The sequence below is a fragment of the Euleptes europaea genome, chromosome 8 (assembly GCF_029931775.1).
Source record: "Euleptes europaea isolate rEulEur1 chromosome 8, rEulEur1.hap1, whole genome shotgun sequence".
Classification (NCBI taxonomy): domain Eukaryota; kingdom Metazoa; phylum Chordata; class Lepidosauria; order Squamata; family Sphaerodactylidae; genus Euleptes; species Euleptes europaea.
The window spans coordinates 47,914,457-48,058,635 of record NC_079319.1 but is presented as its reverse complement, the minus strand read 5'-3'; the positions used below and the strand labels follow the sequence as shown (position 1 = coordinate 48,058,635).

The window sequence follows — 144,179 nt, the reverse complement described above, 5'->3', positions numbered from 1 at the left end:
AACACAAGCTTGTAAAAGTGAAACTGCACTGGCCAAAAGTTGAATTGTAAAAATTCAAAGCTTCCTTCTATTATATGGTATCTTTTTGTGATGCTGGGAAAAATAAGGAAGGGAGTAGTTGACTCTCTTTCAGAAGAGACTTTGATTTACTAGGCCCAGTGAGGTTAGAGCCCTGTATGGAATGATGGATTGATGGATTATACAGTTACAGACTAGACATCCACAATCTTATTTTTGAATGATTCCTTACATTTAAAAAATGCCCTGCAGGTACAAACCTAGCATAGCAGCAGTAAGATTGGGTTAGAAACTCTCTCCGTATTGTGCTAGCATCCTGCTTGCACTAATTTTATGCAACAAAATAAGGAAGGAAAGAATCATGTTCCCTACCTGCAGGTTGCAGTAGAACAGTTCGTTGTACCAGTACCAGCCTAAGAAGAAAATTTCTTGATCTCTGTTTTTAAAAATAAGTGAAAATCCTAATGACTAAGAACTTCAGGTCAGGAAAATGATTTGCAGCACTTTTTAATATCTGTATCAGAAGGGAGAGAGTGTGTTGCTACGTAGGTTTAAGATACCTAGGAAAGTATCAACAAACACAGTTTACATGATGTAATATCTTCATATTTTCAGTGTTAACATCATGTTTATTTTTAAAAGTAACATAAATGTACCATAAATTCTTAATAATGTAGTTGTATCTAGATCGGGGGCGTCAAACTCATTTGTTATGAGGGCCAAATATGACATAAATGGCTGGGTGATATGTACCATAAAATGTAATGCTAGGTACTGGAGATACAAACTTTATAGAAGACACAGGCAAAGCCATTTTTTTTTACTTAAAATACAAACCTTCTTTAAATTAATAACACTATTATTGTCTTTGATTGTTGACAAGCAGCACCGTATAACAGGTATAGTCTTTTTAACTCTTAGGGACTATTGTGATGAAGATAGACGCAACCGATGCAGATGAACCAAATACCCTCAACTCCAAAATCGCCTTCAGGATTGTTTCTCAAGAGCCAAGTGAACCTCCTGCATTTGTAATTAACAAAGCAACTGGCGTGGTTCAGACTGCCACATACCAGCTTGACAGAGAGGTCAACTCTTTTTCTTCTTTTAATGTCCATTTGTGGAGAGAACTGTGAATCTTGCAGATTTTTTTAATTACCTGTACAAAATTGAGAGTCTTATATGCTGCACCCTTGATGCCCTGTCCCTATATCCCCATTGACCTACAATGTCAGTGCTCCAGCACCTATTCTGACTCCATTGATTTCTGAGCACTGTTTAAGGTGCTCTTTGTTCCTGTCAAATGTCTGAATGGTTTGGAGCCTGCATGCTTCAGAGACTGCGGCTCAGTGGTAGAGAATCTGCTTGGCATGCAGAAGGTCCCAGGTTCAATCCCTGGCATCTCCAATTAAAGAGACTGGGCAAGTAGGTGATGTGAAAGACCTCTGCCTGAGACCCTGGAGAGCTGCTGCTGGTCTAAGTAAGAAATACTGACTTTGATGGACCGAGGGTCTGATTCAATATAAGGCAGCTTCATGTGTTCATGCGTTCAAGGTGCTGCTGGAACCTCTTGCAGCCTCTAAAATCTAAGGCAACTCTTATTCTATCTCTGGGTTAAGACTGTCCATACAGTATGCACAAAGAATCTTCCCAGTGGGTGCCCTGGCCCCGACTTTGGAAGTCAATTCTAGTAAGACATCCACAGAAGTCAGCACAGTGTGAGCATCGTCCAGAAACACTACTGAACCTTAGTTTCCATAGGGCAACCATGATGGTCTGCAGTAGAAGAGCTAGATTTGAATCCAGTAGTGCCTTAGAAACCAATGAGATTTTGGGGGTGTTAGCTTTTGAGAGTCAAAGCTCCCTTCACCGACAGATGTCTGACAAAAGAAGCTTTGACTCTCGAAAGCTTATACTCCAAAAATCTTGTTGGTGTCCACGGTACTACTAGACTTGAATCAAGCTCTGCTACTAAACCTTGTCTGGACTGAGGGGCTGTCATTCAGCTTGCGTGCTGTTCTGTGTTATTTTGTAGATTTTTTTAAAGTATTACATTGAAGAACAAAAACAATCTGTATTATCTTACCTGAAGCCAAAATGCTACCATGAAGACCTTTCACCTTACATGGTGAAGGTGAGGAAAGCTCCTTGCATACATTCCTCCTTTCCCAGTCTTTCCACCTACTTCATCTTCTGCTGCCTCCGACCTCAAAGAGCTCCCAGGATCTGGTCAGCTAGTGACCCAGGATCTGGTCAGCTCATCCCCTCCACATGCCTCTTCCTCAAAGGGAAGACAGACGCAAGGAGCATCCTTCCAGCAATTGCTTTGCCTGGGGCCAAAGCAGTGTCCCCTTTCTTGTGCAAATAGCAGCATTAAGCTTCTGATTTAGATTTATCTGTCTGTTTTTACACTTCACTTATATCTACCTATTTGGCTATCATTCAGGTACACAGTAGCTACTCCTTAGTTGTGGAGGCGAAAGACCGAGATGGAGCTTCAATTGGGTTAGGGAAACAAACCTCTGTACAGATCAAACTTTTAGACGTCAATGACAATATTCCGGTTCTTGAGAAGGCCACGGTAAGTAATTTGGCTGGGAAGCTCTGAGTTCTAGTACGCGTGTTAAAACGACTCACTGCCATGAGTTGCTAGTGACTGCCTTGAGAAGGTGGAAGAGAGCTTAAAAGGCTTGTTTGTTTGCAGTATGAAGGAAGTGTTAAGGAAAACATGGCAAATGTGGAAATCATGCGCCTGAAGGTCTTTGACAGAGACGAGGAGTTCACCGACAACTGGCTGGCGCAGTTCGCAATTCTGTCTGGCAATGAAGGAGGCTATTTCCATATAGAAACAGATTCTCAAACCAATGAAGGAATTTTAACTCTTCTTAAGGTTAGTGTCTTTTTTGGGGAAACCTGAAGTTTGCTGCACTGGTCCTGATCGAGAGAGACTTCAGTGCACATCATTGTTTTGTGAGGGAGTGACACGTTCTGAGGGAGATTGTCCTTTAGATATGGTTTCAGATATGTTTTATATGCTTATTGCATATAAAACAGCCTGTCTGGAAAAAGGTGCTGGCTTAGCACAGTCATGTTGCTGTTTTAGCCATGTCTGTGCACAGACAGCAGCACGGTAGATCTCCCCCCCCCCCTTTTTTTTTTCTTTCCTGTCAGCAGAGCAGAATGGCACGGTACTTTGTTTGTGGACTGGTTCTCACACACACACAGTTTCACATCAGCTTGTGAAAGAAGATAGTTTGAATCAGACCAGTTCATGTTAATAGCTTCTATAAAACATCTGGCATTATACCTGCCACTATAGCAACTGTTTAATATGGAGACAATTTCTCTGTATTTAGTTGTGTTCTGTTCTAATTTTTAGGAACCTAGCTCTTCTTCCATGTTTTCAGAAATTCTGAAATTTACTTCCACTTAATCTGCTTAGGTTCTGATAAGAGTGGTTCTGTGCCACACAGATGTTCACATCAGATTTTTAATATGGCATACGCCAATAAAACAACAGTACGTAGATTTAAAATAAAAGCATTAGACACTTAACTATATCAGAATTAAAACAGTTCATATCTTAAAATAAAACATTAATTGTGACACTTTAAAATTTGGAATTCTTAATTGTATTCAACCTTGCAGAGCAGACTTTGATCGCTATTGAACAAAATTTGGCTACCTGCTTTAACCTCTGAGAATTCACTTCCCATAAAAGGTTCTTAATTCTTCTTCAGATCTGCCTGAAGTTTTACTAAGGAGGGGGGAAATCAATTTAAGGCGATCCTCCTCATAAAAGGTACACCTAAACAGGACATGTCCTACAGTCTCAATTTCTCCTGATTTGCATGGGCACCCCCATTCGGTTCTTGGTAGCTTCTTATACCTTCCTTCCAAAATTGCTGAAGGCAAGGCGGAGCATCTCGCAAGTGTAAAAGCTTTCCTTTGCTTATTTATCTCTAAATAAATAGGACAGATATTCTGCCGGTGCTAAAATATATCTATTTCTGACTGGGGCCAGGTAGACCAGGGAACTCATAAGCTCTAATTGTCGTTCCGTATCGTAGATGTTGTGATTTTGTGTATGTAGCTGTTTCCCAGTTTGTACCTCATGGTAAGATTTCTGAAATCGGTGGCTTGAATTGAAGCTGGAGCCAAAGTTCAAGCAAATGGACTGCTCGGCTGACCAAAGAAGGCCAAACTTGGCAACTTGTACTGATCTGGTATTTAAAAGGTTTTGTAGTCATGGGACTTGAAGCCCACCCTGAACACTTCTTCATTCACAATATCTTTCTGGAGTAGCTCCCATTCTTAGATTCTAAAGTTCCCAGCTCAAGTTTCAGGGACTCTGACACACATCACTTAATATTGGCAGGGTTCCCTACCACAGATGGATGGTTTCACATGGGCACTGTGAACTAGCTGGAGATGATATGCTTAGGGTTCCCCTACCAAGCACACACCCAGATTACAAAGGAGTTAATTATAGTCAGCAAAGCTACAGGTACCCTGTCAGTGAAAACCTGGTGTTACATCCATAAAAGCATTATCTTTGTATCCACTTCATGAACAAGGGAGGCTTGGCATTTTTTAGAAATCAAAATGCCATCTTCTTGGATCTCTTAATGAACCTTATGGTGTCATGTGTCTTGCTGAAACAACATGGGCAAGTGTTGTGTGAGTCCAACTGCGCCATCTTGGTTCCTCAGGAGGAACACTTCTTAAACAGGGCCTCTGAAGCCATGAGGCTGAGGAAGACAGACCGGAGAGTGAGAAGCAGACCATGAAATATAATCAGGAAGTGACAAATGGAGAGAGAGAGACCTCCGTCAGTGGCAATGAATGAAGAACTGAAGGAAAGAGACTCTCCTGTCCCTTTTATGGGCACATTGGGTAGGAAACCATGCTAAAGGGCAGGCACACACTATCAGGAGCTTTAGAATGTTTGTGGTTGGCCTGTACATGCACAGTTCCCATGTGGAGTTGCACCAAAGAAACAATGATAAAACAATGAAAACCCAACTTTTTAAATAATGTTCTAGCTAGAGCCTTTGGTGGCTGTTTCATGATCTTTCAAGTGTCCAAGATGATATTTTGAGGGGGCAGCCAGAAGTATGCAAAAAATTAAAAGGTGCTTTTCAACGGTTACAGAAACAAAACCAAGAAGATCGGTGTTAGTGCTTTTAATCTTTTAAAAGTTAGTGCTTTTAATCTTTTCAGACCAAATTGACGGTACTTATCAGGGAAATTTGTCTGTTAGCATTCTCCAGTGTGGAAATTAAAGTGTATGTGTGCTAAAGATTTTCTTGCTCTCTCTGCAGGAAGTTGATTATGAACAACTACAGACAATGAACTTAAATATTGTTGTATCTAACAAAGCAGCATATCACAAATCAATTATTAGTAGTGGTTACCAAGCACAACCAATTCCAGTTAAAATTAATGTGATAAATGTGAAGGAAGGTCCTATGTTTAAGCCCCAAACAATGGTAATTAAAGCAAACAAGACATGGACAATGAACCAGATTATTGGAAGCTTTCAGGCTTTTGATGAAGACACTGGAAAAATAGCAGAACTCATCAGGTAGGATTCCTTTTACCAGAGATACTACTTAGAGTGTATTACAGCTGCAGTAAAATGTCATAAAGAAAACTCAGTTTGGTTCTTGTAGGTCAGTCATGTCCAAAGTCCGGCCCGGGGGCCAATTGCGGCCCCTGGGCCGGTTTAATACGGCCCCCCAGCCGAGAAAAGGGGGTGCGTGGGGGCTGCGCCTGTGCTTTGCATCTCCGACCGAGGGGGTGACGCTTGGGCGGAGGGTCGCCTCGATTGGCTGTCTCAGCCCCACCCCCCGGAATGAAGGCCAGCGAGTCTGAAACCCTAGAGAGGCCACTTCCTTCTTACCCAGAGCCCGCGCCTTTGTTGTTCTGACGCATGGAAAAGCAGCAGCAGCTGCTCCCGAGTGGGTCAAGGGGGATCCTGAGGATGGGTTGGGGAGGACTCGAGGGTGGGAAAGGTGGCGGGGGTGGGGAAGGGAAATGCAAGGGAGGTCAGAGGCTGGCCCCAATCCGGGAGAGGAAAGACACCCCCCCACACACATACACACACACACACACACACAAACACCGAAAAGCCTGGGAGTGGGGGGGCTGCTCCGTCTAGCTCTCCTTTTTCCTCCTTCCTCTCTGCAGAAGGCTGGGGTGGGGGGGAGATGCATCCCCTTCCCTGCACTGCGGAGGCCTCGCGAGGGATCCAGATTTGCAGGGTGGGTGGGAGGGAGGAGGGGAGAGACTGGATGGGTCTTGAATGGGGGGATTGTGAGTCAAGGAAAGGCAGGGGGAGAGGGGGCTGGATTTGGGGGCGGGAAGTGTTTGAAGTCAGACCCCCCCCCAGCAGGTTCTCTCCAAGGCAAGTGGCTGCTTCGAAAGAAGGGATGGGGTGGGGGAAATAAATGACTCCTGGCATGTATCATGCTTGGAAACGAGGCGTGTTCAGATGGGTCCGAGTCTGCAGAGGACACCCGTGTTCATTCCGGAGGTCAAAGCCCCGAGCAGAGAGCAAAGAGGTCAGAAGGAAAGAAGAAGAGAAGGGTTGGTTTTTATATGCCCACTTTCTCTACCACTTAAGGGTGGCTTACAATTGCCCTACCCTTCCCCTCCCCACAACAGATACCCTGTGAGATAGGTAAGGCTAAGAGAGCTGTGACTAGCCCAAGGTCACCCAGCTGGCTTCGTGTGTAGGAGCGGGAGAAACAAATCCAGCTCACCAGATTAGCCTCCACCGCTCATGTGGAGGAGTGGGAGAATCAGACCCGGTTCTCCAGATCTGACTCCACCTCTCCAAACCACCGCTCTTAACCACTACACCACGCTGGCTCTCATGGGGAGAAAAACTGCACATTCCTCCCTACACGGGAGATGTCACAGTGTTTGAATCTTGGACTCCATGAGAATGAAAACCAGTTTATTTCCTGGCTCAGATAAGGGGAGGACAGAATACCCCCGGCATGGTTGAAGGGAGAGAGTCAACAGTCCCAGAGAGGCACGTGAGTGGGGGGTGGGGAGGAAGAGTTCCTGCTCCCTCCCTACAGAAGGAAGGTTGGAGATTTAGAAGCTGGGGGGCATCCGGTGAGCTTAAAGGGGTTTTGGGGAAAGGAAGGAATGTAGCCATGGTTTTTGTGGTGCAGTCTGTGGTTATGGGCATAATAAGTATGCCGTTTGCAATAAACTTTGCATAAAATAGTTAATTTGCATTTAATTAATTTAATTAAGAATGTCAGGCAAAATGGTCGGCCCTCACGCATGTTCACTTCATCAAATCTGGCTCTCTTTGAAAAAAGTTTGGACACCCCTGTTGTAGGTTATCCGGGCTATGTAACCGTGGTCTTGGTATTTCCTGACGTTTCGCCAGCAGCTGTGGCAGGCATCTTCAGAGGAGTAACACTGAAGGACAGTGTCTCTGAAGGACAGTGGAGAGACACTGTGTTACTTCAGTGTTACTCCTCTGAAGATGCCTGCCACAGCTGCTGGCGAAACGTCAGGAAAGAAAATACCAAGACCACGGTTACATAGCCCGGATAACCTACAAGAACCAATGAACTCTGACCGTGAAAGCCTTCGACAAAACCCAATTTGTTTCTGATTAGAGCAAGTCAAAAACTCAGATCTGCACTGTTGCTCCTTCCTCTTTCCTGCCCTTAGGTGCAGTGTTTATTTAGTGCATTTTGTACCTCCCTTCCTCCAAAAAGCTCAGGGTAATGTACTTCGTTTTCCCATCCTCTATTTTATCTTCACAACAACCCTACTAGGTAGAACTACAAACCAGGAAATCGTAAATAAAACACAAGATGTTAGGACATCCAAATTAAGCACTTTAACAAATTGCAATTTAATGAGGTGTCCAATTGAAGATTTTCTGTCTCACAGTTTCAGCACAGGAAGGAGGGGGAAATGTGCAAGGCAAAGCATTTTGGCTTGTCATCAGAAACAAACTGAGGTTTGCTTGTAATGCACAGATGCAGCCAAAGTCAAGTCTCTGTGTAGCAATTAATATCAGATGCAAATTCCATATGAAGATGTGCTGAAATTGTTAAGTCATGTATGCCAGTGCTTTGTGATTTCATTACCTCTAAATTGCAACCTTGTTGTTAGGTAAACAAATGTCAGTAACTGTCATTGCAATTCTAAGAATACTTTATTGGGAATCAGCTCTGTTAAGTAGACTACTCTGTTAAGTAGTATGAAAGGCCAAACTTGGCAACTTGTACTGATCTGGTATTTAAAAGGTTTTGTAGTCATGAGACTTGAAGCCCACCCTGAACACTTATTATATATGAATTATATGAATTCATTTTAGTGTACAGACTGTGAATAACACAAGTCTAGAATTTTGCAGATGCAAAATTTCCCTAATAATCAACTTCCTTCCTTGTCAGCTTTCTTCATTGTCCAACTTTCACACTCCTACATAGTAAGTTCACCTTCATACATTTCTTCAAAAGGGAATATAGAAAGAACCCTTAGAAAAAAATTAGGACTTAAGAAGAAACATGAAAAAATCAAATGAAGACATTTCGTTATTTTGCAAAACAGATGAGCCCTATATGTTTATGCATCAAACTTTGTATGCTGATTGCCTTGAACAGTTATCATCTTTTAAAAATCCGTACAGGTATGCCAAAGATCGTGATGCTGAAAACTGGTTTACCATAGACTCTAAAACTGCTGAAATCAAGGTTATTAAAATACCTAGATTTGACTCATCTTCTCTTGTCAACGGTAGTTACATTGCAACAATTTTGGCTATAACTGAAGGTAAGTGACGGCTCTCTTTTTCTTATTCCCAAAGAATAATCAGCATTTAATTCATGCAAGTGCTAATTTGTCCACTGTTTAAAGCCTAAAACTAGCTTTAGAAACTGCAGCAGCAATGTCCAGCCAGTAATTGAACAATGACAAGGAGGCAGTCCACACATTTTTGGTGTGGTTAGCGGTGACCAATTACAAATAGTTGGTGGGACTCAACTTAGTCTTCTGGCAGGTATAGGCGGCTTGGGGAAGGGGTGGGGGGGGGTTCTCATTTGAACTAGTGTATAGAAAAGGTAAGAAGCAGCAGGATTCTTTCCCACTGCTCTGAAATGACCTCTGTTGTTGCTTAGCTTCTCTAGATCTTAGCACCACAGAGTTTCAGGGAGGGGTCTGTGTGCTTCTCAGTGTCTTGTTACCTGATGGTTGCATTTGTGGATGCCTAGCAAAGGACCATGTTCCTTTGCTGTTTTGTGGAGCACCTGATGGATGGATGGCACCAAACAGATCTAATCATGGCAGAGGTTGAGTATCCCTTATCCGAAATGCTTGAGACCAGAGGTATTTCAGTTTTCAGATTTTTTCAGATATTGGAATATTTGCCTATATATATACATAATGAGATATCAAGTCATAAACACTTATGCACATAGCCTGAAGGTAATTTTATATAATATATAATTTTTTGTATATGTGAGACAATGTGAGGAACCTGCCGTTGGTATGACAGGCCTGCACTTGTTCCATTTTATTACCCTTTGTAGGCACTCAAAAAGTTTTGGATTTTGGATCATTGTGGATATCAGATTTTTGGATAAGGGATACTCAATCTGTAATAAAGATAAAGGCATCACACTTCCAGTATGACAACAAAATGTGATTTGCTCACAAATGTAAATGCTGTATCAGTGTTGTGAGAACGACTACTCCAAGATCACTAAACAAGCATATCTGCTGTTCACAATACCCAAGGCATTGTGATTTTGGCTGATTGTCTTGAGGTCCAAGGAACTGGAGTAACACATTGGCCATAATCCAGACAGCTGCCCAATAGACATTGTAAGGAGTCTTTATCCTTGAGTAACCGGTCCTAGTCTGCAGTTGAAATGAATCGTAGATCTTCCAGAATGAAGCATTGAATTCACATTAAAGGCTTTTACATGTTCAAGAAAGCTAATTCACTTCTAAACAGTAAAGAAATGTTGCATTCTTATACTGTGAAATACAATGTTTTTTGCCTTATATATTTTGCAGATGTCCCTTCAAAAACTGCAACAGGTACCATTGCTATTAAAGTAGAGAATGTTAATTTCCATTGTCCAACTATCACAACGCGAGCAACAACCACCTGTGCTGATGCAAAGTTCACTAACATCACTGTTGAAGATCATGATACTTATCCAAATGGTGGTCCTTTCACTTTTACGATCATCGATGTGCCTGAAAGAATGTCGGACAAATGGGTAATTGGCCAGGTAGATGGTAAGTAAGAGTCAGTATGATATATTTTTGCTGTTGTTTTTCCTGACATTTATTTCTGGTCTCCCCTTAGAGAACAGGCCACAACACAGTGGTAGAGCATCAGTTTTTCATGCAAAAGGTCCCAAGTTCAGTTTTCAGGTTCAGTTTCCAGAATCTCCAGTTAAAAGAATTAGGTAGTAGGTGATATGAAAGGATTAGGTAGTAGGGGATATAAAAGATCTGAATCCCTGGAGAGCTGCTTCCAGTCCGAGCAGACAGTACTGATCTTGACAGAGCAATTGTCTAACCCAGTGTAAGGCAGCTGCATGTGTATATGCATTTCCAAAGGGAGCTTCAATCCTTGCCAGAGGGGTGCTGGGTGAGAAACACTATACAATGAGAAACACTACACAGACACTGTCCTTCAGTGTTACTCCTCTGAAAATGCCTGCCACAGCTGCTGGGGAACGTCAGGAAAGAAAATACCAAGACCACGGTCACACAGCCCGGATAGCCTACAAGAACCGATGTACTCTTACTGTGAAAGCCTTTGACAATACTACACAGTAAGGTTGTCCCTTTTCTTGATAGGCTAGCTTGCTGTCTACCTGATTTGATGGTTTTGTAGTTTGTGAAGCTGAAATACGACCTAAGAAAGCATTCATAATGAAAAATATGTGGAGAAGACAGTGATACTGCCTACTTACATGCCACTTCCTAGAATATTAGAGTAGTTCCATGTGTATGAATAACTGTTAAGTAAGTCTTTCATAGAAAAGGGTGCAGCTAGTGCATCGGTCTAAGGTAGTAAAAGACATTTCTAGCCGCCTGTAAAATCTGAATAACCAGATGTAGAGATGGATCTGTGAGCACCCCCTGATTGCTCAGGGGAGTGAAACCCATCCTAAGAAAGTTTTTCCACTCTCCAGCTCAGCTGAAACACCACCAACATAACCTCCCATCTTGCGTGGATTAATTTCACCTTCTTCCCCCACATCCAATTCATTACTTCCCTCAAACACTGCTTGACAGCTGTTTGCATGAGTTATGACTTTAGTTCGTTTTGAGTCGGTGAACGTGTACTGACCTAAAGCTTTCGGTATGTTTGGCTCTCTGTAGTTGGACAAGTAGGAGCAGGAAGGGCCTCTCTGGAGCCAGGCATAGAATGTCTGAAGCTGGATTGATCTACTTTATGTAATACCAGTCCCCACAGTTTTGTTTGGATTGTCATGGCGAGTACTGCCATGAGAGGAGCCACATGTTAATAGCCCTCCCATAAGTCCCATTGGAATAGCAGCGATTTTAATAGTGCTCCAGATAATTTGGGTTATGCATAAAGTGGCATTTCCTGTGGCTTTATAGTGTCCTCTTTCAAATGGGGGTGGTGGGAATCAGTTTCTTCCAAAAAAAGATAAAGGTCCCCTGTGCAAGCACCGGGTCATTCCTTCCCATGGGGTGACCTCACATCCCAAAGTTTACTAGGCAGACTTTGTTTTACGGGGTGGTTTGCTAGTGCCTTCCCCAGTCATCTTCTCTTACCCCCAGCAAGCTGGGTACTCATTTTACCGACCTCGGAAGGATGGAAGGCTGAGTCAACCTTGAGCCAGCTACCTCCCAACTTCCGTCAGGATTGAACTCAGTTCGTGAGCAGAGCTTAGACTGCAGTACTGCAGCTTACCACTCTGCGCCACCCTAAACAACACCCTAAATAATATATGACCAAGATGCAACTGCTGACCAGATTCTGTGGAATGTCATAGATTTCCCTTCTGGATCTCCTTGCCTTTTTAACACTATTTGCTGCTTCTGTTTTTGCCAGGATACATATATGCCATGTACATGTATGTACCAAAAACATTTTGGTCTTTGTTCAGATTCTTAATTAGTTGGGATTTCCTGGTTAGCTCTAGAATTTCCTTAAAACCAGAGATGTGCCTTATATACTATTTAGAAACACTTAGTGCAGATTATCAGTTACAGCTCGTTAAACTGGTGTATTTGGGTCTCTGAATTTTTTTTTTTACCAACAGCAGTATAACCTAGGAACTGGGTTATCTCGGTTATGTCATAATCTTTATAACATCAAATTTGTAATACTGTTTGATTACAGCTCTGCTGATAATTTGGGTGAACTGAAAAGAGGTTTTAAACTTTGTATTCCATTGTTTTCTTTTGGGTATTATGTCTTCTTTTTCCTTTTCTTTTCCGGGAAGGATCTAGTGCACAGCTTGTACCGGTGGATGTGCAGCCTGGCACATACACTATTCCCATTTTAGTAAAAGATAACCAGGGTTTCAGCTGTCCTGACCAACAAATCGTTTACGTCTCCGTTTGTACTTGTGGGCAAGATGGTGTTTGCGTAGGAAAGAAAATTGTTGGCTCGTCGGTTGCACTGGGACCTGTTGCAGTTGCATTGATAATCCTGGCACTCTTGTTGTTGCTGTGTAAGTATAACTAGTGTTGCTACTAAAGACACGCTTTGCTGTCCACAAGTCACTGAAACAGTTTCTCCATTGAGGAGCTTGTGACTTCATACATGATAAGCAAAATGAACCAATCAGGTGACATTCCTTCTTAACCTTCTGTCCCATTTAAATCAGTGTGTCCTGAGGAGGGCAACAAAAATAGTGAGGGGTCTGGAGACCAAGTCCTATGAGGAAAGGTTGAAGGAGCTGGGGATGTTTAGCCTGAAGAGGAGAAGACTGAGAGGTGATATGATAACCATCTTCAAGTACTTGAAGAGCTGTCATATAGAGCATGGTGCTAAGTTGTTTTCTGTTGCTCCAGAAGGTCGGACCAGAACCAGTGGGTTGAAATTAAATCAAAAGAGTTTCCAACAGATAGAGCGGTTCCTCAGTGGAACAAGCTTCCTTGGGAGGTGGTAAGCTCTCCTTCCCTCAACGTTTTTAAGAAGAGGCTAGATGGCCATCTGTCAGCACTGCTGATTCTATGACCTTAGGCAAATTATGAGAGGGAGGGCACCTTGGCTATCTTCTGGGCATGGAGTATGGGTCACTGGGTGTGTGGGGGGGAGGTAGTTTGGGATTTCCTGCATTGTGCAGGAGGTTGGACTAGATGACCTTGGTGGTCCCTTCCAACTCTTATGATTCTATGAAATTAAATCAAAAGAGTTTCCATCTAGACATTAGGAAGAATTTTCTCTAACAGAGCGGCTTCTCAGTGGAACAGAGTTCTTCAGGAGGTGGTAAGGTCTCCTTACCTGGAGGTTTTTAAGAAGAGGCTAGATGGCCATCTATCAGCCGTGCTGAGTCTATGACCTTAGGCGGATCATGAGAGGGAGGTCATCTTGGCCAGAGTATAGGTCACTGGGAGTGTGGGGTGGGGAAGTAGTTGTGAATTTCCTGTATTGTGCAGGGGGTTGGACTAGATGACCCTGGTGGTCCTTTCCAACTCTGCGATTCTGTAACAGTTATTTAAAATATTTTTGACTGGTTTTTTTCCAACACAGTAGGCCCAGAATGGTTCATAAGAATGGTTCACAACAGAAATGCTCTCCTGTTCATGAAGGTGCTATCTCACAGAAACCGCCCTTTATATTGAGCAGCTAGATCAAGTTCAGTGCTGTGCTAAGCAAAGCTGAATTCTGCAGCCTTTATTATTTCTGCAAATGAATATTTTTTTATTTATTTTTTGCACAATTCTGCTACTATTAGACATAAGAAGGAAAAGGAACTGTATAAGATGGGAGACATTTAGACCTCTGAAAACCATGCTGAGCTTCTCTGACTAGAGCCTGTGGTTTTACACATATTCATATGCACATTATCTAAATGGTTCAGGGCAACATACATACACCCCTCTTATTTTTAACCTGACAACAATTCTGTGAGGTAGGTTTGGCTGAGAAAGAGTGACTAGCCCTAGTTAGCTTCATTGATGACTAGGCATTTGAACCCTAATCCAGTCCTAGTCCAACACACTGACTAGTACACTGACATTGTAAATGAAGCAACACAGAGTTAACAGAAAGGGTCAGAAGTACAGCAGCCCTCACCCACACGCTCCATTTTGTTTACTATTACTCATCCCGGCAGATATAAAGAAGTGGTCACTTGAAAATGTCCAGATCCATTGTCATGTCTGCTTTATCTCTTGGTTTCACTAAAGGATTATGCCTGTCTTCTTTCCCTACTGAGGTTAATAGGTGCTGGGGGGGATATCTATAAGGGAAATGATTGGTTGAATCAACCAAGCCCTCTCCTGCCTGAGCACTATGGACCACAATTGAAATTATCCCCACACACAATTGAAGGAAAAGTTAAAGATGTTGAGATCTCATCTCATCACAGATCTCATCTGGCACCTCATCTGGTTTGGCCCTAAATTTCCCTGCCATGCTACTGATTGTGGTACACACCACTGAGAGAGGACAGTGCATGCTGCCTAATGGCAAAGCATATGTCCTCTCCCCCAGTCTACAGCACTGCTTTTGGTCACAAAGGGACATTCTCTTTGTATATGATGAGACACTGCCCACTCCATTCCCCGGGTGCTCTAAGCCAGATTTTTGGATCCTAGGCCAGATCCTAGGCCAGATCTCCAAATATGACCAGCTACTGTTGATTGGTAGGTTGGTTATTTCGCTTTGGGTTGGCTTTTAACAATTGGGATGTTTTCAGTTCAGGCGTTGAACTGTGGAGTATTTGATTATCTAAAATGGATGAATATAGATGTTGCCTTTACAAATTAAAAAATTTTATGCCTTCATTCATGTTTGATGGGGGTGGTTCATAGAGACACCTGTTTTCTTTTACAGTGCTGCCTCTCTTGTTGCTGCTGTGTCACTCTGGGTCAGGCGCTAAGAAAGGCTTTGCAGCAATACCCGATAACAGCGAAGAAATGTTGCGTAACTGGAACAGCGAAGGGGCCGCTCCTGACAACAGGGTTTGTTTTACTCTTGTTTTGTATTTGGTGCCTTGGGATTTCAATTTTTAGATAAAGGCCGAAGCTACTTATAATACTATACAGATCTTATGTCTGTTAATTTTGGTACTAAAGGTGTAATTCATTTGGATAAAATAGTTGGGCTAATAGAGACAGGGAAGTGTTATGAGTAGACCTGTCATCTTAATGGTTACTTGGTAGTAAACCCATTTAAATCAATGGGACTATGGCCTTCCAACTACTACATGCAGTGGTAAATCTGCATCTGGGCTGTACCACTGCACACTGCAGATTGGACACACATGACTGAGTGTTGCTCTACATGCAGCATTTTTCCATACAGTAAAATGTTCATATCACATGGAACAGTTCTACCTTTCTCCTTCCTACCTTAATGTGGTAGATTTTTATGTGTAGAAATATTTTACATGCTGGAGCATTACATCACATAAACAATCCACCTCCAGTCCAGATGTAATTCACACCACCACTGCATCTGTTGTTCATTGAGAACTGCATTTTATTTCCTAGCCAACAGAAACAGGATCAAGCAGTAAGGTAGCTATTAAAAAAAAAAAATCCCCAGGAAGCTAAACTGAAGGGTGTGGGAAGTTTGCATAAAAGCTGTGCTCATCTAGCAAATGTTCTTGGATCCTGGGAAGCAACTAGACTCTGAACCCTTCTGAACAGACCTTGGGAGCAGTACCTCTAACTGAGCCTTTTGGTGTTTGTTCTAGCATTACATATCTTCTCATGGATAGCAAAGCTGTTCTGACTTTTCTCCCAGTGCACAGCACATAAAATATCTCCTATCGAGTCGGGTTAGCCTCCAGTCACCTCCACCCAGTCTGCTGTGATATTTAGTGAACTGAACTGAATTCTAATGATGTCTTAATTGCTGTCTGTTATGTTAGGCGATCCTAAACTTCATCGCTCCCCCTGCATCGGACAACTTGGCCTCAAATATGGGAGTCGGAGCAGCAGCCATGGGTGCAGGAGCTGCAGCCGCTCTGGGTGGCAGCTCTTCTTCCATGATGAAAGGCATCAAAGTGACCGAGGGACGATGGGAAGAGCAGAGAGCTCTTCTATCTGGTGCAGGTTACAGAGGCATGGAATCAGGTGCATCAGCCATGGCAGCTGGAGGAGGCCTGGCGGCCAGAGGCACCATGGTAATGGGCTCTGGAGGAACTATGGGTGCTGGAGGGCATATGGCCATGGAAACTGGAGGAGCTGTGAATGAAGAGTTCTTAAGGAGTTACTTCAGTGAGGTAAGATTTCTGCTGCTGGATAAATCTCACTGTCTTAGTTGTCTTCCCCCCCCCCTTTGTTTTTTGTTGTGTGTTCTAAGACTGAGTGACAAAAGAGTTACCTCAGACTGAAGTGGGTTGTAGGGACCATATCAGTCCAGTCTTGTTCCATCTACACTGGCTCCCAGTTTGCTTCTGGGCCCAATTAATGATGCTGACATTGACCTTTAAGCCCTATACGGCTGGTGGCCTTAAGGACCACCTTCTCTGATACGAACCTACCTGTCCACTCTGGTCGTCTTCAGAGGCCCTTCTTTGGGTGCCCCACCATCTGAGGATAGACAGATGGAAACCCAAGAAAGGGCTTTCTCAGTTTTGGCACCAAAATTTTGGAATCTCCATAGGGAGATTCATCAGTCTCCCTCTATCATTGTCTACTGCCAGCAGGTGAAGACTTTTTTGTTTTGTTTGGCATACCTGCAGTAACTGTTGTTAGCATTTGATTATGTGCATTTATATGTTTTTATTGAATTGTTTATTTTAGATATACTTTTCTGTTTTAATGTTTTGATGTGTGCCGCCTTGAGGACCTGTTTGGGTGGAAAGGTGGCATAGAAATGTTTTAAGTAAATAAATAATAAAAATGAATATCTTGGTGGGTAAGACTACAGTCTCCTAGTTTAGCATTCTGTTTGCTGCCATAGATAGTCCAGTTGTTCTGGGAATTTACAAAAGGACAGGAAGATGCTGGCCATTCCTTAATCAGATGTTCACTGCCCCTGAACATGGGTGTTCTATCCAGCGCTGATGATGTCTAGTAGCTCTTGGTAGACCCATCTGCCACGAATTTACCCAGTCCCCTTTTAAAAGTGGTTCATGTCAATTCTACTTGTAGGTGTAACTTCCATAAGGAAACTAACACACGTGGCTTTCTCAGTTTCATGGTTTTTCTTTGTTGGCCAGAATGACATTTTAGGAGTTATGAATAATAAACACTTTATGCTGATTATAACCTGTGTAGTTTTAACAGATTGTTTAAATAGTAACAAAACGAAAAGTATGAAAAAATTAATAAGAAGGACTAAGTGAAAAATGAACAGGGATTGCTAATGAATAGGAAGCTGGAGTTTGGCAGAATAAAAAATCAAATATTTTAATAGGTTTTAATGAACTCTACCAGAATCCTGCCCCCAAGCTGTGCTCCTTGGACTGAAATCTAAGACAAAGCAATACTTCAGGATGATTCCAGTGTTAAATAGATAAGAGGATTGAATCCTAAGGCGTCAATTTTAACCATAAAATACTTTTAAAAGATGTATGCTTGCTTTAATGAAATACAATTATAATCTCTATAATGTGGATATTCACCGTTGCTGATTGTTCTCCCTCATTTTAGAAATACGTTGCTTTTGCTGATGAAGAGGAAGGTCACCTTACAAAAGACTGCCTGTTACTTTACTGTCAGGAAGGAGGATCCACCCATGGCTCTGTTGGTTGCTGCAGCTTTATTGAGGATGACTTCGATGACCATTTCCTGGATGACTTGGGAGATAAATTTAAGACTCTGGCCGAGATCTGTGTGGGCAGACGCGTGGGCACAGTGGCCAGACAGCACAGTTCCCAAGTCCTGAAAGACACGGTAGATGAATTGGATGTACATGGTTTGAGTTCAAAGCACAGCTATTCATCAGGCTCTGGCTACCAACTACCTGAAACCACAAAAGGCTTTGGTGCAGACACTGTAACGGAAGAGATAGTAACTGAGACAGCTTTTGCATCTAGATCTGGCCTCCAGCCAGCTAAGCCTATACCTGACCCCATGGTAAGCAGCAGTGTCTTTGTGACAGAAACATCTTATGGGGCAGCACCCTCCACAATGATCCTAGACCCTCAATTGAAGGAGAATGTTGTTGTGACAGAGAGGGTGCTTGCTCCTGCTTCTAGCTTGCAGGAAATGTTAGAAATGCCTCATGGGGTCTTTCAGGATCTCCCAGATTCAAAGTATGTTGTAGTGAGAGAAAGGGAGAGGGTCCTTGTACCTAGTTCTAACCTACAGGCCTCCTTAAGTATCCCCAATTTATCAGAAGGACAGAACATGATAGTAACTGAAAGTACAGTTTCGTCCTCTGGTTTGCAGGCTGCAGGCGTACAAAGCATGACAGAACCAGCCATGTATTCTGGCAGTGATAGGCATGAACATGTCTTGATCTCAGACCCCCTTTTTCACCAAGTCAGCACAGAGGAAGTACTTCCTCCTGGTTCTTCTTTGAGCAAGTCCTCAAGGCTCACAAAATACAGCTCTGTACAATATACACGTTCCTAAATGCTGTATTTTCATCCATCACTTCATAGTTACAGATGGCATTGATAAAAGTAGTGGTTTGTTTTTCTCAAGGCCTGAATAGGTTGCTTTAGTGTTTCCAAAGTACTTTCTCAAAAAGAACACATCAAGATTAAAAGAACTACTGCAAGAGGCTACTCATGGGCATTGAGCATTGATCACTGGGGGAGTTGGGGGGGTCATAGTTCTGAATTTCCTGCGTTGTGCAGGGGTTGGACTAGATGACCCTTGAGGTCCCTTCCAGTGCTATGTTTCTATAATGCATATATGAAAATTATTGTATTAATAAAAGTGAGACGTGCCTCTTAATGTAGGTGCATAGCCATATACATTTTAGGAACCAAGGGCTAGCCCAGTCAGATTAAGCTAGCTATGCAGCAGACTTTATATAGCTGTTTCTCGCTAACGTAGTGTGAGCCTACACATGTTGACTCAAAATTAAGTTGCAGTGAGTTTATATGACTTATTCCATAGTCAGCACATTTAAGATTACATTTGCTGTTGCCAATGTACTTGAATTTTGATTTAGTAGGGGTATTGCCTTCTAAGTTGAATTGTCTTAACTGTCAAAACCATCTGGTTTTACTGACTTGTTGATCAGGCTGTTTGATAGCAATAGGAAGCCTAATTGTCTGCTGGAATAACAAGTGTTCTCACCATTTCTAGGCTACAAATTTTCACACATTTAGAAGCAAACATACATGTAAAAATAGGTAGATTAAAGAAAGCAGTTTAGTTTAGTCTTGTTTCTGTATACATTTACCAATCACTTAAGACAATCCCTAATATTTTGCAGACATTCCCAGAGCCATCAATTAATGTGTATCTTCTAGTTCTGCAAATGGATTACTTTGAGGATGAAGCATGATAGACCAGGGTAGAGATTATTTTCTATTAGGAAGTGAAGTACCTGCAGATGTACATCACACCTTCCATACATCTATCTACTTTGCCTCTGAGCTGGAAAATGGAGGGTCAGCTTATGTTCTGTGCAGATAGATTTGGCCAGTGGAGGCAGAGATAGGCAGCTGATGATCCTTAGTACACATCACAGAAACCACTGCAAAGAATGAGGGTGGTTATTCATTTATCTTGCCTAGGGCCTTTTTCTGCATTTTCTTTTTCTTCGTCACCAAGTTCCTGTCCTGTCAGGTTTTTAACAAGTTTTGCACATGTTTTTCTCCCTGTACTGGTCGATTCGCTATCACACCCAATTTCATCAAGAGTAAAAAGCTGCTGCTTACATCAGCAGGGAAATAAACAGGATTTTCTCTTGTGCTATATTGAATCGACCACTAGAGGGAGCAAAGTTCATGCGGAACTTTAAAAAAACGAAGAAACAAGAACTTTGAGATGAGGAAAACGAGAATTTGGAAAAGGCCTAATACTTGCTGCTGTCCAAGAAACACTCAGAAAGTGTGAGATTACTTTAATATTATGTTCAACTAGTTCTTCCAAGCATTATTTGTATAGGGAAGAATGAGGAAGAACAATCAAGCTTTGTATAGATAACAGATACTGTGCTCCTTTTGTAAGATGTAGGTCTGGCATGTGGGGAATATCACTGTTTACAAAGAATGCCCCAACCATTTCAGCTGATCTATGTATGCATATTTGTGCATCTATATCAGCTTCTTTCATTCTGTACATGCAAAACAAAAAACCAAAACACCCTTTTTGTGTAAGTGTACACACAGCTCTGAAGAGGATTTTCTTTTTGAAAAGGATACAGTCATGCAGTAGATCACAAATTTTTGCAAGATGGTACAAATGGATACATCATTGGATCTAGAACCAGACTGGTGCCAGGGATGCAGTATTTAATATGGACCAGGGAGACCTGAGTTTAGATCCTCACTCAGCCATCAAAATGTGTTGGGTATCCTTAGTCAGTTGCTCTCTTGACATATATATATAATTATATACAGATATAATTGAAAAAAGCAAAGAATAAGTGAGATGAAAGTTGATCATAGTAAACATTTGGATAAAATACATGCATCTAAATAACTTTTTTAAAAAAAATAGGACACGTCCTTTTTCAAGTTTACTGTTTTTAATACATGTTTTCATCAATAAATGCTGCACTGGTTTTAGTAATAAATAGGGGAATAATAGATATTTTCCTTGTTTTCCTACCAATCAAGAATAAGCAAGTTCCTTTTATTGCCTCCTTTTCTCATGAGGCATGGATCTCTGTACATCCAGCTTTGTAATATTTTTTATATAACTGAACTTGGTTTTGCACTGTTGTCATACATGGGGCAGGGCTGTGCTGTACTTTTTGTAACATTTGAAATAAAAGGGAAATATAAAAGTGTGGTGTGAGTTGGTTGGTTTGTTTTTCAGAAAAAGCATCCATCTAACTGGTGGAAAACCAGGCAATGGAACTGGCAGTTTTATTCAGTGCATCATTACTTAGGGAGTTCAATGTGATAGTGATGATGATTGCCGAGTAAATGCAGAGCACTGCAACATTAGCAAAGCATCACCCATGATTTGTTGGCAATCTTTTACATTTAAAGCAGCAGAAGTGACATCTTTTTCTGGGGAGCAAGCTGAATTAATAATTTACTTAATGGTTGATGACTGTGCTAAAATAGGGGCCTCAGTTCTCGCTGAGGTAGGAAACCTGTGTCTATGATGTAAACCTCAGACTAAAAGAGAGGGCTTATCTGAATGTTCTCATACATGAAACAGTTCTACCACAGAGAAGAAAATGTCAGGGGAAAGGGTTCTAGCCTGTCCTAACCAGCATGCCAGGTTTTCATTTTAATGCAAAGGAGAAGCATTCAATCATGTGTGCCTCCACCTGCCATTTAGAGCTGGGAGATACCCAGGTGGCCAAGTAGGAGGCAAAGTTGAACAGATTCCACCATCCATAAGGATTGACCAACAGAAATCAGAATTATTGAAGAAAATGTTCAGAACCTCTAGAATGCCAGCCCCCACCCCCCAACCATGTACTTAGCACCAAAGTTGCTGCCTTTTTAGTGCCTGGTTAAAACTTTATACTCCCATATATTTACCAGCTTTTATAGGGCCTTCTGTGAATGTTAAAGCATGGCTATGTGCCATTTTTATGATTTCATTTTATATTGCTTTATGTTGTTCTGTGCTTTTTATAAATTACAAGTGTCCAAAGAATTCCTGAGACTCCAATCAGCTAGCTTGGTTCCAAATGCTTCATGAATGAGGAGTAATAGAGCAGCAGCTTCTAGCTCTCAAGATGTATATTGACTAGGAGGGAAGCAAATGAGCCCAAGGCCCAGCAACCCTATTCAGGGGCCCCCAATCAATGCCCACAAACTTCATTCCCATTTAAAATGTGTTACTACAAAAACCCATCTTCTGCTTTGTGCCACTAGATGGCATAATTATTACACTTGCAAAAGTAGGGATTGAACGTATCCTCGAACAGACTTGTGTTTGTGTTTGCAATACATAATCATTTTTGTTTCTGAAAGGAAAAAAATACATATCTTAAACTGACAAAATTAGTAGGTCCATGCTAGGTTGGAAACGAGCTGCCCCTCAAAGTGGATAACTTATCTGAAGCAATCAACGTACTTATTTTTATTTATTTATATCCTGCCTTTCCTTGTGGTTGAAGGTGGTTTACAATAATAGTTAAAACATCTACAACTAAAACTAAAGTGTAATAGCAAATACCAAATCTTCCCCCCTCCTTAAAAGATGCCTACCATTCAAACCCCCTCAAAAGCCCTGGCAAACAGACAAGCCAAACCGACAGGCCTTGCAGCACTTCCTGAATATCTCCAAGGAGGGGCACCCCTCACCTCTTCAGGGAGCTTGTTCTACAGAGCTGGAGCCACCATGGAAAAGGCCTTGGCTCTGGTCGATGTCAGACAAGCCACCATAAGTGGTGGGATGGCCAACAGATGGCTGCCTGTCACCTGTTTGATACTATTTGTAGGGGGATCATCGATCACTGTCATAACCTTCCTCCGCTACTCTCAGGCTATTTCATGAATTTGAGTAATTTTTTTTAAATCAAGGCTTTATTCGATTAATACTGTACTAGTATAAAAAAGCAAAAGTAGTTCCCTGTAACAATGCTCAGTTTTTGTAAACTTTTCATTTATCTGCTCAGGGCGGGAGAGAGAGATACTAGGGGCAGGCAGTTCCACAATTTAACTATGCGTTGTATGAAAAAATACTTACTTTTATCTGTTTTGAATCTCTCACCCTCCAGCTTTAGCAGATGACCCCGTGTTCTAGCATTATAGGAGAGGGAGAAAAACTTCTCCCTGTCCACTCTCTCCAAACAATGCATAATTTTATAGACCTCAAAATGGCACGAAACGCGGGGAGTGGTGCGAAACGGCGGCCGCTGCAACCCCGGCCATGAGAACTCCTTTGCAGGAAGACACTCTTTCCACTCCTGAGACTCATCAAGGGGGTAATGTAACGCACACCAAGTTGGAGGCTCCCCTCACTCGGCGGGAAATGTTCGATTTGTTTAACGGGGTTTTAGATAAGCAGGCCCAAATGCTGATGGCCTTTAGGGACTCCATTGTGCCTCTTGTTCAGGGCACAAGTTCTAATTCTGCCCCTGTTCCTCCTCCACGGTCCCAACAGGGACAGGAGGACCAATCTAATCCCCAGTGGCGCACGAAGGCGGCCTTAAAGGCCCCCCCTCCTCACAAACCCTCCAGACTATGGAGGAGGGCTCCGTGGTTTCTGACACAGAGAGCAGAGAAGAAGGGGAGTTCGAATCCGACGAAGAGAGCCCAATTTTACTTGAAGAACAGCATCCCCGCCTGTTCTCTGATGAGGACTTCCAGGGACTGTTAAGCAAGCCTCTGGTGGCTTTAGACCTTAATGAGGGTTCAGATCCTGTGGCTGAGCCAACACCAAAATCTAGAAAGAAAGGGGCCAAAGAATTTTTCCCCAGTACCAAACCCAGGGTGTGGGAAATCCCTTTTCCTGAATTTTTTGAGAATCAGGTCCAGGCAGAGTTTGACAAGCCTTTAGCCAATAGACAGTTTACCTCCAACACAAAGAAACTTTATACCATGGTGCCCCAAGCTATGACGCTTTTTCAGCTTCCCCTTATTGATGCACCAGTTGCAGCAGTCCACTCCCCAGACCTACCCTCTGAGGATGGGATGGGGGCCATTAGAGACCCACGATAGGAAAGCGGAGATTCTATCCAAAAAGGTCCACGAAGCATCCACCTTGGCTATACAAGCCTCTGCGGCAACTTCTATTATGGCCAGAGCCTCCATTGTGTGGCTCAGGAAAATTATACAACTTTATGCGGGGGGAAACCGCAAGGTTGCAGAGGGACTCAACAGGCTGCTCAAGGCATCTGCGTTTATGGCAGACGCCTCACTTGATGCCATGCCTTTCGCTGCTCGTGCCACTTCCTCCAGCATTGCCATCAGAAAGGCAATATGGATTCGCCCCTGGCAGAATGAGTTTAAAAACAAGACACTTACCATGTGATATCCATTCACAGGAGGGAAGCTTTTTGGGGACAGGTTAGAAAAGATCCTTGTAGAAAACAAGGATAAGAAGAAGGTTCTCCCAAAATCCTATAAAAAGGAAGGGAGATCTTCATCTACCTTCCCCAACTTTAGATCTGCACACACCCTAACTCCTTTCCCACCAGACCAGAGAAGGGGTTCCTGGAACAACAATAGGGGCTCCTTTCGTAGAGGAGGTAATCGGTTTTTTCGTCCCCCCCCCCAGGGACAACAGCAGTTCTCAGGCAACAGGGGAGATAAATTCTCCAAAACCCCAAAGCAGTGACTCCAAGTCACAGGAAGTGGGGGGCAGGCTTCTGCAGTTCCACCCAAGGTGGGACAGATCATACACAGATGCCTGAGTGTCTCGAGTGATATCTTCAGGCTACCTCATAGAATTCACCTGCCTCCCCAGAGACAAATTTGTAAATTCCCCGAGATCCTTGCGCAGGGGGAAACATCAGAGAACCCTAGATGCCATACTACACCTGCATCAGATACAGGCCATAGAGCCTGTCCCCCAACTTGAGATGGGTAGCGGGGTATATTCCATCTTCTTTACAGTCCCCCCAAAAAATGGGGACTGGAGGGCTATCTTAGATCTGAAGCACCTCAACAAGATGGTCAAATACAGGAAGATCCGAATGGAACCTTCGGTCAATTATAGAAGCCCTACAATTAGACCCGTTCATGACTTCCTTGGACCTGAAGGAGGCCTACCTCCACGTCCCGATCCATCAGACACACCGGAAATTTCTCAGATTCTGCTATGCAGGAAAACACAATCAGTTCAGGGCTCTTCCCTTCGGTCTGGCGTCTGCCCCCCGTGTCTTCACCAAGATACTGGTGACGCCGGTGGCGCTGCTCCGACAGGAGGGAATTACCATATTTCCCTACCTGGATGACATCTTAATCTGCTCCAAGTCCAGGGAGGAGGCCCTGTCACACACAGAGTAGTGCAGACTCTCACCAACCATGGTTTTCTAGTGAATCTAGAAAAGAGTCACCTGGTCCCGACCTAGAGGTTAGAGCATCTGGGAGTGATTCTGGACACTCACAAGAACCTTGTCATTCTACCCCAAGACAAGATTACCAAACTTCAATCCATGGTACAGATCACAATCAAATCCAGCCACGGCAGGATCATGTCCTTGGCCAAATTGTTGGGAAAGATGGTTGCTTGCTTCAGCTCAGTGCCATGGGCCAGGCTACACTCAAGGACACTTCAGAGACTCATACAACCTTATCAGACTCTCATCACGCAGAGCAGGGACAAATCCATCCCTCTATCCTTGGAAATCCACCAATCACTCCTTTGGTGGTGCAAGATCAGCAACCTCAATAGAGGATTGCACTTTGTCATAGAGGACCAGATTCAGGTTTACACAGACGCAAGTCTGGAGGGGTGGGGGGCTACATGCCAAAATCACATAGCTCAGGGCCAGTGGTCAATAAGGGAAAGAAAATCGCACATAAACGTCCTAGAGTTAAGAGCAATCTGGTTGTCTCTACAACATTTTCAGGCTCTCCTGCAACACAGGCACATCCTGGTTCGCACGGACAACATCTCCGCCAAAGCTTAAATCAACAAGCAGGGGGGATCGAGGTCCTCCAGACTCCATCAGGAGGCGGAAACTATTCTCTCCTGGGCGGAAGAAAACCTACTGTCGCTTGCAGCAGAGTATGTCAGGAGGGTTCTCAACCTCCAGGCCGATTGGTTGAGTCAGCAGATCATAGACGAGGGAGAATGGTCCCTCAACAGGTCAGTTTTCAACCAGATAGTAGAGACGTTCGGTCAGCCCGAGGTGGACCTGTTCGCCTCTGCGGACAATCACCTTCTCCCACGGTTCATAACACGGTACCTTCACCCGGAGGCAGAGGGCATGGATGCTCTCCTGTCTCCATGGCCGAAGGGATTGCTATTTGCATTCCCTCCCATTTCAATTTTGCCAAGGGTGGTAAGAAAGATCAGAAAGGAAGGAGCGAACATCATCCTCATTGCTCCTTTGTGGCCGAGGAGACCTTGGTTCCCCAGCCTAAAGAGACTGTCAGTTCAACCTCCTTGGGAACTTCCAGCCATCCCAGACCTACTCCATCAGGGTCCCCTATTTCATCCAGACCCTCAATGGCTTCACTTAACCGCCTGGAAATCAAGGCCTCCGCTCTGCGTAGGCAGGTAGCGGCCTTATCCACGGTTCTATCATCTGCTGATGGCCTACCACTTTCAAGACACCCCCATATTATAACATTCCTGAAAGGGGTGGTTCAGACTAAACCTCCAGTAGTGCACCATTTTCCCACGTGGCGGCTCAATATAGTTCTCACCGCCCTGACACATCCCCCTTTTGAGCCCATCAGGGACATCCCTTTGCAGACACTGAGGATGAAAGCCATTTTCCTCACGGCGGTGACTTTGGCCCGTAGAGTATCGGAGTTGAGGGCACTCTCGGTGCGTGACGGTTTCTGCACTTTTCACAGAGACAAGGTGGTCCTCAGACCGGACCCCCACCTTCATTCCGAAGGTGAACTCCGTGTTTCATAGGTCACAGGAGATTCATTTACCCTCCTTTTGCCCCAATCCAGTTCACCCGAAGGAGAAGTGGCATCATTTAGATCTCCGGCAACTTCTAAAAGTCTACCTTAGTCGCACGGAGTTGATTAGGCGCTCAGATGCACTGTTCATTTCCTTAACTATATTCAAAGGGCAGAAAATGTCTAGTTCTGCCATTAGCTACGCAGTTAGACAATGCATTACTGAAGCATATAGGGCCAGCAAAATTCCACCCCTGTTGGGTATTACTGCACATTCGGTGCGCAGTGCAGCCACATCAGAGGCCTTTAATAGGCATGCTTCACTGGATGAAATCTGTAGAGTAGCCACCTGTCTACAGCTAATACCTTCATTAGACATTATAAGATCGATTCCATGGCCTCTGCTGACGCAGCCTTCGGTAGAAGGGTCCTGCAGCATGTCTTGGATAAGTCCTAGGTCCCACCCAGATGAACAGCTCTTGGATATCCCGCGATTGACAAGATGCCCTTCTCCCAGAACGAGAACGGAGCCTTGTTTACTCACCGTGACGGCTCCTTCTGTTCTGGGATGAAGGGCATCTTGCCCGCCCAGTAATACAGATAAATGATTATCCAAGTCTTAGACTATTGTGTGTGACGAACATCCAGAAGGTGGGATCAAAATTAGAAGCGTAGCACAGGATACTCCTTATGTCCGCCATCTTGCCTATCCAAATTAAATCTATTGTTTACCTGTCGTTTGTTGTGTTCATATAACAAGGAGTTTATGCTTATTCTGTAGGCACTTTGTTTGTTGCATGGTTGTCTTTTGCACTTACCTGTCTCCTTAGCTCGGAGAGTACGAAACTGGGGTTTCCTGCCCAGGGTGACAGGAAGTTGAAAATTTTTTAGTCCTGCCTCCCTGGGCACGTGATGACAATACCCGCAATTGACAAGATGCCCTTCATCCCAGAACAGAAGGAGCCGTCACAGTGAGTAAACAAGGCTCCGATTTCACTTATTCTGTGCAATGACCTGATAGTATCTAAGAATGTTGTCTTAAAGAACAGTAGAGATAATGGATATGTAACCATGGGTTCAAATGGTTTATACATTAATTTACAGAGGACAAAGGAAAGGCTTCACTGTGGAACAGGAGGAGAGACAGAGGGAAAAGGCTGAACAGGTGGGAAGCAAATATAAAATTACCTTTAATAAGGGTACAGGAGGCTGATATAGCTGCCAAATTAACCTTGATGGAAGTGATAAGCAAGCCCAAGGCCCTGAGCTTCAGTAAATAGTCCCCCCCCCAAAAAAAAAAAGCTTGGGGGTCCTGTTGCCTGGCCAAAGCGGAGAACAATATACTAAAAAATGTATCCTTACACTGAAATCTCACAAATTTTCTTCAGGGTGAATGAACTGACAAGTGAAATTAAGCATCCCATAAGTCTGTGTCAGCAAACAATTTATTTCTAAGAATATGAGAACACTGAAAAAGGAAACCTTTCTAAATGTGGATATTTTCAAACATTCAAATTCCTGGGTTTTCCAGATCCTAATAGGACACTCCAGCCACTATATCACTAAAATATGTCTTTTACTCCCACCTTTTTATTTATCAGATTAGTGTACAAAATTCCTGAACCCCTCAGAAAAGAGAAGCTGCTCCATCACAACTTTAGGAAGGAGCTCTAACAGATTGTCTCTGATTTCTATTGGAATTGGAGGGAAGCAAGAGAGTAGAGTCCTAGTGTTTGGAAAGCAATGGCAAACCACTTCTGTTCATCTCTTGCCTTATAAACCCTATGGGTAACCATAAGTCTGCTGTAACTTGATGGCACTTTCTTCCATAAAGCAGAAACAAGACACCTCCCCCCACTTATTATGAGCAAAAAGAATTTCACGTGAGTGTAGCTGGAAAGGGACTTGCAGGAGTGTTCTGCAAAAACTGAAATGTATTTGGGACATGCTTGGGTGGATCCTTCAGAAAGAGACTGAGTGTCCTTGAAAATGGAGCCAAGACTGCTAAAGCTGTGCATCAGTTTGCTGTAATAATACCAACAGTACGGTACTATGCAGAGTTACTCCAGACTGTTGAAATCCGTGGGCTTAGACTGGAGTAACTCTACATAAGATTGCACTGCACGTTGAAGGAGGAGGAGGAGGAGTCTAAGGTCAACCAGCAGGCTTCATGTGGAGGAGTGGGGAAACAAACCCAAATCATCAGATTAGAGTCCGCTGCTCATGTGGAGGAGTGGGGAATCACCCAGTTCTCCAGATTAGAGTCCACAGCTCTTAACCACTACACCATGCTGGCTCTCATGATTTGTAAAAACATAAACAGTGTTGTTCAAGAAGCCTGTTCAACAGTCCACCCATGCTCTCCCACCAAGCTCTAGCCAGCCAGAAGTGCTCTAAAGACTGTCTGACCTTCTTGTTCAAAAAGAAAAGTCATTTTATATAATAGTCTTGGAACAATGAATAGGGGTGGGGGGAACTGCCAGAAAGCATAATCTATCCCAGTGGGAAAGTATGAGATTTATATCAGAGCAGGGGAACTGCACATAGTAGACGAAATTTATAATTACACAGGGGTACTAACTGCCAATCTAATTTAGTTTATGATCTGTTAAGCTTATTTGGTTAGCACTTAGCAACAGAATTACTAATTGAAGCCAGCTTTATTTATTTAGGTCTATACCTTGTCCAGTTCACGTAATGAAGGTGCAGCTGCATACATTTTACAAAAAGGGGCCACGAGACGAAAATTGACACAACCCGTCCTGCCCTCCCTCTCATGAGCTGTGTAAGTTCACAAGATGTTATTTACCTCTATGATGCCCATTTCCACACATTAGGCCTCGGTTAAAGGGACAGGACATTTTTCTCCAGGGCAGCTGGCAACCCTAAAGGGCCACTCAAAAAGTTTCTTTCTTTGATGACCAGCTAATTAACAAGAGCCTCAGTATCGCTCTCATTAACTTTGGATTCTAATATGAGTGCCCTGAAGGAGAGCGGACGCTCCCACACTGCTCATCGTAAACCAATATATTGTTAAAAGAAATGACTGTGGGGTAGGGTTGCCAGATCCCTCCTCGCCACTGGGGCGGAGCCTGAGGAGGGTGGGGTTCGGAGAGGGGAGGGACTTTAATGCCATAAAGTCCAATTGCCAAAGTGGCCATTTTCTCCAGGTGAACTGATCTCTATTGGCTGGAGGTTGGCAACTCTAGGGGGGGATCTGTCAATAATAACAGAGTAACACAGCAATAGCAGGTGAAGGGGCTGCTAGCTGGAAACGGATTTCATTTTTCCATATCACCCTTTCCTTTCCTAAATCGTCATACCTTAAGGCTTCCAGCAGTAGCTCTGCAGACTTCATTTATTAAAACATAAAAACAAAGAAATCTTACCTCCTATAATCCTTTTTTAATATGCACAAGTTGTTTTGCCTTCTGCAGCTGAGCTTGATTCATCATTTCTCAGAGATTTAATGTTTTCAAGCCAAATAAAAGGATTTTAGGGAAAACAAGAAGTACTTGGAGAACCTGGCACAGAAAAACCAATAAGAAATTACTTTCAATCAAGTCGAGAGAGAGGAAGCCAGGAGTATAATGGCATGCAAGCAAGGTTTGAAAACCTGCTGGTTCAATGAAGCATTGTTTTGCCATTTCGAAACATGGATATTGAAGAAAATATAAGGACAATGCAAGTCCAGAAACTAAATGGGTAGCATGCTGGAGACAGTGGGGTAGATCCAACCATCTTCCAAGTAGCCTTCCTCCAGCGTGACTTTCCTCCAATGGAAGACCTACTTAAGTTGGAAAAAGGTTTTAGCTCTGAGCCAAAAAGAAAAATGAAGTATAAATATATTAATAATGAAGAAAATAAACTTTGTTCATTGAAGCGGTATGGGTAAGATCCATCCCAATAGACTGGTACATAAAGAGTACGGAGACTCTGCCAAAACACTTTCTTCTTGTAGAAGGAGTTGACAGGCCCATTGCTGTGCTGTAACTCAATCAGCAGGTTAGTTTGAACCTTCAAGTTGGTAAACTGATTCCTTCCTTTGGGGTTAGATTGCCAATAGAAATCCAGCAAGGGACACTTTCCCCAGAAGCCCAGCTCCACCCTCCTTCCTGGGTCCAGCTCAAGTCTCACAACATATGCTGTTACAGCTTATGCTAGCATCAGACTGCTCATTGTCAGGGAAGGTCATACTTACAATACTGGAAACTTTAAAGATATTTAGGGAGGGCAGAACATGGTTGCACTTACCTGTGACTGAGTTCACTGAGCGTTCTTCTGTGCAGACACACATGGGAACTGCGAGTGCACAGGCTAGGGATACAAAGAGTTGCTTTGGGAACGGCTTTAAGCATCTTGCAACTATGCATCGGAAATGGAGTATCCCTTAGGGGAACATTACAAGATATATTTGGCATAGCTGCTTTTTTCATCCCTATGGGAGAAAGGAAATAATATGAGAATTTTGAATGCATACAAATTGGCTTTGACTAAACGGGGCTGAGGAAGAACAGAAACGATCATCCCCCTTGCTATGCTTCTATGAAGATTTGTTGCAGTTCATTGTTGGATACTTGTACCTGTATGGGACTGTTTATACCAAATTCCCTCGCCATTCTTCTATGAAGATTACTCATAGTGGAACTTTTGAGACTTGTACCCTTTAGGACTGTTAACATAGGATTGCATATAGATTTGTGTGTTGTATGTCATTCACTGCACTTAATACACCTTGTTTTTGTAAACTTGTGATTGATTGATTGATTGAATATCATCAGCCTTTCCTGTACTTAGTTCAGTACATGGAGGTTGGCAGCCCTAGAATCAGTGGAGGTGGGAACCAAATGGGTGATTTCTACCTCTAAAGACCTGGCTCTAAAGATTTGCACGAGCTGCTCTGTGTACAGGTGAAGGTCTTCATTCTGGTTAGCAACAGTGTCCTCAGCAACTAGGCCAGAAAAAGAAGGTTCAGAGGCTGGGTCTGAATTGGATTCAGAACCGTGGTTGCTCTGTGCACGTGGTTCCAGAGACAGGCCTTTTTTGCCTGCAAAGTCATCCAGCCAAGGGAGGGAGGTGCTTTCCCCCCTTTTATAGGTGTTTTGGGCAGGAAACCACACCAAAGGGTGGGAAGAGTTCTTCACGCTGTAAGAAACGTTTAGAATGTCCATGGCTGGCCTGCGCATAGTCCTCATGTGGAACTGCACAGAAGGCACGAGGCCAAACAGAGTCATTACTTGGTGATCAGCATTCCTAAAATTTTGGATGACAATTTGTCTCACCAAAAGACCACATTTAAAAGAATACTGGGAAGATAAATTGATAATTTGATGGTGCCATGATGTTCAAACATAACAGAGTAAGATTATGTTTATGTATTTGTTTTTAAAAAAGATTATGGTACACATTTCTCTTTTTTCTTACCTCACTTTTGTTTGCTCCATTTGTAATTAAAAACAAGATGTATTTTGAGTTTATGCACTGCTTTTGTACTACTGTGAACAGCATTCATCATATAGGTAATTGAAACTAGCAGCCACTGGTATGCATGCTCAGAAGTTGATTGTTAGCAAAGACTTGAAACAACTATTGGTGAAAGATAAAACAGAAAGTGTCAAAGCAGAACTACAGATGAACATCAAGAAGACAAAAGTAATGACTACTAGAGAATTACTCAACTTCAAGGTTGTCAATGAGGAAACTGAAGTTGTTGGAGACTTTCTGTTCCTTGGCTCTATCATCAACCAAAAGGGAGACTGCAACCAAGAAATCAGAAGGAGGTTGAGACTGGGAAAGGCAGCCATGGAGCTAGAAAAGTTTCTTATGTGTAAGGATGTGTCACTGACAATCAAGATCAAGTTAATTCATGCCATAGTATTCCCTATTACTATGTACAGGTGTGAAAGTTGGACAATGAAGAAAGCTGACAGGAAAAAAGTAGATTCCTTTGAAATGTGGTGTTGGAGGAGAGTTTTACAGATATTGTGGAGTGCCAAACAGAAAAATAAGTGGGTTCTAGATCAAATCAAGCCTGAACTGTCCCTAGAAGCTAAAATGACTAAACTGAGGCTATTGTACTTAGGTCACATTATGTGAAAACAAAAGCCATAGGAAAAGACAATAACGCTAGGAAAAGTTGAAGAGTGTAGGAAAAGAGGAAGACCCAACATGAGATGGATTGATTCTATACAGGAAGCCACAGCCCTCAGTTTGCAAGACCTGAACAAGGCTGTTAACAGTAGGACATTTTGGAGGACACTGATTCATAGGGTCACCATGAGTCAAGAGTGACTTGACGGCACTTAATACACACACACACACACACACACATCTTGATGAAGCTGCTCTGACTGTTGAAACTGATTTGAGCTCTTTGCAAATGTAACTGGAAATTCTGTTAAAGCCACCACATCCTCCACTGGGTGGTTGGGGAGGATCCATGCTGGTAAATGTTGAATATGTGCAAGCAGCAAGCATATGATAAGGACTCACACTGATGTATAACAGACATGGCAGGAAAAAGAGTACTGCAAAGTTGCCTAGGCACAATGCTGCCTTCCTCCACATCCACATTACAATTCCAAATGTGAGAAAGCATAACAAAAAAAATATGCAAAGCAATTTAGTATGTTGCACTAAAAAGCTATTTTTAAACCATTCCCTGATGCCACATGACTGGCAAACCAATCTTCTGCTCTTGGTGGACGAGCTCTATATACACTCATTAGGAAACTATACTGAGACTAAGATGTGAGTGACTATTCATGGGTGTATTAAAGGGTCACACAACCATGGGATGTATTCACTAAGAACTTCTCTTGCTCAGTCAATAGTGCCATGATACAGTTCAGCACATGTTAACCTTACCGTTCTGTTTTTACAAGGTCTGACAAAACATCCAGATAACCTACAAAACTGGACTCTAGCACAAACAAACAAAGCAGCCATTTCCACGTGGCTATTTGTAGTTGTATTAAGCACCAGAATGAAACACCCACAACAGATGCATTAACTAGATAGTTTACAGTCTTAGTAAGCACAACAAGCAAAGTGCAAGCCCACAGCACCCGGGCCCAGATTAGCAGCAGTTCATCAGGTAGCACATGAAGATGAGAGGAATTCAGCACAGCACAACTGTATTAAATTAGAACAACAGCTAGAGAAGGCAACCCATGGAAGTAACTAGTTAATCTGAAAGTAATCGTTAAGGTTGAGATCCTATGCCCACTTAGGTTAAGGAAGTAAGTTCTAGTAAACTCAGTGAAACTAATTCCTGAGTAAATATGATTTAATGGGCTGAAAATCTCAAAACATGACTCATGTGGATTGTCTGACAGTAACTTCCCATACCAAGTTACATTTCGTGTGGTCTCTTTCAAACTGATGAATGTTCAGTAAAGGATAGAAGATTTTGTTTGTCCTAATAAGGATATCTCAGCCCCAAAGTTGTAGGATTTTACAGGTCCCCCCTGGCTACTGGTGGGGGGTGCGGGGTAGGGTTGCCAGATCCAGGTTAGGAAACTCCTGGATCTTTTTTTTTTTTTTTTTTGCAAGTGCTTTTTGCAAGAGTGAAAAAAGTTCTCTTATCACAAGCTTGGTGAAGATAATGACATGTATTCTACCATGCCATTCAGCAAAGTCTTCCTCCAGCCTAAGGAGACTTCTACTGAAAGACCTACGTAAGTTGGAGGAAGGCTCCTTATACTGGAAGAAGGCTTCAAGCTTTCCGGGACAGCATGATAGGATATGTGCTTATGCACTTGTTTGCTATTTTTGGTTCTAATCCTGAACACCCACACAGCATATTTTAGCTGGAAATAAGCCCTCCTATAATAAATGGTGCCTACTTCCAAGTATGTAGGTGTATGTGATTGGCAGCATTAATAACATTTTTGGGCCTACTTTAGAATACTAGTGGTCAAAGTTCTTTTGGTAAAATTTTATTTCTTTTTCCCTCATGCCTTGAATTCAATTTACATGTTTTTATATGGAATACCATACAAATATCTGTGTCGTATACTGTCAGTCTTAAACTGCATGAACCCTCTGGAAGCTCTTTGATTCCATCAGCTTCTGAGGGCAAGCCACCGCCACCACCACACACACACTTTTGCAGAGGGTCAGAGCTGCTGATAGTCTAAACATTACCAGACAGCAACAAGGACACTGCTGCTAATTCCTCACTTCCAGGTTACCAATTGTCTGGCACAGAACAACAAAACCAGAGTGTGTTCCGCTCTATGAAGAGGAACCAAGAGTTTCTGGCATAGCCTTCTGGATGTCGTGGCAGCCATGAAATCTCAAGCAATACAGTCCATAAAGCCTCAGCTTGGATGTTGGAATTTCCAGAGCTAAAAGCCTTATGGTGCTTAACACCAGACCAAAAACCACCTGATACGATGGGGAGGACGTAAAGCAGATAGTGCAAGTAATCTAGCCCGGCCTCCAATCAAATCTAGGCCTCTGCCAAACAGAGAGGAACTTTTCCAGAAGACCACAGCAACTCTTTCCCCTCAGCCATGATGTTTATGCACTAAGAATATGGCTGATCATTGTGGTGATAAGCTCATTCCACCTAGCTCATCAAACAGGGCCTTGGTGATTCAGGCGGGGATCAACCTGCTCAGTCAGGATCACACCCTAGGTGGTAAATGTTTTGGCACAGACTGGCCATGCCTGCGTGTGTGTGTATATTCCCAAAATCAGATAATTAGATAGTATTAAAATTTTATTCCAGGAATATTCGGTTATGTGTCTATTATATTTATACCCCATCTTTCCTCCAAGGAACTCAGGGACGCATACATATGCCTCTCCACTTCCATTTTATCCTCACAACAAACAGAACCTGGAGCTCTCTAGTCTGACTCTCTAACTACTACACTATGCGGGATCTCAAACCCAACGTATGTAAATAGGTGATAGGCACCATACTATTGTATCTCTAAACACTTATTGTGCGAAAGTATTAACTTATGAACTTATAAGACAGCAGTAGATAGTATTACTGTGTTTTGGAAGATGTGTGAGGAAAGTACATAGCAACTGGAAAATAGCTTTGATGTAAACAAGAGACTTAGCAGAAAAGGGTTCATTTCAAGAACAATGCTGACTTCCAAAGAGGTCCTGTTATTCAAAATTTGCATTCTAACTAGCAGCAGGTAGACTTCAAATACTTTTGAATCCAGATAATCCACTAGATGTTTAAATATTTGTGACTTAATCCATGTTTCCATAAACACACACCCCAGGACCCCTTAGTTTTATACTAATCCTTATCCCTCATCTGAGCTCATTTCATCCCAGACCCAAGTGCACTAATTTATACTAGCTTTCAAACAGTGCCTTAGATTAGAGATAGGGAATAGCATTGGACTGTGAACTGAGACCCTTCTGTTGATCTACATAACAGTCCTGGAATCAAAGTTAGCCCTGGTCACTTTTGGGGGCCCTTTGTGTGTGTACAAAGAGCTTCAGTGGTGGCATTAGAGCCAGACTTGGGGGGGGGGGAGTCCAGGACTGAGGCTCATAGGCTCAGCAGAAGTGGGGCAAAAGCAAGATGCAGCTTCACATTTGGACTATATATTACAATCTAAACTAGGGGGCCCATAACATCATTAAGTCCAGTGTCTAAAATTACCTAACTGCACCATTGAGGAGTTTCAGGGCATTCATGGAGCACGAGAACTTTCTTAGTCACCTCACATGCTTTCCATTGCATACAGAATTATCACTACTGATACAAGTAGGAGCTCTATGTGTATAGTGGAGCCTCCCCAGAGTATTGCTAGGAATACACTATTTGCCTCACGCTTTACTAGTTTGCAACATACATAATGGGACTTGTACAGCTAACATTTTTCTAGAATTTGCCCCCATGAGCATTCTGCCATATAGGTACTGCTGAAAATAACTAACTTGACCCATTGATTTCAACAAGATCTAAACATATTTTCAATAGAATCTGCATTATAAAACAAAAATAGTTCTTAGACCTGATTTTTAGAAAGGCAACATTTTAAATAAAATGGTCTGAAGAGTCAGGGGATTAAAGGTTTTTTCTTAGCAGTGAATACACAATGACAGCATATCTTAAGAGTTGTCCATACATTCATATAGGTTGGTTCAATATGTCCACTCAGGGGAGTTCAATATGTCCACTCAGGGGAGACTACAGAAGGAAGGGGTATGAATTGCTTCTTCAGTCAGGATCTGCAAGGTGAGCCCTGCACCAGTGTTGACACTGAGCATTTTAAAATGCTAATATAAGCCACATGAGGGTCCAAATGAAATCACAGCCACATCTGCGGGGAAGGGAATTCCCTTTTCTCCCTCTTGCTGACTGAGACTGATCTTCCCACACTGTTGTTGAAAACATGAAGCTGCATTATCCTGAATCAGTCCATCCAAGTCAGTATTTTCTACTCAGACTGGCAGCAACTCTCCATGGTCCTATAACTATCATCTGGACCTATAACCATCATCTTCTGCAATACAGACAATTTCCCAGATTTATTAGGGGTGTTCGAACACATAGTAACTAAACCCAAACTGAATATATCCCGCTACTTGAATAGAGCTTTTATAACAACTTCCAACATTAACAATGTTTAGAAATAACCAGGACTAAGTGACAGGGATCCCAAGGCTACATTGTCAGTGGCAAGATTTGTTTCAGTCCTTATATCCCTCAAACATTAGATATATGCTGCTCAAGATCAATGGATCAAGGAGCTTCTAAGGGATAAAGGAAAGGAAAGGAAAGGAATAACCAGGGGAGGCCCTGTTATTCTTTTGCCTCACTTTTGCCTCAAACTGTTTCAGTTTGATTAGGACATAAATAATAGAAACAGGAAGGAGAAGAGAGCAAGTCAACAGCTAGCATGTGACTGGTATGTTGATTAACCAGTAGAGTTGATTAACCAATCAATCAATTTTTATTTCGATACAATATCAGCTCTGAATAAAAATCAAAGAGGTTAAAATAATAAAATAAAATAATAAAAGTTGATGATTCTGGGAGGGGTGATTTGAAGAAGAGGAGGAAAGATCTTCTATGGGAAAGGTTTTCAATCAGCCATTTAGACCGGAGGCAAAATTGGGCTACTTGAGTGGTTATCTCCCGAGATGAGTCTGCTAAGAGAAGGGAAACTTTAGCGTCTTCCGATCTCCCAGGAAAGGATGACAATATGGGGAGAATGTACTGCGATCTTATGTCGTTGTAGAAGAGACATTGCAGAGGAACATGTTATATTGTTTCCACTTTCTCTGTTTTGCATGGGCATAATCGTTGATGAAAGGGAGTACTGAGATACCAGCCTTCCAGGAGAGCTGAAGGTAAGACATTGAAATGCGCAAGAGTAAAGGCCCTTCGATATTTGGATACTTCCAGGAATCCAAGGTAGTCTGCAGGGTGGAAAGGTTTGATGTATTGCAAGATGGGTGAATATTTATGAATTTGATCCCTATCTGATTGAAGGGCATGGTCCAAGAGTCTCTGGCTTTTTGGTATCCCATGGGCAATATGGCATGAGGCCATGTTTCTGGAGCATCTTCTCTATTGCACTTTGCCAGATTAACCAATGTCACTATTGTACTGATGTATTCCCACGCACTACACTTCCAACTATCACACTGTCAGGGAAGGCTTTTCAGAAATAGAAGCAGCACAGTCATTGCCCTATTGACCATTAGACTGTGTGTTTACTTCCTTATCTACCCTGCTGGTCACTTTCTGGGGTTGCTAAGTGCATGCCTGTGCCTAGTCTACAAATGAAATGTTTAATTATTACAACTGCCTAGAAGGAAAATGAAAATGGAAGTGAATTGTGCCTTTGTCTATAAAACAGATGCTTCCCTTATCTGGCTGAGCAGTACAATCCCTGAGCAGTACATCCCTATTGGGTAGCAAACAAAAATTTACAGTAAGAAATGATTCCCACTGAAACCAATGCAAATAGAGTATACAAAAAGCTACACAGGTGCAAAACCAAGAAGAAAACAAAATTATTAAAGAAAAGCGCGTACCGAACTAAGCAAGAATAAATTCTAGGTGCAAACTACTTTGCAGGGGGGGAAATTAACAGGAAGGTACTTAACACCCAGTAAGTATGCTGCCATAAATAGCAATGGGCAAAGCCTGAAGAAAATCATAAAATTTTATAGTTGAAAAGAATGCGAGAATTGTGAATGTACTTCATCACTGCAATACAGCAACAGCTCCCACAGCCACTGTATCAGTTAAAGTCAATTAACCATAGAAGAATATAGGTAAGGTTTAAACAAAACTATAGGTTACCAAAAAAAAAAAAAAAAACCAGCAGGAACCCAGGGTATGCTAGCTGCCAATGCATTATGAGGATTCTATGATAAGTAATACCCAAGCAAACAACTGGTGTCTGGTTTTTTTTCCACACTTGATGTCTTAACAACCTAATCCCAGCAGGCAAGGTTCATGGTTGTGTGGGTTACTGATTCTCTTACTCTCAATGCCTGTGCAGCCTTTCGTTCCACACACAATAATCCCATGGATTTCTGTGAGGGGCCAAGCAATGGAAGAAATGCACAGCTGGACTGCTTACTAAGTAAATAATCAGAATCAGCAGGTTTAGAGTCATATGGGCCCCTGATAAGTAGCCTGTTTTGTAGTAGGATAGAGTATAAAATCTCAGACCCCACCAGCTTCCAGTTGCTTAGAGAGGCTCACTGTCTGCATATACAATGGCCTCTTCCTCTCTGCTTCTCATTTGTTTGGCTGGAGTGGTGTATTTTGCTGGAGCTGCACCACTGGTAAGTACTGCATTGGTTGTTTGGTGACTAATTAAAATTTAAAAGTACAATCTTTTCAACTATGTAACATCAAATCCTTACGGTAGACAGCCTGTATCTTTGATGTCTACATCATTAAGATATTTTAGGCATGTCTTACCCTCATCACTTTGGTATGAAGCTGATTTGGAGACATCATTTGTGAAATTCTATAAATGAAAATACTGATTACTGGTAATTTTAAAAAACTAAGTTTTGTTAGGGATAACGGCAGATGTATGTCATATGTAGTGTGTGCTATCTACTGTGCATTTTTCCCCTTCAATCAGATTATCAATAATTAGGAGACATTTACCCATCAATCTCAAGGCTTTTTATTGTACTATACACAAATAATTTTACCATCAGTGAGATCTCCAAGTTCTCAGATATAGCTATTGTATTTAGGGCGCTGATTTTAAAACAGCTTCAAAGGTGTGTGCATACTGCATACAATAATTAAAAACCTTAAACTGCAACTGCTTTCTCTGTACTTGCTTTCTGAGCAAGTATCTGAATCTCGAGAACATGAATGCAGTATCTGTGGTAAATGAACCATTAGCACCGTGTCTTGTAATTCCATAAAGTGGGAATACATTTTACTTCTACTACAAAGAGTGATGAACTCTGATTCTCTGCAATTTCAGTGCCCTGACAAAAGACTAGAAATATTCCTATCACAATACTAAAAACACTTATGATGCATATTAATTAGTAGTGCAAACCTCATCAAAACAGTTGGAAGCCTTCAATTCAGTGCAGAGTGGATCAAGAAGCTGGCATTTCCCTTCAGCTCAACTGATGAGTCAACAAAAATATATTTGTTAAAAGCAACACCTCATTTTGTTTGCTTTTAAATACCTTAAATATGTTGCTCCTTAGAATTACATATAATATCACATGGAGCTGCCTAATACTGAGCCACAGCCCCTGCTCTTGTTGTCTATACAACAACATAAATGTAAGAACCTCTTAAGGTTTTTCAAGTTCAGAAAAGGCAGCTGAATGATTTATAATAAGCTCTTCTGCGTTCACAAAAACCAGCTCTGGAACACAGATTGATAAGGGGCTTTTTTTGTTGCTGTTGTTGTTATCAAGGTTTCTATATACTGCAAATTGTACTATGCCAATAAAGATATTTGAAATTTGATTTTATCAAGGTTTCCCATGGCTCCATCGACTCTAAGTGCCCTCTTATGGTGAAAGTCCTGGATGCAGTTAGAGGAAGCCCAGCCACCAGCATAGCAGTAAGAGTGTTCAAGAAAGCAGAAGATGGCAGCTGGAGAGAGTTTGCTAATGGGTAAGTTGTACCCATCGTATTCCCTATTACTATGTATGGATGTGAAAGCTGGACAGTGAAGAAAGCTGATAGGAAGAAAATAGATTACTTTGAAATGTGGTGTTGGAGGAGAGTGTTACGGATTCCGTGGACCGCCAAAAAAACAAATCAGTGGGTTATAGATCAAATCAAGCCTGAACTGACCCTAGAAGCTAAAATGACTAAACTGAGGCTATCGTATTTTGGTCATGTCATGAGACGACAAGAGTCACTGGAAAAGACAGTCATGCTAGGAAAAGTTGAGGGCAGCAGGAAAAGAGGAAGGCCCAACAAGAGATGGATTGACTCAATAAAGGAAGCCACAGCCTTCAATTTGCAAGATCTGAGCAAGGCTGTCAAAGATAGGACATTTTGGAGAACTTTCATTCATCGTGTCGCCATGAGTCGGAAGCGACTTGACGGCACTTAACAAACACACACAAGTTGTACTGCATACAAAAGAAGTTCAAGAAGAAAGGCAGTATAGCTTAGGCCTGGCTCCAAATTTGTATAAATCTACAGTACTAACGCACAATTCTTAAACCTCCATTTCCAAGTTTCACATTTATCTTTATAGGCTTGTACAGGTTATCAGTGTTTTTCTGAATGGATGGAAACAATGAGTTAGATCCTGAGTAAAGCTTCCAGGCTCAGAAAGCATGACTTTCTCCCTTCCCTCCACTGCAGCCCAAAATGCATCTCTGAAATGCTGTTCTTCAGGGACCAGGGACCTCCAGAAGCAGCATGACTGGGTAGTTGAAGGACTAGTGGGAGGGAGATTGACAAAAATGGTCCCTGCTTGTACACATGGATCTTTTTATGGGACCCAAACCATTTTCTCCCTTTAGTATTATTAGGGCACTATCAAATCCAGCAACAAGAGATATGTGTGTGCTAGAGTGTGCACATATCCTTATCTACCAGAAAAGTACTGCTATGTGCCCTACCACAGATGGTCATTTCAGCAACAGGATTAGAAAGCAAGGACCCCTTTGGAAACCTCTTCATTCATAAGGACTCTCTCTCTCTCTGCATTCATAAATATTTTTTCCGATTCATGACCCTGGTAGTCGTTGGAGGTCTCCCATCCAAATACCAGCCAGGGTTAGGGCTCAGTGTGTGTGACTGACCCAAGGTCACCCAGAAAGCTTCCATGGCATGAGTGTGGATTTGAACCTGGGTTTCCCAGGCCCTAGTGCAACACCTTAACCACTACATCACACTGGCTCTCTTCATAAGGACTAGATAAATTTAAAAAAAAAAACAGAATGAGGATTCTCAGCATTTCTGAATTTCTCTTGGCAGCTACATACAGCCTGCAAATTGCCACCACCCACTTCAAGATACATCAGGCAATAGTGGACAGACAGATAATTTGGTATTAAAGTTTTCCATAGCTACAGCTACTGGCATGAGAGGTTTTCTAAAAAAAGCTTTATAGCATTAATCTGAAATTGTATGCGAGACTGTGACAAGATTGATCTTTACAATGTAATCCATAAATAAGATGTAAACAGGCGATAAGCAGGCTCAGTCAAACATTTTTGGACAAAAAGGAAAAAGGCCCAGTTCCTGTTTAGATACATCATCAATACTAAGGATAACACTGCACGTATTTCATATTCAAAAGCTGCCCATCATTTCTCTCATCATATACTTGTCAGCTAATCAAACAAAACTCAGCTTTCCTTTGGAACTCCTACAATTGACCAAACATTAATTTGAAAATGAAACATAGAACTGCTTAACCCTGAAATATTTTAACAAACATTTAAATGTGCCATACACAACATATTTCTACAAGTAAACATGAAAAGACTTCCATTAAAAGGGTGAAAGCTGAAATTCAATAAATGCACTGTACAAATTACTAACCTTCAATTAGAGACCTTCAAACTTCATTGATAACTATAAGGAAAACCATGTACTGCTGAGCTATACATTTTTGGCTGTCTGTTTTCCGAACAGGTTCTTTTTGTAACTTACACAAGCCAACGATTGTCACATTTCCTTCAACAGAACAATGACCCAATCTTACATAGCCTACACAATATAGAATAAGCACAGTATTGGCTAGACTTGGGTGTTAAAAATCCAATGCTGATGCATTGCTGTACTTAAGTCCAATAACAGCTGCTAAAACCAAGTTATTCTTTGCATGCCATGTTACTGGCAACTCAAATAGACCTATAGAAGCAGGCTTCCTGAGCATAAGAAAGCAAGTAGAACAAAGTTCTTTAAACAAAATTTGCATTACAGCCTACACCATCAATTATTGTATGGAACAGAGTTTTTCTGTGACCATGTCCAGCATTTCTCTATCCTACATAATATGTAGGAAGGCAACTACTACATCTGAAAACGAGGATCCATATCCCAAATCTTGTGCCCTGTAGGAATTACAATGTGCATAACAAATTAGTTTCATATGGATTGCTTTGTCTCTTTATTTGGACAGAGCAAACTGTACTACATAAAGAGATATTGCAAGAAATGTGTGTGTGTGTACATCTACAAAGTAGGGAAACTCTGGAACTCGTACATGGGTCAAAAGCTTCTGCGTGTATGAAATTGTTGTAATGGGACTAACCAATATGCTGTTTGTGTTCAGATACCATTCTTACTATTTTTATATTGTTGTATTTTAGAAAAACCAATGAATTTGGGGAAATTCATGAGCTTACAACAGATGAACAATTTGTAGAAGGTTTGTACAAGGTGCAGTTTGATACAAGCTCTTACTGGAAGGCACTTGGAATTTCTCCATTCCATGAATTTGCTGATGTGAGTATTTGGAGGGATGGGTCACAAAGATTAAAGAGATGCTTTTTATGCTTTAATGGTTCGTTTCCAGGATGTCAAATATAATCATGGAGCAGTTTGGTCCAGTAATTAATGCTGTAAATTGAGCATACAGATGAATCCAGCATGTGGGGATTTCAGGGATTTGCTACATTTTCAAAAGAATGTATCTTCACGCAGATCTATTCTTAACCACAGTTCACATGGTTTAGATCAATGAATTATTGCATTTGTATATCCAGCCTGCTATGCTACAATTCCTATCAACACTATATTCAGCAAAAGAAAAAGTGGACACGAATTTTAAAGCTGAGAGAAGTGTGTTACACTGAACAAAGAAACAAACAAAACAATACAAACATTCCCCAGACTTTTCCATCTACACAAACCCAAGCAAAGGGCAGGGTCTAGTGCAAAAGAAGGCAACTTTCAGCACATGGAGCAGCAATGGCATATTGGACCATTTTGCTTGGCACCCAAGGCCAGTTCTCTGCCTGTCATTGCCTCCCAGACCTGCGTAGCTACCACACAGGTCCAAGGCAGATCACAGCACTGCTGGGCCTTGGCTTGCTCCAAGCATTTCTAACCCACTACAACCCTTGTCTCCCCTCTCCCCATTTTGTCTTCTGGAACACCAACATCTTCACAGGGGGTCACTGCACTTTTCTCAAGACTTGGGCTAATAAGGTTGCCTGTCCCTGTTCATGAGGCTGGAATATTTGGAGAAAATAGGCTAATGACCATAGGAAGTAGATTTTGCTAAAAGAAAAGTTATTCTATTTCCCATATTATGGGTTGGATCCAGGCTAAATTTTTCATCACCAAAACAGAAATTTTCCTGCCTCCCTCCTCCTGCCGCAGCCCACAGATCTCCACAAAATGTTTCTCCTGCAGGACACGGGCTCTGAGGAAGACATGTGCAGGGTCTACAGTGGGAAAGGGCAATCAGTACAAATTGCTGGTTTTGACTAGATTCAACCCAATGCAAAAATATTGGGAAAGCCCACATAGATGGGTTGGATCCAGCAGAAAATCCCTGCAAACATGTGCCCAATTATTTTCACTGACTTATGCCTCATGCTGTTCCTGAGGGCCCTGTCTCAAAGGAGCATAATTTAAATGGCATTTTGTGCTGAAGGAGGAAGAGAAGGAGGAAGCAAGGAAGTCATGCTGTGCTAATGAAAATCCCTTCTATCAGTGGAGATTTTTCACTGGATATAACCGATTGTCTGCCTAATGAGAACCCCACTACACAATTCTGATGAAGCAGACTCTAGTCCTCAGACATTTATGCTAGAATAAAAGCTTGTTAGTCATTAAGGTATACCTAGAGGCTTGTTTAGTGTTATGATTCCCCACTTCCTTTTTCATTTAACCAATCTGTTCCTTTTTCTTCTTTATTTATAACTCTGTCTGTCCCTCCAGACGTTAAAATGTGTACAGATTTATTCTGACCCAGCCTAGGAAGCTGAGGAACTGAAAAACCCTTTGGTGGTGGTATATGTCCGAAGATGGCACACAAGAGGCTGACATGAATTCACAACACAAAAACTTTTATTTCATTCTTACAGGGAAATGGTCCAATCAGACTGTCAGGGAGGATTCAGTTTTAAACTTGGCAGGTGAAAAAGCAACAGGAATGAGGAAAACGTCTTATAATACAATAGATAGTTTGTCACAAAAATGTAGCTATTTTGTTCTACTGGCTGCTGTTTGATCTACCGACTGCTGTTGGGAGAGATCACTTGGCGGTCACTCCTTAGTTAAACAGATATAAGCTAATTTGGCACGAAACTTCTAAAGTCTGTGGAGACAGGAACATACACACAGGTGCCAATTTTCCTTCTTTAACACTTGATAGGTATCACACACACACCCCTTCCCTGGGAGCTATCTCCCTCAGGGAAGGACTACCGGTTTGAGTTCCCTTTTTCAGGATCCCACACTCATCCCCTTCTCCACTCTCCTCACCTTCCTTCCTAATTGCCACTGTCAACTGCCGCTCTCCCAGGTCAACAGTACAATCCTTTTTGAACCCCCTATCAATCAGGGTTCTCAGACCAGTATAAGACATCTGCAGTATAAGATGGACTGCATAAGTCCATCACATTTACTTTTACCACAACCGTGTAATATTGCTACTTGTCTGAAACATTCATTTCTTTGATAGTGAAGCGAACCCTGGTGTGGTCTAATACTACTCTGTCATACATAGCTTTAGAATTTTTACAAAGCTGCTGTAAGCTTCTGGCAAACTTCAAGACGTTCTCCAGTCTTTTTGTGCACTGATCAAGAAGCTTGTTCTGAACAGTTTGAAAATAAGGCTCATCTCTAACTGATTGACATCAGCAACAGCTACACAGGACAATTCTACAAAACGAGCTCTGGCACAGAAGTGGCAAAAAAGCCTTTTCTTTTAAATTAAGTAGGCCTAAAATCACTCTAAGCTCGGTGTTAAATAAGGCGGTGCACCAACTTGGCCATGTTTCTGTCTTCCAGTATTTTTATTAGATTTATATTAGCTGGTTTTATACAGTTATGCCCATCCACCATTTATTTCACAGATGAGTCTGATGGGCACACCAAGTTCCTCACTCCCTAGACTGTTTCTGTTCATTTTAACAGAGAAAGTCAATGCATGTATAATCCTGTGTAAACTGTAGAAAGCTACTAAAATGAATGGGAAGTATGTCCATGATAGACTTCTATGTGTACATCAAAAAGGTTTATAGTTTAAAGCAACTGATTTTGAGTAGTCAGAGCAAAAAAAAAAAAGCAAAAAAAAACCTCTTCAGCACTGTACTTCAAACATACATGTTTTTTTTTTCTTTTGTAGGTGGTTTTTATTGCTAATGATTCTGGTCACCGACATTACACTATTGCTGCTCTTCTCAGTCCCTTTTCCTATTCAACCACAGCTGTTGTCAGTGATCCAAAGGAATGAGACCCCAAAGTATTCTTACAAAGTTTCTCTATTGTTCTTTATTTGTAGGATTATTTTAAAAGGATACCGTTAACTTGTATAATCAATGTCTTGTTTACTACAGTAGCATCTCTCTGCCATCTTGGTTAAAACGTTTTTGAAATGTATCAATAAATATTACTTCTCTAAGCTGTTTCAAAGAGCGTCTGCGCACACGAGTGATATTCAACGTCAAGCAATTAACACAGCGAATGTTTACCAGTTCTGAAATTACCATTTACATTTGTAGATCTTCTCCCATCACATGTTGCCAGCAGCTACATGTACATATGACCCACCCCCCCCACACGCATATATCCAGGGGTGGATATATGATACTCTAGCTGTCCCCAGAACAATCAAGCCCCTGGTCATTTGCCCCCAGTCTCTTTCTTGTCAGCCATGCTAGTCTGCGGCAAATCCTAGGTCAGTAGGAAACACATGCACAGTAAACGGCCCTCACAGAGACAGCTAGAGTATCATATATCCGCCCCTTTCACACTCTTCCCCCATCTTGCTATAACGCGGCCAACTGCCTCGGAATCTGCTGCCAGAGCAACCGTTGAGAGGAGAATTTTGAGAGATGCCACAGCTTCAAGTACTTTAACCCATCTCCTTATTATTACTTGCCAAAGGGAATGATTCAGACCACAACCCTGTGGAAGTCTGGCACCTGCCTGTCCCTGTCAGTGAGGCTCTTGCTGTGTTTGGCTCAGGTGAATAATGGTTCATGGCCATGCAGCCGTGAGCGACTGGTATTTTCAAGCCAAAGCTTCCATTCGGGGATAGCAGCAGAAGGAACGCAGCTCCTTTACAGGGGTACTGACCCTGTCATGCTACAACACCCATGTGGAAATAATTTTGCTGGTGGCGTTTCGCCAGCCATTTACCTCGGGGAAAAGGTTTTTCTCAGTTTTGATGGATTTGAGAGCAGCCTTCTGCCCTTGACCATTCCAGCGACTCTAGCTACAGCACCTGCCACGGTCAGTACTGCAGTGTTTGTGCAGGAAAATAAGGTTGTATTGGCAATAAACGGAAAAGTCTTCATTTATTTTTATGAGCCATTTCACTCATGGAGACAATCGGAAGGAATCAGTAGTCCAGTTACGGAGGTCACAAACACGATATGCTGCTACTCTGAAAAAGATCCTAAATGCGATGACATCAGTAGTTTTGTTTTGGCATATGATACAGGCGATTTGATCCCTAACAGCCATATTTTCTACTCACAAGATGGAGGCTACAAATTTCAGACTTTACCCACGAGCCCATTCCTGGAAGGAACGCTGGTTAGTGTCTACAATTTCATTTCCTTATCACGACTTGGAATACTTGTCAGTAAGACTGAAGCTAACATGACAACTGCTCATTTCATATACAATCTCAATTATAATATATACAGTCACCAAGGAACACCCTTTGACACAAATGAGAATGGAGAACATATAATTACAGTTCCCCCTGGTCTGAGAGGATTTATCATTCTTTGGAGCAAGGATATCTTTTTATTGTCCTCCAACAATGGACTGACGACAGAAAACATTACCATTTTCACTACAGATGGCTATGCAAACATATCACTACCTTTGTATGACCAAGGTGTTTGTAATGTGGCTGCTACCAGCAGTGAGATTGCAGCCCTCACCAAGAATAAGAAGCTTTTCTACGGAAGCCTGGATATAGTCTTTTCAAAAATGGTGCTCATTGGTGACAGAAACAGTAGTAAGATTTCCACACATTGTGAGGTGTTGATGTTTGATAAAACTGGAATGCTTACCATCTTAAACCCTGTCCCCAGCAATGCATCTAGATTTTACAATTTTCACAAATGCATCATCAACTTGCAGAACAGACTCATGGATGTGCACCCACACCTGCCACCCTGTCCTGTAGAGATTTTAAGTGGTGATTTCCATAATAAGATGTACTATATAGACATGAAACAGCAGCTTCATTTTAATGTCAGTTTTGTGCCCAAGCCAGGCACTGGGGCTTTTCCATATGTGACTGTAAGCAATCCTCATGCATTGGGATTTAGGGCACGGGTTACACCGGATGGCTTTACCTATGACGGGAACATTAAATTTAACTTACAGATTATATTGCTACAACAACATAATTCAGGCATGGCGAAGACTGAGTTTCATGATCAAGTCACCACAGCTGGAATGTCTACCCTCACTGTGGATATCTATAACAAGGGCATATTTTGCATTGACATGCATCCATTGACAGCCCTTATTGCAATGGACTGTCCACCTACTAAACATATAAGACCTTTTAAAAACGTAACAGTGTGCAACAAAGGACTCTTTAATCAAACAAACCTGCAGAATAGTTTCAGTTACATAATTAAGCAAGATGCATATGATCCAAGATTCCTTGGGAGACAACATCTAGATCAGGAGGACCTTAATGTTACTTATTCTTATGAACTTCTTGGATGTCCAATCCTCTTGTATTATGACAGCCCATGGCTTCCAACTCTTGAACTATGGGAAAATGATAAATTTGTGGAATATGTTTCTGCAGACTTTGTATTGTTTGAAACAAATGGAATGCATAATTATGATTATCTCCTGACTGCATCAGAAGCTAAATGTATCTCACAGCCCCAAAACTGGAGCACTATGTTTCAATGGCAGCTTCATCCAAACCCACATACTGCATGGTCCAGAACAAATTATGAGAGCTGCAAGGTGCCCAATCAAGTGCGACCATTAGACTCACCATCTATTAAGTATCAAATTCTAAACCTCAATGAAGATAATAGGGTAGTATTTTCACAGTACAATGGCATATATATCTTCAAAGTTATTGTTGTAGATACAATATATAGCTACTGTGAACTATCAACTCTTCTCAGCGTCTATGTGCATGGTGCCTTCCCAAAATCTCAGATAAATGTTGCAGGTATGCTGATTGGTGTTTTGATTCTCATATTAGGTTCAATTTTGATGGGATATTACTTTCCTAAATTACTACATTTGGATGAAAATGGAAAAATTAAATCCCTTTAGAGATAATATTTGAGACTGGGAATACCATGTTCAATGAAACTGAGCACCGAAGGGGCGGGGGAAATCTATTAGGAATTAATCTTCAGGGCTAGTGTTGTTTTTAAACAAATGCGAAATATTAGACACAAGATGCCAAAAAGAACTGTCTTGACATTTTTTCCCCTCTGCCTTTAATTATTACTTATTTTATAAAATCTTTGGTATATATTTTACCATAATGGTTTTGTCTCTTCCTTTCAATTTCATTTTGGAACTATACTAGTAGACCAAAAGTTCTACTTTATTATTTGTCATAAGATTTTATTCAAGACATTGTTACCTAAAACTAAAAATATTACTGTTGTTCTGAAATCTCATATTCTGAGAAACTCATGAGAATTACAACTAAATTTTCAACTGACATGACTCTCTAGAAATAAAATTCTGAAACTCTAGAAATAAAATTCCTTCCTATTTCCAAGACTAGATTAATTGTTGAATTAAATATATTTTTTTTAAAAATGCAGACATATCTCTATATTTGATCCTAAGCTTTCAGCTAATCACAGTTCCAAATCTTATTTTCCAGATATATAAAATGTCTCAAAGGCACAGTGAGCATGGGATACTTCCTAGTTTAAGTAAATGCTGTGGGATACCTCTATACATTTTTCCATTTTGTTGTTCAATAGTAAAAAAATAAAAGAACATATGATCTCTTCCTATTACGTTCTCATATGAAAACCTACAAGATCAGGCACATGGAATGTTGAATGTCATGTGCTGGATTAGCACAACTGAAGCTATCACTGCCATTTGAATAGCCCAGGAGACATGTCACAAGAGCAAACAGGTGCCCAATTTCTTTTATGGCAAGAAAACTTCCAGGAAAATGGGACGGAGCACTAAAGCGAGCCCACTTGCTTTTCTTAGGCTTGTCTACACCACGTTAGCTAAAGTAACATGGCAGGATTAGACAAGTTAACTACAGCCATTGTTTTTATCTAATAGTTGGGGAAAGATTACATTAAAGCAAAATTGTAAGCATGTGATTGCAACAGATTGAAGAAAACTACCATTTCGTGACGGTGTTGTGTGTTGTGTATGTTTGAAGGTGTTGTGCCTTCAGTTTAAAGATGTGTGGACCTCTTCAGCTTCTGTAGTTGGGGAATGACTAAAGGGCAGAGTTCAGGGTTGCATTGGCTGTGTTCTAAGCTCGATGAACATGTTGATCCAGTGTGCAGCAGTGGTAAAAAGGCAAACTGGATGCTAGGAATTATTAGGAAAGAGATTCAACGAAAACAGACAATATTGTAATGACCTTGTATAGAGTTATAATGCAGCTCCATTTGGAGTACAATGCAGTTCTGATCACTGTATGTCAAAAAGGATATTACAAACCTGGGAAAAGTACAAAAGAGGACAACCAAGACGATTAGGAGGTTGGAGTACTTTTCTCATGAGGAAAGGCTGGAGAGTCCTAGAAAAGAGACAGCTAAGGGGAGATATGATACAGGTCCATAAAATCATGCATAAGGTGGAGAAAGTGGATATATGGAGCTTTTTCTCCCTCTCCCATAATATTAGATCACAGGGGCACCCAGTGAAGTTCTTAGGAAATAGGTTCAGGACAGACAAAAGGAAATACTTCTTTACTCAACCATGATCAAACTGTGAAATTCACTGCCAGTGTAAGTAGTGATAGACATTAGCATAGATGGCTTTAAAGGGGGTTAGACAAATTCATGGGCAACAGATCCATCAAGTGGCTACTAGCCATGGTGACTAAAAGGAACCTCCACATTCAGAGGCAGTAAACCTTTGATACCAGTGCCAGGAGGCAATTAAGGTAAGGGTCTCAGCCTCTATGTCCTGTAGTTGGCTCTCCAGAGGAACTGGTTGGCCACTGTGTGAAAGAAAAAAGAGAGGAATAAAACCCAACCTGAAAACAGAAGCTGGGTACCCAAGGTTGGGTAGAAAGAAAATATATATGCATGTATATAAATACTGAAAATATAATTTATTAGAAGCGCTATGTAAAGGTTAAAAATATTTAAAAATATTAAAATAGCACAATGGCATTTCCTAGGGTTGATAACTGTAACCACATACCAAACACGTTTCGGCCTATTGGGCCTTCATAAGTGGTTAATTAAAACACATGTTAAGCCTGCACACATTTACAGAAATAAATAAATAGATTTACAAACAGTTCAAACCCAACCAGGCATGTGTATAGGTTGTAAAATCTATTACCAATTACTCAAATATCTGGTCAGATTGGTTCTAGTTGTAATACTAATTTGTATATGTCTCTCATTTACTATGTGTGCAGGTATTGTTGTGCCTGAGTAATCATACCTGCATCACATTCAGATATACACACAAGCTACACGTATAAACTGCTTACAAGCAAAACCACAGAAGCTGCTTCCAAGTGGCCCCCCTTTCCTTTCTCTTGCATACACTTCAAGTCAGCACCAAGCACACACGCACACACATTCCAATGTCTGATCAGGAATGCTCCGGCGTTTCCCCCCTCCCCTTCAGTAACTTTTGCTTTGCTCTGCAAAAGGTGTGAGCTTTCTCAAGGAAACAGGCTCCATTCATTAATGTAGAAGAAACTAATGACTTTGCATTGACAAGCTAACATCAGATGTTAAGAAAATATATCATTGTTGTATTGGAATGTCAAACGTCTATAAAACCTCTTGCATTTGCCCTGCCTCAAGGTGATAGGATCACAGAGCTTTTTGTCTGGATCCTGACTCACCCAGTTATGACTTCTTGGCCAATAAAGCAAGCTGTAATCAACCAAACTCCTTGCCCTCATTGCTCTCATTAGACTCTACGAGAATGGGGGGAGCACATCGGTATCAACCTAGTAGAGCCATAGAGTCCAATTGCCAAAGCAGCCATTTCCTCTAGGTGAACTGACCTCTATCAGCTACAGATCAGTTGTAATAGCAAGAGATCTCCAGCTAGTACCTGGAGGTTGGCAACCTACAAATAAAGCCCACTCTCTCCTCATTTTTATTTAGAGACACAAATCAGGTCTACCACTAGGGTTGCCAGGTCCCTCTTCACCACTGGCAGAAGGTTTTTGGGAAGGAGCCTGAGGAGGGCAAGGTTTGGGGAGGGGAGGGACTTCAATGCCATAAAGTCCAATTCCCAGAGCAACCATTTCCCCCAGGTGACCTGATCTCTATTGGCTGGTGATCACCTGTAATAGCAGGAGATCTCCAGCTAGTACCTGGAGGTTGGCAACCCTATCTAAAGGTAAAGGTACCTTTAGATAGGGTTGCCAATCCTATCTACCACTCAGATAATCCAACAATTGGGCCTAGATCATCCAACCTCCCCTCTGCCCCTTCTTTCTTAATTCAGTCTTTCCACCTAAATAATCCTCTGCCTCTTCTGTATGACCAGATCTGGACATTCTATTTGTTACCCAAATCAGTCCCTGAGCCCAGACTATCACAGTAAGGACACACATGTACAGGCTAAGCAAAAAGGAATTGGCCCACCAAGGAATATTTTATCCTATGTTTTACACAGCTGCCAGTTTAGCACAATAAATCTCTCACAGAGGGAAAAGATGAGAGAGACAGCGTCTTAATTAAAAAGTTGCCTGTTGACCTAATTATAATATGGGAAAGGCAGTATGAAAGAAGCAGCAAGTATAATAAAAAGCAGTAAAAGCCACTTTGTCACATTATGCCAGTCTATTATTTCTTTGGTCCATATTGTGTTTCTCCAGGAGACAACCTTAAGCCTGGAATAGAGAACAGAGAAGTAAGCCAGCTGCCAGCAAAAGCCAGGGCATCTAGAACTGGGAGGAGGAGAGGGGAGAAAAGTAAACCATACTTTACTTAATCTTGAAGAAGATCCTAGTGCATCCACGCTGATGTGTAAAATGGCTGTATGAGGCCATCTGCAAAGTTTGAGTGGCATGGTAAGCCATTCTTGTGGATCTGAGTTTACCTGGGCTTCAAAAGTGAATCCTAGCCATTGGTCAAACTGGGCACACCACTAGATGTTGTAGCTCTATTGGACAAAGGGTATACATTTGGGTGCCCACTGGAGGATTTATGGCTGTACTCTGATTGGAGCAAGTAAGGACCTGATGTGCTATTGGCTGTAAATAATGCTGTGCAGATATAGAGAAACAGCCCATCACACACACACACAGAAGGGACTGACAGGGGAAACTGGGGGTGGGGGGTACCAGAACTGTCCCATGACAGCATCTTCAGAACTGTGGCCTGCATCCCTGCAATCCTTCCAATATCTCTGCTGCTTCAAAAATCACAACTAGGTTAAGAGAAAAACAAACAATTTAATAGTGGGTAAATGACAATTATATATGAACTTATTTTTAAATACCCAGAAATTATTTTTAGATATCTTTGTTTAGATTTATTGTAATAATTGTGTGTGTGTTAAGTGCCGTCAAGTCGCTTCTGACTCATGGAGACCCTATGAATGAAAGTCCTCCAAAATGTCCTATCTTTGATAGCCTTGCTCAGATCTTGCAAATTGAAGGCTGTGGCTTCCCTTATAGTAATAATTACCATTGGTTCTTGTAGGTTATCCGGGCTGTGTAACCGTGGTCTTGGAATTTTCTTTCCTGACGTTTCGCCAGCAACTGTGGCAGGCATCTTCAGAGTAGTAACACTGAAGGACAGTGTCTCTCAGTGTCAAGGGTGTAGGAAGAGTAATATATAGTCAGAAAGGGGTTGGGTTTGAGCTGAGTATTGTCCTGCAAAAGTATTGTCCTGTAAGTATCAAGATAATGTGCTAATGAGGGTATGGTATGTTAATATGGAACCATTGTATCCTGAAGTGATCTGTTAATGTGTGTAATCCAAAGCTAATCTGTATGGCTATTGTTGAATGTTGTCTTTGTCAGTCTGGAGGTTTTTCAGGGCAGGAAGCCAAGCCTTATCCATTCTTAAACTCTCCTCTTTTCTTTTAAAGTTGTGCTGATGTTTATGAATTTCAATGGCTTCTCTGTGCAATCTGACAAAATAGTTGGTAGAATTGTCCAGTCTTTCAGTGTCTTGGAATAAGACCCTGTGTCCTGTTTGTGTCAGTCCATGTTCAGCCACTGCTGATTTCTCAGGTTGGCCAAGTCTGCAGTATCTTTCATGTTCTTTTATCCTTGTTTGTATGCTGCGTTTTGTGGTCCCGATGTAAACTTCTCCACAGCTGCAAGGTATACGATATACTCCTGCAGAGGTGAGGGGGTCTCTTTTGTCTTTTGCTGATCGTAGCATTTGTTGTATTTTCTTGGTGGGTTTAAACACTGTTTGTAGGTTATGTTTTTTCAAAAGTTTCTCCATCCTATCAGTGACTCCTTTAATAAATGGCAAGAATACCTTTCCTATGGGAGACTGTTTTTCTTGAGTTTTCTGATTTTTGTTTGGTTTAATGGCCCTTCTGATTTCATTCTTGGAGTAGCCGTTTGCTAGCAGTGCGTGATTTAGATGATTAGTTTCTTCCTTGAGAAACTGTGGTTCACAGATCCGTCTTGCACGGTCCATTAATGTTTTGATTATTCCTCTTTTCTGTCGGGGGTGGTGGTTGGAGTTTTTGTGTAAGTAGCGATCTGTGTGAGTTGGTTTCCAGTAGACCTTGTGACCTAACTGAAGGTTTGTTTTACGGATGACAAGGGTATCAAGAAATGGGAGTTTACCCTCAATTTCCTTTTCCATGGTAAACTGAATGTTTGGATGGATATTATTAAGATGGTTTAGAAAGTCCATTAATTTTTCTTCACCATGGCTCCAAATGGTAAATGTATCATCTACGAACCTGAACCAGACTGTAGGTTTGTAAGGTGCTGATTCTAATGCTGTCTTTTCAAAATATTCCATGTAAAAGTTTGCTATTACTGGGCTGAGTGGACTTCCCATAGCTACTCCATCAATCTGTTCATAAAATTCTTGATCCCATAGGAAATAACTTGTTGTCAAACAATGGTGAAATAAGGCTGTTATATCTTCTGGAAAAATCTGGTTAATCAATGAGATTGTGTCTTTTACTGGAACCTTGGTAAAGAGGGATACAACATCAAAACTGATTAATATATCCTTTGGATTGAGTCTTAACGGACTGATTTTGTTGATGAAGTGAGTTGAATCTTTAATGTAAAGATTCAACTCACTTCATCAACAAAATCAGTCCGTTAAGACTCAATCCAAAGGATATATTAATCAGTTTTGATGTTGTATCCCTCTTTACCAAGGTTCCAGTAAAAGACACAATCTCATTGATTAACCAGATTTTTCCAGAAGATATAACAGCCTTATTTCACCATTGTTTGACAACAAGTTATTTCCTATGGGATCAAGAATTTTATGAACAGATTGATGGAGTAGCTATGGGAAGTCCACTCAGCCCAGTAATAGCAAACTTTTACATGGAATATTTTGAAAAGACAGCATTAGAATCAGCACCTTACAAACCTACAGTCTGGTTCAGGTTCGTAGATGATACATTTACCATTTGGAGCCATGGTGAAGAAAAATTAATGGACTTTCTAAACCATCTTAATAATATCCATCCAAACATTCAGTTTACCATGGAAAAGGAAATTGAGGGTAAACTCCCATTTCTTGATACCCTTGTCATCCGTAAAACAAACCTTCAGTTAGGTCACAAGGTCTACCGGAAACCAACTCACACAGATCGCTACTTACACAAAAACTCCAACCACCACCCCCGACAGAAAAGAGGAATAATCAAAACATTAATGGACCGTGCAAGACGGATCTGTGAACTACAGTTTCTCAAGGAAGAAACTAATCATCTAAATCACGCACTGCTAGCAAACGGCTACTCCAAGAATGAAATCAGAAGGGCCATTAAACCAAACAAAAATCAGAAAACTCAAGAAAAACAGTCTCCCATAGGAAAGGTATTCTTGCCATTTATTAAAGGAGTCACTGATAGGATGGAGAAACTTTCGAAAAAACATAACCTACAAACAGTGTTTAAACCCACCAAGAAAATACAACAAATGCTACGATCAGCAAAAGACAAAAGAGACCCCCTCACCTCTGCAGGAGTATATCGTATACCTTGCAGCTGTGGAGAAGTTTACATCGGGACCACAAAACGCAGCATACAAACAAGGATAAAAGAACATGAAAGATACTGCAGACTTGGCCAACCTGAGAAATCAGCAGTGGCTGAACATGGACTGACACAAACAGGACACAGGGTCTTATTCCAAGACACTGAAAGACTGGACAATTCTACCAACTATTTTGTCAGATTGCACAGAGAAGCCATTGAAATTCATAAACATCAGCACAACTTTAAAAGAAAAGAGGAGAGTTTAAGAATGGATAAGGCTTGGCTTCCTGCCCTGAAAAACCTCCAGACTGACAAAGACAACATTCAACAATAGCCATACAGATTAGCTTTGGATTACACACATTAACAGATCACTTCAGGATACAATGGTTCCATATTAACATACCATACCCTCATTAGCACATTATCTTGATACTTACAGGACAATACTTTTGCAGGACAATACTCAGCTCAAACCCAACCCCTTTCTGACTATATATTACTCTTCCTACACCCTTGACACTGAGAGACACTGTCCTTCAGTGTTACTACTCTGAAGATGCCTGCCACAGTTGCTGGCGAAATGTCAGGAAAGAAAATTCCAAGACCACGGTTACACAGCCCGGATAACCTACAAGAACCAATGAACTCTGACCGTGAAAGCCTTCGACAATAATTACCATTGCTTTAATGGTTATTATTTCATCACATTTTTAAATACTAATGTTTTAATATTGTTATTGTTATGCTATACATATATTCATTGTTATGTTTTTAACTTCTATTGTTTTCTTTTAATTAATTGAAGTGTACATATTTTTTAATCACAACTAGGCGTTTAAAGCCTCTCCCTTCCCCACAATAAAAACAAAACAAAACCCAGAATGCTTGAAGGTGGAGGTTGGTAGATATTTCCCTGCTTTTTATCTTTCTAGATAAATCAGAGGTTCCAATTCACATTAGAGACTCCCGAGTATGGTAGTAATGGAGGGGGGGTAGCTGTTCTGGATTACTTGTCACAGAATATAGTGGTATGGGTGTGTGGTCAGGAATGTTGTATTTTTGCTAGAATAATCGAGTCTGCCACAATATACGGAGAGAGATAGCAAAGAAGCCACCTAGAACATCACATGACAGCCCCTTCACAACCCCTCCCCCATCTAATTCAGCCAACTGTCTCTTAGAACTTGCTGTTAGAAACAACAGTTGGAGGCTGGGTCTGAGCAGAACTGAAGCAGAACAATTAACAAGGATATTATGTTGTCGTTGACTACAAAGAATGATTAAAAAAACAGCACATTGGAAGTCAGGCGCCCATGTTGTCCTATTAGTAAGGTTCTTGCTGTGGATATCTAAGGTGAATGGTAGCTCATGGCAATGCACTGAAGAGCGATTGGTTTATTCAAGTGACTTTGTCCGCTCAAAGACGGTATTAGCAGGTAGTCATCATCTCTCTTACAATCTATCTGACCCCGTTCTAATACAGCACCCCTGCGGAGAACACTTCCCTGGAGGCATTCCCCCGGCCCTATACCTTGGGGAAAAGGTATTCATCAGCTTGGACAGATTTGAAAGTAGCCTTTTGCCACTGGCCATTTTACATACACTTGTGACTCCACCTGCTTTGGTCAGTGATGCTACATTTGTGCAATATTCTCGGGTGCTTTTGGTAATAAATGGAAAAGTCTATATTTATTTCTATAAATGGAAAAGCTGGTTAGAGACAGAAGGGATCGATAGACCCATTACTAAGATTACAAACACAGGTTGCTGCTATTCTACAAGTGATGCTGCCTGTAATGAAATCAATAATTTTGTGCTGGCTTACGACTTGGGGAATACAGCTGAAGACAGCAGCATCTTCTACTCGGAGGATGGAGGTTACACATTTGAGGAATACTTCATTAACACAAATCCGGAAGGCTTCCTTATTGCAGTCTACAATTTTGTTTCATTAGCACAAATTGGAATGCTCTACAATCAGACTGGGGGTAATGGTAATGGGTCTGCTTATTTCACATATGCTGGTACAAGCTATATGAACAACCGCAAGGGTGTTTTCTTCTCCCTGAGAGCCTACAAAAATGAGACTGTTTTGAGCAAAATGCCTCCTGGTATGAGAGGTTTTATCATGCTTTGGACTAAACATGATTTAGTGTTCTCCTTCAACAATGGCTTGACTTTAGAACCCATCTCTGTACTTCCCACAGAGAAATATGTTAACTATTCACTCCCTAAATATGAAAAAGGTGTTTGTAATGTGGCTGTCACTTCTAATGAGGTTGCAACCATCACCAAGAATCAGAAGCTTTTCTATGGAACCCTGGATATAGTCTCTACAAAAATGGTGCTCATTGGAGAAAAAAACAGTAGTAAGAGCATGACACATTGTGAGGTGTTGATGTTTGATACCACTGGAATGCTTACCATCTTCAATCCGGTCCCCAGCAATGAATCTGGATTTTATAATTTTCACAAATGTACTATCAATTTACAGGACAGGCTCATGCATGTGCGACCACACCTACAGCCCTGTCCTGTCGAGATCCTCAGTGGTGATTTCCATAATAAAATGTACTATATAGACATGAAGAAGAAACTTCATTTCAACATCACTTTTGTACCCAAGCCAGGGACTGGGGCCTTTCCTTATGTCACTGTGAGCAATCCACATATGCTGGGATTCCAGGCCAAACTGTTGCAGGACGGCTACACCCATGATGGAAACACTAAATACCGCCTACAGATTACAGCACTACAACAGCAGTTCACAGGCATGGCTGAACCTGACTTTCAGGATGACCTTTTCCATAACAGGATGTCTACTCTCACTGTGGATATCTACAACAAAGGCATACTTTGCATTGACATGCATCCATTGACAGCTCTTATTGCAATGGACTGTCCACCTACTAAGCACATAAGACCTTTTAAAAATGTAACAGTGTGCAGCAAAGAACTCTTACAAGAAGCCAGACTGCAGCATAATTTCCATTATATTATTCACAGGGATGTATATGATCCAGTATTCCTTGGTAGACCGCACCTAGAACAGGAGGACCTTAATGTTTCCTATTCTTATACACAGTTTGGATGTCCAATTCTCTGGTATTATGATAACCCATGGCTACCAGTACTTGAACTATGGGAAGATGGTAAATTTGTGGAATATGTTTCTGCTGACTTTGTACTGTTTGAAATAAATGGAATGCATAGTTATGATTATCTCCTGACTGCATCAGAAGCTAAATGCATCTCACAGCCTCAAAACTGGAGCAGAACTTTTGAAATACAGCCTTTCCCAAACCCACATACTTCATGGAATAGAATTACCTACAAAAATTGTAAAGTGTCCAATGATGAAGGACCTTTAGTATCATCTTCTTTAAAATACCAAGTTCTAAACCTTAATGAAGAGAATAGGGTAATATTTTCAGAGTACAATGGCATATATATCTTCAAAGTCATTGTTGTAGATACAATATATAGTTACTGTGAACTATCAACTATTTTTAGTGTCTATGTGCTGGGTGCCCTTCCAAAATCTCATATAAACCCTGTAAGTATGCTGATTGGTCTTCTGATTCTCATATTAGTTTCAATTTTGATGGGATATTTCTTTCCTAAATTACTTCATTTGAAAGCAATTAAAAAAATGAAATCCTTATAGACCTACTAATTCAGATCTGAGGATCCATGCTCAAAATAAGCATTTTTAGGAAAGGTGACCAATCTCATATAAATGTAAGAGCATGGAAGAAAAAACTTTCCTTGTGTTGCAAACTAATCTTACCTATGTGTTCTGTTTTTAAATTAATGTGATCCTAAAGATAAAATGCTAAGAGGAACTGTTTTGCTGTTTGGTCTTTGGCTTTTTAATTATAGATTGTTTTATAAAATATTTGGCATATGTTTTGCTTTGCATCTTTTCAGGTCAGTTCCATTTCAAAACTATCAGTAAACAAACATTTCATTTAATTTCTCTATTTCTGTTCTCTGAACCTGAAACTATAACTAACTATGAAATTTCATGCTTTGAGAAAATCATGAGTATTACAACTCAATATTCTGCTGACTCAGCTTTCAAAAAATAGAGTTCTGGCCTGCCCTTACATTCAAATTAACTGTTGGATTAAATCTTGGGGGGGGGGGGATTGAAACACAGACATATTTTTAAATGTAACCAGAGTCTGCTAAACATAGTCCCAAACCTTATTTTCCAGTCATATAACATTTTTATTTACATTATTCATTGTCTACCTTTCTATAACATCTATCACCTGTTACATGTCCCAAAGGCACTGTGAGCATAAAGTATTACCTAATCAGTGTACATTCTGCGCGCTGCCTCTATATATTCTTTCACTTTACTGCCCTCTAGTCCAAAAATTAAAGAATGTATGATCAGTGCCCATTTTGTTCCTGCTCTCACAAATGAAAGCATACAGGATCAGGCACATAAGAATGTTGAATTTCATGTGCTAGATTAGAAGCGGGCTCAGCCATTAGCGCAACTGAAGCTATCAGGGCTACTCTCAATGCCATTTGAACAGCCCAGGAGACCCAACACCAGTGCAAAAAAAGTGCCCATATTCTTAAACAGAAAGGAAATGATATGGAATGTTTAGGGACAGATCAGAAAGTTTCATTCAGTGATTGTCTTTTACAGCTTCAGCATGAAACAGATATGCAACAAGTGTTGCTTCATGTGGTGAAATACAAGGCCTTTTAAAAGGACACTTTTAAAAGGACACTATTGTTCTTTACACACATGCTTTGCTGCTTAGAGTCGCGTTCTCTAACATTAAGAAGTCTACACAGTGTTGGCAAAAAAAAAATTCTCAGAACTGGGGATCTGGCTGCACTACAGTGTTATATTCACATTTCACAAAAGAGGCATCAGGAAATCCAAAAAAACTTTATTTGGAGTGAGGATTATTTTTTTAAAAAATTTTTTTAAACAACTAAGAAAAACACCAGACAGACAGACACATATACGTAGGCCTCCAGCCCTTAGCTCAGACCTTTTTCAGATCAGACTACATCAGATCCTGCCGGAACCATCAGAAAGCCAACTCTTAATGAAATAGTCAAAAAGGGCAAGAGCACCTTAAAGACTAACAAAAATATTTTCTGGTAGGGTATGAGCTTTCGTGAGCCACAGCTCACTTCTTCAGATACCAGATATCTGAAGAAGTGAGCTGTGGCTCACGAAAGCTCATACCCTACCAGAAAATATTTTTGTTAGTCTTTAAGGTGCTACTGGACTCTTGCCCTTTTCTACTACTGCAAACAGACTAACACGGCTACCCACTGTGAATTATCTTAATGAAATAGTAATCCTTCTGCTACATAGTCCATGTGTGTGAGTTAAGGGCCATCAAGTCACTTTTGACTTGGAGTGACACTATGACCTCCAAAATGTCCTATAATTAACAGCCTTGCCCAGGTCTTGTAAACATATTCTATACACCACAGCAAAAAAAGGGGGGAAAAGTACATTATACATGTGGAATTTTGCTCACTGCCTTTGTCAATGGTCTGTGGAGACAGTGGAATCTCCAAGAAGTATCTTTGGCAAGGAAAGGAGAAAGGTGGGCCTGCTGGTCTAGAGGGACCTAGACTACTTATTCACTTTACTTTTTATAGTGTTATCAGATATAAGAGCATCAGGGAGGGAGAAAAGACAGGAGAAAGAGATCTACTGATCCTGGGATAATTCCACAGGGATAGCTGTGTTAGTCTGCTGCAGCAAAAATAAACCAGAGACTTGTGTAACTGGGAATAAAAAGTTGCCTTTAAGGTGCGATGTGTCAGATAGAGGCTCAAGCAGTGCAGGCAAAAGTGAATTTTAGGGAGAAAAATGTTCCCAGTTATAGGACAACCACTGGGTTCAAGAGATGGGAACTACATGGAATTATGGAGAATTTTTTGGACTCAGGACCTGACCCTTGATGGCCCTAGACATGTGGTATTGTTTTGGCAAGACTGGATAGTGAAACAGATGTGACTGACTGGAAGTGGAAATGGCTGATACCAAACATGGGCTTAGCTTTTGGTTAAACCAATGTGCTAATGATAGTTACTTATTTTTTGCTAAAATGGTAATCAAGAAGATAGGTTAATGATGGGATGCCAAGCCACCTTGTAGGATCCATTGATCTTCTTTGATTTACTTTGAGAGCCCCTGGTCAGATTTTGAGAGCCAGTGTGGTGTAGTGGTTCAGAGCGGTGGACTCTGATTTTGATTCCCCACTCCTCCACATGAAGCTTGCTGGATGACCTTGGGCTAATCACAGTTCTCTCAGAACTCTTTCAGCTCCAGCTACCTCACAACGTGCTTGCTGGGGTAGGGGGGAAGAAGGGATTGTGATTATAAGCAGCTTTGAGACTCCTTAAGGTAGAGAAGAGAGGGGTATAAAGACATATTCATGGAGGAGAGGGGTATTCATGGCTGTTAGTTAGAATGGATACTAGTCATGCTGCATACCTATTCTCTCTAGTATCAGAGGAGCATGCCTATTATTTTGGGTGCGGTGGAACACAGGCAGGATGGTGCTGCTGCATTCGTCTTGTTTGGGGGCTTCCTAGAGGCACCTGGTTGGCCACTGTGTGAACGGACTGCTGGACTTGATGGGCCTTGGTCTGATCCAGCAGGGCTTTTCTTATGTTCTTATGTATACAAACCAACTCTTCTTCTTTATGACAAATAAGAAACACAAGCCATGGGAGCAACTGGTTACTTTGTGTCCTTGCTGGAAAAATTCTTGACATTGAGAGTGAAAAGAGGGCCTCAGAAAGCTGGAGGGGGAGGGAAACTGACCAGAACAAGCATGGGGGCTACAGCCATGCCACACTGCACCCTCATGGAAAGGCGTTTAATGTACACAAATGAACAAATACAATTTTAGGGATCCACTGGCATTTCCTCATCTCACTCTCCTGACCATTACACAAATAATATTTAGCACTTAAATAATAATTTATATCCATGCATTACCTTAAAAACATTCACGAGAGAAGAATGATGTGGCTAACTACCATTCAGACTCTTAATCTGCTGCTTCTGGCCAAGGTAATTGAGAAAGTAGTAGCTGAAGTCTGGTTGAATATAGACAAGGGCTGTGCCTCTTTGTTGCTGTTACTGGATTTATTTATTTTATTATCATTTTTATATCCTGCTCAGCTACATTTGACAGTGCCATCTTGCTGAGAGGTCTGCAGGCAGAAATATCTACCAAGGATTGAGCTTTGGACAGCTTAAATCATTCCTTTGGAGTCAGATTCAGAGGCTTACTGTTGATTGTGTGTGTGTAAAGTGCCTTCAAGTCACAGCCGACTTATGGCGACCCCTTTTGGGGTTTTCATGGCAAGAGACTATCAGAGGTGGTTTGCTAGTGCCTTCCTCTGCACAGCAACCCTGGTATTCCTTGATGGTCTCCCATCCAAATATTAACCAGGGCTGACCCTTCTTAGCTTCTGAGATCTGTCGAGATCAGGCTAGCCTGGGCCATCCAGGTCAGGGCTACTTTGCCATAAGTGCAGGCCCTCCTGTGGGATCCCAATCCCATCTACTGTTTAATTTTTATGTACAGCCCTTGGGAAAGGTCATTTGTAGCTTTAAGAGTTGGGTGTCTCAATATGCTGATGACACACAGCTCTATCTCTTTGTCCAGACTGCCTGGCATTGTTATAGAACTCTTAAGGCAGTGCTTGGCCACTGTGGATAAATGACCAAGAATGAACAAGTTGAAACTGAACACTGACTGATAAGACAAAGGTGGTATTGATTGGGAGGGCTGAGGTCTTTGGGGGGCATTTGTGCCTCCCATATCTGATGTGGTTCAGCTGCCCCTTGCAGACCAGACCCAGCATTATTGTTGAGAAACACATCTTTTCAGTGACAAAAATTGCTTTATTCCATCTTAGTCTAAGCCCAGAGGATGGCTTCCTACCTTACATGGTCAATTTAAGGTAATGCCATGTTACCTTCTAGGCAATTCCCTCATGCTCTTTAAGGGAAGATCTAAGTGACTCCAGTTGGTTCAGGACACCACAGCTCAAGCACTAGCAGGAACTAGTTAGAGAATGCATATTACATCTATTCTGCATTCACTACATTCCTTATGGGTTAAATTTAAGGTACTAGTTCTCTACTACAAAGTGGGTGTCAATGAGACAGCAGACTCCCCCATACATCTGCAGGACTGTCTCTCCCAATATTCCCCACTGCAGCATTTTTCCTTGCCTTTCAAAAATGCCACCCTGCAAACAGGTAGTATTAATAGCTGCCCATAACTGAACTTTCTGTCATGGCACTCATCTTGGGGAGTTGTCTGCCTGAAGAAGTCAGCAATGTCTGAAATATTAGGCACTGCCCATTGTCTATTCTATACTACAAGTGGTGACCTGAAAGAAACTTTTGGGGAGCAGGCATTACCTTTTTTCTTCTGTTCACCTCCTCCTTCTCTGCCCCCATTCTCCATCCTGCCCTTCTCTCTCTTTCTGCTCCCTTACCCCTGCTCTTTCTGCCACCCTTCCCCAGATTTCTCCCCCACGACTTCCAGCACTTAGTCTTTCTGCCCCCCAACCAAACACTCCCTTCTGCCCACCCTACCCCAGCTCTCTTTCTCTCCCCTCCCCCACTCTCAGTGGCTCGCCCGGACTGCTCTAGGCGGGCCCAGTGTCTTCTGGGCTCTGCTGCGTCTACAGCCATGTCCAGAGTGGCTACCACCAACTGCCAGCCTTCAGGGCTCCGCTGTAGCCAAACAGCTCTCCAGCTGCCCAGTGGTAAGTACGTTGTCTGTGCATGAGCAGACACCTTTTTTAAAATAGGGGGGATTTAACACACACACACCCCGTTTGTTTGTTTTTAGTTTTCAGATTTTGCTGCAAACTTGGGGAGTACCTCAAGTTTGAAGAGACATCTGTTTGGGTGAGTGTGCCCCCATCCGTGGATTTAAGTATCCGCAGACAGGGGGCACACGTGGGAATTAGATACATAGATTTGGTGTTTGTTGTTCTTAATATTGCAGTCTGGTTTTATTGCACGCACTGTTTGTTTGTATAATACTTTCTTGTTTGCAGTGTTTTAACTATACTGTCCTTATTGCATTGTTTTTAGTTGTGCAATCCATCTTGAGCGTCAATGAGACAGCAGACTACAAATGAAGTTATAGCACAAAGCACTTTATGCTCTCATTCATCCTTGCTACCACGCTGAAAAGTAGATCAGTATTATCCCTATATTGCACATGGGGGACGGTGGGCTGAGAGTGACTTAGCAAGCCCACTTATTTAGCAAGTCAATCGTTGAGGTGAGCCTTGAGCATGGGCTTTCTACCTTATTCTCAGGCTACTAAGTGACAGTTGCTTGCCTTAGTGAAAAATGGCAGAACAATAGCAAATGTTATTTGTGATTAAATTCCAAATTAGAAATGTGTTCTGATTAGAATGATGAATGCAGATCAATTACAGCAGTGATACGTACATCAGAACTGACATAACCCAGTATTAACAGGCACCTCCCTTAATTCCTTGCCACTTTTAAAACATCATGAAAGAAACCAGTACAATAAATATGGCGCACATTTTATTCTATTTACAGCATGTGTTATAAATATAATACATTTCTGAAAAGCTTAATTAATGGGTCCTTTTTTAAAACAGATCAACTGAATTGTTATAGTTACATAATAAAGTGAATAAGTTTAAATGAGAAACATTTCATGGTTGTGAAATAGTGCATTTTGTACTGAGATGAAGATATTCACTGGTTTCAAAATTATTTGAAAATATTGAGTTGGAGTTATACGCAAGTTATAAGGAGAACCAGCTATCAGAACATGGAAAAACCCCAACTTAATTTTTTTTTAAGTAAAAATAAACAACTGGATAGGCTTCATATTTTATATCCTCGTGGACATCACAGAAACAATGTAATTATCAAGATGGCTTTAGAGCAAAAAATGCCAACCAGGGTCTTTGTCCTAAATTACCTAATACAGCTGCAAATATTAACACAGGCTGTCATGTTTCAGCAGCAGTCAAGCTGCATTTTGACAGAGTCAATGGTATGCAAGGATTTCCCAATTCTGCTATGAGTAGTCAAACTTGCATTAGGAGTATTTCAGTTTAACATACGAAATACTTGAAAAAGGATATCAACTTTAAATCCAACGTGCCCGGCGTTATGAAACAGAAGGGGGACAAACAGTCTTAGAACGCTGGTATTTTATCTACATCTTTTACACAAGTCAGATATCAAGGTTGCAAAGTTCAAAAAAAAATGCAGTAAATAATAGAATTGTCTTCCTTTTTTTGGTTTTTGAAATAATGCTGCAGCACATCAAATGCTGTTAATGATAATCAGTGCTGGCATTGAGTTCTGTTGACTTGTTTCAAACAAAGTGACTTGGTCTGAAAGCTTGGCAAATACTCGTGGGGTTCCAAGGTTATAAACTCCTGTATGAACAAAACATGCTTTTAACTGCAGACTAGAGACCTCCAGGCTTTTCAGCTGAAGTTTGTATTGGGTTTGCCCAAGCCAGGTAAATGAGCCGTGGTTTTCAAGCATTTCTGGGCTGAAAAACAGAAGGGGAAAAGTTTACATTTCTTTTGCTTATGTCTGAGAGCATTAGTACAAACCTAGGATCCAGTCGAACTGACTGGCCCTTCAAGAACTTCACCCAACCATATGGGGATGGGGGAAGAGAGAGAGAGGGACAGAAAATGAACATAGGCACATGCAAATAGATTCAAATGCCTTGGGGCGAATGCAACTACTTTACTGCAGTTTTTTCATAAGCATTTGCTCACAGAATTCAACTGGCATTACTATAAACCCATTATTTTTGAGCACATTATTTTCCCCTTTTGCACAAATTATGGATAGATGCTCATACAAAACTAATAATTGTTAACTACTCGACTTTCCTGATACTGCAACAGTGGTAAGTTGAAACATTTCCTTGAACAGGTACACATTTTGGAACTGCACACATTACAAAAAGGGGGTATGCGAGAACCATAGAGTACCAAAAGTGAAATGGGATGATGGTGGTGCTTCAGGGGCATTTCTTAGATGAATGAGTTTAGGCAACATCTTCCCCAACAGATGACCAGTACGCTCTGAGCTGATGGCAGCATAGATGGTTCTCTTCCCATCTGTATTATCACCTGTGAGGTAGATTAGGCTGAGAGAGAATGACTGACTCAAGTTCACCCAGTGAATTTCACAGCAAGCAGGTAGGTCATCCCAGGCTTAGGTCCAGCACTCTAAACAATATACCTCAAGTAAAATAGGAAATTGTTTATTGGACAGCACCAGACAAGTCCCTTATGCTCCAAGAAATCTTTAGTCTCAGTTTTTTAACTATTTCAATGTGAGATGAATTTGTCATTTAGCATTTATTTAAAAACTAGCTACCTGATCTTTAACCTGTAAGATGCCTATCCCCCTCCTCTTGATGAGACCCCTCAATCTGATCCTCAATCCCCTCTTAGTTGTTTTGTAGGGCACCCCCTTAGAAGCCTAAGTGATGTAAGGATCCTAAGGATGAGTCTCAGAAAGGACACCCTGGTCTTCTATTACAGAGGTAGGATGTCAGTAATACCTATCCTCCAGCTCCAAGGCACGCCAAATGTAAACGCAACCCTTGCTTCAAAGGGATGCTCCATCAAAGCAACAGGAATAATCCCACTAGTGATCAAAGTGGACCAATATCTGATACATCTGATGACCTATCAAGAGGACAGTTTTACCATTGTTTCATACTCGGTTCTCCATTATTACCCCACCCTGGAAAGCCAGGGTGTTCCGTCCTAATCTGCCCGCCAGATCTAGGCAGCAGATCTGAAGATGAACTCCATTGTTGCAAAAGATGGGGTGATCAGAACGTCTTTGTGCTAAGCAGGAACAACCTGCCAACCACAACCCTCACCAGGCAACAGCCTTGCACAATTTTCTGAAACATGGGACAAGTGCCGCATTGGGGAACAGCACTCAGAAGAGCCACAGGGGATATGTCAAAGAGTCACATGTGGCTCCCGAGGCACTGATGTCAACTGCTCAAAAGTCAGTATTTAAGAGGAGAAAAAAACCCCCAGATGTGCTCTTGCAACACCAAAAGAAGCAGTTGGCAGTGGCAGGCTGCCAAGCAAATTTCTGGACACTTGCTAATACACAGGGAGAGCTTCTGCTTTAAGAAACGTTAGATTAGAATCCAGTAGCACCTTAGAAACCAACACAAGTTTCAGGGCATAAGCTTTCTAGAGTCCTTCATTAAAATAAAACTTCGTTACCTTGTTGTTTTATGTCGCAGATCTATGATCACATCAACATCAGCCTGAGAACAATTTGAAAGTAGAAGAGTGACTGGAACTACACAAAGGCTGCAAAAGAAAAATGTGGTTAGTAACTCTAGAATACTTAAACTGGCCCAATTGCAAAGCACAATATTTTTATGTTATATATATATTACAATAAAAGTGAGATGTGTGTGAATACATTTGATTTATATTCAATACAATACCTACTTTGTTCCAGTGCTTAGTAAACAAATGCCAGTGTTGTGTTTCTTCCATAAGGCCTTATAAAAACCCAAGACCGCTTAGATATTTTATATATACTTTAATTTTTTACTCATTGTAAGAGCTTCATATTCCTGCAAATGGTTGGCTGGGAGATTCAAGTTGCAGTTATCATGTAGCATAATATTTTGTAGTTGATTTTTTAAAAAAATTCCATGGCTTGGATCCTACTTAAGAATTGGGGGGGGGGGCAGCATACAATTTTCACCTATTTCTGCCTGTCTGTCATGGCCTAGCCATGGTAACACAACATCTGGATGGGATGCTACGGCATGGTTATTGGGGAAGTTGCTGCAGTTACAGCTTCAAAAACCCAGCTTCAATTTTCCTGCAGGCCACTCATTAAATCCTTCAGGGAGCAGACTAGCAGCGCTGACAGAACAGGCACCCCTTAGGATTACACTATAAAATGAGGATGGGTGGTTTAAACAAAAGCTTTAGATTAAGAAACAACCAAGATAACAACCAGACGTAACTCAAGGTTATTTTGCAGTTTATGGGATTAATCAGTTTGAAGCCTGCCTCTCCCATATTTCAGATCTTTTGAAGGACTGTATGGAAACAACAGCACCAATCCACAAAGAAAACAGAAAGAATATCCAGAGATGCCACAAATCCAATTTATTAAAGACATTAACGGGATGCGTTCTGTAGCTATGTGCTTTGTCAAGGGTATTTTTCTACCGCTTGCACAAGAGACACTTTTTCTTTTCTGCTTTTTGTTGTAAGAACAGAGCACTGCTTTCAAGTGGACAATAAGAATTTTTGTAATAAACTGATTGATTCTCCAAATCGCCTGTGGATATTTTCCTGTGCACTTTTGTGAGACTGACCTGAAAATCATGATTCACATGCTCTGATGCAATACTCTGGGAAACAAACTCCTTATGCATTTTTTTCTGGTAAGCATTTTCTCTTCCTTTTCAAAGAGCAGCCAGTTTAGGATTGGGCATTGCACTACATAGGTACATTCTGTTTCTTGCAGTCCCTTCATTGTTCGGAAGAGGATTTTCTTTCTCCACTTGAAACCAGCTGGTGTTGCCTAAGACATAATTTCTAACCAAAATAACGCTAAACTACATTTATTCACTTTTATAAACTACATTTATACTCTTGTTGCCCTTCTCCCTCCAGTTTATCCTTTTGTCAGTTTTGCCTCTCTTTCCTCCCTCTAATTTTTCCCATGATCAACATTTAGACTGCAAAGCTCCTTGGAACAGTGACTTTTTATTTACTTTACTGTAACATGGCAGCACATTAAAAAAAAGCAAAAACACCCAAGAGGATCGGACTCAAAGTTTCCCCTTCAAAAGTGGAAGGCACTTCTACTCACTGAATGGGGCATCTTTTTTAACCTAGGCTTTTAATTAAGGGGTTGATCCTTTAACATCATTTTTATAGTCTGTTTCTAGTCAGAAAACTGTCCCATGAAACTCATTTTAAACTGCTCAATGCATTACGCTGGTTTTTTTTTTTTTTTTGCTCTCAATGCGTTTTTAATTATGTTTTTTTTATAACAATTATTAATGTATATGTTTTTATCGTGTTTTACTTTGTAATCCACCTCAAGCAGGTTCTCTGAAGAGTGGCATAGGCATTTTATAAATGAAATTAAACCCCAAAAACATTCAAACCTTTTCTGATGAAACGAGTGATTAAAGGTTTCTGGATAATGTAGACTAGTCTTAATAAGGTTGGACAGGTGATCTGGAGATGGCCTTGCAGGTGCTGATGTGGATTCTGGGCGAAAAAAATTGAACAGAACCATCTCTGGAGACTCCTGAAACAAAAATATTCAAGCAATTTCTTTTAAAATGAGAAGCGTTAAAAATCTTTCATGTGAAAAAGAAAAAATTAGAATTGACCATGATTTTTAGCTTGAACAGTTCTGCAACCTTTGAGATAGGAAGGTACCTCCTACTGGTTGCAGACGGGGTCACACCACAGAACAGTAGAAGGAGGGGCTTCTCCTTAGCTCCCAGAACAAGCATGGCAAAGTTCTTATTCTTCATTACTGTACATATAACAGCTTGAAACTTACGAACATTTTTTTTTATTTGAAAAAAGATGGAACATTACAGAAACAAAAGATATTCCACTAGACTCAAACTGATGAAGCCAACACAGAAATAGTGTATTTACAGATGGAATCCACTTAGAGACTATGGATTGAAAGATTCTAGTCCCCAGGGTGGATTTTCTGAAGGAGGTGAAAAGGGATTCAATTGACATTAAGGTCTTTTGTCCTGGTGATATGGAAGTGAGGGGTTCTCCTAACATCTAGCAGAGTTTCCCAAAACATTTTGAGTCACGGAGCACTTTTCAGGAGAGAAATTTGTCACGGAGCACTAATTTTCACCTAGCACCTATATACTAAACCGAACGACAGTAGTATTTTTCTTTCCAATCTCTTCATGGAGCACTAGGAGATGCTTCGCAGAGCACCAAGTGCATAGTTTGGGAACATAGTTTGGAGCATAGTTTGGGAACCTCTGATCTAGGGCACTGACTCCAACATGGTGCCCATTGAAGTGTTTCCTGATACTGTGCTTGTCAAGCCTTGGGGATAAAATACAAAGTGACCTGAAAGAAACAGAAAAACGAGTTGGAGTCAAGTACTGAGCTCATCCTGGACAGGTGCATTACAGCCATGTGGGCTGTGATGTGGCCACACCCTGGCATGGTGGGAAATACAGAGCTCCTTATTTATAGATAGTGTGCTGAGTTCTGATACTCTGCATTCAGAGGTGATTTGTATTAAGCTGTTCTAATAGAGTTCCATAGCTCCAAAGAGATGTTTGGTGAGTGCAGTCAGAACTGTGTTTAAGTTCTGTGTGGGAATCTCTGTGCTGCGGGTAGGTTAAACAATGACACCCTACTCCAAAACCTATGTATATGAGGATGGTAAGAGCTTGTTGCCCTGACCTGGATGGCCCAGGCTAGCCTGATCTTGTCAGATCTAAGAAGCTAAGCAGGGTCAGCCCTGGTTAGTATTTGGATGGGAGACCACCAAGGAATACCAGGGTTGCAGTGCAGAGGAAGGCACTGGCAAACCACCTCTGTTAGTCTCTTGTCATGAAAACCCAAAAAAAGGGGTCGCCATAAGTCGGCTGCAACTTGACAGCACTTCACACACACACAAGAGCTTGTCGCTTCTCAATCCTGTGGAGCACATGCTAATCTGAAATTCATGAAAGGAGCATGGTAGACTTCCTTAAAATAGAGTGTGGCTTATTTCTTGTCTTTCTCTAGACTAGTATTGCATCCACAGATTCTCTAAATAGCTTGGAGCCTGTGAATTTCATATTGGTGAGATATAACGAGGCCTATGGATCCACTTTCCATTCTCAAAGCCCTCTGCAGGCTGCCAATTTGATAATCACTGACTTCAAGTTGTATGGCATCCACTGAAAAGTCAGCAAGAAAAGCTTCAGAGAGAAATTTCTCATCTTTGGCTTCTTTAGGCCAAATATCTGAACATAGGTAGGGTTATCACAATACATTTCCTTCTCCCTCTTTGATTTGGCCAGACAGTATTCTAGAACACCGACTACCTCTGGGAGGAATCCGGGAAAACTTCAAGAGGGAAAGGCGACTTTGCCCTGACCCTTCGCCTAGCACTTGGAAGTTCTTCCCCACTCACCCTAGTCTCACCATGAAATGCAGATGATAAATGAAATAAGTAAGTAAGTCAATAAATAAATACATGGAAGGGAGGAACAAGGAGAAGAAATCTTGCTCTGTTAGCAATGGAGTGAAGACCCCCACGCTCTGGACGCCAGATAGGGCTTGGTTTGGGAGCTAATAGGAAGCCCCTCTTCTTATTGATGTTCTGTAAGATGATGTTATTTGCAACCAAGTGCAGATGCCATCCCAACTTGAAAGACTGCCCACCTCACCTTCAACCACTGGAGAAAAAGAGCTTTTATCCACATAAATATAAAAATACAAGAATAGGTTTACTAACTTCTTCTTTGTGCCGAACTTAAAAGAAAATACTTGTTTAAGACTATGCCCTAGTTCTTTCTAACAGGATAAACCCATGTGTCCAGGCAGTTCAAATGTAGGCTGCAGGTGTGTGTGGGGGGGCTCACATGAATGAAAGCCCCCCATACTAAAAGAAAGTCCCTGCACATAGACTAGCTATTTGCCAGTCTTCTCTCTGATAAGCTGGTCTTCTATGTACAGGTGCATTCTGTCAGGTGACCTTCAACTAGGATGGAGCAGAACAGCCAGGACACAGGTTTGCCACTTCAGAGAGAAATACAAAGATGCAGACAATTCCCTGAACCCATCTAATATTATCCCACACTATCTTGCTTAACTCAGAATGTTTTAAATCAGTCAATTAGCAATAGTCAACTGTTCAACTGACTGTGTTGACCTTAGTTTTTTTCCTTTTTATTGATTACTCATAAACCTACAAATATAAATTTCAAAGATATACACATTATTATCAAATTATTCACTGTAACACAACAATTTTGATCTGAATATGATTAATGTGAGAGCCAACATGGTTAAGAGGAGCAGACTCTAATCTTTGGAATGTTGACTGCAAAGACCAAGCAAATTCCCAGACTTGTCTTGTGACCTTATATCCTAGTCTGGTTCCATTTATAAACAAAATTTGTTATCATTGATTATTCTTGTGAGATAACCAATCCATAAAGTTTAGAAAGCAAATGTTTTGAGTGCTGAGTAATCATTCTTTGAATTCACTTTTTTGCCTGACCAAAAATCCATTGCAGATTAGATTCATAAGAAAACTCTTCATTTTAACACATTCAAGTAATCTGACTATTACTGTCTCTCTTTACTTCTTCGTACAGGATAATAGAACTACAGACTATCAAAGCATAACAACTATTTAGTTTATATTTTCCCCATTTAGGAAGAAGTTTTCCCCGGGATTTCATTACTTCTTTCTGCTGACAAAGATTTGGATGTATTCCAAAAATTTATCACAAATCTTTATCAGATTATCTTCAATTAATTTTTCCTTCTTAGATATTCTCTTCCTAAGAACTGGAGTGGCCCAGAAAAAGGTTCTAACTGGCATTCTAATCCCACTTTGCTCAATTACCAATCCCAGTGAGGAACTGCCCTCATTAATCCATGCTGCCAACCACACGAATTTAGCTGAATCCCAACATGCTTTAATATTTGGAATACCTAACCCTCCCTTAACCTCAGTTAAAGTATACATTTGTTTTTCCACATGGAGATTATTCCTACATAAGAAGAAAGTGATGTGCAACACAGTCCTATGTCATACTGGCATGAACAGGCTTTTCTCCTGAGCTGGTATTATTGTAAATGTATTTTCTAAAGGCTTCATGATTTCTATTCATTATGAGGGAAGAAATAGATTCTTTAAAATATATATTAAGTAGGCAAGCCCTGCTGCCTACTTAGGCATAGCTGCCTAAACCTGACTTTTTTCCACAGTTGCTGTATTGTCTTACTAATTTTCTTTAAAAGATTACTTCACTCAAACTAAATAGGATATAATACTTCAGAAATAGACCTTTCCCCTAGATTCCATTACCTGCTCCAAGTCTTCCCAGTCAGAATTCCCGAGTATTTTTTTGAAACCCTGCAAAAAAAAAGTTTTAAGGCAAGTGACCATCAAAGAAAGATCTTGGGTCATAGCAGGTAGGTCAATGAAAACACCGACGTGAGCATGCGCTATCACAATGAAAGTAAAGTGTTACCATGAATCTTAAAAAGAAATGTATCAATGTTCTAAAACAATATATCCCTCAATACTAGTTGTTGGGGGGTGGGGACAGGATTATGGAAGAAGGCTATTGCCTTCATGCACAGTGGCCAGTCTCAGGATACTGGACTAGGTGGACACTTGGTTTGCTCCATTTTATCTGCAATGACACTCAACTACCTACTTTTATCTTACTAAAATTTGCTGTGAGACTGTTAAACACACTGGCATAATTGATTCTGCTAGGTCAAGCATTCTGCCTCCAGATAACACTAAACTGCAGGGCATGGCTGTTGAGATCACAAGCCATTTAAATTTGGAATGATGCCAAGGAAGTATACACAGTGCATTCTAGGTACTGTTGACAGAATTTCAGTCTAATATAAATAGCTGGGTCTATAGACAAAGGCAATAGAAGTTAATTATATTTATTCCAAACACTTCTATGTCGCCTTTCCACCCAATCAGGGTCCACAAGGTGGCGAACATAAAACCAATAAAACAATTAAAATACAGTTAAAATATATAAAATTCAATTAAACACACAAACAAACAGCACTAGAAGGAAGGCCAAAAACCTATGGGGGGGATGCCAGACAAAATATATTTACTGGGCATGGAGGGGTGGGATTAAAGAAAGAACATCCACTTGAGTTAGCAGTTATGTCAACTATTTCCATTTGAGGCTAAAAAGAGCTACAAGAAAATAACCTTGAAGATGGGTGAAGCCCTTTTAGAACAAGCAATAAAAAGGTTGACAAGAATCAGGAGAGTATCTATATAGTTATTTGCAGTATATTATTTTCATTAATTTATCATACTGAAAAAATTAATACAGGACAGTCTTTCAGTATCGCAATATACATGTAGATTTGAGGATACTGATTATCATCTCCTCAGCCAAACACTCCAGCCAAGCCTTCTTTGGACAAAATCTTAAATGCTCTGCACAATGAATAGTTATGCAGTGACTGATTAAAAATACAATGCTACAAAGCTATTAGTATAAAGCCTTTTATCTGGGAATCTGTCTGTGAATTGGATAAACTGAGGGTTCTTTTAGCAGGGGTGGATTTTAATATTACATTGGCAGTTGCCAGGTTTTTCCCCAAGTCAATCAAGATTTTAAAAAATACTAATTTTCTTATGGGTTATCTAGATTGTTCTTTTTCTTTAATTTTTGATCTCAGTGTGACATTGTTCAGGGCCAAATTGGCCATATGAACAGTATCATTAGAGAAAGCTGTTCATTTTGTATTATAGTGCTCATCTGTAAGCACCCCCTTACAGCTGGTTCGCCTCTGCCACTCTCCGCTGTGGTGCTCTACCTGGAGGGTTCTCCAGAACTCAAAATCAGGGTGTAGGGGCATGGATTCTTGCATCCAGCCCTCCTTCTTGAGAGGGCTAGGCCTTAACACCAGGCTCCGTTTCTCCTTGTTCTTCCCCAGCCTGATTTGGGAGCCCTTCTTTTATTCTCTCCCCCTGGCCTACACTCCACCCTCCTCCTGAACCTGGGCCAATTCTGCCCCATCCTTCCCTAACCTTTAGTTGGCCCCAGCCAGGATGAGTCTCTTCTTTTGCCTTTGTCCAGGTGCCTGTTGTTAGTCTTTAACTGAGAGCTCTGGCCAGCTGCCAGAGATTCCCTGTTGTGGTGTGAATAGACTGTTGGCTCTTTATCACTGGCTGATGATGTCATTGGCAGGCGACTAGAACTTGTCACAGGAGCCAGCTGTTTCAAGGGCTGGCTCTTGGGCTCCCCAATGGGCATGGGATCCAGCAACAAGGCAGAGCCTCAGCACGACTCTGTCCCTAATTCCCACCACAAAGGCTCTTCCCCCACCAGACCTGGTAACTGTGGAGGGCCCAGGGCTGCTGCTGGGGTGGAGGCTGGGTGAAAGGCCATACCCAGACATCTTCCCAAGGAATAGGCTGAGAACTATAATGCTGAATTTTCTGTAATGCAAAGGGAAGTACTGTTGCCTATGGTGGTAATGTGCATCATACGGTTGTCTGGCTAAAACATTAGATTGTAGAATAGAAATCAGAAGACGAGCTACATCCCAATATTTAAGTGACAAAGCTGAGGGCTCATAACAATTAGTGTTCAAATAATTCACCTCCAAAACGAGTATGTCCCCATTTATTTGAATACAGCAATCCACCCCCATATCACAATTTGGATTGCAACAGAAAGCAGCGCTTGGACTGTAAGGGTAGATTTGCATTGTACCCATAGGTTGCATGCAATTTCACTATGCATAGATGTCCTGGAGGAAACAAAGACATTTAAACCACTAAATAAGGATTTGAAAGCCCATTCACCCATCATGAACACGATGTTCAAAATAATTGGTCCATTACATTTTTACCCATGACACACTAAATTTTTTTCATAATTTTTTTTGGTTTATTGATCTACAAATATATTTTGCACAAACGCACCTAATTTATTTATGTATTTAGGAAGTAAATTCATGTAGTTAATTTTATTTCGATGTCTGGCTGTACCCATATAAAGCTAGAATATTTCATTTGTTGGATTACAGACACGAAAGTTAAGAGCAAGATTATTTTAAAACATTTGAAAATATTACAACCAGACGCCACCAATATCATTTTGAAAAGCAAACAATGTTTATTAAAAACTAAAAAGAAAGAATTGTTCCATAATACCTGCTTTTGTGGGAAAGAAAATGCCTCCTTTCCTACTGTGTGAAGCATAACATGATGCTGGCCTTCCAATATCAGTTGCTTGTTATCTTCTATAACATACGCCTGTAGAGGACAAAAATTGAAAGAGAGAATGTAATGAAAGTCTTGTGAGGCATAAGATTATCACTAAGAGCCTGGGGCAGTTAGAGTGACAAACTAGGATCAGGAAGACCCAGATTCAATCCTCACTCCACTGTTAACATCACCGGGTGATGTTGAACCTGTCATATTCTCACAGCCTAAACTACTCATAGTCTTGATGCGAAATGGGGGAAGAAGGGAAAATGCATGCCACCTGAAGCTCCTTGAAGGCAATAGATGTGGTTAATTTTTATGCTCAGAAACTAATTAGTGGGCCAGAATAACCTTTTAAAGGCCTAATGTAAAAAATATTTTCATATAGTTTTACTCCATTACTGCCATCCCAACAAACAGGCTGGATCCAAGGATTTCCTTCCGTTATGCCTCACTTGGCAGGAATCCCTTGGATTCAACGCCCTGTGTCCAATTATGAAAATGTTTAAAATGACTGAATTTCATTTTTTTTAAAGATTAACTGTTTTGGAAAAGTTGGCTGTTTTGGAGAAAGAGCCATAAAACTCTTGCTTTCATCTGCATATTATTAGTAAAGAGTGAACGTATACAAACTTTTTAAAAAACTCATACATCAGTTTGAAAGTTTATATTTATTCTAATTGTGTTTTGTTTGTAAGCCACTTCAAAAAAATTTAAAGAAAAGTTAGGAATTTTTTTAAAGAAAAGTGATTAGGGTTATCCTAAGTTACTTAGATACAAGAGACAGGGTGCGGGGGACCGCTGGGCGCAAAGGTTCATCACACTGCCTGTCCATCCCCAGCCCCACAAAAACATGGAGGCTGCTGCCATTAGATTATGCTATTTATTGCATGTGGGTAGCAATGCAACAAGGGACTGGGGTCTGTGGTTGCTCCGCCCAGGCTTCACCCCTGCCTTCTTCAGAATTGTCCCTTCTCAGCCACATCCAGATGCAAGGAACAGCACTCCCTGGGGGTTTCATCTAACTGGTTGGGCTAGCCACACACACACACCCCATTGGGCCCCCAGGTGGGCAGAGTTCTTTCCCAGGGCCCACCATCCAGCTGATCGGCGGACCGACAGTATTGCACTGGCTAAGTGGAGCTCTGGGCCTGCCAGCCAGCTGACTGGTTGGCCCATGGCAGTGCAGGACATGGCTGCTCCCCACTGCCACCCTAAAAAAGCCAGCACTGGAGCTACCAGCCACACCATTCCCGTGGCCTGCTCACCTGTATCCACTGCACCTTACCCCCAGAGCAGCTCTGCTAGTGTGTGTAGCCCTCCCTGGGCCCAGGTAATTGACTACAGTGGTAGGGGAATGAGGTGGGGCCGGCTGAGCCTCACACACGGGTGCTTAGAAGAAAAATCATTCCTAGTTTTGCCCATATATGCCTACTGCATCATATGAAGATAATTCACAGTGGGTAGCCGTGTTAGTCTGTCTGCAGTAGTAGAAAAGGGCAAGAGTGCTACTGGACTCTTGCCCTTTTCTACTACTACTGCATCATATGTTCTTTTTGGCCTCTAGCTAATACCCAAGATACTACCTTTAAATAGAATCTTCATGTGTCAGAGGATAAAGTGACTAAAATGCTTTCCCTCTTATTTTTTGAAAAAAGCCTATAGGGTTGGATCCTATGAGTCTATTCTACTAACATTGGAGTCTTCTTCTGACAGAAGACGCCTCTTCCACTGGAGGAAGAGTCCACTACTAGCAGAACATAATCATACAATCCAATCTTTTTTGTGAGACTGTGTTATACACTCTTAGACACACACACTCCTCATTTAAGATTCATATAACTTGTCTCAAATTCTTTGCACGCTTCAAGCATAACATCCTCATACATACCTTCCAAAGTACAATGATATTCAAGTCCACTTCACTACAGTTCTGAATCAGTCTGACAGCATTGTCAAGAGACTGTTTTGCAGTTCCTTGTGAAGTATGCAGACTGTGTTGTGTATGAGTCCTTTTAAACTCAGATGGTAAGCTTCGGAAAAAGAAATCTGCACATGGACTGGTGGAACTGATAATCTATAAAAAGCAGCACATTGTACTTCGCTTGTTAGAAAGCTTAGTAAAATATTTGTCACACATGAAACAAAAACTGCAATTCAGAGAATTTCACAGATTCTATTCTTGCTCTCCATATTGCACTACCCAAAAACCCTTCTTCAAAAAGCAAGTTCAAAAAAGTTTGAGAATTTAGTACAAGAATTTTAAAGGAGGGAAATCACGCCAGTGTGTACTTGCCATTTCTCCCAACCACCAGATTTCATTTTTTTTTACTGAGTTTCAAACAGGTTTTTTTTTTGGGGGGGGGGGGAATTTAGACAAACTGAAATTCAGACATGATAAACATATCTCAGTTTGGAATGAGCAATCCTCCCGCCACTCCTTCTGCCATGAATGGTGTGCAGACTGAGGACTTCCTAGTTTGATACAAGTCACCATTTGTTGGGATATCCAGACCCAGAAAAATGGCAAACAGCTTTAGAACTTCTTGGCCACACACCTAGATTCTAAACCAGAACTAAACCATGTTAAGAAATCCAGTCTGTAACCGAGAAATATACCACAGTTTGTCATTTTTTCCAACTCAGGGGGTTACCGCACTTGTATTCCCAGCGATGTATTAAGAGTTTGAAAACGTTATAAAAAAATACTGTTCGCACTTTGTTTGGCCCCTTTAACTGTGAAGACGTCTTCCAACCATTTATAAGCCGTGGTATCCCAAAACCCTTTTAAAGCGATGTTTTTATAACATTTTCAAACTCTTAATACATTGCTGGGAATACAAAGTGTGGTAACCCCCTCAGACATCACTAGAAACTGTGGTTTATAGAAAACGAGGAAATCATCAAACTGCATCCCATATTTGAAAGGAGGGGGAAATCATAAGGACTTTGGAGGCTCATTTTCATCTTGAATGGGGCCAGAGCATTGTCATATTCAGAAGGGGGACCATGGTGTACCAACAAAGTATTTTTTAAAATTCCCAAACATGAACTTAGTGAACAAATGACACAAGACAAATCTATTATTGGATTTAAAAAATTACTTGCACTACACAGATTTAGCAGGGATTTTCTTTCACAGAAGATTGTATTAAGGAACATAAGTTCTTTTATACCACTAAGAGTAGCATAAATAAAATGACAACATGTACCTGTTCATTTCCAAAAATAATATCTGCAAATGTATAATTGTCTAAGAAAAGAAGAGAAAAGAAAGTGTCAGCTCCTCAAAAAGAGGTCAACATTTAATTGTAGAAAAAATATTCTCAAAAGTAAAAAACTTACCTAATACATTTTTGCATCTTACTGCTTTCAAGCACAGTTTTCCTTTCTCTCTGTTAGCCAGCTTAATATCTGATAGAAGAAATGAGTAAATATATGTCACAGATATATACATGGTTTCTACTGCCAACCCATTACTTTCCAACATCTCAAGGCAGGCAAAAAATATAACCTAAGATTTGCTGTGCCATTAAATAACTTACTGGTCACTAAATTGATTGCTTTAAATAGTGAGAGATCTGATCAAGTTGCTATTCTCTCATTTGATACTGAAATGGCTTTTGACAAAATATACTGGAAATTTATCTTTGTTACACTGACTAAATTCAGTTTTCCACATGAATTTTAGAAATGGATTACAATTCTCTATTCGTCTCACAGATCCAGGATACTAACAAATGGCATATTTTCCACACCATTCCCTCTTGAGAAGGGTACTAGACAAGGTCGCACTCTTTCTCCTCTTATTTTTGATCTATGTCTACAACCTCTGGCTTGTGTCATTAAACAATATTATTAATGGCTTTTTACATAATTCTTTGGGAATTTAAAATATTCTTTATGCAAATGATCTTTTAATGTTTATTTGGGAAGCTCAGTCTTCCATTCCTGCATGAATGAATATAATTAATACTTTTGGAGACTTGTCTGGGTATTCGACACAATCTAAGTTGATGCCACTGGGAGACAATATACCACCGAGTGTATTTGCTTATGAACATTTTCACTAGTGTCCAGATGTCATTACTCAACATGGAATACTGATTCTTAGAGATATTATGCATATGATTATGATTGTTAAAATTAAGCTAATTGCTGATATAGCTTTGGATTTGGACAGATGGGCAAGTTTAAACTTGTCTTTATGGGACAAAGTAAATACACTCAAACTGAATATTTTACCTAGGATTATTTATATTTTACATTGTAGATATATTCATAAAATTAATACTTTGTTTCAGAAATTATGTGGAGTTCTTTACCAACTCAGATTTTCTTAAAGGGGATGCAACTTCCATTCAGTGAAGGACGATTTGGTTTCCCTGAACTTAGTGTATATCATCAAGAATATTTGTTTACTTGTACTAATTATTTGAATCACTCCTCTCAGTTGGACTATTTATCTGGGGCTCTTTTGGAGGCTTCTTGTCTGGTGCCCCTCTCTAAGTGGAATATACTCGGGTCTATTTATGCTATAAGTAGAATACACACTGAGACACACACACAGGACATAAGTTCAGGGGTCAATACAATGGGAAAGAGGAGTGAAGAAAAAATAAAACCAACACTGTGGTGGCAGCTGCCACCAAAGCATTATTTAACCTGCACAGCCATCAGAGCTCCAATGGCCACTGAGAAGCCCTGACCACTTTCTAAAAACACTTGGTGGGAGCTAGGAAAGGTATTGGCAGCACTATAGTGCCCATGGACACCCCGTGTTAGAATTTATTGACATCAATCTAAAAACAATTTAAAAAGGAAGTTTGTGCTCCCTGAACACACACAAAAATTAATGTTTAAAAAGTACTGGTTGTCATTTATTACAAAAAGGACAGTATTAGTTTAACAAAGTAACAGTGCATTCCTAAGGAGAGTTACTCCAGTTTAAGCCCATTGAAATGAATAGGGTTAGGAATGCACTGTAAGCGATATATTCCCAGGAAAAAAACATGTTCTTGAATTCGCCTTATTTCTGTTATCATTAACACATATGTACACACAGAATTTGAACTGCTGTATCTGGTAAGAAAATTCACAAACCTTTGTCTTCCGAGAGGTTTATGGATTCCTGCAGCTTCCAGTTTTTACTGTTACTAGACACTTGTACTATGTGAAATTCTTTTACACCAGCTTCACTCTAAGTAAGCCCCAAGAAGAAGAAAAAGATGTAAGTAACTGGTTTTCATTATACATGCTAGGCAATTCTTCCTAGGATAAAAAAATACTTGATACCTTAATTTTGTACTTTTTAAGAAGGTTAGAGCAGCACAACACAGTCAAATCAGAAGCAAGAAGGTGGTAATACTTTTATTAGGGTGACTTATGGTCCCAGCTCTATTATAGCAGCATTTGCTCAATACATAAATGCCTTGTTAGTATCAATAACTTTTGACATAACAGTCCCGAGCTTTTAAGGATCTGGAACTGTCTTCTAGATCTTAGCATTTGCTTGTCATGTAACAAAAGGAGTCACTGCGTATTTGAAATATTTTAATGTCGGGGATTTTAGCTACAGCAACAGCTTTATTATCCAGCACTCACTTATCCAGAATGCTGAGTTAACTGGGATCGTTCAGAGGACGCCCCTCCCCATCAGCCACTGTACCCCTGTTTCTTCAGGCACATGCATGCCTCCCTCCTACCTCTTCAGCTGGCTAGCTTGATGCCCCTGGCTGTTGCTGGGCTTTTGCCAGCTGGCAATGCCAACCAACATTATTCTCAGGTGCTTCCACTGCCCCAGCCTGCTTTGAGCCAATTCTGCTGGTGGACTCCCAGGCAGCTGATTTGCTTGTCTGCATGCAGAGTAGGATGGCTCCCAATAGCTCAACAAAAAGGTCCCACCAGGCATTGGGGGAGGGGGGTGTCACTGATGGTGTTTTGTGAGAAGTGTTAGTCGCCCCAGTAGCGAGTGAACACAGCAGAGACAGCACGTATACAAAAGTGCTCTTTTATTCACAGTGATAAAGTGCTTCGCCAGCACGTCCTTCTCACAACAACTATTCACATATAGTGTATATATATATATATATATATATATATATATATATATATATATATACACACACACATCTGGCACAGTGTCCCAGCCAATGAACTGTTGGCTGCCTAGTTGCCAGGACTATCTAGCTCAGTCCAGTTTCGGCCAGATTTTCTGCTCAGTCATTGAGCGATCATGTGACACCACCTATCACCTGGCTGTCACTCAGATCATTGCAATCTGCTTGCTATGTGCAGTCTTAAATGTCAACAGTAACAACAGCATTCTTAATGGGGTATGGTCAATGCAAATTCCTCTGGGTCGAGGCTGAGCACAGCAACAAGCTTAATTATCTAGCACATCTAGTTGATCAGTAACCTCCATTCCCCATGAATGGCAGATAACAAAGCATTTACTGCATCTAGCTTTTAAGGAATCGGCTAATTAAACAAATTTCTATACTACATGAACTCAAACATGAAGCTTTATTCCAACATTATTTTATTCCCAGGATTATGCTAAGAAAGGGGTAGGTTTTTCACTTAGAAACTTCCCTCATTACTAAGGAAAGAGAACATCTGAACCATAAGAGCCAGTATGGTGTAGTGGTTAAGAATGGTGGACTCTAATCTGGAGAACCAGGTTTGATTTCCCACTCCTCCGACTGCAGAGGGTGCCAGGTTCAACTCCTGGCATCTCCAGGAATCAGGATCAGGTAGTTGGTGTTGTGAAAGACCTCTACCTGAGGGCCTTGAGAGGTGTTAAAAGTTAGAGTGCACAATACTGACCTTGAAAAACCAAGGGACTAACTCAGTATAAGACAACTTCATGTGTATGTTAAATTTATACTACTGTAGACGATGTTCAGAGCAGTTTGCATTCCCAAAGCATATTAAGGCCGGAACTAGATGTGACAAGTGTCAGAATCACTAGGACTTCAGGGTGCATTTTCCTTTTCCCCCACTAACTGCTCTTTCCCTCCCCCAGGAGCCCTACATAGCCTCTCCCCTTTCCTTGCTTCCTCCAAGCCTTTCCACTCACAAGTCAACCTACATTTATTTGCCTTCATCCCAGTCTTCAGCTTTCCCCTCCTTACCTTCCTGCAACACCTCTCCCTTGGAAAAGTTTGGCCAGGCTGCAAAAGCTGTGTGGTGGCTGCTGGGTTTGCTGAATTCCCCTCCATCAAGGGACATTACAGGGAGGAAAGAGAACACATGAGCACCTGAAACTGCCTTATACTGAATCAGACCCTTGGTCCATCAAAGTCAGTATTGTCTACTCAGACTGGCAGCGGCTCTCCAGGGTCTCCCGCAGAGGTCTTTCACATCACCTACTTGCCTAGTCCCTTTAACTGGAGATGCCAGGGATTGAACCTGGGACCTTCTGCATGCCAAGCAGATGCTCTACCACTGAGCCACAGCCCCCCCCTTTCTTAGCACGCCCAAGCTCACCCCTCCCAACTTTGCTTTACTGAAACCTAGGCTTAGAAGGCTTGGCAATATTGTTGTGAGAGCTCAGTAAGCATTCTTATAGCTATAAGTGGTGTTCCTCTTATTTGGAGAAGCTTTAACTCCCTAGATGCATTTTATTTTAGATTTCAGATTTTTTTGCAAACCCGGGACTTCATTCAAGGTTGTAAGAAAATCCCCCATGTCTGTCCTTAGCTCTGTTTTGTGGTCTTCGTGATCATATAATCTATGGCCTATGCTGGAGTCAGATATAACAAGCAAAGAACCACAAGGTTCTTCCAGGGGGTCACTTCACTTCCCCCTTCTTCATACTATTTCCTCTTTTTTCTCCTCCTGACAGCCCCCATACCCTCTCCCCCTTTCCCTGTTTCCTTCTCTTTCCATGTACAAAACAACTTTTCTTTTATCTACTTTTATCACATTTCTTTACTTCATTTATACCCCACCTTTCTCCCCAAGTGGACCCAAAGCAGCTTACATTATTCTCCTTTCTTCTATTTTAGCCTCACAACAACCCTGTGAGGTAGATTAGGCTGAGAGGGTGTGATTAGTCCCAAGGTCACCCAGCAGTTTCCATGATAGAGAAGTGCTTTGAACCTGGTTCTCCCAGACCCTAGTCTGACCTTCTAACTACAACAACCACTCTTAGCTTATTCCTCCTTCCCTCTCCCTGGCAGTCTCTCCCTGGGAAAAGTCTGGCCAGGTTGCAAAATTTGTGTGGTAACAAATCACTCAGGTAAGTTGTGTGGTGGCCAGTACCAGGCCTGACCAAGTCATGCAAGTTGTTTGGAGGCTGACACTGGGCAAATTGTGGGGCATCAAGTTGTCCAGCAGCCACTAACACACTTGGATGAGTTGCACAAATTGAATGGTAGCATTCCTACTTCAAGGTCAGCAGGCAGGGGAGAAGGCATGGACTGGAAGGCTCTGGAAAGGGCCTTCCCTGTAGCCTTCAACTGACAGAAACCAAGGTCTGGGGGCTAGCAATACTGTTGTGGCTGCATAGTAATCACTTCAATTTCCACTGAGATCTCAGAGGGCATTTTTTTCTTAAAGACAGAGGTGCTACATTTATTATTGGGGGGGGTTACCCTGGGTATTTATGTATTTTTAAAATTTCAGATTTTTTTGCAAACCTGGAGCTTTCCTCAGGTTTTTGGTTCATGGCTCCAATCTTTGAATTTAAATAACTCTAGATGGGCTGTGTTGAGAAATCTATAATTCTGATGCATAACAAGTGATTGCCATGGGATCTTGCAGAAGGACAACAGCTGAGAGTCCCCTGGTGAGAATTCAATTCTCAAGCTCTGTAGAGACCAGATTAGGATTGGGACTATTGGTGGGGGGAGAGCAGGGTCTTCAGCTTTCACCCCACAGTTTTTTCTGATCCAAAATGGACCCACGGCAGAGCTGCCTGTGCACTCCCTCCCTCAACGGGGCACGTTGCTCCACACTGAGATCCAAATCTGAACTGGGCCCCTGTGCCACTTCAGAGTTGAATTCTAACGGGGACCTTGCAGGCACCGCCTGGCTGTAAGTCCCTGTGTCCATCAACGCACAATTTGGGCCTAAGAGTTATTTTATCGCATACATCATTGTCACACAAGTAAAAGTTGAGAAGGCTGGGGCCAAGAATTATCCTGGAACTACTTTACACTGAGACCTCCTCAAATCGAATTTCATTTGCCTTGAATAAAATTTAGCTCAAGTGACTTCGAACTTAGCTCTATACATAACTCTAAAAATCATGCAGGCATTTGTTGCAATGTAAAAAAACTGATTAAAAAGAAACTACAAGTAATGTTACCCCAGGTCTGAGCGGACTTACAGTATTGATATTTTCCACATCCACAAACACTAGCATATTGTCACCTTCACCTTTTTCATCCTCAAGAGCATTACTTCGATACGCAGTAGCTCGAACAGTCAGTGACCGGCTGGTACAAATAACTGCCGTGTGTCTCAATACCCTGTGACTACAAAGAGAAAACAATTGCACTCTATGTACCAGATTTCCTTCATGTGCAATTCAGCAGCTACTCTCATACAAGTGGTCCCATTTATAAAAACAAAAATAAATGGTCACTAACAATTAAGGATACCAACATTAAAATGAAGTACACTCCATTAATTCATTTATGCATTAGGCCTCATCATACTCCCCAAAGACAAGAAACAAATTATAAAAACAAAATATGGGAAGCTATAGCTTTTGCCCAAAATTCTTATACAGAATGCATGTTTTAAAATACAGCTCCATCTCTGGACCAGTAATAGCACAAGAAATAAGCAGCATTTCAGACTAAAATATGCCTAAATTCATCAACTCAAGGTCTAGTTGCACAAGAGACACACACCTGAGTAAACTCAAGTGTCAGGTGGGGCTTCAGAATCACTCACAGCTTGTGCCAGCTGGCTCTATGTTTGATGCATTGTGCAGTTACCAGCACATAAATGCCTACAAACATAAACCTAATAAAATGTGTGGTCATTCTTCCTCGCAACCGTGCATGAGTGCATGCTCCTTTACAATGACTTCTACTGGCTATCTGAACATTAAAAACACACAGAAAAACATTCAGAGACAACCACCATCCTACCCCATGCTCAGTTCCATAACTTGTACAAGAGTAAGCCAATTCCTGCTCCTCACCAAACCCCCTTGGTGGTACGTACCCCTTTCTTCACAAAGGTTTCCTCTTGCTCATGCTCTTTCTGCTTACAGATCTGTTGGCATCAAACCAATTAGCTCAAAACATAAAAATACAAAAAAAGAAGCTTAAAAAAAAAACTTACCACATTTTTGAGTGTTTTTTAATACTTTCATAGTAAAATAAAAAATGTATTTCATGAACGCCTTCTTCATCTGGTCCACGTATCCACATGGGTAGCTGTACTGAAGCTCCAGGGAGGAGAACAGAGTCAGGAAATGGGACATCTATCACTTCCGTCTGATTTCCTGTTCCAGCCCCAAAGTCCACAGAGGAAGCGGAAGACATCAGTGAACATACAGAGGTAGAATGTTTCACAACAGTCTTGTAAGCACTGCAGTGTTCAGATGTTGATGGACTTAGCGGTGTTAAAATGGTACTGCTGCCGCCAAAGGTAAAACACTCTGGTCTTTTAGAGACAACTTTCAGTCCAGTTAGAGGACACTTGCTTACATTCATAAACTCTACATAAGTCTTTCGGATTTCTCCACAAAGAAGCCCAGTTGGAAAATTAATAAAGAATACCTGAGTTTGAAGATAAAAATATTAATATGTTATAACAATCTGTGAAAGTTGACAAAGGCAGTACAGTCACACTTAATTTGTCCATATTTAGGAATAAAAATCCTCAACTTAAGGTTCAGATAAATATGGCTTCCTACATTTTTAGCTTTACTTTCTCTTTTTAATAAAATGAAGTAAATGGTAATAGTGAAAAACAAGTGCCCAGAAAATGATAGGAAACTAAGTTGTTATTCCTTGGTTTTAGACAGCTTTCTTTTCAGCCAATCTTGGCAAAAATACACATTTTAGTAGCATATTTTATATGGTGTTGGGGGGGGGGGAAGGTGCCTCTTATGCTAGTTTACACCTGAGATCTATTTCATTAATGCAGGGATTAAATCCAACTAGTTTTTGATCAAGTAGAATCTAGCAACTTTACATTTAAACTGAGGAAGTCGAGAAATAAGAAAAATAGAAATGAAAAAAAAATTAATATATTTCAAAAGCAGCTGTACCATCTTTAACATCATTGTTAAGAATCAGTTGTACCTCTAGCAAAGGCATTTCCTCTGTAATAATGGGATCTAAACGTCGATCTGGTCCATATTTAATAGATGTTTTTTCTTCCTTTGTATTATTTAGGCGAGGGCCTTGGATTTCCAAATCTTGTCGGCCTCGAACTGATGTTCCATTAGGAATATATTTTCCTGAAAATAAATACACAGGATCCTGAAGTGCAACAAATAAGTAGCTTCAAACTAAATAGAACTAAACCACTACTTACAATTATAGCACCATCATGAAAACCAGTGAAATAAATATAAATCCATGCTATAATCAATGAAAGAGCCCCGTGGAGCAGAGTGGTAAGCTGCAGTACTGCTAAGCTCTGCTCACGACTTCAGTTTAATCCCAACGGAAGTTGGTTTCAGGTAGCCGGCTCAAGGTTGACTCAGCCTTCCATCCTTCCGAGGTCGGTAAAATGAGTACCCAGCTTGCTGGGGGTAAAGGGAAGAGGACTGGGGAAGGCACTAGCAAACCACCCCGTAAACAAAGTCTGCCTAGAAAATGTCAGGATGTGACGTCACCCCATGGGTCAGGAATGACCCGGTGCTTGCACAGGGGACCTTTACCTTTGTTTTTGTTTTTTTGTTTTTTTAACAATCAATGACCTTCCCAAAACCAAAACAGAAAAAGCACAACCAGCAAGCTGGCCAGAGGTAATGATGGTTTGGAAGGTTGATATTCTATCTAGAGGGTCTGAATCCACTTGCCCTAGATGGAGTGGAGCTGGTTTCTGTAGAGCAAGTTAACAGCTTGGGAGTGCTCATGGACCCTGCCTTGCTGTTTGAAAAGCAGGTTGGCACAGTGGCCTGGAGTGCCTTCTATCATCTGCATCTGATTCGCCAACTTTCTCATCACCTAGACTCAGCTGATCTGGCCATGCTAACCTCATGACTGGATTACTGCAACATGCTCTATGTGGGGCAGCCCTTGAAGACAACTACAAATGGTCCAGAATGTGGCGGCCCAACTGCTGTCAGGGGCTAGCTGTCAAGAACATGTTTCCCACTTTCATTGGCTGCCAGTTTGTTTCTGAGTTCAATGCTGGCATCTTTTCAGGGGAAGGGAGGGATTTGTTATTTTATCTTTGGTTTTAGCTAAAATGTTTTAATTACTGTATGCCGCCTTGAAACAAGAGGAAAGATGGGATATAAACGTTTTAATAAAATAAAAATAAATAAAATAAATTCAATAGCATTTGCAGTTTGTCAGCTATCAGCATTTGCAGTTTATGTTGTGGTAAACATACCACAACCTTACCTGCTTGCAATCCAACCGAAGAGTCTATTCCGTCTAGCACTGTAGTACCCTGAATAGTGCCAAGATTGTAAACGACTCCCAGAATGTGTAGCTCCCCTGTTTGATGGGGAAAGAGCTTTAGTCTTGCCTGTGGAGATATGTTAAATTTTTGTTGTTGCTAGTATACAGATCACTTATTTGACATTTATTCACCGTTTTAGTCATACAATAGCAAACAGCTCTATTTACGGTTATTAAAAGCTTATACCTGAAATTACATCTATTTAGATAGATATCTCATTTCTACAAGGATGCTTAATAAATTAGTGGCAATATTCAGCACATAGGGTTGGTTCAGACACAACATTAAACCATAGTTTAATGCTCTTCTATATAAAAGAATGTGTCTTAGCCACATACAGTGAAGTAATGGTTCTCCCTCTCATAATATTAGAATGCGGGGTCATCTGCTGAAGCTGAAACAGACAAAAGGATTTCTTCACATAACACATAGTTAAATTATGGAACTCCCTGTTCCAGGATTTGGTGATGGCTGCCAACTTGGAAGGCTTTAAGAGGAGAGTAGACATGTTCATAGGCATGCATCATGACTAGCAGCTATCCATGGCTGCTAGTCATGATGCATGCCTATTTTCTCCAGTACCAGAGGAGCATGCATATTATATTAGCTGCTGTGGGATACAGGCAGGATAATGCTGCTGCAGTTGTCTTGTTTGTGGGCTTCCTAGAGGCACCTGGTTGGCCACTGTGTGAACAGACTACAGGACTTGATGGGCCTTGGTCTGATTGAGAATGGCTTTTCTTATGTTTGTATAACTAACCAGTTTGTATGTCTAACCAGTTCCTAACCTCAGTACTATACACCTTTCTCTCACCTCCACAGAAAAGACCCAGATGATATCCCAGGCTGCTTCATGGTGGCCAGCAGAGGACAAAGCCTTGCCACATTGCAGGCTACTAAGATAACTAGTGTTCTACTATCACTGTTTTTTCCCCTTGTTATAAATGGAAGGAGTGTGCTGCATTACCAAGTCTTTAAGAGGGTGGAGATAGACAGAGGAGTCTATTGCCATGCAGACAAAAATGAGGGAAGGGGAAGAAGCCCACTAAAGAGAGCCACCTGAAGGCAAATATAGTGTATTTTTCAGCTGTTCTTGCCAGGAGACTTTGTAGGTGGTACAGGCATACAGGATTCACAGTAAACTAGCCAGGAATACGATAGGATGCTGTGTTTGTTCATATTGCAAAATCATCATTAAGACTAACTTCATATCCTGGTTTCATGAACCCTAACCATAATTACTGTGGTGGTCCGTATTCAGACAATTAACTAGGTTAGTTTAATTAAACCATGGCTTCACATTAAGTCTGAAGTGGCACATGGTGCAAACAACCATTTTACCATTATTTCTTTTTAATTCAGGGTCTGAAGACTTGTTTTTACAATTTTAAAGAATATAACTTTTTGTTCAAGATGGAATAAAACAAGGTTACCTAAATGCAGAAAAAAAACACTCATATTAATTAATAGAGTAATCCCCAAATTTGCTGCAAAAATACTATTTCTCATAAAATAAGTACTAAACTATATTGCAATTTTTAAGCGCTGAAGATCTCTTTGGGGATTTAACTTTCACAGTTAACATCTGGCCATATCATATGGATATATTTAATGTTATTTACCATTTTTGTTTCTTCACTGTTAATCAAAAATTCTGATATTACTTCAGCTCCAATCATATCTTTTCCACATGTCATCTAAAAAGAAAAAATAACCTGAAAAACATTTCCATTAAATACACCACTGTTTGCCAACGCTAAACTGTTGCTAGTAGTATCTCTCAGAACACTGTACTTTACTTTTAAGCTAGTCATCCCTGAAAAATGAAACCTGGATATAGCTTGAAGGCATGTGAACTATAATAAGTATTAAGGAAATCAAATTATGACGGCATAACTGATTGACTGTTCAACAGCAAGAACAAAGTAATATTTATCACTGACACCATACAAAATATTGACACAGGATATTTTTAATTACTTACTAGTTCTTTTGTTTCTCCATTATTGTTTGAACTGAAATCCTTTGGTTGGAACTTCCAAAGTAGTGACAAGTCAGTTAACAAAAGTGGAACTTTCAGTGGATTTCTAAAAGCTACTTCCACAGTTATTGGTTCTATGACAGAGAAAAGTCGTTATATATTTACAGTCAGACTGTTTTTACAAGATGTGAGAAAAAGTCAAGTCGTTCATAACTGAAATTTATAACTGAAATTATATTCCATACAGCAACTTTATTTCAGCAATGTCAAGTTGTACTGCTTTTCCAAATGTTTATTCAAATTTTACCTTCGACCACACCAAGTGGAAACCTAGAATTATCTGAGTATCTGTTCAGACAATACTGTGTCGGCTGGAAATTTGACAAAACAGTGCTTTTGTTAGCTGAAGCCACAACTTGCTCCTCAAGTTCTTTCCACTGTTGTGAAAATTCAGAGTCATATTCTTGGTCAAGGCTTATGTGCGTTGCTGCCTGTTTTTCACCTAGTTGTGAGTATATAAAAAGACAAAGTCACCTAAGTACTACACAGAATGCCAAATAGAAACAGGTTCAATTCCTATATCCTTGCTTATTTCATGTCTACACTTTGGAGGGCCCAGAACAGCATCCATGTGTCTTTAATTGTTTGCCTTAACAGAAGCATTTGCACTTCCACATTTGAACATCCACATGCATTCAATAAAACATTTATGGAATGTACTGGAGCAAATGAGAGATCTTAAAAAAGAACAAAAGGTAGCTGGCTTCCAAGACTGCAGAACAGCCAAGATTTAATTATTCTGCTTGCAAAGTTAGCAATGCGCGTAGGTGAATTGCAGGTATAGATACAATGGTAAAAATTGTTACAAAAAGTGCCTCTGATAACTGAGGAACAAGAGTAGAACAATAGTGCAGAAAAAGGGAAATTATGCTCAAGTATCTGCATCCTTTCAGTGAAGTACATGATGTACAGTAAAACCAGATGTTGCGTATTAAAGGCAAAGAGTTCACAATAGGAAGTGCTGGTTGTGCCCACGCTTTGCAAAATCAAGAGTTACAGGCTGGATGAAAAATTGTTGGTGCAGAGATTGCCTAAGGATGCTTCCAAATATACACAATCCCAAAGCTTTTCACAAGTTAACAGATGCCTGACATCCTCATATCACACAGGAAATGTGGCCACAGTTCTTGTGCTGATTGCTTCTAGACCAGTGGTTCCCAAACTTTTCAGGCCACCACCCCCTTGGTTCCACAAACTCAACCCCAATGCCCCCTTCCCTATGAAAAACATTATTCAAAATAGGGGTTTGCATAGGCACTAAAGAAGATAATAAGAATAAAATTTCAAAACAGTAACAATTAACTGCACATCTATTCAAAATCAAATTAAAACTTTTTAGTTGACATTTATTCAACCGGACTGATGACAAACTTGATCCAGTGGTACCAGCTATTCAAAGTCTGGGGAAAAAATTCTGATAGTTTCTACCAAATTTGCCAGCATGGTGCCATAGCTTGATTGATTGTAAATTAGTGAACAACACAGTTGAAGGGGCCCACCTCTAGCACCCCCTGCCTCTTAGTGCCCCCCTAGGTAATCCCACCGCCCCCCAGGGGGTGGTACTGCCCACTTGGGGAACCACTGTTCAAGACCAATCAATAACAGACAAAACTTACTTACTGAGAAGAAAATTCCACTATATTCAACGGGCCTTACACCTTGCTAAGTATGCACAAGATTGCAGCCTAAGAGGATCAGCATTCCAGTTATGACCTTATCAGTCTATACTCATCAGGTCTACTTAAATAAGTTTCAGCTTCCTGGTACAATATAAAGTATGCAAAAGAAGATACTCAGTTTTACAAAACGTTTCCAAATAAATAAATAGAATTTTTGAAAAAAAATGAGATGGACAGAAGAGTTTGGCAAACTCCTTGAAGCATCTATTGATGAAGGCAGTTTGTTCAAGCCAGCCATTCATCAGCTTTACAGTCAGGAGAGCTGGAGGGGGGGTCACTCTCTTGGTAGGGGGTCTTGGGGGGGTCACTCTCTTGGCAGCATTCAACTGAACCCTAGCTGCTGTATGGCATGGGGGGATGTTGGTGGGGCTCCGTACTTCTGTGTGGAAAATAAAGTGCAAAAAAAATAAAATAACACAGTAACAGTAGTACAGCAAAAACCCAGATGCCATTTCCTTGAGAATTTTCTGTTCAATTCCTGTCAGCACCGCCATCATTAAAGCAACTCACATTAAAAACCACGCTGACCATAGCAATCAAGGCGTTCCTGACAACACTCTACTTTCCTTAAGCCATGACCATTAGCAAGGCTTTAGATTTGCAAAAGTTTACTTGGATGAAATGGAAAAGTTCTGAATCATACAGTTCAGTTTTATTCACTTAGACCAACACAAAACTATATTTATTATATGCTATTCTAATGAACTGGTTATCGTTTTAAAAAAAAAGAATCCGAATACATGTTCACCTTCCGCTGGCCGTCTGTCATGTCCAAAGAAAACTCGTGTTGCAGAGCTATTAATGTAGGGTAAAGGAAGCTGCGGTAATGGTCCATCAGGTGACAGCTGACTGACATTCTGGAGTGAAGAAAAGAAAAGACAACTTAAGGATAAATATTTGGCAAATCAGAACTGGAAATGGAATTGAATGACAGAAACACTGATCGTGCAGTAGAGAGAGCAGAGATGCAGGAACTTGGAGGAACTATAGAAACTCTTTTAAAAAGAAATGCACAGAGAAGTACACACCATAGATGTGTTAAGGTAATATATAAAGAGATTGGCACACAGCATTGATGAGCCTATTCCTCATTACATAAATGTAATTTTGTTATCCTAACTGCAGCTTTGGGTGTATTCACTTATGAGCCTACAACTTTGGGAATGGAAGGGTACAATTAGAGTTTCACCATATTTGTAGCCTTCTTGAAACTCAAAGAAAAAGACTTTCAGTCAACATTCTCCCCCTGGCATGAGCTAAAGGAAGGGAGAGGTAACAGGAGAGCCATCACTTTATTTCATTTGCAACCTGCCTTTTTTTTTTTTTTTTTTTACTATAAAGCCCTCATAGTAGCTTACAACACTAAAAAACACTTCCCTCTCCTCTTCCTTATATATTAGTCCTCACTGCTAAGTGAATGTTTTAGCCTTTGAGAGCCAAGCAGGGAGGAGTCAAGTGCAGTTATGCCTCGGAGAGGAGAATAGCAGCTGCCAGTAAATAAACTCTGTGATTCTTCTTGCTGCGGCCAAGAAGAGTCGGCCACTTCCCATAACAGATTTTTCAGTACCACAAGCACGGCACACAGATTTTGCCCATGGGGCACAATTCAACTAGAAGTTTTCCTGTGCACATTTTACTGAAGTGGATGGTACTTACAGAAAAGAATTTCCTGTCAGATTGTGCTTCATGTTAATTAATGGGACTGAAGTGCCATTTGGATTTCCTTCAGACATCAAAGTTATTTTGAGCTGTACCTGAATAAGCATCCTCAACAAATGCTGCAAGCAATACTGCAGAATTCTAACTGTACTCATGAAGGTAGGGCAATTTATCATTAATGCGATGTAGGCAAGGCTTCAAATACTTAATTACAGAATGCTTGTTAAAAAGTTAGCTCGCCACTAAGAGTCTTGAGAGGATAAACTGGCAACTTACCCTATAAACATAAAGATATTCCCGGAGGAACGCCCCTTGCTGAGCAGCGGTTTGCTTGCTATCATTGATCAAAATATGCCTGAAAGCAGATACAGCATTCTCAAGTTGTCGAAGTGTAAAAGACTGGCGGCCAATAGTGAAGTTTATATGATCCTCTGCAAGTGACCACCCCTTTCCTTTATAAACTTGCATGGCTTGGCAGTAACATCGCAAAGCATGCTTCTTCTGTAAAATAAATTCAAACGCACTATCAAAGATCATTCCACATGCCACTGTAGTTAAAGCTTCAGAGTAAAATGCTAATGCAAAGTATAGAAAGATCTTGTGTGGTAAGATTACTGCTTGATAGCAAAGTGGCTGGCTGAGTGGATAACAAAAGCCACCCAAAAAAAACTTAGAGGCCTCTACCTACACAGAGGACTTTATGCATAATATGATACTGTAAAGCTAGACAAAAAAAATCTAAAAATACTGGTGAGGGCTACAGAAGGGGTAGAATGTTAAGAGCAACTGGGAAGATGTGGCAGGAAGGGGAAAGAAATCAGCTAATCACTTCTGAGAGCTAGAAAATCTTGGAGGAGAAGATCTGGGAATAGGGTTTCCATGCTGCTGCTTCACTCCTGTATTCCTGGCAGGCCCCCAGCTTTTAAGAAGTAGCTGAAATTACTGACTTGAGGGGAGGGGGAAGGAACACTAGAAGAAAGTAGCACCACAACAGCTTTAAACATTGGGGGGGGACAGCATTGCTCTAAGGCTTTAAATAATGTTTACAATATGAGCTCATTGCTATTTCAGTGAATGTAATTGTTTGTTCTTGTATGCTAAAACTAGAATATGGCATAAATTTATATAATTACAGTAGGAGCTGTTAATCTGTTGCAGCAAAAGATCAAAGAAAGAGTACTGTGGCAAGTTAGGCACAAACAGATGCATTGAAGCATACGTTTAGTATGCCAGCACATGTGACGTAGGCTCAATCCCACAAAAACCTGTGTTTTAGTGAACCTGTTAAGTCTTCAAGAGCTGCAACGTTCCCTTTCTTATACTTCGATAATGGTTAACCATTTTTATCCAAAGTAAAATTTAAACTTCGGATATAATACTGCAATAAATTACACTCCATATCACCTTAAGACTGTGATGTAGATTTAACCTACCACTGGAGTTTGTCTGGCCTTGCTATAAAACACTGAATGCAATTTCATTTGTTCCTTGAGGCAGCCATACACGTTAGTCCTGATCCACTTCACTAAGTAAGCCCAAGCTGTCAAGCTATTTTAGGAGTATTTTTCCCTTCCCTAATTGGTTCAATTGAGCTTTCTAATCCTTGCCTTCTAAATTGCATGAAGGATATCATTCCCACAACTAGGGCAGTGTTCAAGTACTGAAAATTCCTGCAAAAATAAATGTCACCGCTGAAGTGTATCAAATGTTCAACATTTACATTAAAAATAATTATAATCAAGGAAGGACAAGATGATGTGGCTATAAAAATACAAAACTGGTAGCATACAGCAAGCATACAGCAAAGAACTAGATACAAATCATCTCCACTGAGCATACTGTGTGAATGAGTTGTCAGTGGTATAATTGTTCTCCCTGCCTCAAGCAGGCAGACAACCAAACCAAATGGAAAATTACAGACTCTGGATCCACACCCACCCCAACCCCCGGAACAATCAAAACGTACCTGTCCTGCTTTACTATACCGGTGGCCAGCCAGTATCATATGAAACGCAAATTTTCTAACCATAGGACTTTTCATGTTTATAAAACAATGTGCCGCTTGCTCCAATAACAATGCACTCCGAAGATCTGAATCCTATTAAAAGCAATGAGTGATAGAAGACTCAGTAAACCAGCAATGAAGCATAGTTATACCCACAATCCCAAAAATATAATGAGAATGCGCTAAAATCCATAACTATGGAAGGATCCAGATCACTTATGTTGTGAAAACATGGTTTCTCTAGAAGCCTTCACCAGCTAGAACATCCAACCACTGCTGTAAGAATTTACAGTGGACTTACCACCACAGACAAGCCTAATATATAACCTAATATGTTTTGGTTCCATATCGGAACTACAGAAAGTATTTCAGTTATTCCCCGCCCACCCGATCAAATCACAGTTAACTTCTGGCGACCCAGTACAGTTTTCAAGGCAAGAGATGTTCTGAGGTGGTTTGTCATCGCTTGCCTCTGTGTAAGTGATTACCCCTTCCCAATTAAAAAAAACTGACAAAGAGAAGGGAGCATGCTGAAATCACTTTGAACTGTTTTGAACTCCAAGTTATAATATGGGTTAACAAAGGAAGCATGCTATATCTGCTGACTATGGGAAAAGCTTGTAGAATCAATGTAAAACTGGTTCAAAGCCAAAAATGACAAAAAAGCAACTTTCCAAAGAGATTTCTCTTCCACCTGCGATTAGACACTGCAAAGGGCAATAATGTTCCTTCTGAGATTCAGTTACCAATCTTTCAGTAAAGGAAGTTTACTCTCCAGTGCAAATATGTTTTGATGCCCAATGTGAAGAGTCACAGAAATACGAAGTATACATTCTACCCTAAAAGGTTATTTGTATTCAGTACCAAAATATCAACATTGGTTGATGTACAGAACAGTGACCAGTTTCAGCACTACCTAACCTTCCAGCTATTCGAGCTGACATTTCTATCACTCACCATTCCCATCCAAGCGCTCTGCTGCCATTTTTCCACAGAAAAATTAAAAAACAAGAGCGTAAGCTTCAAGACATTTCAATTAAAGAACAAAAAAGGAGGGGAAATAAGAGGGACTGAACATCACAAGCTAATATTGAGCTATAATTCTGAATATGCCGAGAAAACCTGATCTACATCTCCCCAATATATCATACAACCTCAGTAAATTATAATACTTTTTGCATAAGTGGTTCAAATTCTTCTGATATAAGACCAAGATACTTCTGATTCTGCTATTTATATAACATAATCTCACACAGATAAAACGATTGCACTGCAAATAATTGCAATCTCAAGGCTATTTTAAGAATTATTTGTCTGTATAATCTCTAGTCTGTTAGATGGAAAAATATATTTATATATACACCTATTTTGCTTCTCATTTTGGAATATATTGCAACTACTTGAGAGATTAGGGGTGATTTTAAAATAAAAGCGAAGCAGTGAAGACAACAAATCTTCAGTATAAGGCATCATCTGGTTCTCCAATGCTTATACTTTGAATATCTTGGCTTCACAATGTATGCATATTTTTCCCTCCCAAACAAGAAATGCGTATCTTTATCTTACTAAAAAATATACTTTAGGCTGACACATTTTTTTCAGGGCATATAAACAGGATATTTAAAATGCAGCTATTGAGAAAGTACATGAGGGTACATCACTTTCTGCAGAAAGATATAAAAATCCTGAAAAATACTACCAAGCATACAATACACCTTTCTTCCAGGCAGTATTCCAATTTTCTACCTAGAAACTTGTTTTAAAGGGTTTAAACATTAATACTATTTTTTCAACGCAAAGAACAGTTAATATACATTCTGTACCTCAGTGGTTAAACGTATCAGGAGAGCAGCTGCCTCTGAGTATTTGCATTGGCTTTTTAATATTTCAGCACTAAGCAGCACACACCTCTCAGCCAGCATCATGTTCCTAGAAGGCATGAAATTTATGACCAGTTACATACAACTGCACATTTCATTAGTGGCATCTGACACTAATGCGAATTTGTCATATTAAATAATATAGCACTTCCTGTATAGTAGTCCCATGGTTTGAGGACATGGATGGGAAGAAAGCTAACAGACCCTGTAACATACAAGCTGAGCTGCTGTCTTGCTGTATGGAGTCATGCAAATTTGATACATGCATCTACATGCATACAATTTACAATAAAAGCTTTGTTATCCAGCACTCATTGGGAATAGGGACTGCTGGTTAATCAAATGTTCCAAAGCTTATTGCTTCACTCCACCTCTTACTCAGAGGAACTCACAGAAACCAAACCTGACCTCATTGGGCATGTCATGGCAACAGCCCCCTCAACTGTCAGGACCCTTCTCCTTCTACCTGAGCCACTGAGCCATCCCCTGAGGCAGGCTTCAAAACAATTCAGCTGCCCAAGAACCCTCCAGCAGGACTGGCTTCCAATAGCTCAAGGCAGGTGGACGGGGAAGGAAGTACCTTAAGCATGAAGTCAGCTGGCAGTGCCAGCTGTCGGAAGCCCAGCAATGGTTAGAGGCATCAAGCTGGCCAGCTGCAGAGCAGGGAGTGGACTGTGTACCCACACAGAGAGAGATGCAGAGGTGTGGGGGATGAGGGGAGGCACTTGCCCTTTGCGTAATGCCAATGAACGGAGCAGTCTGGATAATCAAGCACCAGATAACAAAGCTTTTACTTTAACTACATTTCTTCTTTGGTAGAACAGAGGTACAACTGAGAATTCACTGTGAAAAACAGAATTATGGTCGTTTCGAATATATATTTGCTCTTGGTTTGCAGAAGGCCAGCAAGTAGCCCTGGTGCTGGCTTTTCCTAGGTAGCTAGAGTATTTGTTTCAACTATATATTGTTGATATTACATAGCATAATCACGTATTACCAGCCATGCGATGAAAAGTTTAAAACAAAACCTCACTCAGACAGAATTGAACAAAAATAACCACCTACTTGCAGATATCCCTGTAAGTTTGAATGGCAGTATCCATGTAATGAGCAGGGTATGGCCTAGGCGCTCCTGGCTGCAGAAAAGCAGATACTGCTGCCATTTCCTACGAAATAAAATAGTTACAATCACCATTATTTTTGCTACACAGGCGACATACATACATATCACCATTATGTCAACTAATATTGGGAAGAACATTTGTGTTTTTGGCGTACTGTATGAGGCAATTTTCAATAAGAAGCTGTTTTGTGGAGAAAGGATTAAGAAGACCTTCTCCCCACTGCTCCAGTTTTCTACTTTAAATCATAGACCCAGAAGTGATGTCTAAAAGTAGGCAAAACGAATCACAGAACTACATGTAACATACAGCTTCATGCCATGTCAGTGGCCACCACACTTTGTCACAGTAAATTCCAATCATCTAAAATAATCATCAACTTATTCCCCAGTGATCGTATTCATTTTGAAAAATAATGCTAATGTACCAACCAGTGCTCCAGCTGCATAAAGCATTGCTTGATCATTCAGAAAATCTTTCTTTGCTGTATGATAGCAACTATATGCCAGTTCATAGTGTTGTACCAGAAAACATAAATCTGCCATCTTCCTGATTTGAAGTTCTGGTGCTTCTGGAGGATACCTGTTAATATAACATATGCACACACATACACAAAAATCCCTTAAATTTGAGAATACCACACAACATATTCATAAGCACTAGACTTTGGGCCAGCAACTTTAATGTTCTGCTTCCAACAACTGCTATCCCAGGGGTCCCCAACGTGGTGCCCATTGGTGCCAAGGTAACTGCCAACATCTGTGCAGATTAGATTAACACGGCTTCAGCCGCAGCTACTACCACAGTGTTGGTTTTATTCTCTCATTCCTCTTTCCCAGTATTTTTTTTAAATTACCCCACTTTTCCCGTCTGTGTGCGTATGTGTGTGGCTTTGCCTCCTGTGGCAGCTATTTTGTGGTTGCACCCTCCACCCTGTGTCAGAACTCCAAAGGGTCTCAAGTGCACAAAAAAAGTCTCTAGAAACACAGAATTGGGGTGAATGGTGACAAAATGTTAAATGCCCCCCTTCCATCCAGAAGTTTGCTGGGTTCTTCCTCAAACACACTTTTCCAGGAACATTTGAAGAAGATAGATTCTTAGAATAGCCCTTTGGGTTCTAGGTTATTCCAGCCCACCATACATCTATTCCTATAAAACAAAAAAGATTCCACAGTGGCAAGTTGGGGTGGGGGGATGGAACCTGCCTATTCAAGACAGCTTAGGAAAGTATTGTTAACTGTGTACAGATAAACAAAAACAAAACAAAAAGACCAAAGAATGCAGGCTGCAGTAAAAAACAATAAAAATACAAAATAAAACTTATAAATATAGGCAGGTATGCACAGTAGCAAAACTTCAACAGTAGCGAACTTCAACAAATGCATAAACTATAGAAACACTGTTTCAGATGGGCAGATATTCCTTTCTTTTCTTTTCTTTTTATATCCTGTCATCCCACCCTTCCTCCAAGGATCTTAGGGTTCTTTCATCTTCCTCCATTTTATCCTCACAAAAATCTGGATGAATTAAGCTGGGAGAATGACTGGCCCAAGGTCTCCCAATGAGCTTCACAGCAAGTAGAAATGTGCATGTGAATCTTCCAAGGCCTAGTTCAACTTTCTAGCTTAGACCAGGAGAGGAATCTGACATCGGACAGAACCATGAATTCTGACAACTTTCTTATACCAGTATAGCTGACAAAAAATACCTGTTACTTTAAAGTGCTCAGAAGTCTGTGTTTTTTATGTTGTGGCTTGGATATTAATGCTGGATTTTAATTAATAAAAAATCACCACAACAAACCATGCTTTATTTTGTAAGCCACTGTAGGCAAGTTCCCTGAAGAGGTGGAATAATTTTTTTTTGCTAAATAAATAAATAGCTCTTTTGAAAAGACCAAGTTTGTTGGGAGACTTGTTTTTGTGCAATACTATGGTCTGAGGAGGTGGCTTAGCTGTTACCCTGCAGATTTCACATCAGCCAATAGAATAATTTACTTTGATGATACACTCCTAGCTGGTGTTACTAGCTGAAGGCAAATGAACCCAGGAAAAGGCATAGACACCTCCCTGGGTGAGATAACACATATTTCACATCCATTTTGGACATTGCTTGTTGGGCCACTTTTGCGGTGCCTTGGGAGCTTACTGTTAGGCTGTGGACAAGGCTTTTTAAGATCAGGTTATTTCGTATTGCCACTGTACCAGAATTATAACCAAAAGGGTTCCCCCTTTCCATCACACACAGACATCCCCAGTTTGTCTCCACTATCTCTTAATCAGAGGTCTGCTTGTATATTCAGGAGGGCTATAAACTCAGTCGATACTCAATAACAGACCTATCCTCCATTTGGCTTAAGACACTTTTCTTAACAAACAGCATTTGATCCAAAGGTGACTCTCTCCCACACGTAAGGTACCTTGTACTCATGGAAACGTTGCACTAGAAAGTTGCATTAAAAAAATGAACGTAAATTCAAACATACACATTTTTATAAGTAAAATGTTGCACTTTTGCACAAGCAGCAGCATAAAAATTGCTATGCCACCTGCCTATTATAGCAACATACATGCTGGTTTAAAACAGTTAAGAGAACAATTCCAGGCGCTATTTTGTTTCCACTCAGTTCTTTGGAAACAGCCTCTAAGTCAGATTCAAGTAGCAATTTAAAAAATGTGATCACCACCACCCATTTCAACCACATCCTACAGAAGGAAGTTCTTCATTACTTATGCACAATAGATTGAATCCTGTAGACCCTTCCCACTAATGTGGCACTCTGGAAGAAAGAAGCTCTTAGATTTTGTGGGAGTTTTTATGCATCTCTGGAATGCTTCTTCCAGCAAATAAATACATGCTCCTTTAGTAGAATGGATCCACGGGATCCAACCCAATTTGACTACACAAATTTTGCAACTCTAATGGAGTTTTTTTTCCTTGTGGACTGGAACAATCCCATTGTGTCTTGGATTAAGTTGGTAAAGCTCAAGCTGTGTGGTTGGAACACATGCTCAGTTATTAAAATACAGAAATATGCTACATGGCCATAATTTATTCAAAGGCAAAGGAAGCAGATGGAAATTTGGGTAGTTACTGTATATCCACTGTAAGACACAGAAAAATATAGCATAGCTGGTAATGTGTCAGATTAGGACTGGGATGACTCAGGTTCAAATCCTCCCTCAGCCATAACACTCACTGGTAACTGTGGGCCCGTCACTCTCTTTTAGTTAACTTGCCACACAGCATTGTGTGTGTTAAGTGCCGTCAAGTCGCTTCTAACTCATGGCGACCTTATGAACCAATAACGTCCTATCTTTAACAGCCTTGTTCAGGTCTTGCAAATTGAGGGCTATGGCTTCCTTTATAGAGTCACCCAGCATTATTGTGATGATAAAAGGTAGGATGGGAAAATATGCCACTGAGCTTCAAAAAGAATGGGCAAGATAACAGCAGAATAAGATTAGAACTAGTAGGGAGTCAACAGATTTTCTTTCAAAAAGCAAGCATATAAAAACAACTAACTGATGCCCTAATAAGTAAACATACATTAACAAAGCAAGATCTAACAACAGTCAAATATTCTGCATATTTTAAAATGTACTTACAACAAACCAGAAGTACTTTTCAGTTCATTTATGCTTTTCTCTGGAACTTTACTGCCACTAAACCATTTTTTGGTTGCTGAAAACAATGACCGACTCAGACCTTTCCTGGATATTAGCTGAAAAATAAAATAGTAATATTACAGTATTGCCAAACTGTAACACAATTATTTTATGTTAAGAGCAAAAAAGATCTGATTTCAGAGATGTTCAGACACTTTTATGACTAGCTTTTTCAAAATGAAGCATTTACACTTTCAAATGTCACCTTTAAAGTACAAGCTTTAATTCTTGCTATAGTCCAACAAGGTGTGATACAGATAATGCTTTGAATTGCTAACGGCATTTAAAAGATCAGGAGTGAATGAAAGGATCCCATGGGCTTAAGGCTTTCCATGTAAGGATGAGGATATGAGAAGCACAGCAATGGATGCATTCCTGCTATATGAACTGAGTCCATGAGTCCAGGAAGTATTACATTTATCCTGGGCCTCAGTGACACTAAGAAAATTAAATATTAAATATTTGTTTAGAATTTCATTTCTATTCTGTGGTCAAGGATGTCAGCAAATACGGACACAACTTTTCATTTTTCTCAGCCCTATCCAATGTGAAAACAAATATCTCAATAACCATTGATATATGTAGTGGTAGTACTGAACTCTAAGGTATTACAGGATATGGGAACAAACTGATTCAGATAAATTGTAACTGTTGTTTTTTGTTGTTGTTTATCCTGTACTTCAGTTTAAGTAGAAGAAACTACCCAGTACCAGGATCCAAATTAGGATACAAGGTGAAGCCTATCGTATTGCACAGGGGACATTTATAAATCCTAACTCATCATCTCAAACCAGCAATACCATTCCAGGATTTTTCTACTCTATCACAGAAATTTGTGCCAAAATAAAACAAACAAACAAAAACAACAATCCCTTCCCTCATGTTTACCCGAAATAACTGAATGATTTATTGCTGCCCTTATTTTTATATTTATAATATAGTTATATGTTAAATTTGATATAAAATAGGATTATAGAAGGGCAGTGGGTTTATTTGTTAATTAGTTGAATTCTGAGCTGAAAATATCTCCATATATAATTAGCTTATATAATGGCAATAAAATAAAAAGTACTACTAGAACTGACATAACTGCAAAGAATTCTGCCAGGAAGTTGTCAGTCATTTATATCAAGCTAAAGTGAACTAAAAATCTTAAGATGTCACAATGAAAATTAGAACTTGTTTTACTTTTCATCACACAGAGTTTAATTTTCCACCACGCAAAAGAAGTTAATTAGCAAACATGATGCTGAATAATGCACTGATCTTTACACAGTCACTGATCACAGTGCCTGTTCTTAGGGATTAATATTTTTGAGGTTTCTCTCGCAATTGTAGGCATGCTTCATTAATACTAAGATGATGATCACTTGGCATACAGCAAGATTTAAAAAAAACCTGTAAAGTGACATTGTAATTAAATAACATAATTTCAGTTCAGATTGAAATGCCAGAGATCTGTGTGTGTGTGTGTGTGCAGAAGACTATTTTTATCAGAAACTTTTAAAATATTGTTTTATGATGTTTTTGTGAAGAGGAATAACAGGATTTTAACCCACCATAAGCAAGAGTTGAGAACCCATGCACTCTAGCAAAGCCCCAGTGCAAACATGGGACAGTGTGTACGGTCAATTGGATCCCAACCAAAAATGCCAATAACAGTATTATGGTCTTGAGTACTACACTTTGTTTTGCAGTCACAGCTGACTTAAGGCAACCCTGTAGGGTTTTCAAGGAAAGAGATATTCAGAGGTGTTTGCCATTGCCTGCCTCTGCATCACGACCCTGGTTTTCCCTGGTGGCCTCCCATCCAAATATTGACCAGGGCTGACTCTGCTTAGTTTCCCAGGTCTGATGAGATCAGGCTGGCCTAGTCTATCCAGGTCAGGGCCTCTTACACCTACTTCAGTAAAGCCTTAAACTCAGTAGGCCTTGTATCAATGCAAATAAGAATAGCTGCATGTGTGTTACAGACATTAAGGTTTGCACCTGAATCTCTTTTGAGTTTATTAATGACATAAAAGTTAACTCAATTTTAGAGAGAGAAAGACTTACCTGGTCATTAAGTTGCCTGATCGTTTTCTCTATATGTGGCAAAAGTCCCCTAAAAGTGAATTCCTGTATGAACTGTCGAATTCGATCGTGATCTGTGAGTGTCAAACACATGCCATGTGGTGTCCCAGTATTTGACTTCTTTGATTCATGCAGTGATGCATTCGATTTTAGATAATCAGTGCCATCAAAGCAACCACTGTCACTAGTGTGATCCAGTTGGAGTGGGTGCGTCTTAAAGTTATTTGACAATCCGTCTACTGAAAAACAAATGATGTAATCAATTACACATTGAGCTGAGAACTGATAATAGGAACTACTACCAATAGGAAAACTTAGGGTGGATCCAAATATGTCCTTCCTCTCACTGAAGGACTGAGCTACTATTTTCACGGATTGTCTACTCAGGCTCAGTCCACTACACCACAGCCCATACTCTTTGCAAGGGTCCCCCTGTCCTTCAAGACCAGTTTGCTTGTTCGTTTTTACAGCAGAAGATGGGAAGAGGCAGGAAGGATACATTCTGCCAGCAGAACTCTAACTCATGGTTCTTTGGGTCCAATCCCAAGTTATTATAGTACAGATATTTCATAACCTCATGTATATAATACACTATACTCCCCCTATCACTCCCCTCTAAATCATACTATTCAAAAACTTACACCAAAAACTTGCACACATCCTCATTTTGCATCTTATTTGACAGAGGATAATCATGATAGAAGACCAAAGGCAGATCAGAACACATAACCTGGGCAGTCACATGACCTGGAAGGGCACTGATCAGCTGATCACTGTGATACTTCAACTCTTGATCAAAACGTTCAACTTCAGGGGGAAGCAAAGGGTTCCCTGAATAATTAGTTCTGCTGGAGCACAAGATCTTCAGTTACTTATTGGGGATCCAGCAGTACAACAATTCATAATTACTACTTTTCTAAAAGCTCAAAGAACTTCATATATAACACCTGAGTAATCCTTACAATGGACAAGATCCTACAAATGCCTTCTGCTAAGTGAGGAGCTTGCTCAAGTGGAAGGAGGACTGCTGTGGTAGAGAAAGGTTTTGTCACTTATAAGGGAAGGGACAAAGAATCCAGGCCAACAGTCATGCAGAACAGACCAGGATTTACACTGAGACACAGGGCCATCTAACAAGATTACAGCCGAGTTGAGATTCAAAACCAATGGCTTCGAGCTCAGAGTTCAAGCTTTTAATGACACATTATGCCAGTTTGATGAAGGTGGAGCAAGTTCTGGCAAAATTAAGGTGAGAGGTGTGGCATTCAAATAATTATCTGACTTTTTTAAAAAAACACTCAATTGTTATAAAAAGCAATATACCTTTGGAATCATTTCCTAACCCATCCAGTGGTATAAAGTGATCTGTATTCTTATTTGAAATTACTGTACAAGGGCCATCCTCATAAGATTCCTGTCAGGATAAAACACAATAAGAAACAGAACTTCAACTTCCTAAAAATATTTGAAGCTTTTTTAATTACTAATGTATTTCCAAAGGAATTATGCTTCAACAACTACATTTTAAGTATTTGTAACTTCATTTAACCACTCTATATATCCTACTGAATAGATTCTAATATATTTTATAAAGAAAACTGTATCTGATGCTCATTAAAATTCTAGATCAGTATTTGAAATTTAGATATTTAACGGGCATCATGCAGCCTGCCCAAAGAGCTAGTACCTTCTTCAGCATGGATAAGAAAGAGGGATAAAAAGACTATGTTGAATAGTCAACTAGAGATCTGCTTTAGAAAGGGGCCTAGGCCACACTTCTTTTCAAAGCACCCAGAAGTTAAGAGAAAGAATTAAACCAACGTAACACAGGTTGTTCTAATAAGTTTTGAAAGGAAAGAAAATAGCTTTTAGCTAGCTAGAAAAATTGCACTTTGCCTACAAAGGCAGGATAAATTACTTGATAAAACAAGCATCAATCTGACTGAACCTTTCATCTGAGCCTTTAACAATACAGCTACTCAAGAGGAATTGATGAAGAACTTCTTATGGAAGCTTGTGTGACATATATGACTCTCCATCTGGCATAGTTAGTATCATCTCTGTGAAAATATGGCATTCTTCTGAAAGCATACAGATGCAAATCCCGAACACTACCTCTCTGAGCTCCTATGAAGAGTAGAAGGATTAAAATGATGTCCACTTGGAAGGCTTTAAGAGGAGAGTGGATATATTCCATATTCCATATGGAGGAAAGGGGTATTCATGGCTATTAGTTAAAATGGATACTAGTCATGCTGCATACCTATTCTCTCTAGTATCAGAGGAGCATGCCTATTATATTAGGTGCTGTGGAACACAGGCAGGATGGTGCTGCTGCAGTCATCTTGTTTGTGGCTTCCTAGCGGCATCTGGTTGGCCATTGTGTGAACAGACTGCTGGACTTGATGAGCCTTGGTCTGATCCAGCAGTGCCTTTCTTATGTTCTTATGTTCCATATACTGCCCCCTGTAATAAAATTTGGGATTTCTGGCTGTACTGCTTTACATAAATGCTGCCACTAGGTCTTGGAATTTTGCCATGGATATGGTTTTTTCAAGTTCCATCATACTTATGCAAGTACTGCAACAATCACCAAATACCTGAGATCACTATCACGCACCTCAACACATATTAAAAGTTGTGGCAGGAGCAGTTGCCACAGTGATCCTATGAACATGAGTTCCTTCGGACATTATATTACATTCGACATTACACTTTTAGCAGCATTTCATCTTACAATTTTCTTTCTGTTCAAACTTGGGACAATTCAGAGACAATTCAGTGTTGCATATGCTGGCCTTTGATCTTCAAGAAGGTAAGTTAAGTGTGCAGTCTTCCCAAGGTCTGGATCAGAATTTTCCACCTCCCACAAACTTCTTTTATTATGCTACAAGCCTGTCCAGGAACCAGAACTTTGTTATTTCAAGCCTTTAAATCCTCAGACTCTTTCTTGTCTGTATCAGCATCTTCTGTTGAGGAATTTACAGGCCCTGAGGAAGCTCCGTTAAGCTACTGGAGCTTATAAATGGGTCTTTCATGGGCAGATATAGCTTTAAATGGGGGGGGAGGTTGAGAGATTCATGGACGAAAGGTCTATCAATGGCTACTAGCCAAGGTGACTGAAGAGAGCCTTCATCTACAGAAGCAGGAAACGTCTGAATACTAGCGCTAGGAAGAAGAAGCAGGGAAGAGCCTGGCCTCTCTGACCCATTTGTTTGGCCCTCCAGGACAACTGGTTGGCTGCAGTGTGAAACAGTATGCTAGGCTAGATAGATCACTGGCCTAATCCAACAGACTTTTCTTATGTTCAGGTAAGCAAAGCTTTGGGTTGGTGCAGTCTAGAGAAGGTATGGAAGGAGTAGCTTAGCTGAGTAAAGGAGAATTTCAGCAGCTCCACTTTCAGTGACATTTTCTGCTGCCATTAATCATGTTATAAACATGACAACAGGTAGGAAAAAAAAGAACCTGTAACATGAGAGAGAAAAACATTGGTTGCACTGTATATTTTAAACAATTACATTAAATATACCTGGACTTGGATACTGCTTTTCTGAAGGTACTGACTCCAAGGATCAGGAATCTGTTCATCCGCTCCTCTATTAGACCCCCGAGAATTTATCTTAAGTAAGTAGCATCCCTGAGTCCCATATCTTTGCTTCATTTCTTCATAAATTGAATCAGCTCTAAAAGAATTAAGTATGGCACGCATGTTCTCATATGTACAACTTTGAGAAACTCCACTTCATCTTTACATGAAACATCTTACTAGATATACACTATATATGGAAAGAATTAGTTACTGACAGCTAACAGAACAAAGTTTCAAGGAAAACCCCTTCTCTAAAGTAGTATAATAAGTAGAATGGACAGTAGCCAGTAATACATTGAATTAGCAGCAACTCCTACTATTGTCAGGGGTGGGTTGATTCCAGTCTTCTATATAGTCTATCCCTTCCTCTTTTAAAAAACTGGAACACCCAAAGTATACCCATGTATTTTACATTACAAAGCATCAGTGCATACTCAGAGTCTCTCAAATTTTAAGAAATTACCCACACCATGATCCTGAATCTGCCTTCTTGTTTACCTACGTAAGGGCACATTGCAGGATCAAATCAAGATTCAACCAGCATTTTTTTCAGGAAACATAACAATGAATAGGCACTAAATAGTTCATCAGAAAATGGCCAATGATCATTTATCATTTGTCTGCCTCTTGTTCATCCCTGACTTACATTACTATAAGATTAAATAATGAAACACAAGAAACATGGAATGACCAGAAAAGTAGCTGAAGGCAAGGTGAGGGCTCAGGGTGCATAAATATGAAAGTACTGATGCAAAAGATAGAGCATCACCAGTTACTCCAATTGTACTGAATTAGATGTCACCCAAAGTTAGGTAATCAGGAAGTGTACTGCAGAGCCACACATGGAAAAGTTCACTTATAAGAAATAAAGATATGTTTAAATGCTTTAAAAGAGGGTGAAAGAATAGAGAGAAAAGAAAAGGGTTTAAACAATGACAAACTGAACAAAAAATATCACAATGGGTAGCTGTGTTAGAATGTCTGTAGCAGTAGAAAAGAGCAAGAGTCCAGTAGCACCTTAAAGACTAACCAAATTTCTTGCAAGGTATGAGCTTTCGTGAAGAAGAGTTGGTTTTTATATGCCAACTTTCTCTTCCACTTAAGAATCAAACTGGCTTAAAATCACCTTCCCTTCCCCTCCCCACAACAGACACCCTATGAGGTAGGTGGAGCTGAGAGAGTTCTAAGAGAGCTATGACTAGCCCAAGGTCACCCAGCTGGCTTCATGTGTAGGTGCAGGGAAACCAACCCGGTTCACCAGATCAGTGTCCGCAGCTCATGTGGAGGAGTAGGAAATCAAACCCGGTTCTCCGGATTAGAGTCCACTGCTCCAAACCACCACTCTTAACCACTACACCACGCTAGAAACTGTATCTGTATCTGAAGAAGTGAGCTGTGGCTCATAAAAGCTCATACCCCACCAGAAAGTCTTTGAGGTGCTACTGACCTCTTTAAGGTGTTAGTCTTTAAGATGCTACTGGACTCTTGCTCTTTTCTAAAAAAATAAATTACAAAAATATGAAAAAATAACTGAGTACTTAAAGAGAGAGAGAAAGAAGTCCCAACCAACATCTAAAAGAAAAAGAACTCCACAAGCAAGGAAAGAGGCAGAGATGGGAGACATATGAGTGTCTGTAAACACATTACCGTATATACTCATGTATAAGCCGACCCGCGTATAAGCCGAGGTGCCTAATTTTACCCCAAAAATGGGGAAAAATTAGGCACCCGTGTATAAGCCGAGGGTCGGCTTACACAATGCCCCTGCCCCAGGTCGCCCTCCCGCCCGGCCTCCCGGGCCCTCCAGACCCACCCCGACCCCAGTGCCACCCCCTCCCGGGCCCTCCACACCCACCCTGACCCCAGCGCCACCCTAGGGGGGAGGGAGAAGAGCCCCTGAACCCCTTACTCACCGGGAGGACGAGGCCCGCTGATCAGCTGGAGGTGGCGGCAGGGAAGGCACGCAGGCCGGAGGCGGCAGCGGGGCCCTGCCTGAGCGCAGGCAGGCCCTGCAGGCCTCTCCCAGGCCGCAGAGAAGGAGCGGGGGGGCGGCGGGGGAGGGGCCTGCCTGCACTCAGGCAGGCCCTGCAGGCCTCTCCCAGGCCGCAGAGAAGGCGCGGGGGGGGCGCGGGGGGGCGGCGGGGCCTGCCTGCACTCAGGCAGGCCCTGCAGGCCTCTCCCAGGCCGCAGAGAAGGCGCGGGGGGGCGGGGCCTGCCTGCACTCAGGCAGGCCCTGCAGGCCTCTCCCAGGCCGCAGAGAAGGCGCGGGGGGGCGGCGGGGCCTGCCTGCACTCAAGCAGGCCCTGCAGGCCTCTCCCAGGCCGCAGAGAAGGCGTGCGGGATGGCGGCGGCAGCGGCGGTAAGTTCCCCCCTCCCTCTATCCCTCCTCCCTCCTCCCCCCTCCCCTCGCCTACCGTATTGACCCGCGTATAAGCCGAGTTGGCTTTTTTCAGCCCTTTTTTTGGGCTGAAAAACTCGGCTTATACGCGAGTATATACGGTAATATGCCACAGCTTAAAAGAATACCATATGAAGGAACGAACCATCAACAAGGAAACGACAAGTAACAGGGAACCAATGCAAGGAACAAGAAGAGAGATATGGATGAAATAACAGAATAGTTTATAATTCAATCCTTCAATCATGCACTGTGTTTTCAGTGGGTCCAATGGATGTAAGAACAGCAACAAGTTTGCATCTGTCATAAACAGAAGTTTGCTTATGATGTCTGTATAATAAAACACTTTTTAATATCCTGGTTACTATAATGAGGGTGCTCATACATTGATTTGGAATACTCTGGGGGAAAGGTTCTTTATATAAAGCATAAACACCATGCTTTTTATTCTTTCCAAGTCCATGCTGTCCAATTTAAACTTAAGCCACTGACAAACCCATCTGCTTTCTCCTTCAGACTGCTTTTGGTAGTCCTACATTAATTATTTCTGTTATAACAAACTCATAGAAGGCAAAAAGGAACTTCATCTATACTGCCGTCCTAATAGATTCCACAAAACCATGTTAAACTGTACACACAAACAGTGGGTTGAATCCAAAGGTTTTCCTCTGGCATAACTCACTTCCAATACTTTCCACAAATGAAGAGGGAGATTTTCATCAGGTTCCCCCCTCCTGCAGCCCACTGGGCTTCTCAAATTGCTGCTCAATGTGCGAAGCAGAGAACATTTGGGAACAGTGTAGGAAGCAAAATGAAGGTATGCAGTGGGAAAGGATTTAGTGAAAATTAGCGTCCCCCCGCCTCTTCCACTGGCTGGAAACCACCTTTGGATTCAATTCCCGTATCAGCAAATTCAGAAGCAGCATTTCAGAAAACTTGTAAAAATTTCAGTCACCCTACTCACCTTTGTTCCTCCCCTACACTCACATCATGCAACAGCACATAATATTTGAGTGTGTTTGGAATAAACCATTTGGGATAAGAATATTCATTACTATGTTGAATTCGATGCTGTTCTTGTGATAATTTTAGAAACTGTTCCACAGGTTCAGGTTCACTAGATGACACAACAAGCATACCTGAATTAACATTAAGGATGAGCCACAAGTGTACAAGTACCTTAAAGCTAATGTGTGCACCATGTCCTTTAGATGATGTTACAAAAATAACTACGCTGTTTGTTTCAAAACACTGGTAAAGTTACATCTAAGCAATAAGCAGAAGCTGTACATGAAGTAAATAATCTGCTACAGGGTAACTGCACTGTATCTCTGGCACTCAGTTTAAGAACAGATGGCAGCTAACCCAGGGTGAATATGGCAAAAACATTATGTTGTGAAAGCATTGTGAGCTCACATCATAATCAGATCGCCATGTTAGCTTTACGTGTAACTGCCTACAAGTTATTTACTCCAGAGCTCTCACAAAAGGCATCTGTCACTTCAAACCAGAAGTGTATTCTCATCTATCTACAATACTTAGCATCAACTTTAAAACTGGAAGTAAGTTCTCTAGCGCAGTAACTATTAAAAACCAAATGATCAGGAGTATGCAGCAAGTAGTCACAGAAATTACAAAACACCCTGAAGAATTATAGCAGCAGCTTATTCCTGATTTATACCTCAAATAAAGATTTTGACAAAGATAATTTTGTTGCAATCTTCTCACAAGCTAACTATCAAAACTGGACCGAAAGAGCTTCAACTTCATCTTGCATCTTATATTTTAAAATCCTGAACTCTTTCAGATTCAAAGGATACAGGCTACATAGTGGTTCAGAAATTCATGGTCTGACGCTGGCATGGACTGAAGAAAGCTCTCTCGATAAGCCTCAAACCATGGAGTTGTAGCTGAAATAAGTTAAATATTATAGAAACTTAAGATTAAGAAAACAAGCAATTTTATTGGTAAACTGCCTGAAAAGTCCTGAAAAACTACTATAGCCAACAATAATATCAGTTATTACAACACAAATTTTGCAACATTATCCACTCTTATTTAAATGTAGTAATTTAAAGCGAATATCTTTGCAATACATAAACAACGGATATAGCTATAGAGAAACATAGATATCAAGAAAGATAAAGGAGAACATAATTTTTTTATCATAGTGCAAGAAATCTGGTATACTACAGCATTTTCAGCAGAGCAAAACATTTCTCATAGGCAGTCCTATGTGACATGACAATGATGCATTTACTACAAATTTTACCCGAGATTCTCACCATATTCCATGACTGTGTAGTGCAACATTAGAAAACTCTAAGTTCTGTACCAGTTCACTATGACTTTATCTATATTGCAATGATTCTGCAATTATGTTTTTACCTGTAACATAACTGGGCTTTTTTCACTATTCAAAACTGAACTTATATTCCACACAGCCTGGAAATGTTTTACTGAGCAATTACAATTTTGGAATTCTTACCACAAGAAGAGTGGCCATCAAGGTCGTAACATATTTCATACTAACGCCATTTAACTTACCTACCATGAACACTATTTTTAATACAACATATGCATATATTCTGAACAAATTCAAATTCAAACTCTCACAAGCACCTCAAATGTATTGCTCCAACAACCTAAAATTTTGCATATTCTAGCATTTAAATTCCGTTTTCTATGTCCTTCAATTTAACCATCCATTTGTACCCTCAATAGAGGCCTCCTAAAAATCAGCCTTCACACAAAAATGAATCAACCCAATAGGCTATCAAGTCCAGCATCCTGTCTCATACAATGACCAAAATGTTTACATGGAGGGTCAACAATAGAGCATAGAGGCCAAGGTCTTCACCTGATGCTGCCTCCTAGTACTGGTATTCAGAAGTTTGCTGCCTCCTTTTAGTCACCATGGCCAGTAGCTACTGGTGGACTTGTAGTCTGTGGCTATCCACTGACAGTGAATTCAACATTATAATCATTTGTTGGGTAAATAAGCATTTCCTTTTCTCCACCCTAAATTTACTGTCCATCAACTTCATTGGATTTCCCCCAGTACTAATATTTGGAAAAGAGAGAGACTGTTCTCTCTATCTATTCTCTGCACCATGCATAATTTTATAAACCTCTATCATGCCCCCCCTTAGTCCCCTTTTCTCCCACAGTGAAAAGTCCCAGACAATCCAACGCCTTAGTCATCTTGGTCACCTTCTTCTGTCCTTCCTCTAGCGCTGCAATGTCCTTTTTGAGATATAGCAACCAGAAATGCACACAGTATTCAAAGTGAGGATGCACCATAGATCTATACAAGGGCACTATAATACTGGCTGCAAAATGTTCATGTTCAATACACTACTGAGTGTAAACCAGAAGATGCAAGTGATTAGGGTAAAACACTTACAAATCATCTATAACAGGGGTCTCAAACTACGGCCCGCGGGCCAGATCCGGCTCGTCAGGGTCCTGAACCCGGCCCCTTTAAAAAATTGGGGCCCCATCGCCCTCACCCAGAGCGGCTGCAGCACCGCGCTCCAGCCACTCGCCCTCGAAGGACAGGCGCCGGCTGGCCGTGCCAAGGAGCCCCCCGAGCGCTTCACCGAGCACAGCAGCTGAGGGCCACCCGAGCAGCAGCCCCGGCATGGTGTGGGGGGGAGCCAGGCAGGCAGGGCGCGGCTGGAGGGGGCGGGCAGGCGGACGGCGGCGACCGGCGATGCGCCTCCCAGCTCGGACGCGCCAGGCGGGTCGCTTGGGTTGCTGCCCTCCCCGTCCAACCTCCTGCCGGCACTGCGCAGCTCGCTTGGCGCGCGATCCCCAAAGCAGGCAGCAACTCCGGAGGACGTGCAGACAGCCGGTTCAGGGCTTCCTGCCCGCGCCCCAGGTGGGAGGGCGTGAGAGGAAGCCGGCACGGAGGCAGTCCTGAGAGCTGCGGGGCACCCGTTTGCAAAATGCCTACAGCTGCGACACTTTGGGCTATGGAAGGGGCCACCGTTTCGAGGCTGAGCCGAGGCGTGCCTACGCGAAAGTAAATCCTGGATGGGAAGGGGTTGGAACGGGGATCCCAGCCGACCCTCACTGGAAAGCGAAGCCCCGAGCTTTGCAGTGGAACTTGCTTCCAAACTGAAGCCTGCGCAGGATTGAAACCCAGCTGGCCCCAGAGCGAGTCTGGCCCCGCTCTCAAGCTGCCAGGGGTTGCCTTCTCCGCCCCCCGCCCTCAGTAGCTCAACAGCCAGGCGAGGTTTCCCCAGGGGAGCGAAGCCTTCAGGTCTTGATAGGCTAAAGCGGGGCAGGCTTCATCCCGGGGGAAACTGTAGCAAACTAGCGTGGGGAAATGTCCACAAGCCTGTTTGGGGGCGGGCTGTGGCTCCATAGTAGAGCACCTGCTTGACATGCAGAAGGACCCAGGTTCATTCCCCTGCATCTCCAGCTAAAAGGGTCAGGTGATGTAAAAGAGAAGCTGCTGCCAGTCAGAGTAGACAATACCGACGTTGATGGACCAAGGGTCTCGTTCAGTAAAGGCGACTTCAGGAGTGTTTATGAGAAAAGAGTGGTGCCCTCTCTGGCCTCTGTCAGTATTGCAGGCATAATCCCCTGCTTGAAGGCCCACACTTCCCATTGAAATATTATAAGTTTATGTTGATTAAAATTGTTCATTTTAAATATTGCATTGTTTCTCTTATTTTTTGTGCACTACAAATAAAATATGTGCAGTGTGAATAGGAATTTGTTCATATTTTTTTCAAACTATAGTCCGGCCCCCAACAGTGTTTGAGGGACAGTGAACTGGCCCCTGTTTAAAAAGTTTGAGGACCCCTGATCTATAAGCATGAGGAGCTGTATTTTGTAAGCTCAAGGGAGGTAGAGAGTGTAGAGGCAGGGCACTAGGTATAGTTAATAAAATCTTTGGCTATGTATTTGTAAATGTAAGGAAGCTGTCATTAAGTTATAGCATGTCTCCGTTACTCCTTGTATTTATAAGCATTGATTACACACAGTCATTATATGTATTTGCACTTGTTTATATCCCACTTTTCTCCCTCATTTGGGACTTAAAGCAGCTTAGAACATTGCTCTTCCCTCCTCCATTTTCTCACACCACCACCCTAAGATGCATGTAAAGGCCCAAAGTCACTCAACAAGCTTGCCTGGTAGAAATGGGGATTCAAATCTGGGTCTCCCAGGATCTTAGTCTGACACTTTATCCACAGCTCTCAGTTGCTACACCATACCAGCTGTAACCATACTTGCTGATTACCAACCAATGTAGGGCATAAAAACCAATCATGTACTTTTCAAAAGTGTGTGCATTTTTTGTGTTCATGCAAACTGAATGCTATAGAGAATAAGCATATCTAATGCAGCTCTGGAACCATTGCCAGCAGACTGGCAATGCTAGCTCACAAGTTCCTTATCGCTCAACTATTTGAGAGTCATGTAATATCAACCTTTTCATGAACACAACTGTTTACTTTAGGCATTAACTTTAATAAAAATGAGGGTCATACAAATTTTTCATTGAAACTATATGTCAGCCTGACATTACCCTGTTTGGCTCATGATTTGGTCATGTCAATCAAGAATACGTTCAGCTTCAACTGAGTGTCTCAAACAGCAGATGACAAGTTTGCAACTGCCTGATTAGGAATCATGTTCCGATCTCCCAGGGTTTCCCTGCATCCTAGCCTTGTTCTGTTAGAGCACAGGAAAGTTCGTTGGGAAGAGAGGGGAAATCAGAAAATGACTCACAGCTGATGGGGGATAAACTGGGAATGGACCTTCAAACCATCTCCCCCTCAATTATTGCACAATTGCAAAAAGAAGAAGAGAAACAGATTGTTTCTTCCCCCCACCCCCACCTCCAGCTGGGGAGGGCAGAAGTAAGGCTTCTGAGCGCTCCACTGCAAAAGAAACAAGAGAAAGATATCATCTCTTTCATTTTCGCTGCAGTCCAAGCCAACAGCTTAGTGATGAAGAGACGTAATTTGTTTCCCCCACACATATATACACACACACACAACTGAGAGCTTGGGCTGTGGAAAACAGGAGCCATTTCATCCTTTTCTTTACAGCCTAAGCTGACAACTTGAGGTTAGGAGACGGGGAATCAGCTGGGTCTCTGATCAGCCCCCCCCCCCCCAGCAAGTCTGGGATACAGCAATAATTCCAGAATGGGAGATTGGAGGAACCTGACTTCCATTTGATCTCCCCCCCCAAAAAAAAAAAAAACCCTCCACCTGGTACAGAGCAAAATTTCCTCAACAGGAGATCAGAAGCTGACTCGCAACTAATCTCTTCCGTGTGCTAGTTGCAAGTATCCTATTCCTACAAATAGACATGAACATGTTGTGAACCAGAAAAGCATACGGGTGGGGAAATTCCCCCTTCCCGAAGGTGCTTTTCCTTAAGAGCAGCAGCCAACGAGCTCTTCTGGTATGTATTTGCATGCACTAAGTAACTAGGCCCTCAATCTCCCAATGACCTCTGCTAACACCCAAGACCAGCAAATATCGAAACAGATGTATGGTTTCTACAGAAACTAAGCTAGTCTTTTTTCATAATGCTAGCCTATATTCCCATTATATTGCAAAGCACAATTTTAAGCAACAGTGAATTGCACTTATGGACACATCTTTAATTCAGTAAACTAATTTCTTTGGCTTATAAAAGTATTTGCAAAATATGTTTGTAATGCTAATAATATCTATTTAAAAAACACAACAGCATTAAATTCTTATTGGATAGAAAACAACAAACTCATAGTACAATGGAACGAGGCAGCAACCTGGTGAACGGAAAGAGGGGGAGCATTCATGGAAATGAACAAATAATTCTGTGGTACTACACTCTTTCCTTTTGCCATTTCCCAGATATCCAGTCAGGATCAAAGGAAGTGCTTCTCATTCTTGTTGAATAAGCCAAATATGTTGATTCCAGTCAATATGATTAACAGTAATTGGGGAAGATGGCAGGGAGACATGCTGGTACAGATCAAAGCTTCTTAAACTTTGGGTGGCGACCCCAAATGGGGTTGCGTGAGTGAATGTAGGGGTTGTGAAAAATGTGGCAACAGTAAATGGTAAAATTATATGTATACCAAAAAATTGTTTTAAAGTAAATTTCTTTATGATTTATTATCAGTAAATGTTTGATTTGTAAACCTATTTTATATACCTATATACCTGGGGTCACATAAAAATTTATCGGGCGAAAGGGGGTCGCAAATGGGAAAGGTTTAAGAAGCCCTAGTATAGATAACGGCTGAACAAATTTTAATACATAAGAAATGCTTACAATACATTAGTAACTGCTACTATCTGATTTAGCATATGCTTCAGTCCCAGTACTATAGCTACTGTGGTATTAAAATTTAAAGATTTACTAATAGCTAAACTTTAGACTATTGCATCACTTTGAATGGTCTTGTTATTTATGACAGTGGTTATGTTAGGTAATTTGTACAGTGAGAACAGCTTGTAAAACATGGCAACTTTACTAAAATGTGAGGAGGGCTTACTTCATCTTTCTAATGAAGGAAGATGAGAAAAGTTGTCCCACTGCCCACTACAGATTGAACTGCTGATCAATCTACTTGCCAATCATTGTTCATATTGTTAACAACTCCCACCATTCCGTCTCTTTCACATCTTGCTTTTCAGAAGAGAGTTTTTTTTTCATAAACCTGCTCTGACATAAATGCCATCAATATTAATAGAGGAGCACAGTGCAAAGGATAGAAGGCCATGTTCTATCTGAAACCAAACATTTCAAAGCAAGATTGTGCAATGGTTACACTACTTAGCACTTTGGGTTGGTGACTGTGAGAAAGCTCATGGAAGAAGTTGGTAAAATGTATTTTCTACCACCTGCCCCCAGCCTGCTGTTTGTCCAACAAATCTGCTCTGAGAATGGGGAGATCCTCACCAACAAGCAACATCACAGTAGAAGGGCTCCAGTGAAGAGTGGGAAATTGGGTGAAGTGGTATCTCCTTTTCCACTGGCAGATGAGAAGATTTCAACCGAGTCTCCTTTCTCAATGAAGCCCATTGTAACATGGTGCCTTTTGTTCATGTGGGCTTCCCAATCCAGGGGAAGGTAGGGAAATATCTGTTTCACCAGCTCCTACCACAAGCTTTCCAGTGGGATACAAATCTTCATGATTATGAATAAGTTATTAACTTTGATAGTAAGGTAAATTAGGAAATACTGTACTGCTTTGCACAACGTGTATTAGAAACTAGCAAACTGGCACTAAGCAAGTTATACAACTCATACAACTCAGAAGGAACAATGAGAAACTAGAGGTAGAAAAGTTATTGTCAACATTTCAGTTTATAAAATCTTGAGCTGAAAAAAGCAGAAGTCCATGAGGATTTCTAGTTTGGTGGGAGATGAAGCCATTGTATCTTCTAGATGGCAGTCACTGGTGAAATATTTTAATGGAAATCAAACCTGTGGGGGAAAGTAGCAACACATACTTCTAGCCTGGACCGCTGCTTCTCAGTTATCCAGTATCACTGCTCTGCTGCAGCAAAGGATGTTGCAGGACTTCTCCGCTACCCAACTGATTCTTCCACAACCAAAGCATGTTAGTGCTTTCCTAAGCCTCAGTAGTTTTCCTGCCCCAAAACATTTACTCCCCTTGCTCAAGAACCACACTTACGTGCTTAAGAATGAAGTTTGGCTGAATTTTCAAGGAAATATTTGAAGACATATACTTGAAGGGGGGGAAAAAAACTTCCAAAATGTTGCACTGATGTTGAAACCAACTCATACTGTTAAGAAGTCCTATTGTTAGTTTCACTCCTGGCATGCACTCTCCAAATTTGGCTTTCATACTTGGGCTGGCCACTGATGCAAAAGGCACTTCCACAGAATTTATCTACAGATCAGTCATTTTACAGAGCCCTCAGGAGTTGGGCAATATATGAAAATCTACTTTTGAAGGCAGAGTTTTACACAACAGGGGAGGAAAGGTGAGGAAGGATAAATGCATCATCCATCACCTGTGATATCTCCAGCATTATCTAGCCAGTGCCTCTGATACACTGACACATTCAAGAAAAATCAGTGCAATGCCCTTATTCATAACAGAAGCTTTTCCCCAGCAATGATATGGCAGCTTCTGCTAGAAAAATGAAATACACTAAAAAGAAAACATGCACTTCCTCAATAGACTTCTGAATACCAAGCCACAAACATGCAACAGTGCATTTATTAAATAAACTGAAAGAGCCTAAAAAAGCAAAAAGTGTTAAATGAACTACTTGAGATCTTAAATTATAACCCAGCTAGAGATCTTAAATTATAACCCAGCTAGAACAACAACAACAACAAAATTAAGGAAGTTTTACATCATCCCAACACCACAATCTTCTAACACTACTTGTCGCATAAGAATTCCTTAAAACAAGGAAAAGGAAGGAAGTATTTCTGGAAAATGAAGACAGCATAAAATTCAACATGCTCACCAAGTAAATCACCTTGTAAGTGATAAGAAATGCTCACAATAGGGCTTAAATATCAAGAACAGAGATGTGCGAACAAAAGACAAATCATACAGCCACCACCAATATTAATTTCCAGAAAAAAAATCTATTTCAAGGAAGGTACTACTTTGTAGTAGGATCATAAGGAAAGGTGGATGGGTTACATTAAAAAAAGGAATAGTAGAGGGCAATTTAGGAAACCCACACCAATCACACAACAAAGAATACCTGAATAAAACGTGGATGTATTCAGTCCCATCAGTGTGTCTTTCCAACTACTGTACCAAGGAACACTAGCCTTAACTGAGCGATCTGACAGAGAAAACATGGAATTATTAAACTAAGCAGGAAATCTACATATATTTCATCTTCTTCCAGATTTTGGTATCCTGCCTCATGCTCATGAGATATACCTGAGATGAGAATTTTAGGATTCCTGCTCTCTCTGTGACCTCTCTGGAAATTGGACTCTTTCAGAACCAAATGTGAACAAATGCAAAGCAACTCCATTGGTAACAAATCCGCATTGCATTTTGTCCATTCTCATACAAATGACAGTTCCATTATCCTTAAAGCTCCTCAAATAGCTGATATAATTGGTAAATTTGTTCAGTAACAGTACCCATTTTTAAGCATTTATGGAAGGCAGTGGATATTTCACTGCAACTTCCCCAAAATACATAGTCTTAAACCACTTAATGTTTTTAATTTCATGCTGTTATTTAGTAGTGATGTTACTACATCCTAAAACTATTTACTTCAGAAGATACACCAGTAACAATTTCATCTGTTTGCTTTTTCCAAAGAATACATTTGACTATTCAAATTCTCTCAGAAGTCTTTTGTTGTTGTTATTTTTTAATCCACAACAGTTCCCAGAAAAAAAATAAAACAAAAAAATCAGCTAAGAGGAAGTTATACATCATCACAGTGAGTTCTAATAAGGCACCGGCAGATTAAAAAAGCTACCAAATCTGTATTAGTAGGCAAAAACAAAGGCACCTCAAAAGTTTACTTCTCCTGTATCTACTAATTACCCAACTACATCAAAAAATACTTAGCCAAAAATAATGAATGAAAACTGTGCTTAGTAGGTGCTTTTCCACCTAAGAAACTGGTACTTTAAAAACAGAAGGTTGGTCAGTGGTCACTACCACCATTCACTTTTAACGCAAGCCTTACATTCAAATCAATTAAATTTAATGTTATGTCTGAGATATTACCATCAATTTATGACACAGTGGGATAGTGGATAAGATTATACCTTCCTCAGCAGTATAGTTAAATGGGTTAAGATAACCCCATGAACACCAGTTCAGAAGGGTAAGATGCAAAGGTGAACTAAATTAGTAGCATGGTGGATTTTATAGGCTGCAATCCAGAGTTCTTTTAAAATTGCAAAGTTTATGCACCCATTATGGCCTCTCATTCTACACCCTTCCCCCAACAGTTGGTCTTCAAAACAAGTTAAAGAATGGGCACAACACAGCCAAAGTTAAGAGGAGAAAGAAGCAAGCTTCCTTTGAAAACAGTGGAATTTAAAAATGCTTAACTTGACTTGATTAGACACCATTTTTAATGTCCCTTGTAGTTTCAGGGGCAACGGCTTGGGTGGCACAAGAATCAAAATGCCACAGGGAGGGGATTTAAGAAACCAAACAAGAGCAAAGCTCAGTGAAAAGTTCTTTAGCTTAGACCCAAAACGGGAGGGACAATTTCAGTCTAATAGTTTATGAGAAACACCAGGCCTGCTATCTTTCTTGGAATTATGGAAAAGCTGTAAAAAATCTTTGAATTTAATACTTTGTGGAACAAGACAGACCAAGTTGAAGAGGTGAGCAACAGGTTTAACAGCAAGTGCAACACTTAAGAGATTCTGAAGACTACCAGCAAGCCTGCTAACTTTAATTTATATATTATCTATGCCTCTACTGGCATAGATAATACACACCTTTTATTAATCTGATACTGCAAGTACTCTGTAATGATTCTCAAATTGTGGGTCAAGATGGTAAGGAGGGTTATGACTCCCTAGCAGGTAGACCACAAGGAAGAAGGAAAATACTGAACTGGAAGAAGAGACTCCAGAAAGCTCAAAGTTAAATTTGGGTTTGCATCTGCATAATGTGTGAAATGGCCATGAAACCCAGCCTGTTACTCAACAGTGCTATATATTTGTAGGCAGACAATGATACCCTTTTGAAATCTCAACTGTGGGATCACACACACCACCTGATTCTATATTTGTAGGAAGTTAACAAGAGAATTCTAAACTTGTTCATTAACTGATGCGAGATTGCTTTGTTTTATCATGGAGAGGGGGAAAGTAGCAAGTTACTTTGCAAGTTGGTCTTAAACTTTCTTCAAGGTTAGAAGTGGATTCCACTTCAAAAAGTTTGAGAATCATTAGCTTACACCATTTTCATTGTCTCCCAGATTTTGAGCTTTTGCCATCATGACTTTCTACACATTTATATACTTAAAATGTTGTCTGTTTTAATCCCTAACTTGGGGGGGGGGGACGGATATATGGTGATACTTTCTTGAGAAAATACCTCAGGAACAGCTGTTGTAGTTAACAACATGTTCCAGTGAAATCACAGATTGGTACAGATTCAATATAAGGAAGATTCATGCGGGCTCTAATTCTGGATTTTATTGCAGAAAAGAGAATCAATTCATAAAGGTTGTGCTATAGAAGCCTTCTACAGTACCAAAAACACTATCTTTTATTCACTTCTTGAATCAAATACAATTAGCTTGAATCAAATACAATTATTCAGGGACTGTACAACTATACCATAAAATACTTGGGCAGGTGAAAAAGTTAATCTCATTGAGATTAACAGAATTTACTTTCAAGTGAACATGTTAATGATCGGGCAGTAACAATTTCAATGGGATTACGAAAATTTAGGCATACATAACTAGGAATAGCCTTGGGCATGCCTATCCTTTCTGTGATTTTGAACTACTAAAACACTCATTATCCAGCAAAATAAACTCATGACGTATACCTGAATACATAGCATTATTCCATGCTCAAACTAACACCACTTGAGTAAACTGGATTTCACCTTAGTGATACAGAATATAGACAATGTAGGGGAATAACAATAAATTGACAGACACAGCTATTGCCCTACAAGTTAAACAAATGTAATATGTACAGATTTCACTTCTTCAGTATTCACATGTAGCATATTTCCATTTACATGTTACAAAACAGTCAGTAGACAGAGTTACATTTCTACAGATGTTTACGTGCCACATATAAACTGTATTGATGCTGTCTTATCATCTAGATAGCAAAGAATGTAAAAAGTCATTTGAAAATGAGATCAACATTAGCATAAAGGAGGATTTCTGAACTCTTTTCCTATGGAAATATAGATCTAGAGACCTTTTGCCAATGTTCTTCACAGTACCAGAACAAAAGGCAAATGAGCAGTCTACTTCTGCTACTTTCCCTCAGCAACAATAAGGCAATAGAGGAAGAGAAACAGCAGCAGCCCACTGAAGGGTATGCTTATCCATTCTGGGGGAAATGAGGGCTGGGCCAAGATGGAGTCCAATTCCCATGTCCAACCTTAGGGACGGTGTGAAACAATTAATCATAGAGCATCTCCTCCCCTTTGCCACATGCTCACCTGCCTTCTCCCCCTGACATACAGAGAGTGGACAAGAAGGAGGGGGCAGCGCAAGCCACTGTATCCCTGAGGACACAATACAAATAGTTATTAAAAACCTTGTGGGCATTTGGGAGATAGGATGAAGTTCAATACAGGCTGCCATTTGTAACAGCAACTCCTGTGTCTCCTTTAATATGTAGCTCTGCCCTTAAAGACATAAGAATGAGAATTTCAACAACACTGTGAAATAAGCAGCAGTTCGTTGTGAGAAAAACAAAAAAGTTCATCAAAATGTATGTGTTTGTTTATAACATGGTAGGGATTGCTACAGCAAAAGCAGCATGCAAAATTTTTGTTGCATACTTGGTTGTTTAGTATACGCACCGACAGCATGCAACATTCAACTTTTCAGAATCGTAAACAGTAAGCTTTGTCACCTACAAGTGAAACGGAATCATATGTTTAGCACCCATTTAAAATTAACTTTGCAGGCTTTAGCACTGTGCAGTAAGTCTGGTTACATACCACTAATGTTGAGATCATAATCTCCTGCAGTAATCACATTAGCTACTAATCCTTCAGCAGGCTGACTAATAGTCACAACATCGTTGAGAAGCTTCCGAATGGCTCCTGGTTGAGGAGACTGAGTAACAATGTTGTTGACAGCAATTTTCAAGTTTTTGATTATGTGAAGTTGGTTGTTGGGATCCCTCATGTGCACTATAATGAGAAAAAAGATATGTTAGACTAGTACATTCTGAAGCACCTTTTTTACCACTTCTCAGATGAAATACCTTTCAGTTGACTATATTAAAAAATATTGAAAAGACCACCACCAACTAATCATTCAAAATGAGAATTAAATGGTCTCAGTCATTGAAGAGTGCTAGATGCTTTGAACCTAGAATGAAACACAGGACATTCAAACATGGAAGAAAATTTCACAGGCTTAACTTCACTCACTGTTTTCACCGCAGATATCCCACTGCTAAAAAGTCAATTCACTTTGTAAATAGAGAAGTGGCTTAACTTTTCAGTAGTGGGAATTTCTGCAGAAAAAAAAATTGTGGCACATTTAGTTGTCTGCCATACACACACATCCTTTCTGGGGTTCTACTCATGAAAGTCAAAAAAGGTTCTTTTGGGTTTTTTACCCAACGAAAATCAAACACATTCTAGAGTCACTTAAACTACAGCCAAACAGAGTATCTGACCAGGAAATACGTTTTCCAGGAAGAAGCAGAGCCATCTCCAGGACTTTGTAATCTCCCTAGGCAACAGACTTACCATTTTCTTAATGAAAGCACTGGCTGCACCATAGCACACACTGAGAACAGAGCAGCTATCACAGAAGCCTGGTAGAACTTGCCTTCACCAGCCAACCCACCACTACGCTAGACCCGGCACACCATCCTAGGTGGGCCCCAACACAACTCTAATCAGACAATCTTCTGCATCTCACAATTGTTTCTAGGTCTCCACTGTACTGACTACTCTTCTGAGAAGTAGACACATGTGCCAGGACTGCTGGAAGCCCCAGGTAAAGAGCAGAAATCCTCTGCTTGATGTGAAAATCCTGGTCACATCAGGCATGCCTAGCTTAACAGCAGAAAGCCAAGCCTGGCAGATACAGGAAGAGTTATGCAAGACTTCTATTGGAACTGCTCGTTACTCTGTCCTCTGTGCCTACACTGTAGGCATTACTTCTGTGTTTGGAAGAACAGCAAGAAGGACTGATCAAGGACTGAGACAAACCTGTCTGTTACAAAAATAGGAATTTCATGTCAATAGGACAAAAAAGTTCTTTCAGAGGCATTAACAATGGTGCTCATAATTTTTGTAATTTACGTAACACCACGTAACAACAGTCATTTGAAACATTGTTAGGCTTACAAATCTGGTTAAAAACAACATCTGAACCCTCTTCAATACAAACATTCCATCTCTCAGGTTTCCCACATGAAAACAATTTCAAATGCCTGCTTTACACAGATAACTAAGAACTGTTTTGCTAGATTCACTTTATGTGTACACATTAAAAATACTGATATTTCTTCCACAAGTTCCACACGAGTACCTGGTCATAAACACATATTCAGTATTATCTTAAAAGGCCCTTTCCTTCCTCTTTCACTACTATTCCATCTTCTTTTTCTTAATTAACAGACTTAACCACTGGCCTCTCTCATACTGACCTACCTACTATATCTCACTTGATCATCCCCCTGCCAAGATTCTTCATTATACATGCTGCCCTACTTTAATCACAGAACTCAGAAGTTTACAATAATGGTTTTCCAGGTAGTTTCCCCAACAGACACTGACAAGATCAGCATTTGCTTAGCTCTCCATCTAATATTTCTTTATTTCCTGTAACAGTTACAGGAACATGGGCTGCATCCCAGTGATCCAATCTCCTAACAGTGGTACTTTTCTACTGGTGGAAGAGCCTATCTCAAAGGAAGGCTCCTTGCACTGGAAGAATGCATTACCACTAGAGGAACAAATTTACAGGATTCATCCTAATGATCTTCTGCACTTGATTGCTTGTACCCCACAAACCGTGAGTGATGTGAAGTTCACAAAGTACGATTTTCTCACTTTCCCTTTTGACTGCAGCCTGCTGAAGCCAACAGCAGTTCACTGAGCTCCTAGGGGTCAGAGACCTCCAAACAGGAGAGGTAGCAAAGTGGGGCAGCAGAAATTCACCCTCTCTTCTACCGACGAAAGGGTACCTCCCCTCAGCACAAAACAGTAAGACATTAACCAACAATGTGAGAAGACTAAATCATTAATTTAATTTAATAAATCTTTTCTTTACGTGTACTAATCATCTTAGTTCTTGCCTACCCTGGTGTCAGCTAAGGCTTTCTGCCTCTGCCCTTCCCCCCCGGCATCTGCACCACAATGGAGACCCACCCGAGTAATCGCTAGTATGATACCAGGTCCCGCAGAACAATGCTTGGGAGCCCTGGAGATCGTCTAGCTATTGCACACGTTAAATTCTTGTATGTGTTTTCTTAAGTAGTTACCGGCAGTTTACTTCCATATTGTCTCCTTGTATCTGAACTATCAAGACAACTCTGCCGCTCCTCGTCCGTTTGTATTGTACCCTGAACATAATCAACCCCATTGTATGTACCCTATAAATGTACCAGTATTTCCCCATGTCTGTATTCTAGCCTTAAGTTTCTATGACTTGCTGAACTCGCTGGCTTTCTTAATAAAACTTTAAACTTGCGACTATGTCTGGAGTTAAGTTCCCTATGCAAGAAACGCGATGAGGTGCTGAGGTCTGACAGTAGGCTAGAATCACTTTTTTTATTTTTGTACTAGTTTAGATTTATAATAGGATGTCCGCACGATACACTAATCCGTTCCTCGTGGATGAGGACCTCTGCCAGAGTTACTGGCAGGGAGCGACTCCCCTTGATGGAGGGAACCGGGGAGAGGCAACTCCGGGACGACGCCCGTCCAAGTTCGCCGATTTCCCCGGGGGGCCGGTGTGGACCTCCTTGCCGACACACGCCGAGCTACGACGCAGGACCGGATCCGACGGCGTGCTCGGGAGGGTCGACCGACGGCCGGTGACGGACCCAGACCGTGGCTGTTTTTACCGAGGTCCGCTCACCGCCATGTATGGAGAGGAGAAGAGCCAGGAATGGTTTATGATCAACCGCTGGAACGACCCCTCGACCATCCACGCCCCGGGTACCCCAGCCCTCGGTACCAGGGAAGAAGTAGCCTTGCTGCGAGACCAGAACCAAGCGCTGACTCTCCAGAACCGGGACCTCCAGGCGCAGCTGAGAGCTCTACAGAGGGACATGACGGAAGGATTGGGGGCGGTGAGAGATCTCAAACCACCCGTCGGCGTAGAGACACCCCCACCCATCCCGCCAAGGCGACCTGCAGCCCGGGACCTGAAGGTGTCTTTCGACGGGTCCGGCGCCCAGCTTCTCCAGTTGTCCGGCTTCATGAAAGATCAAGGAGAAACTTTCCCTTCGGAAGAAGCCCGGGTCTGGTATGTGATCAGCTTGTTGGAAAAGGAGGCGGTGGAATGGGCGGTGACAGCAACGGAGACCAAAACCGGGATCCTGAAGTCTTTGGATGTGTTTATGTCGGCCTTGCAACGCCGTTTTGAAGACCCTCATAGGGGAGAAAGGGCCAAGATTGCCATGCGGAGGCTGAAGCAGGGGGCCCGCTCTGTCATGGAGTATGCCCAGGAGTTCCAGTCTCTGTCCTGTAGCATCCGGGAGTGAAGCGAAGCCACCAAGGTCCAACACTTTCGCAAAGGGCTGCGGTGGGAAGTGCTGGATGGCTGTTTAACCCTAGGGGACCCGGAGATGATCACCGACTGGATCAGACTGGCGGCCCAGGTAGAAACCCGCAAAATTCAACAACAAACAAAGCAAATGACCCAACTAATTGACCAGAAACTTGACAACCTTTTGAATGAGATTAAGACAATTAAAGACCAAGTGAAGGTATTAAAAACAGACATGAAAAAGATGGAAATTACCATAACAAAAGTGGAGGAGGAACAAAAGGAAATTCGTATGGAAACAGGATAATGAGAAACATATTGGAGAATTACAAACACAAGGAGAGATTCTGAAAGACCAGATTGCACTTTTTGATATGAAATCGAGAGAATCCAATCTACGAATACGCTATCTCGCGGAAAAATATGGAGATACTAGAGAGACTATGATAAAGTCACTTGCTGATATTTTCCATTTAAATGAACAAAAAATTAAACTATGCAATAGACAAAATATACAGAGCTCCCTTGTCACCAAAAATGCAGAAATCAACACCTAGAGAGACTGTGATTGTATTCTTCATTCTGAGATCATAAAAGGCAATCATGCAAATCCAATATGATAGTCCTCTTTCGGTAGATGGATTATCATTAATACTGCTAAAAGATATACCTAGCCACTTGGTCGCAAAGAGAAATGCTTATAAAGATTTCACAATGATATTGAGGAAAAATGGAATTAAATACGCTTGGTTAACACCACAAGGGGGGAAGTTCAAATTATTATATGTATTTGACTATGAAGGTATGCATTAAGCTATGCATTATTATTCATAAATATATGGAAAGATAAGCTATATGGAATACCGAATAAGAAATGTATTATTTTTATGGAAAAAGCAATAAAAAGTATTTTTTTTAAAAAAAGAAAAGAAAAGAAACCCGCAAACAGACGCTCCAGTTCTCCAAAGATCGCCCGGCAAAAGAGCCCTCCTGAGGTCCTTTCAAGGGGATCACCGCAGCGGAACCTCACTGAGACGGCAGGAACCGGGATGGACTCTCTGAGGAAAGGGTGCGCCGCTTTAAGGAGGGAGCCTGTCTAAACTGCGGCAAGATGGGCCACTTCGCGGCAAAATGTTCCAGCGGATTGACGGATTCATCCACTAACAGAGTAACCCGAGGACTTGGGTCTACCCCTACCCGGATACCGGACCAGAGGGGAGCTGAGGGGACGATCACCCAGCACGGGACGGCTGCTCTGCATGCAGACCCGGCGCCTGCTCCTTACGACCACGGCCATCGCTGCTGTTCCAGGGACTCGTCACCGGCAAAAAACGAGGAGAACTTTCTGTGAAAGAACCGGCACGGAAGGCTACCTTAAGTAACACCAATCCGGTTCCGAACTGGGTGAGTAACCAGGGAGACACCCTCCTGCTGCCTGTTGTGTTGCAGAACCCCCGGGGAGGGGATCCCGTTGAGGTCGTGGCGATCTTGGACTCTGGGTGCTCCCGGATTTTGATAGACCAGGAGGTGGTAAACCGCCTGCAGGTTGGGGCTCAGGAACTAGACCACCATTTGCATTTCCACCAAATGGATGGCAATGACCTACAGGGGGCCCCCGTCCATTTACGTTCCCGCCCAATGTTGTTGGGGGTGGGGGACCACTGGGAACAGATCCGCTTTACGGTGCCTCCTCGGATCTCTTACCCGGTGGTTCTTGGTAGTAACTGGCTGGCGGGGCACAATCCTACCATCGACTGGGTGCAATGCCAGGTGGTGTTTGGGTCCCCCCCCAGTGCGAACGGCACGGCAGGGAAGACATGCCCGGGGGAGATGGGGGGAATGCTGCTGCGGCTGAGTCCACAACCCTGCCTCCTGAATATAGAGATTTTGCGGATGTATTTGAGGGGAAGGACTGTGATTTGCTACCCCCTCACCACACGACGGACTGTGCTATCGAATTAACTAAGGACATTAAGCCATCCAAAGCCCGGGTCTACCCCATGAGCCCCCAAGAGAAGACTGTACTACGGGAGTTCCTCAATAAGAACTTGCCCCGGGGATTCATACGGTCGTCCAAGGCTGCATTTTCGTCACCCTGCTTCTTTGTAAAGAAGAAGGGAACCTCGGACCTCAGATTGGGTGTGGACTATAGGAGGTTAATGCTGTTACTGAAACTAATGCTTACCCTATTCCCCTCATCCCTGACCTTCTAAGTCAACTCCAGGAGGGCAGGATATTCTCTAAACTTGACCTGGCGGAAGCTTATTACCGGGTCCGGATAAAGGAGGGGGATGAGGCGAAGACAGCCTTTTCATGTCGTTATGGGTTGTTCGAATTTATGGTCATGCCATTCGGGTTGTCTGGAGCTCCGTCGTGCTTCATGCAACTAATCAATGAGATCTTACATGATCTACTGTTTAAAGGGGTGATCGTTTATTTTGATGATATCCTGATCTACTCTAGGGACTCGGACGAACACCGGGAGTTGGTACGGGAGGTTTTGCGCCGCTTGCGAGAACACCATTTGTATGCCAAGCTTTCTAAGTGTGCGTTCAATCAGGACCAACTGTCTTTTCTCGGGTATGTCGTGTCCCCCAACAGTTTGGTCATGGACCCCGAGAAGGTTCAGGCGGTCCGTGAGTGGGAACCCCCCAGGACTAGCAAACAAGTCCAGCAATTCTTGGGGTTCGCTAATTTTTACAGCAATTTTATCACGGACTTTCCCAAGGTTGCCCTGCCTATCACAGACCTCCTTAAAACTAAAGGAAAGGGGCAGGCGGCTACTGCTGCTCACTATCAGGTGCCTTTGGACGACCGCTGTCAGGCAGCGTTTGAGTTGCTGAAAAGCCGTTTACCTCCGAACCCATTCTGGCCCACCCTGACTGTTCGCCCTTCAGGTGGACACCTCAGATAAGGCCATGGGGGGGGCGCTTCTTCAGGGGGACGCTCAGGGGGTGCTCAGACCCTGCGCATATTTTTCTAAGAAATTCTCCGGTCCCGAGCTTAACTGGCCGATTGGAGAGAAGGAGGCCATGGCGATTAAGCATGCCCTCACGATCTGGCGCCAGTTCCTAGAGGGGGCGGCTGAGCCGTTCGAGGTCTGGACGGATCACCGGAATCTGGAGGCTATCTTAGGGCAGAGGAAGCTGTCGGCCAAACAGCTCCGCTGGGCAGACTTCTTCTCCAAGTTCCGTTTCACAATTAGGCACGTCCCGGGGAGGGAGAATAGCCTGGCTGACGGGCTGTCCTGGATGCCACAATACGACTGTAAGGTAGAGCGGCCGGTGGGGTCCCTCTTTACCCCAGAACACCTGGCCTTGGACTCGGAAGAGGGGAACGCAGGGGTCCTGACCAGAGCCCAAGCCCATGCGGCAGCTCCGAAGCCAGTCCCGGACTCCTCACAGGAGGGGGCTGACTCTGTCCCCCGGTCACTGGCAGTCCCAGGGGATCTTCCCGAGACCGTCCAAGATAAGTGGGGGGAAGCCCTTCAGGAGGAGCGAAGGGATAAGTCCCTCCCTCCCCAGGTGGAGGACGACGACGGCGCCCTGAAGGACAAGACTTATGTCCCCCAGAAACTGCGGCGAGAAGTGTTGGAATGGAGCCACAGCTCAAAGTTGGGGAGGGCATTTCAGGTTTGTAAAGACTCTACACCTGGTGAGACGTCGTTTCTGGTGGCCGGGGATGCGCCAGGACATCGATGGTTTTATAAAGTCTTGCCCAACGTGTGCTACGAGTAAACGCCTGATGGGGAAGTCTCCCGGTTTGTTAAAGCCCCTGGAGACTCCGGAGGCGCCCTGGCGAGTGATCGGGATGGATTTCATTACTGGCCTTCCCCCTAGTCAGGGGAAGACGGTTCTTTGGGTGGTCACAGACTGTTTTTCAAAGCAAGTTCACCTCATACCGTGCGAGGGAATACCCTCAGCCCACAAACTGGCTCGTCTGTTTGTATACTAGATCTTCCAACTACACAGTTTTCCTCGGAAGATCGTGAGCTACAGGTGGTCCGTGTTCGTCTCTAAATTTTGGAAAGCATTCTTAGGACTGGTAGGGGTACAACAGGGTTTATCGTCAGCCTATCACCTGCAGACTGATGGTCAGACGGAAAGGGTTAACGCAGTGGTGGAATGTTACTTGCGTTGTTTCGTAAATTACCACCAGGAAAATTGGGTCGACCTGCTACCACTGGCTGAGTATGCTTTCAACAATTCAGTACACTCAGCTACAGGCTTTAGCCCCATCAAGGCAGTTTACGGTACGGAATTCGATCCCTTGGGAGCTGTTCCTCCCCCGCCGGGAGGGGATCCCCCGGAAGTATCAGTGTGGGCTAACACAGTAAGGAATACTTGGCCCTGGTTAGTGAAGCATTTAGAGCAGGCGAAGGAAAAGTACAAGGTGCAAGCGGATAAACACAGAGCGCCCCAATGGGACCTTAGGGTCGGGGAAAAGGTATATCTCTCCACAAAAAATCTCAGGTCCTTACGCCCTTGTCAGAAACTGTGTCAAAAGTATGTGGGCCCGTTCCCAATCTCCCGGGTTATAAATGAGGTCACCGTAGAGTTGGACCTCCCGAAAACCTTACAGGGGGTACACCCAGTATTCCACGTGAGTTTGTTGAAACCCTTTTTGCCAGCCCCCGATTGGCACACCGAACCCGCGGCGGCAACCCCAATTATGGTTCAAGGGGAACAGCACTTCGAAATCTCCAAGGTATTAGATTCAGCTGGAATCAGCTGGAATACCTCATACACTGGAAACACCTGAACTCTAGCCATGACGAATCGGTGTCCGCTGTGCACCCTGATAGCTGAATTCCACCGTAATTACCCCACCAAACCGAGAGATTCGGGGGAGGGGTCTTTGGGGAGGCAAAATGTCAGCTAAGGCTTTCTGGCTTTCTGCCTCTGCCCTTCCCCCCCGGCATCTGCACCACAATGGAGACCCACCCGAGCAATCGCTAGTATGATACCAGGTCCCGCAGAACAATGCTTGGGAGCCCTGGAGATCGTCTAGCTATTGCACACGTTAAATTCTTGTATGCGTTTTCTTAAGTAGTTACCGGCAGTTTACTTCCATATTGTCTCCTTGTATCTGAACTATCAAGACAACTCTGCCGCTCCTCGTCCGTTTGTATTGTACCCTGAACATAATCAACCCCATTGTATGTACCCTATAAATGCACAGGTATTTCCCCATGTCTGTATTCTAGCCTTAAGTTTCTATGACTTGCTGAACTCGCTGGCTTTCTTAATAAAACTTTAAACCCACGACTACGTCTGGAGTGAAGTTCCCTATGCAAGAAATGCGACGAGGTGCTGAGGTCTGACACCTGGGCCCTCATGAATAGAAAAAGTTATAATGAATGTGTGTGTTGTTTTCCATTACAAGTCCTGTGTTAACAGAGGCATTTTTACAGGTGAACCCCAATACAAACTATTAAAAGTCGGTGTGAAATATTAAAAAACTAAAGGGAGAACTTACATTCCCATGGAATGATATGGGAACTGTCTGCGTTCTCTCTGAGATTGAAGTTTGTGTGTGCAGTAATACACATTTACACACAGCCTGGCCTATTCATAGGTAAAATACTAATTCAAATATATTTACTTGGAGCAACTTTAAGCAACACACACATACACATTCTCTACTATGAAATATTTTTTCACACAGTACATATCAATAATATTCACAAACATCAGGAAAAAGTTTATATTTATGATGACAAAATATAGATGTCTATTCAATAAAAATATTATACTTCAATAGACTAACACTGAAATCCTAAACAGAATTACATCCTTCTAAGTCTATTAGAAAGGTCTAAGTTTGTTTAGGATTGTATTGTAAATCTAGACAACAAAATTACAATGTTTTTATGCTCTACTGAAGATTGCACTATAAATTCAGAGAACCAAACAATGTTTTATGATTGCTATGAAACAAACCACAAATAAATCAACATTTACTTGAAATTTCTAATTGATTTCCAATTGGAAAGAGGAATCTAAATGTATCTTCCAAGGATGCATTTGCCAGAATGCAGCCATTTAGTAATTCCTTCAAATATTACCTATGCAGAAGACATTAATCTGGGATTATATATGTTAGCTCAGATTAATGGTCTGAGAGAATTATACATTCCTATCACCACAAAATGTTATAATTCTTGTGCAAAGCAGATTAAGTCACATGGCAGGCTCATCTATATATGCCAGCAGTCCCTAACTGGTACATTTAAGGCAGTGGTTCTCAATCTTTTTGCTCCATTTCCTCCTTTCACCATTGTTCAGAATATAATTCCCTCCTTCCCAAGATAGTCTAACTCAAAAGGTGCATTCCAAATAATATGCATATTTGCTGAATAGTGGTCCCAATTCCCTCCCTGGAACCCTAAAATCCCCCCCGGGACGGATTTCCCCTTGTTGAGAACCCCTGCTTTGAGGTTACCATTTACAAGTGCCATTCACAAGATCAACCACAATGCTCACATCAATATATTTTAATTTGGGCCAAGGCCTGCCAAGCATTCTGTCATTTTATGTCCTTCAAGTGTAGAAGTCAGAAAAGAGCAACACTTCCTCACACTTCACATTCTAAAACCGGGCTGTATTTTGTAGTCAGCTGAAGCACGGCCTGTCAAATTGACCAGAACAGTGGAAACCAGTGCCATCAGTGTTCTTGTTCTATTATATTACCAGTAGCACCATAAAGGAAGACCCAACAAGAGATGGATTGACTCAATAAAGGAAGCCACAGCCTTCAATTTGCAAGATCTGAGCAAGGCTGTCAAAGACAGGACATTTTGGAGGACTTTCATTCATGGGGTCGCCATGAGTCGGAAGTGACTTGACGGCACTTAACACACACACACACACACACAGCACCATAAAGACCAGCAGTCAGATGAATGGCTCTTTATCAACGAAAGCAGATGCTTCAAAGAAAATTGCTCTAATATAATGCATATCCATAAAATAATTTTAAGTGACAAAGAAAAAGAGTTGGTTTTTATATGCCGACTTTCTCTACCACTTAAGGGAGACTCAAACCGGCTTACCTTCCGTTCCCCACAACAGACACCCTGTGAGGTAGGTGGGGCTGAGACAGTGTGACTAGCCCAAGGTCACCCAGCTGGATTCATGTGGAGGAGTGGGGGAAACAAATCCAGTTCACCAGATTCGCCTCCACCGCTCATGAGGAGGAGTGGGGGAACCAAACCCGGTTCTCCAGATCGGAGCCCACCGCTCCAAACCACGACACCAGGTAAAATCCAATACTCCCCCACAGTAAACAAGGCCCCACTGCTCACGTGAGCCAGTCACCCGGCTTTCCCAGAAGGCAGGCCTTGGCAGGCAACCTCGACGGCCAGCATCTGCCGGCCCCCATCATCACACCTTCAGCCAAGGCTCAAGGCGGGTGTCCCCACGCCATCTCCTTGCTTCGCTGCGGACGAGCAACCGGCCGCCTCCTTCCCTCAAGCCTCCGCCAACCCCCCACGCCCCCCCGGGGGAGGGGGTCCTCTGGCTCGCGCTCCCTCCGCGCCTTTCTGCCGCCCCGTCAACGACCCAGCCCGGCTCCGCCGCCCGACACCGACCTTCCGACGTGAGCCGGCAGAAGGGCTTCACCAGCTCGCAGAAGCCCAGGTTGTTCTTGCGCGTGACCCGCTCCGCCTCCTCGCTGCACAGCGCCGCCACCAAAGGGACGAACGAGTCCTGCAGGAACTCCTGCACCGACTGCACCCGCTGGGCCATCGCCCCCGCCGAGCTCCAGCCACGGGCCGCCCGCCCTGGCCCGGCCCGGCCCGCTCCTTCCGCCGCCTCCCTCGGTGCTGGAGCCGAATCCCTGCCCAGCAGCGCAGACGCGGACCCCCTCCCCCGCCGCCGCCAACCCCCCTCCCCTCCCTCTCAACGGCCGGCCCCCCTCAGCGGCCGCGTTGAACCTGCAGAACCCAGAGAACCGGGTGAACCCGATCCCGGCAGGCCTTGCTGCTTGTCACGTGACGCCGATGCAGGGGTTGCCAGGAAGGGGATCGGTTTCTGGGAATCATAGACGACCAGACAGGGCTAGAGCGGCAGTTCCTTTGCCCGTGGAGTGGACTTCCGGGCTCCTTTTTAAACCAGGTTTCCCACCCTGCAGACCGCAGAAATCAGAAGGAGGTTGAGACTGCGAAGGGCAGCCATGAAGGAGCTAGAAAAGATTCTGAAGTGTAAGGATGTGTCACTGGCCACCAAGACTAGATTAATTCAGGCCATCGTATTCCCTATGACTATGTATGGGTGTGAAAGCTGGACAGTGAAGAAAGCTGATAGGAAGAAAATAGATTCCTTTGAAATGTGGTGTTGGAGGAGAGGGTTACGGATTCCGCGGACTGCCAAAAAAACAAATCAGTGGGTTATAGATCAAATCGAGCCTGAACTGACCCTAGAAGCTAAAATGACTAAACTGAGGCTGTCGTATTTTGGTCACGTCATGAGACGACAAGAGTCACTGGAAAAGACCGTCATGCTAGGAAAAGTTGAGGGCAGCAGGAAAAGAGGAAGACCCAACAAGTGATGGATTGACTCAATAAAGGAAGCCACAGCCTTCAATTTGCAAGATCTGAGCAAGGCTGTCAAAGACAGGACATTTTGGAGGACTTTCATTCATGGGGTCGCCATGAGTCGGAAGCGACTTGACGGCACTTAACACACACACAGACCGCAGAGATCAGTTGCCTTGGAGGAGAGGGCAGCTTCGAAGGGTGGGGTTTTGTGGCATCGCATCTCCGCTGAACTCCCTCCCTTTCCCAGGCACCTCCCTCAAATTCCCTCCAGGAATTCCCCAAGCCAGAATTGGCAGTAGAATTACCAGCCTCCAGGTGGGATCTGGAGTGCTCCCTGAATTACAGGTGATCTCCAGACTACACAGTTCAGTTCTCCTGGAGGAAATGGCAACTTCGTAGGGCACACTGTATGGCATCACACCCCTGCTGATCTCCCTCCACGCTTCCCAGGTTCTGCCCCCAAATCTCCAGGGATATTCCCAGCTGGAGCTGGCAACCAGTTTTAAATTATACATGTTGTTCCCTGCTTTAGGGGCAGAGCTCACAGTAAGCAGTGGAGAAATTCAGGATTTTATGGTAACACTACTTGGAAAAAGCACAATATTGCAAACACACTGCATCCCCCCCCCCCCACCGGGGAGGGAGTTAAAAGACACAAAGTTGTACTCTTTCTGCCTTCAGATTTGAGTTTTCTATAAAAAATGAATAAAATAGAAACTTGCTATTGTTTCCTGAGCTCCGAATGGAGCAATGAACTGTCCAATATTTTCTCTTTCAAAGCATCGGGTATGTGCACATTTGCTACATATACTCACTCAGCAGCCAGTCCCAGCTCCCTGACACATGAACCCACATCAAATGTATGTTAAGCATGTCTTTATCAAGATGGTACTACTGGGCTCCATGGACCAATGTTCTAGCTCAGTAGAAGGCAGTTGTGTTTTTTACATTTTTTACAGTGTTTTTTATATTGATAGGACATGAAAAATATAATAAACTCTCTGTTAATCAGGGCAGGCAAAACATCACTGCTGTTCCAGTAGCATTCTGTTAGCTTTATAAAACTTGTTAAAAATACCTGATCCCAATGATCCACTGGTAAAGTTACATTGTTCACCACGAGAGGGCACTTTAAACTGTTCTTATAAAAAATACCCTAGAGGTAATACAAAATAACAGGCTTGTGCTACCTTAAGACCTTCATTGTGGCATATGTTTTTGCAGGCTTCACAGTGTTATTGTTAATTAACAAATATTCACATTAAAAGTCTCAATCTATAAATAGGGTTGCCAACCTCCAGCTGGTGGCTGGAGAATTACAGAATTACAACAGATCTCCAGCCAACAGAGATCAGTTCCCCTGGAGAAAATGGATGCTTTGGAAGTTGGTGTCTATGGAATTATACCCTGCTGAAGTTCCTCCCCTCCCCAGCCACAGCACATTTGTTAAGTACTACTGAACTCTTCATTTGTTTTTGCTGCAATGTAAACATAGCTACCCAATTGACACTTTCTAATAGCAACAAAGAATCCAATCCAAAATGTACAGATAGCTAAAATGTCAGAAAGTTGCTTGTGCAAAAGTGATCCAGAAATGTAGATTGTCATGTGATTGGGGTCCATGACTTCTATGCTTTGCACAATATCTAGCACAGTGCTGGTACTGGATAAATATTAAATGCTATTAGTCTGTACACACACAACAGCATTTTGAGATTTCTAGGCAGTGACAAAGAGTTATCATTGCTCATAGTATACACATTCCTTGTTTTGTTTTACTCTTCCATCATCTCTGTCAACAGTTTATTAAAACTGTATTTTGGAGAAGCTTAAACTAGCTTCAAACTCTTTATACATCACTGGGAATACAAAGTGCGGTAACCCCCATCTCTTTAAAAGGGTTTTTGGATGCAACGGCTAAAAAATGGTTGGAAGACGGCTTCACAGCTAAAGGGGCCAAACAAAGTGCGAACAGTATTTTTTATAACAGTTTCAAACTTTTAATACGTTGGTGGAAATACATAAAAAGTGTGAACAGTATTTTTTATAACATTTCCAAACTCTTACTACATCGCTGGGAATACCTAGTGTGGTAACAGCATAGTCTATATGCAGCTTTAATAGTGTATATATGAGGAGTAGGAAAGTAAAGGAGACAGAAAAATGTAGTTGCAAGAAGTGAATAGGAGGGGAAAGGCTGTACTCCCTCCAATCGACTTGCAAAATGTTTTGAACCTATAACTTGGGTGGGGAACGTCAGGCCCAGGGCCGTTTAAGGCCAGCGAAATCATTTGGTCTGGCCCTTCGTGGGTCCTGGCAGATCTCTAGCTCAGAAGGATCTAAGACTGGTGATCCGCCCCCTCCTGCAGACAGGAATAGCCTCTATTAGTGGGTCCTGGCAGATCTCTAGCTCAGAAGGATCTAAGACTGGTGATCTGCCCCCTCCTGCGGACAGGAATAGCCTCTATTAAAGGCAGATGTGAGTTTGTTTTGTCAAGAAAAGGAACCTTCCCCCCCCCTTGCAGAAGAGTCATTAGCTATGGAGCTGCTAGGACCACCCAAGAAACTGTGTTAACCCTTTCCCACCTGGGCCATGGAGAAACGTATTCCCTCTGTACTACAAGAGAGCTGGGGGCGGAAGTGGCGACAATGGAGGGGTTAAAGGGGGCAGGGCCAGAATGCGCGGGGGGGGGGGTTCTTAGCCAGTGTGTCTTCATTTCATCCCTGCAGGCAGATGTAGAGGAGCTGGCTGTAGAATCCGGCCCCGACCGTGCGGAGCAGGAGCAACTCCGGCATGCGGAAATTATACCACCTGTTCTGCTAGTGGGAAATTTATTCTGAATCCAGTCCTTAGACCTGCAGTTCCAAAGTTTCATTATCTAATATAAATGCAGTTCCTCATATGATGCAGCCGATCAATTTCAAGTTTCTGGTCTTTTGCATAGTTAATTTTGCTTCAATTTTTAATGATTTCTTACTCACAAGTTTATACAACAAACCACCTGGCAAGATATAGCTAAGAGTTAGGCAACATTTTTAATAATAATAACATAATTATGGAACCATGAGTATTTGTCAACCCTCTTTTCTGATGTTCCTTCACTCACCTATGCAGTCTCTTTATGCAATGGGCTGGTATGTTTTCATGTTACCTGTGTTGGGCTGAGATGACAGATTACTTTAAAGTGTTTTTATTATCACTTGGAAGTCCTTCTCTAATGCACATTATAATGTTTCACAAGTTACGTTTTTCCTGATCTAAGTTTCACTAGATGCAACTTTACAGGTATCTTTCTGGTTTGCCTCACCACCCTTCACCATCACAGCCTCTGTTCTTCATTGCAGTGAAACTTAGGAGAAGTTTTTGGATGCCTTGCCATTTATTAAAAACCAATTAAGAATTAAAAGAATGTCCTGGATATGTCACTCGTTCAGCATGGTGTGATGTGATATTTCAGATTGTAGACTGACATAAGTACAGGACCGGAGCTCTTCCAATAGCAGCATCAACAATAAATCTGTCGTATAGTGATGGACTGAGTGGTACTTGTGCCTTTGAAAGGAATATTAGGACACATGGAGAACAATGCTAAAGAGTTCCATTAAGAATTAAATCCCATTTAGCCAGTGTGGTGTAGTGGGTAGGAGTGGTGGTTTGGAGTGGTGGACTTTAATCTGGAGAACCAAGTTTGATTCCCCACTCCTCCACATGAGCAGCGGAGGCTAATTTGGTGAACTGGGTTGGTTTCCCCACTCCTACATATGAAGCCAGCTGGGTGACCTTGGGCTAGTCACATCTCTCTTAGAGCTCTCTCAGCCTCACCTACCTCACAGGGTGTCTGTTGTGGGGAGGGGAAGGGAAGGTGATTGTAAGCCGGTTTGATTCTTCCTTAAGTGGTACAGAAAGTCAGCATATAAAAACCAACTCTTTTTCTTCAATGGAACTTCCCAGGAAAGCATTCTTAGGATTGCACTAATATGCAAAAGATAACTATCTCACTCTCACTTAACCTTTCATAATTGTCAGGACTTCCGTGCACTTCAAACAAGATCTTCCATGCTCTTCAGATACCACCAGGTATCTGATAAAGGGTGCTTTGACTCTCAAAAGTTTATACCCCGAAAATCTTGTTTGTCTCTAAGGTGCTACTGGACTTGAATCTAGCTGTCCATCTTCAGTTACTGGAAGTGTTATCTTAAATACAGTTAAACCTTTCTAAGTCAATTGACTTCAGTGGACTTAGAAGGGTATCTCTTTATGTAGGACAGCGCCCTACAACAACTCATGTTAGTCACCAAATACATATTTTATTTCTACTGTTTTTATACAGATTGTTTTATACAGTTTTTATACTGTTTTTGTACATATTTATACAGAAGATTAATTTTATCAATACAAGATTTTGTATAAATTACAAGTTTAGATAATCATAAACTGAAAAGGATCATCAAAAGACCCCTTTGAAACATCTTCAAGTGGATGCAAAAGAACCTGGGAAGTTTTACTTGATAATACCACCGCTATCTCCATCTGGCTTACATTTACCCTTTACTTAGTGCATTAATCCCCAGTATTTCGGGCTACTGTGTTTTTCTATTGCTCTGGGATTTGTGTGTTTCATTTGGCAGAGACATACAACGCATATTGGTTGTTGTGTTTTCAGTGGGATGACTTCCATTTTTCTTCTTCTTGTTCCCAGTATGCCAAGAGGGAACCTAATGCTAGCCACACCAGTAAATGTCCAAAGCCTATGGGTGCCATGGTGCAGCTGATCTGTTTCTTAGCACTGCTTGCTTCTTGGGGATAAAATGTAAACAGTCTTGAATGGCACAGGGGGGGGATTAGTGCTTCAAGAGGCTTCTTACCAGGTAAGCAATGAGTTTGTCCTGGGCAGGCACAACATAGCCCTCTGTGAGCTCTCAAGTTGGCCGCAGACACAGCCTTTCTTATGTCTCTAGGATTGGCAACCTCTCCCTGAGGTTGTACAGGAAGCAAACTGTCCCCTTTCTTTAGAAACTGAAACCAAACAGCATCTGTTCTCCAAAGACAACCCTCCCCCCCCCACACACACACACACACCAACATTTTGTCATTGGCTCAGCCTAGGGTTGCCAACTGCCTGGAGAAAAAAATGCCCCATCCCTTTAATAGAAGTTTCATGGAATGTTATTTACAAGGTGATGTTATTTGTGTGTGTGTGTAAAGTGCCATCAAGTCATAGCCGACTTATGGCGACCCCTTTTTGGGGTTTTCATGGCAAGAGACTAACAGAGGTGGTTTGCCAGTGCCTTCCTCTGCATAGCAACCCTGGACTTCCTTGGTGAACTCCCATCCAAATACTAACCAGGGCTGAACCTGCTTAGCTTCTGAGATCTGACGAGATCAGTCTAGCCTGGGCCATCCAGGTCAGGGTGATGTTATTTACCTCCATACAATGAAAAGCTTCAGGGCCAAACCAGACATGATTTTTGGCATGTGTTTGGGCTTTGTGTCCCTTGACCCAACCCTTATGGGGTGACAGTCAAACATTACAGTCTTTAAACAAAGTTTGCAAGTGCACCAGAGCCTAATTCAGATCAGAATCAAGGCAGTGGGGAGCAGGGGGCTTCTGCATGCCCCCCTGAACCATTTTCCCGAGCTGAAACACCACAGAGGATGTGCTACTTGCCCCATTATGGGGCTGAATGGAGCAAATAGCACCCTTCTCCCTCAGTACCACAG

General features: G+C 41.6%; 5 protein-coding genes across 11 annotated transcripts in view; 4 read left to right on the top strand and 1 right to left on the bottom strand.

Moving 5' to 3' along the window:
- The window catches only part of LOC130482112 (desmoglein-2-like), a 24,839-nt gene extending 6,017 nt beyond the window's left edge, over positions 1 to 18,822 (top strand). Inside the window, exons 6-15 of the mRNA XM_056854926.1 lie at positions 940 to 1,106; positions 2,465 to 2,599; positions 2,723 to 2,908; positions 5,343 to 5,605; positions 8,690 to 8,832; positions 10,078 to 10,305; positions 12,498 to 12,728; positions 15,062 to 15,189; positions 16,104 to 16,457; positions 17,833 to 18,822. Of these exons, the coding sequence (XP_056710904.1) occupies positions 940 to 1,106; positions 2,465 to 2,599; positions 2,723 to 2,908; positions 5,343 to 5,605; positions 8,690 to 8,832; positions 10,078 to 10,305; positions 12,498 to 12,728; positions 15,062 to 15,189; positions 16,104 to 16,457; positions 17,833 to 18,759 (2,762 nt within the window). The 3' untranslated portion in view covers positions 18,760 to 18,822. The remainder of the gene's footprint in view (positions 1 to 939; positions 1,107 to 2,464; positions 2,600 to 2,722; positions 2,909 to 5,342; positions 5,606 to 8,689; positions 8,833 to 10,077; positions 10,306 to 12,497; positions 12,729 to 15,061; positions 15,190 to 16,103; positions 16,458 to 17,832) is intronic.
- Positions 18,823 to 39,458: 20,636 nt separating this feature from the next.
- On the top strand, positions 39,459 to 46,782 carry TTR (transthyretin). Its single transcript, XM_056854433.1, has 4 exons — positions 39,459 to 39,590; positions 40,769 to 40,908; positions 43,575 to 43,710; positions 46,565 to 46,782. Exons 1-4 carry the CDS (start codon positions 39,522 to 39,524, stop codon positions 46,670 to 46,672), a joined length of 453 nt encoding a protein of 150 aa, XP_056710411.1. The 5' UTR covers positions 39,459 to 39,521; the 3' UTR covers positions 46,673 to 46,782.
- A 546-nt stretch (positions 46,783 to 47,328) lies between these two features.
- On the top strand, positions 47,329 to 49,710 carry LOC130482110 (cation channel sperm-associated auxiliary subunit delta-like). The gene has a single exon (XM_056854925.1). The coding sequence runs from the start codon at positions 47,329 to 47,331 to the stop codon at positions 49,708 to 49,710; it is 2,382 nt and encodes a 793-aa protein (XP_056710903.1).
- An 8,341-nt stretch (positions 49,711 to 58,051) lies between these two features.
- Positions 58,052 to 60,442, top strand: LOC130482109 (cation channel sperm-associated auxiliary subunit delta-like). Its single transcript, XM_056854924.1, has one exon. It carries the CDS (start codon positions 58,052 to 58,054, stop codon positions 60,440 to 60,442), a length of 2,391 nt encoding a protein of 796 aa, XP_056710902.1.
- Positions 60,443 to 67,059: 6,617 nt separating this feature from the next.
- On the bottom strand, positions 67,060 to 137,666 carry TRAPPC8 (trafficking protein particle complex subunit 8). 7 transcript variants are annotated; one of them, XM_056854167.1, is made up of 32 exons: positions 137,510 to 137,666; positions 126,180 to 126,374; positions 122,251 to 122,334; positions 114,355 to 114,444; positions 113,499 to 113,673; positions 110,077 to 110,230; positions 107,871 to 107,961; positions 106,530 to 106,783; positions 104,415 to 104,530; positions 101,238 to 101,388; positions 100,751 to 100,851; positions 99,629 to 99,734; positions 98,763 to 98,783; positions 97,767 to 97,898; positions 96,077 to 96,301; positions 94,890 to 94,998; positions 92,710 to 92,904; positions 92,406 to 92,536; positions 92,044 to 92,118; positions 90,361 to 90,487; positions 89,086 to 89,243; positions 88,118 to 88,557; positions 87,150 to 87,297; positions 82,916 to 83,012; positions 81,158 to 81,226; positions 81,025 to 81,065; positions 79,704 to 79,889; positions 77,759 to 77,860; positions 74,915 to 74,962; positions 70,998 to 71,143; positions 69,076 to 69,165; positions 67,060 to 67,355 (listed from the first exon to the last, which is right to left on the bottom strand). In XM_056854167.1, the coding sequence occupies exons 1-32, from the start codon at positions 137,664 to 137,666 to the stop codon at positions 67,121 to 67,123; spliced, it is 4,449 nt and encodes a 1,482-aa protein (XP_056710145.1). In that variant the 3' UTR covers positions 67,060 to 67,120. The 7 variants fall into 7 exon arrangements, with proteins under 7 accessions (XP_056710145.1, XP_056710147.1, XP_056710146.1 ...); XM_056854169.1 differs by lacking the exon at positions 74,915 to 74,962; XM_056854168.1 differs by lacking the exon at positions 98,763 to 98,783.
- Positions 137,667 to 144,179: the final 6,513 nt, after the last annotated feature.

Coding starts and splice junctions, on each gene's coding strand:
- TTR (XM_056854433.1), top strand. CDS start 39,522: ATGGCCTCTTCCTCTCTGCTTCTCATTTGTTTGGCTGGAGTGGTGTAT. Junction 39,591..40,768: donor TTGCTGGAGCTGCACCACTG/GTAAGTACTGCA, acceptor GATTTTATCAAG/GTTTCCCATGGCTCCATCGA. Junction 40,909..43,574: donor TGGAGAGAGTTTGCTAATGG/GTAAGTTGTACC, acceptor GTTGTATTTTAG/AAAAACCAATGAATTTGGGG.
- LOC130482110 (XM_056854925.1), top strand. CDS start 47,329: ATGATTCAGACCACAACCCTGTGGAAGTCTGGCACCTGCCTGTCCCTG.
- LOC130482109 (XM_056854924.1), top strand. CDS start 58,052: ATGATTAAAAAAACAGCACATTGGAAGTCAGGCGCCCATGTTGTCCTA.
- TRAPPC8 (XM_056854167.1), bottom strand. CDS start 137,666: ATGGCCCAGCGGGTGCAGTCGGTGCAGGAGTTCCTGCAGGACTCGTTC. Junction 98,784..99,628: donor TGATACGTTTAACCACTGAG/GTACAGAATGTA, acceptor GAAAAATGGCAG/CAGAGCGCTTGGATGGGAAT. Junction 81,066..81,157: donor AAGATGCAAAAATGTATTAG/GTAAGTTTTTTA, acceptor TTCTTTTCTTAG/ACAATTATACATTTGCAGAT.